The 144179-nt window shown below is 44.9% G+C and overlaps 1 protein-coding gene and 1 pseudogene across 1 annotated transcript; one reads left to right on the top strand and one right to left on the bottom strand.

Annotated features, from left to right (window-relative positions):
• Positions 1-32498: 32498 nt before the first annotated feature.
• Positions 32499-33224, bottom strand: LOC147446800 (toll/interleukin-1 receptor-like protein; annotated as a pseudogene).
• A 479-nt stretch (positions 33225-33703) lies between these two features.
• Positions 33704-142117, top strand: LOC147446799 (beta-glucosidase 25-like). The gene is made up of 13 exons (XM_086522778.1): positions 33704-33923; positions 82877-82943; positions 85075-85133; positions 85215-85290; positions 85386-85457; positions 85566-85659; positions 85752-86013; positions 86107-86222; positions 116702-116922; positions 117027-117064; positions 117152-117275; positions 141384-141489; positions 141583-142117. The coding sequence occupies exons 1-13, from the start codon at positions 33792-33794 to the stop codon at positions 141782-141784; spliced, it is 1569 nt and encodes a 522-aa protein (XP_086378904.1). The 5' UTR covers positions 33704-33791; the 3' UTR covers positions 141785-142117.
• Positions 142118-144179: the final 2062 nt, after the last annotated feature.

Here is a 144179-nt window from a genome sequence, read left to right as displayed (position 1 = left end):
GCAGACATGAAGATTGTCGAGGACTTGTTGCGCTCTGAGAAGTGCACCGTCCTCTCTCTGCATCTACTGAAAAGAGCCTAGATCTTCCTTACCCTGACCCTATTGGACATCTCTCTCTCTCTCTCTCTCTCTCTCTCTCTCTCTCTCTCTCTCTCTCTCTCTCTCTCTCTCTCTCTCTCTCTCTCTCTCTCTCTGTGTGTGTGTGTGTGTGTGTGTGTGTGTGTGTGTGTGTGTGTGTGTGTGCGTCAGTGTTCAAGAAAAGCGCGTCACCTAAGCCTTGCGCAGTTGAATTGAACAATCAAAACAGCCGGTTGAAGGGAGGGGGAGAAGGAGAAAGTCCCCAAAATACCTCTCTAATTTGTGGAAAATCCCCAAATACCCCCCAAATTTCAAAAATTACCATAATAACCCTGTATTTATTTTTCTAATCTTTATTCCTTTTTGAATATGGACAATTAAGAGCCACGTCCCACCATGCTGTTGCAAGGGTTGCAAAGCAACGATTCTACGTGTTGCAAGAGGGAGAGAGCCCACGACCTCGTTTTTGAGCCAACTTGCAGCAACCAATAAAAGAAGAAGATCATGCTATAGTATTGCTAAAATAGTTGCTTCACCGGATTCTAACTCGCAAGTGTCGGTGATCTCCGAGATCATGAACAAAGCTCTTTAAATTTTTGCTTTTTTGTTTTTTTACAATGGCTGCAATGCACAACCTGAATGTGTTGAACCCCATTAACCCCTGCACAAACTGCGTGTGACGTTTAGAGTTGCAGAGCTTCAGTCCCCTAACCCCTGTAGGTGCGAGGCGGGACGGGGCTCTAAGATCAGACTTAGAGTGTCTAGCATGCAATTACTTACAAATTACCTCACAAAAAAGGGCAAATATTATGTCTAAAAATAATGAAGCAATTCATTGTATTGATAGACAATCAAGTCTTCTTATGAAAAGATACAAATTTTTTTTGTCTTTCAAGAAATTTAATCCCACGACCAGAGCAACGATTCTACTCACTGCAAGACGGAGAGAGCGCACAACCTCGTGTTCAAGCCAACTGGCAGCAACCGAAGATTAGGCTGCAGTATTGCTAAAATCGCTGCTTGATTGGTTTCTGACTCGTAGGTGTCGGTGATCTCCGAGAGCATGAACGAAGCTCTGTAAGTTTTTGCCATTTTCGTTTTTTTACATTGATTGCAACGCACAACCTGAATGTGTCAAACCCACATAACCCTTGCACCAAATGCATGTGATGTTTAGAGTTGCAGAGCTTCAACCACCTAACCTTTGTAGGCTCTAAGGAGTGCTTAGCATGCAATTAGTCAAAAATTACCTCGCAACAAAAAAGGAAATTATTATGTCTAAAAATAATGAAGCAATTCATCTCCGGAGCCTACTTAACAGACTCAAATTGAAGGGCATTGGGAATTTGCGACAAAATAAATTGGCGGTGGTTTGGGGAAAATAGAGGGGAACTCTGCGCGTTGCTGAAGAGACATATTTGTGCATGGGAGAGAGAGAAGGCTCGATTCTGATGCCACCACTCATACGCAGCATGGCCTAGCCGCCTAAGGTGCACACGCACGCACGCACGCGCGCGGGCTAGAGTTCAGGCGTCGGGTTAAAAGCATGATTTCCGCTTGCACTAATCTCTCTCTTCAATAGCTTCCTGCGGCAGTTGGATGGAGGGTCGAAGGGGCATGAACTCTTTCGGTAGGACCCGTCTATTTGGAAGGAGGTCGAGGACCCTGCTTGAATGTGAAATATGGCCATAGCACAAACTGCAACAGTTGTAAATTGCAAACGTCCATGAAATTCCAAGGCAATTGAGGGAAAGGCTCTTCAACTCATCGCCTTTTCCTTCCACTGTTTGAAGCCGCTTCCGATGACTACAGGAGCAGAAGAAGTGTGGTAGATTTGCAATACAACAAAGTCCTATTGTACCTTGTGACATGCAAAGGCAAACAATAGTGTTGCCGAAGCTCTGGCTGTGGAAAGGTCAGAAGAGAATTTTCTGGCTGCCAAGACTCCATGTCTACACACACACACAGAGGTTTCTCCAGGCATTACCACTTCACACATTCCCTCGCACCCATGCCTGGCTGCTCCACACACAATGCAAGCTCTTGTCCACCTCCGTCCAGCCACCCCGTCTAGCTCCTCTGCGCCTGCAGCCGCTTCGTTTCTCCTCTTTTCGGGTAGTTTTCACATCAAGTGCAGCATTTACCATGGCTGACAACAACACAGATGTGTTCAAGATGTTTGTTGCTGAGGACAGGTTGGATGGGGACAATTACCCTATGTGGGCTTACATGATGCAACATGTTCTTGTGTCAAAGGGCGTCTGGAATATTGTGCAGGGCATTGATATACGTCCGGGTTCTGAGGATGCAGGCAATGTTCAGGATGTTGCAGGTCTTGCTGCAAGGATTGCTTCTATTAGAGTTGTTTTGCCTACGGCAGCAGAACAAGCTCGTTGGGATGTAAAGGATGCACAGACTCATGCATTGATTGCGCTGTCTGTGAAGCACACCATTGTTCCTCACATCTGTTCAGCAAAATCTGCAAAACAGGCTTGGAATATTCTAGCAAGTCATTATGCAAGCCGCAATGAGGCTAAAATTGCTTTGCTGCGTAAAGAGCTGGAGTCAAAGATTATGCATGAGAAAGATGATATGGACACTTTCCTTGCTAGTGTAAAGGATATCAATGAGCAACTTATTTCTGCAGGTGAAGTCATTTCAGACAGTTCCCTTGTGCAGACTGTTCTTGATGCATGCAAGCCGCAATGAGGCTAAAATTGCTTTGCTACGTAAAGAGCTGGAGTCAAATATTATGCATGAGGAAGATGATATGGACACTTTCCTTGCTAGTGTAAAGGATATCAATGAGCAACTTATTTCTGCAGGTGAAGTCATTTCAGACAATTCCCTTGTGCAGACTGTTCTTGATGCCTTACCAGATTCTTACCAGAATTTAGCTAGTAGTTGGAGACTTATGACCCAAGGAAATCCAGAATTTATCAAGTTTGATGCATTATTCACATTACTGTTGCAAGAGTCACTTTCAAGAAAAAAACAGGACTAGACAGCATGCAATTGAACAGGTTTTTATTGCTTCTCAAAGAAAGGGTGGTAACAGTAATGTAGCCACTTCTTATGGTTCTACTGCGAGTGGCACCTGTTCCTAATGCTTCTGTTGGCAGCACTTCGTCTGGCAATTCTGGTGATAAGGTCAAAAAGAAGATGCGTTGCCATTATTGTAAAGCTAATGATCACTTGATCAAGCAGTGTCCTAAGTTGAAGGCCAAAGAGGCTAAGAAGAAAGAGGGTGGTTCCACTGCAAATGCTGGTTCCACTACAAATGCAGCCATTGTTGAGTCTTCTGTGAAAGGAGACTGTAATGCTGATGTTGATGCAGAATGGGCTTTTAGCATAGAGTGCACTTACAATCCTGCTATCCATGATGCATGCTTGTCAGTTGCTGCAGATTCACATGTTTGGTATTTAGATAGTGGTGCTACAAAGCACATTACCTCACATTGTGAATTGTTCACCTCTCTCAAGTCTGTCCCTCATGGGAATTTCGTCACTTGTGCCAACAATGCCTCTAATTTGGTTCAGGGAGTTGGAAAGATTGTCCTTACTGCTGCTAATGATAGTTCTTTCACACTTGTTGATGCACTTTATGTCCCTGGGATCAAGAAGAATTTGTATATATCTGCACTTGCTAGACTTGGACTTGTAGTCAAATTTGTGGATGACAGATGTACAGTTCATGATCTCATTTTTGGTGATGAAATCGTTGCATCTAGGCTTTTGCGCCATGGGTTGTATAAGCTCACTTTGTATGACAAGTGTGGACAAAATTTTGCAAATGCAGTTGCAGATTCAAGGGCTATTTTAGATGCAAAACTTTAGCATGCACGTTTTGGCCATCTGAATTTTGCCAGTTTGCTGTGTTTGCAAAAATCTGATATGGTTTCTTCTTTTCCACCACTTGAAGCACCTATCAAACATGTTTGTAAAGGCTGTATTTTTGGTAAGATGCAGTGTCCTAAGTTTCCAAAGGATGGTTCAGTTCGGGCCACATGCAAGTTGCAGCTTGTGCATAGTGATGTTTGTGGGCCTATGCAAACTCCGTCCTTGGGCAATTACCTTTACTTCGTGACTTTCATTGATGATTACTCCAGGCATGCATGGGGTATTTCCGCTTAAAGAGAATTCCGAAGTTTTTATGTGCTTCAAACAATTTTTGGCTATGGCTGAAAATGTCTCGAAATGTCTTATGGGCACCCTCCGTGCCGTCGAGGGGGATATTATATGTCTCATGAATTCAATGCATTTCTAGCTAGTCGTGGGATAAAACAACAACGTACAGTGCCTTATACACCTCAGCAAAATGTGTTGCTGAGAGGAAAAACAAGTTACTTACGGAAATGGCACGATGTATGGTCAAAAGTCAAGCTTTGCCGCATTCTTTTGGCTTGAGGCCATCATGTGTGCCACTTATGTACTAAACAGGTGTCCTATGAAAGCTTTGCAGTCTATTACTCCATATGAAGCATGGCATGATAGAAAGCCACATACGTGTTTCTGGTTGTTTAGCATATGCTTTGGTGCCACAAACACAGCGTAGAAAATTGGATGATAAGGTTGTCAAATGTATTTTTGTTGGTTATAAGACTAAAAGAAAAGGTTACAGGTTGTATCATCCGCAAACAAAACGTATTTTGGTTTCACAGGATGGAGTGTTTGTGGAAGATTCTGTTCAGCCCTTGCTGTCATGTACTAGAGACAGTAATGTAAGCTCACAAGGCATTTATGACACTTTGTTGCCTCTTTTCAGTGGTGGAAATACGAATGTAAGTTCCAATGAGGCAAAGGTATAGCCTATGGGGGTTTTTGAAAATGTTACAGATCAGCCTATTACTGATGCAGATGTACATGATGTACTTGATGAGGAAAGGGCTGAAAATAAGCAGGCTAGAGGTATGCCAAAATGGCTGGTGCACACTTTGCGTGATAGTAAATTGGATGCACCTTTGTCTAGTCGTACTTGTTCAGGCTCTCGCCATGCATCTTATGCATCAGATTGTTATGCTTTGGCTGTGTCTAGCTTACATGATGTTGAGGAGCCTCTATCTTTTGATGAAGCACAAAGTTCAAAAAATTGGATGGCTGCCATGCAATCAGAATATGATGCACTTATAGAAAATGACACATGGACTTTATGTGATTTGCCTCCTGGAAAAAAGGCCATTGGTACAAAGTGGGTTTACAAGTTGAAACGCAAGCCGGATGGTGAGATCGATCGCCATAAGGCTCGACTTGTTGCAAAGGGTTATGCACAACAAAAAGGCAGATTATGAAGAGACTTTTGCTCCCACTTGTCGTATGACTACTGTGCATTCTCTATGTGCATTGGCAGCTCATTTTGGTTGGGATGTACATCAATCACACATTGTTACTGCTTTCTTGAATGGTGACATATTTGAGGAAGTTTATGTAACGCAGCCTCGCGGTTTTGTCATAAAAGGACAAGAGGACAAAGTGTGCAGATGTAAGAAGGCTTTGTATGGGTTGAAGCAATCTCCTCGTGCTTGGTATGAGAAAGTTGACACTCATTTGGTCAAACGAGGCTTTCGTAACAGTCCAACAGAAAGCACATTGTATGTAAAACGTGAGGGTGATGTACTTCTTGTTGTGGTTCTTTATGTCGATGATTTGCTTATCACTGGACCAAATGAGAGACATATTGCTGAATTTAAGGTTGATTTGAATGCTACTTTCAAGATGAAAGATTTGGGGTTGTTGCATCATTATTTGGCCATACAATTTAAGCAGTGTGATGGTGGTATTGCCTTGTGTCAAAAAAGTTACATAGAGACATTGCTATGTAAGTTTGGACTTGAGGATTGCAAAACTATTGCCACTCCCATGGAAACAAGTTTGAAGTTGAGTCTACATCATGCTGGCGATCCTGCTGATGTCACTCTTTACTAAGCTGCTGTTGGCTGCCTCATTTATGTATGCAACACGAGGCCAGATATTCAGTTTACAGTCTCACAGGTCAGCAGATTTATGCATAGCCCAGGCTCTAAGCATTGGCAGGTTGTCAAGAGGATTTTTCGCTACCTTAGTGGCACTTTACATCTTGGCTTGTTTTATCCCAAGGGGGGATCATTGCCGCCAGACTTACATGCTTTTTTCAACTCACATTGGGTTGGTTGTTTTGACACGCAAGTGTCCACAAGTGGTTTTTGTTTCATGCTTGGCAGCTCATGTATATCATGGTTGAGCAAGAAGCAACCTACTGTGGCCACTTTGAGTTGTGAGGCTGAGTACAGGGCAGTCTTCACAGCTACGGTTGAGTGTGTATGGCTCAGACACCTTATGGCTGATTTGGGTGTTGGACAGGACATTGCCAACATTATCTACACTAACAGTCAGAGCGCATTGGAGGTGCGAGGAACCCAGTTTTTCATGCTCGCACAAAGCACATTGAGGTGCATTACCACTATGTCAGGGAGAGGCTCTCAACAAGAGAGATCATCTTGGCTTATATGCCAACACAGGACAACCTTGCAGATCTTTTCACAAAGGCATTGTCTCATGAGAAGCTTGAAGCTTTCTGTAAATCTTTGGGCTTACTCTCCTTTGTGGACTGATCATGTGCTCAGGGCATGGCACTTCCCTTTACTCATGTGCCAGCTCTCGTTCACCGCATCACTCCAAGGGGGATTTGTTACCATATACATGTGGTAGTGATGTGTGTGAACACGCTAGGACCGCCGGGGCATTTTTTCCCTCTTTAGGAGGTTTTTTCCCCCGAGCCTTGTATATACGCCCATCACTCTAGGGCTATCTATCTTTCCATTGCACACTAAGTAACACACTCTCTACTATGTGGCTTGAGCTTCCTTCGTCTTCTCCAAGCTGTGTGTGTTCCTTTGCAACCCCAATTCCAACACCCGCACTTGAAAAATTTGTTGTCTTTGCGAAAACACACTAAGTCTTCGGGAGAGAGTTTATTCTTACCTTTGTAGACTCTTTTCTCCTTGGTTTTGTTGTTGTTGTTGCTAGAGTTGCCTTGGGAAGAGTTTTGCGCATTGTTCTGCCCTCTAGGCTCATTTCAATCTCTAGTTTTCATAGGCTTAGAATTCCTCCTAGCCCCTTCTTGCAATTTATTCATGAAGCAACATAGTTTGGATGACTTCAATGATGGTCCTAGGTCGTTGAGAGTTGACATACTCAACCATGTCTTCAGGTAGCCCAACACAAAACTGTTGTTTTTGTTCTCCAAGTCTATCTTTTGGTAGACCGTAGCTTTGAGATGTTAATCCCAAAACTTTTCCACATACTTCTGTATAGACTTGTTGGGAGATAACTTCAAGCTTCGCCATTCGATAAGAACTTTGTCTTTGGCATCGCTTGCGAGAAACTGCTTCATTATGGAAACTCTTAGAGTTTTCCATGTCTTTGGAGCTTCACCATTGTTTGGTAGGCTTTTGGAAATGCATAGCTACATGGCGTAGCTTATAAGACTCTGTGAAGCCCTCATCGCCAAAGGCCGCATCGAATTGCTGGATAAAGGCCAAGACTTTTTTTTTTGGCGCCAAAAGTGCCATAATAGGTGAGAAAAGAGATGCTCTTTCCTCCCTCTTTAAACTTCTTGAGCTTGTAGGACCTTTCCCAAGTAGCATAGGATTTTTTATGTCCTCTCCTCTTGGAATCATTAAAAAATAAGCCATTGCTTTCATTGGAAGAAGAGGAAGATAAAGAAGATGGAGAAGAGGGTGACCTCTTTCTTTGCATTTTCTTCTTTTGATTCCTCTCTTCCCTCACGAAATTACAAGGGGAAGGACTATATGATGACCTTTTCCTCTTGGGAGGAATTGGAAATCGTCAGGACCGTCGTCTTCGTAGAGCCACATCTTCCAAAGGGTTTGGAAATTCACTTACTTCTCTTTCGTATGATTCCTTCTTTTCTCTCACTGGAGAGAATATTCCTTTGGGAGTCTCAACAAGAGGCCTCCTAAGATCTCTCTCTTCTTGGGGAGTTTGGCGAATCCCATGGGTGCAAAGTTGTTGGGCAACTTCGTCTTGTAAAGTTCCTAGAGACGCCTTGCAGGATAGCTTTTGTAGCTATCTAGGCAAACACAAAAAATTTCAAGATTATTGAAGACGATTCTTGTCAACTGTGATGTTGTTGAAATTTTGCCTTATAGTGATTCTTCATGGTCTAAAGACTCATAAAGATAAATTTTTCCCTTATAATTCAAAATGTATTCTCAAGGTATGGTACATAACGACAACATAGTTACATACTAGTGCGGCCGGCGCCCTTCGGCCGCTTCTCTCTCTCTCTCTCTCTCTCTCTCTCTCTCTCTCTCTCTCTCTCTCTCTCTCTCTCTCTCTCTCTCTCTCTCTCTCTCTCTCTCTCACACACACACACACACACACACACACACACATAGAGTGTCACAACTGATCAATGTCACGCTGTGTGGCTGAGAGCTACAGGGCACACATGCCAGATCAAGGAGTTCGTGCCATGTGTCAAGGGGCCCTGTAATCCCTCCCCCTTTTATAATAGTATAGATAGTATTAAAGAAACAATTGACAATCTTTGGTAGAACTTGAATCTAGTCTTCTTTTGCAGCAGTAACATGACCCATTGGGTGTACACGTTGTTGCCTAGCTTGGCTTTGCTCACTTGATCTCCTAGCTTGCATTATGAACCTTGCTCGAATTTGTTCGCTCACTATATTGACTGGCCATGACTGGGGGTGATGGTACCGTGCGGTCACTTCATCCTTGCTACTCATTCATCGCTCTCATCCTCCCTCACTCTCTAGGGAGCCCTTACTCCCAAAATGCTCAATTGCACATAGGATCCCCTTTCCGCCCTCAAGACATGATTTTTGGCCTAAGAAGGCCATAGAGGAGTGGTGGAGAAAACGTGCAAATCTCTCACCATCAAAAGTTTCACTATCACAAGAATGGAGAATCAAGACTTCGGGGATGGGGTCATGGACTTAAGCATAAAAAGAGGCCTTATTAAGCCTATCCCCAAACAAGTCTGCTCCTCCCAACTTAAGCATTGGTGCCCCATGACGATGATGTCAGTAGCCTATAAAATTATCTCCAAAACTATAGCCCTCAAGCTCTCCCCCCTCCTCGACAAAGTTCTCACCCCCCACCAACATGGATTCATCAAGGGAAGGTCAATCTATGATAACATTTTGGCTACAATGGTTGGCATTGAATATACCACTTTCACTAAGCAAGAGTGTATCTTACTTCAGTTGGATCTTGATAAAGCCTATGACAAGATAACATGGTCGTTCATTGAAGTTGTCATGAAGTCATTAGGCTTTGGGCCACGGATGTGCCGCCTAGTCAGCACCCTAGGTGTTGGTAGCCAATCGGAGCTCCTTTTCAATGAGATAATTGTGGGTGCTTTCGAGGTTAAAAGATCCATAAAATAAGGATGCCCACTTGCCCCTCTAATGTTCGCCATTGGATCCCACCCTCTGGTTACATTACTCGAGGACAGTGCTGCTAAAGGAGAGATTCAAGGATTGGCCCTGTTGAATAGCTATTAACTGATGGAAAAGCTTTTGCGGATGATTCCCTGCTCTTTCTTAAATCTTGCTCTGAGGTTATTAGGAAAGCTCTAGAAATTGTTCAAACGTTCTCCTTAGCCTCAGGGTCAAGGTGTAGTGTTGAAAAATCAAGATTGATCTCTCTCTCCGAGAATGACTCATTTGATCCATCTATGTGCACCGGGGAATAATGTCAAAAGGGTAGATTTTTTGTCACCTGGGAGCCCCACTAGGGGTGGAAGTTACTCACAAGGAGAGATTCTTGTGGGTTACGGAGAAAATCAAGATTAAGATGTGCAAGTGGGAGTTCGTGCTTCTCCCCTTCCCAAGCAGAGTGAAGGTTATCAATTCTTTCATGCTACCCTACATAGCGTTCAATGGTCCATTGCTTAAGCTAGCTAAATGAAACTGGAAAGAGTTCGTGGAACCAATAAAGAGATTTCTTTGTAAGAACAGAACTAAAGACACAGCACCCTGTCATTTGGCAAAATGGGAGACGGTTGCGAGACCTGTGGAGCAAGGTGGGCTTGGGATTCTTAAACCCTACATTCATGCAGAGTCTCAATGTGCCAAGTTTTTGGTAGCCCTCGCTAAGGAACACTAGGCTTGGGCTATTATGGCTAAGGATATGATGGACAACTCCAGAATACGCTCACAAGGCGGGCAATGGAAAGGGATCGAGGTGCACAACAAGATGTTGGCACCGTAATGGGCCATCCTAAAACTTGGGGGTACGACAGGTGAGCTTACCCAAAAATGCAACAAAGCAACGGGGTCTTTGGAATGGGGAGAGCTATCAAGGTACTTCCGCAACTCTATATCTCATTGGTCCCATTGGCTCTCCAAGGCTGGAGGCGCCCTTCTGACCCCTTTTTCGAGGAAATTACCAGAAAAGTTAATAACAAAGGTATTAGCCATATAGGCCAATTGTGGGACTGCAATAGAGGCTGTTGGAAAGGAACTAATCAACTGGCTCTTGAGTTTAGCCTTTGTGTGCTAGAAAGATTGCTGATCAGCAAAGCCCTTGAACAACTCACTATGTGGTATTTGCCGGACTGTGAATTCAAGCTCGAGTGAAAAGCTTGGCACTGGTGTAGCAATGAGCAATGTATGGCTCTTGAACATCTTCCCTCCCAAGAAGAGATCATTCTTGAAGAATCCTATTTTCCAGGTCTGTTGGACGCATTTGCAAATCTTGCATGCAAGACCACCGAATGTCTCCCTGAACAAGTGGGAAAGGTCTTCACAAGCCATTCTACATTGTGAGCATCTATCTGGACCAATTCCCCTAGCGAGGACCTTCACTCCAGTTGGTATGGCTCCCCATAGCACCTTCCATAAGAAGACCTTCATCCTATCCGACCATTGAGGGCACCATATGTTCTTGAAGATCGTTTCCCACCTTGACTCTGGTCAATTTTTTCCATAAGAGCAAGATACACATCCTTTGTTTGGGGTTTAAGGAAATGTCTTTTCACATGAGGTATTTCTACTTTAAACACATTTGGAAGACAAGGAACAGTCGGATCTTCGAGAACTCTGTGGAGGTAGCTAAGTTCGGGGAGATAGCCCAAGAAAGCAGGGTAACGATCATCGCCATTGGAAATCAAAGGAACTCAGAGGAGTGGAACAGGACCCTTGGGGCTGCATTAATGGACGTGCAAAGGTAAATGTGTGGGATTATCTATGCAAGGGGTGGCTCCCCCATCAGCCCCCGATGTATCTAGGATTCGTTAGTGGCCATGGCTTGTCATGAGCATGGCAAGAATATTGGATCTATTAATATAATCCACTCACCATTGTGATTTTGAGAAAAAAAAGTAATATAACCTTTGTTTGCACTTTAGTCTTTTTATCACCATCTGATTAGATACAATAGTTTTCTTTTTCATTTTAGTGTTTTTACAAAGGTGTCTCTATATTGTATAAAGAAGATCCTCTCCCTCTCCGCCGCTTGAAAAATAGATTCTTCTTAACCGGTGAAAATAAGGGTTAACTTCTAATTCTTTCGATTTTTAGGTCAAACTTTGGAGCTTTTTTCAGTAATAACACTAATACTTGTGTAAATTTCTTGGTTTTCTTAGAGGCAAGCTCAAAATCTTACCGGGATTTTACAATTTTAGCCGGTTAAAATACATTGGACCTCGGTTTTTTTCTAACACTACCTCCCTCCCTCCCTCTCTCTCTCTCTCTCTCTCTCTCTCTCTCTCACACACACACACACACACACAATTTATTATAGCTAAAAATATTGCCTTCTCGAGGTCGCCGTAAAAACTTTACCTTGTTTAGCCAAGCAACAAAGGAAAATTTCTGGTTTGCTTCTTTGTGAGGAGGAAACTCGGCCAACTACTGCTTAATAAAAGAGACTTACTCGAATATTGACTAAAATTAAGTTATCGAATTCAAGAAGCCATGTGAGGCTATGAAATGAAATGTGAAATAAAAACAACTCATCAATAAATGTATATATGTGTGTGTGTCCATGTGTAAATATATATATATATAATAATAATAATATATGTGTGTGTGTGTGTGCGTGTAGAATTTACTAGAATTATGCAAGGTGAAGCTTCACTTTAACATTCTAAAACAATAGAATGCAAGAAAAGTCAAGACATGTCAGGATGTGAAATGAAAAGATCCACTTACTATTTTAAAACTGAAATAACATTTAAGGTAAGTCTCAATCATCACTCATCAATGAAAACATTGAAAGTATGCCTAACCCAACTCTCCTCTAAGGCTTCTTTTAGAAAGCCAAAAATGATAAAATTTCAAATGTCCACCAACTCTCTGTTGATGTTACCATATACATGTGGTAGTGATGTGTGTGAACACACTAGGACCGCCGGGGCATTTTTTCCCTCTTTAGGAGGTTTTTTCCCCCGTGCATTGCATATACGCCCATCACTCTAGGGCCATCTATCTTTCCATTGCACACTAAGTAGCACACTCTCTATTGTGTGCCTTGAGCTTCCTTCGTCTTCTCCAAGCTGTGTGTGTTTCTCTACAACCCTAATTCCAACAATTGGTATCAGAGCAGGTCACGTCCTCTCGAGCTTAGTCGCCAGCTGCTCCAGCACACGCCTGCTCACTTTCTCCGATTTCAGTGAGCTTTGGCGAGTGTTCGCAGGTCGACAAATATTTTGGGTGAGCTCGATGAGCTCGCTCTGCTCAGAATTTTGATTTGGGCTCATTTCGGCCTCCGTTTCCACTACAGGCAGTACTGCACTGGCTATTTCGTCATTTTGTGCAGAATTTCTGTCAGTGTCGTTTTCTGCATAACATGTGCCTTATAGTCTTCTACGGTTTGGGCCATATAGCACAGGTTGTTCCCGCTCCATTTCTCCTATTTTCGGGCAGTTTTCACATCAGGTGCAGCATTTACCATGGCTGACAACAACAACACAGATGTGTTCAAGATGTTTGCTGCTGAGGACAGGTTGGATGGGGAAAACTACCCTATGTGGGCTTATATGATGCAACATGTTCTTGTGTCAAAGGGTGTCTGGAACATTGTGCAGGGCATTGATGTACGTCCTGGTTCTGAGGATGTAGGCGATGTTGAGGATGTTGCAGGTCTTGCTGCAAGGATTGCAGCTGTTAGAGTTGTTTTTCCTATGGCAGAACAAGCTCGTTGGGATGTTAAGGATGCACAAGCTCATGCATTGATTGCGTTGTCTGTGAAGCGCACCATTGTTCCTCACATACGTTCAGCAAAATCTGCAAAACAGGCTTGGGATATTTTAGCAGGTCTTTATGCAAGCCGCAATGAGGCTAAAATTGCTTTGCTGCGTAAAGAGCTGGAGTTGAAGATTATGCATGAGGAAGATGATATGGACACTTTCCTTGCTAGTGTCAAGGATATCAATGAGCAGCTTATTTTTGCAGGTGAAGTCATTTCAGACAGTTCCCTTGTGCAGACTGTTCTTGATGCCTTACCAGATTCCTACCAGACTTTTGCTAGTACTTGGAGACTGATGACCCAAGGAAATCCTGAAGTTGTCAAGTTTGATGCATTATGCACATTGCTGTTACAAGAGTCACTCTCCAGAAAAAACAGGACTAGACAACGTGCAGTTGAGCAGGCTTTTATTGCTTCTCAAAGAAAGGGTGGTAACAGCAATGCAGCCACTTCTTATGGTTCTGCTGTGAGTGGCAAAAATCCTGTTCCTAATGCTTCTGTTGGCAGCAATTCGTCTGGAAATTCTGGTGATAAGGGCAAAAAGAGTGGCAAAAATCCTGTTCCTAATGCTTCTGTTGGCAGCAATTCGTCTGGAAATTCTGGTGATAAGGGCAAAAAGAAGATGCGTTGCCATTATTGTAAAGCCAATGATCACTTGATCAAGTCGTGTCCTAAGTTGAAGGCCAAAGAAGCTAAGAAGAAAGAGGGTGGTTCCACTGCAAATGCTGGTTCCACTACAAACACAGCCCTTGTTGAGTCTTCTGTGAAAGGAGACTGTAATGCTGATGTTGATGCAGAATGGGCGTTTAGCGCAGAGTACACTTACAATCCTGCTGTCCATGATGCATGCTTGTCAGTTGCTGTAGATTCACATGTGTGGTATTTCGACAGTGGTGCTACAAAGCACATTGTAGACATGTAGTAGTGTTAGTGTGTATACGCGCTTCACCAGGGGCACTTTTCTCCCACTGGGTTTTTCCCCCTGGACATCTGGTGTGAAAGGACACCTTATCTCTTAGGGTTTCATATAAGCTTTGTAGCTTTGAGTTTGTACACACAATATTATTATTCCAATACAGAGAGAGACTACAGAGATCTCGTACACAAGCTCTGTGTCTTCTCCTTCTCCATCTTCTTCCTACTCTGAGTTGCTGTCTTCCTTCTGTTTCCTGTTTCATCATCTTCAACAATTGGGGTCAGAGCGAGGTGATTTCCAGAGCCTCTACTTGCGTTTTCGCGTCCGCGCGCGCAATCGCAGTTTTCAGGCAGTTTTCGGAAAATTTGTTCGTGGGAGCATCCTCGACGTTCCGGGAGTATTCTGACCAGGCGACCTGGGGTTTTACCCCCCTTTCGAAGCCGTTCGAGCCCTCAGAATTTCGTTCTGAGCAGCGTAGCAGAAGTTACTTTTCCGAGGCGTTTAGATCAAGAGGGTGTGCTTTTTGACAGATTTTCTTCAGGTAAACAGTTCTTTTGGGAAGCAGCTTGTCTTAGCTTTGTGCTGAGATTTTGTGTAGAGTTTTGCTTGGATTGGAGAGGAGATTTGTGAATCTCTTGGAGGTTCTTTTGCTCTCTTGTGTGCATCTACAGTATGGCTCAATCTACGGAGAAAGAGATTTTTGGTGCGTTTACATCCGAAGACAAATTGGATGGTACCAACTATTCTCTTTGGTCTTTTATGGCCAAAAATGTTTTGGTTGGTAAAGGATTGTGGGATTATGTATCTGGAGATGAAGTTCGTCCAGGTAGCATTGCACCTGCCACGCCTGGTCGTGGTGCAGCTGTTGGTGCAGGACCCTCACAAGTCACTCCAGAGCAAAAGAGATGGGATACTAAAGATGCACAGGCTATGGCTGTGATTGCCTTAACCATAAAGAGGACAATCACACCACATATCAGATCTTGCAGAACTTCTGAGGATGCTTGGAACACTCTGCAAGCTATGTTTGGAGGAAGAAACGCTGCCAGAATAGAGTTTTTGAAGAAACAACTTGACAAAATACAGATGGACGAAGGTGACGATATTGTCGAGCATCTTACAAAAATCAGGGATCTTAAAGAGCAATTGCTTAGCATTGATGAAGTGATTCCAGAGAAGGACTTGGTTTCCAAAACACTCAATTCACTACCACCATCTTATTTGACTTTTCAGACTTCTTTGACTCTGTCTTTGCGAGCTAATCCTGACCCTCTTCATTTTGAAGAGTTAGTGGCTTTGCTATTGCAGGAGGATCAATCACGTAAGAACAAGTCTTTACAGGTGGATGGTATGGATCATGCTCTTGTTGTACAGAACAAAAACAGGGGTAAAGAGAGTGCTCATCACTCCAAGTCTAGTGCAGGACAGTCTTCAGAGAAGTCTAAAGGTGATTCCGACAAGTCCAAGAAGAAAGGTAAATGTCACTACTGCAAGAAACCTGGTCACTACATTAGTGAGTGTAAAAAGCGAATTGCTAAAGAAAAGAAGAAAGAGTCAAGTTTGGTTGTTTCAGCTTCTGGTGATTCTTCTACAGCTAAAGAAGAGTCTGCAAACTTTGTGCAGGATTCTTATGCTTTTGTAGTATGTTCAAATTTTTCTGCTTACAGTGTTGACAAGACACAAATGATTTGGTACTTTGATAGTGGTGCATCCAGGCATATTACTTCAAGGAAGGATTTGTTTTGTTCATTGGATGCAGCTCCAGCAGGAAAGAAGGTGACATGTGCAAATAATGCTTCTTATCCAATCAAAGGCGTTGGTAAGATTTTGATTACCATTTCAGATGGTTCAGATTTATGCTTGCCAGATGTCTTATATGTTCCAGGGATCAAGAAGAATTTGTTGTCTGTATCCTCTCTTGCAAAAAATGGTCTTCGGGTCATTTTTGAGGATGACAGATGTGTTGTACGAGATCGAGAGAATGGTTATTCTCTTATCACTACAGGTACGCTGGAAAATGGACTATTTGTGCTAGATCGTTATGAAAAGCAGATTCAGGTATGTATTGCAGAAACAAAGACTCAGGCCATGCAGGATGCTGAGTTGTGGCATGCTAGATTTGGGCATGTTGGTTATGGCAGTTTGATGACTTTACAACGTCATAATATGGTGCATGATTTGTCTTTATTGGAGATGCCACCAAGACATGTATGTGAAGGTTGCGTTCTTGGAAAGATGCACAGATTTGCATTTTCGCAGGATGGTTCAGTTAGAGCGACACGAAAGTTGCAGCTTGTACACAGTGATGTATGTGGTCCTATGAGGACGCCATCTTTGGGAAACAGCCTTTATTTTGTGACCTTCATTGATGACTTTTCCAGGTTTTGTTGGGTGTATCCACTCAAAGCAAAGTCAGATGTGTTTGCAGTTTTTCAACATTATGTCGCCATGGTTGAAAATGAAACAGGTTGCAAAGTACAGACTCTTCGTACCGATCGAGGAGGTGAATACATGTCAGGTGCATTTAAGGATTTTTTGGGAAAGAAAGGCATTAAACACCAATGCACTATGCCATACACACCACAACAGAATGGTGTTGCAGAAAGGAAGAACAGGTCTTTAATGGAGACAGCTAGATGTATGCTCAAGGCTAAGAGTTTGCCTCATAAGCTATGGATGGAGGCAGTTGCTTGTGCAGCACATGTTTTGAACAGGTGTCCTACTCGTGCCTTGAAGACCATTACTGCATATGAAGCTTGGTATGACAAAAAACCTTCAGTCAGTTATCTTCGTGTTTTTGGTTGTCTTGCTTATGCTCACATCCCTCAGCAGTTACGTGGGAAGCTTGATGATAAGGCAATCAAATGTATATTTGTGGGGTACAGTAGTGGAAGTAAAGGTTATAGACTTTACAATCCTGCTACAAACAAGATTTTTGAAAGTCGTGATGTAATTTTTGCAGAAACTACTGCTCAACCTATGGTTGCTTTTGATGTACCTCATATACAGACACATGATGTATTTGAAGGTTTGCTTCCTTCTTTTGTGGAAAATCAAGATTCACAACAGGTTGATAATCTTGATCAATCTTTTGATCAGCATGTGACACCTCATGATGTAGAGGAAATTGTGCGTGAAGAGCAAGAAGTTCTCAGGGAAGAAAGAACCTTGCCTAAATGGGTTCAGAAAACTTTGCAGGATAGCAAGTTGGATGCACCGTTGCCATGGAAAACACGTGCTGGTACTACTTTTGGCAGAGAGCAAGTAGATTTGGCTTGCTTTAGTACTCTTTGTGATGCAGATGAGCCTGATTCATTTGAACAAGCTTTAGAGTGTGTTCAGTGGAAAGATGCTATGCAGCAAGAAATTGATTCTATTCATAAGAATCATACATGGGATCTAGTGGACTTGCCTACAGGTAAAAAGCCTATTGGTACAAAGTGGGTTTTTAAGGTAAAAAGGAAACAAGATGGTACTGTTGACAGGTACAAAGCAAGGCTTGTGGCAAAAGGCTATGCGCAACAGAAAGGCATAGATTATGATGAAACCTTTGCTCCTACTTCTCGTGCGTCCACAGTTAGATCACTAGTTGCAATTGCTGCTCATCATGGTTGGAAAGTGCATCAGTTGGATATCAAAACTGCTTTTTTGAATGGTGATTTGCAGGAAGAAGTTTATGTAAGTCAACCAAGTGGTTTTGTTGTAAAAGGTCAAGAGCAAAAGGTATGTAGATTGCGTAAAGCTTTGTATGGTCTCAAACAGGCTCCAAGAGCATGGTATGAGAAGATACATACTTATTTGATTGGCCAGGGATTTCAGAATAGTCCAACAGAAAGTACTTTGTATGTCAAAAAGAGAGATGGAGTTCTCATTATGCTAACACTTTATGTGGATGATATGCTTCTTACAGGCAATAGTGCAGATGAAATTGAAGCGTTTAAAGATGCTTTGAGAAAAACCTTTGAGATGTCTGATCTTGGTTTGCTACATTATTACTTGGGTATTCAGTTTGTGCAATCAGAAGATGGCATATACATGTTGCAGGCAAAATATTTGCATAAAATTTTGGACAAGTTTGGTATGCAAAATTGTAAGCCAATCTCTACACCCGTAGAAACTGGATCAAAGTTGAGCATGCACGATGCTGGAGAACCTTTTGATGTACATACTTATGCAGCAGCGGTTGGTTGCTTGATATATTTGGCAGGCAACACTCGTCCAGACATTCAATTTGGGGTTTCACAAGCAAGCAGATTTATGCACAGCCCAGGTATGCATCATTGGCAGGCTGTGAAGCGCATACTTCGTTACCTTTCAGGTACCCCTAATCTTGCCATGTTCTTTCCAAGGGGGGATATGTATGGAAAGCACAGTTCTATGCAGCTTCTTGGTTACAGCGATTCAGATTGGGCTGGTGATTTTGACACACGACATTCCACAAGTGGCAATTGTTTTTTCTTGGGAAATGCATGTATATCTTGGCTAAGCAAGAAGCAACCCACAGTGGCTACATCAACTTGTGAAGCTGAGTACAGGGCAGCTTTCACGGCAACAGTTGATTGTGTATGGATACGCAGGTTATTGGCAGATCTTTGTGAGTGTCAACAGGCATCCACTACCATTTTCACTGACAGTCAGAGTGCTATGGCAGTTGCAAGGAATCCAGTATTTCATGCAAGAACAAAGCACATAGAGGTTCACTACCACTATGTCAGGGAAAGGCTACATGCAGGGGAGATCACACTAACTTACTGTCCTACACAGGATAACATTGCAGATCTATTTACGAAGGCGTTATCACGAGAAAAGTTTGAAGCTTTCCGAAAAGCTTTGGGCTTACTCTCATACACATGATGATCTGCTACCTTGTACGGATTCACACTATCACTACAGGGGGGATTTGTAGACATGTAGTAGTGTTAGTGTGTATACGCGCTTCACCAGGGGCACTTTTCTCCCACTGGGTTTTTCCCCCTGGACATCTGGTGTGAAAGGACACCTTATCTCTTAGGGTTTCATATAAGCTTTGTAGCTTTGAGTTTGTACACACAATATTATTATTCCAATACAGAGAGAGACTACAGAGATCTCGTACACAAGCTCTGTGTCTTCTCCTTCTCCATCTTCTTCCTACTCTGAGTTGCTGTCTTCCTTCTATTTCCTGTTTCATCATCTTCAACACACATTACCTCACATCATGAATTGTTCACCTCTCTCCAGTCTGTCCCTCATGGGAATTCAGTCACTTGTGCCAACAATGCCTCTTATCCATTTCAGGGAGTTGGAAAGATTGTGCTCACTGCTACTAATGGCAGTTCCTTCACACTTGTTGATGCACTTTATGTACCTGGGATCAAGAAGAATCTCTTGTCTGTATCCGCACTTGCTAGACTTGGACTTGTAGTCAAATTTGTGGATGACAGATGTACAGTTCATGATCTCAGTTTTGGTGATGAAATTGTTGCATCTGGGCTTTTGTGCCGTGGGCTGTATAAGCTCACTTTGTATGACAAGTGTGGAAAAAATTTTGCAAATGCTGTTGCAGATTCAAGGGCTATTTCAGATGCAAAACTTTGGCATGCACGTTTTGGTCATTTGAATTTTGCCATTTTGCTGCGTTTGCAGAAATCTGATATGGTTGCTTCTTTGCCGCCTCTTGAAGCACCTGTCAAACATGTTTGTGAAGGCTATATTTTGGGTAAGATGCAGCGTTCTAAGTTTCCAAAGGATGGTTTAGTTCGGGCCACATGCAGGTTGCAGCTTGTGCATAGTGATGTTTGTGGGCCCATGCAAACTCCGTCCTTGGGCAATTACCTGTACTTCGTGACTTTCATTGATGATTACTCCAGGCATGCATGGGTATTTCCGCTTAAAGCGAAGTCCGAAGTTTTTATGTGCTTCAAACAATTTCTGGCTATGGCTGAAAATGTCTCTAAATGTACTATGGGCATCCTCCCGTTCTGATCGAGGGGGGGAGTATATGTCTCATGAATTTAATGCATTTCTGGCTAGTCGTGGGATAAAACACCAATGTACAGTGCCTTATACACCTCAACAAAATGGTGTTGCTGAGAGGAAAAACGGGTCACTGACGGAAATGGCACGATGTATGGTCAAAAGTCAAGCTTTGCCGCATTCTTTTTGGCTTGAGGCCATTATGTGTGCCACTTATGTACTTAACAGGTGTCCTACGAAAGCTTTGCAGTCTATTACTCCATATGAAGCATGGCATGATAGAAAGCCTTCTATTGAGCACATGCGTGTTTTTGGCTGTTTGGCATATGCTTTGGTGACACAAGTGCAGCGCAGAAAATTGGATGATAAGGCTGTCAAATGTATTTTTGTTGGTTATAGTGCTCAAAGCAAAGGTTACAGATTGTATCATCCGCAAACAAAACGTATTCTGGTTTCATGGGATGTAGTGTTTGTGGAAGATTCTGTTCAGCCCTTGCTGTCATGTACTAGAGACAGTAATGTAAGCTCACAGGACATTTATGACACTTTGTTGCCTCTTTTCAATGGTGGAAATGCGAATGTAAGTGTTGGGGTATAAAGCCCAATGTGGTCGCCCAGGTAAGTGGGCGGGCCGCCAGGTATGTACACATATTCTTTTGTTAAAACCTAATAAGAACTCACTATGCTCTACACATTACAGTAGAGCGAGTTCACCATATCGTCGTGCTCTTCCTCTCGCACTCTCTCTCGCGTCACACTTCCGCTCGTACTCCTTCAACTGGTATCAGAGCTCAGATCGAGGCTCGGGGCAGCACTTCAGGAGGCTAGAGTCACCAGCTCAGATTGGAGTGAAATTCGACAGGCGAAGACACGGCCCCAAATCCTGTGGGAGAGCCCGAAGGACCTGGTGTTCTCAGAATTTCATTCTGAGGTCATCTCGGCCACCGTTCGGCTTCGACAAAGGTCTGCGCAGGCCATTTTCGACTACGTGGTCTCGGTGGGTGCAGATCCGACTCTGCAAATTTGGGGTTTTTGGCCTACGACTGCAGGTGCTGAGGATATCGACACTCCCAGAGTGTTGATTTGTGGCTGTCTACACATCGAAGGACGGCTCACAGTTCTTGGAGGCGTGTCACATACGACACAGACGCATCTACACACAGACTGTAGGCGACATCCACTAGTTCATCAGGTAGCTTGTGTTTGCTGCTTGATATTCCAGATTTCATCCTGACATTGCAGGTACTTCCACATGGGATGTATTGTCAGAGATGATGTATGTCTGTTGAGGGTTTGCTGGTTGTGAGTCACGCAGCAAACAACCGCCGCAACGGTTACAGCATACAGTGGGAAATTTGTGGATGTATGACTTTGTGGGAAGTCTATGTACTGTCAGATTTACTGCAACCTTTGTTGAGGGTCGAGTGAGGTTTTATTGAGCTGGGGGATTCTCGAATGTTGAGATCCTTTCGGTGATACAGGTCTTGGAGTGATCCCTCGAGCACCCTTAGATAGGCAGCTAGGATGTATTGAATGTTGAGATCCTTTCAGTGATACAGGTCTTGGAGCTATCCCTCGAGCACCCTTAGATAGGCATCTAGGATGTATTGACTGTGAGTTAGACAGTTGGGATTGCATCTTTGCTTTACTGCCGTTGAGGCATTGTCACGGTCTATGCTTACAGGACAGTGACAGGACAGTGAGAGACAGTACAAGTGCAGGACAGGTTTACCCACAGCTTACACTGTCAGAGAGACAGTGTTTTTTGAGTTGTTTTTTGGTCTGTTTTTTGAGTACACCAGAGCCATTTTACAAAGGAGACTCTGCCGAAATTTATGCAGAATCTGAAGCTTTCTTGGTTCATTTGACAGGTTGATATTGGTTCAGAGGTCAGTTTACAGGGGAAACTCTGCCGAATTTTTCCCAGGAAAGTAAACCACTGTGAAGCGTAGCTATGGCTGGATCACAGGACACTGCTCTTTACAATATCAAGAAGCTGGATGGAACCAATTTCCCATTGTGGAAGAAGCAGATTTGGCACGTGTTGGTACAAAAGAAGCAGATAAAACCTATAAAGCTCAAGGGGATAAAACCAGAAGATATGGACGAAGATGAATGGAGCGAAATGGATGAATTGGCACTTTCTACCATTATGCTGACTTTGGCAGAAAGCGTTTACTTCAATGTAGCAGACGAGATGTCGGCTTATCAAGCATGGTTAAAGCTGAGTGATCTTTATGAGAAGCAGAGTGCAGCTTCACAGGTATACTGGCTTAAGAAGCTTGTTGACTTAAAGATGAAAGAAGGGACACCTATGTCCAATCATCTGAATGAATTCAACACAATCTACAGTCAGTTGTCAGCTCAAGGTGTCAAGTTTGATGAACCTGTTAGAGCTATGTTCCTGTTGATCACATTGCCGGAAAGTTGGGACACTTTTCGCACAGCTTTGAGTAATTATGCACCTCCATATGGTTTGAACATAGCAGGTGTAGAAGGAAGTCTGCTTACTGAAGAAACCAATAGAAAGACAATGGACAAAGGCAAAGGAACAGCCTTAGTTGTCAGGGGAAGGACCAAAGAAAAGTACAAAGGTGGAAAAAGGAATCAGTCTCGTAGCAAGTCCCGCAGTGCTAAAGGCAAGAGTGACATAGAATGCTACCATTGTGGCAAGAAGGGTCACATGAAAAGAGCCTGCAGAGAATGGAAAGCAGAAAAAGGCAAAGAGAAAGCTGAAGACCATGGTGAGAAGAACAAGTCCTCAGTGAAGATTCAAGAAAAAATGTGACAAACACTGTTGCAGAGGATGACAGTCTAGTGTCAGGAGACATCTACTTCTTGAAGAATACAATGGACTCAGCTCTTCTTACAGCATCTGATGGAAATACACTGAGTGACTGGATTATAGACTCAAGGGCATCACTTCATGTGTCTCCAAACAAGGAGTGGTTTACTTCTTATGTGACCACTAAAGATCATGTTCGGCTAGGCAATGGGCAGACATGTGAGATCTTAGGTGTTGGAGATGTTCAATTGAAGTTTCAGAATGGCTCTTCATTCACGCTGAAGAATGTGAGACATGTTCCCACAATTACAAAGAGCTTGATCAGCACAGGTTTACTTGATGATGCTGGCTACGTCACCACTTTTGGACAGAACATGTGGAAGATATCCAAGGGTTCTATGACAGTAGCACATGGAGTAAAGTCTGGAGGACTTTACATGATTTATGTATCAAATGTCTCTAAAAATGTAATCAATGTAACCGAGTAGCCGAACGTTTCTTTGTGGCATAGCCGGTTAGGACATATGTCCAAGAAGGGAATGGAAATCTTGTCTCGTTCTGGTTATTTGCCTGGCTTTTTATTTAATGATTTTGAATTCTGTGAACATTGTCTGTATGGTAAGCAAACACAGCAGCCACATAAGCATAGAAGCAGTAGAAGAGATACACAGTTGGCACTTGTTCATAGTGATTTGTGTGGACCTATGCCTAACCTATCTCTAGGGGGAGCTTCTTACTTTATGACATTTATAGATGATTACTCGAGGAAAGTATGGGTTTACTTTCTCAAGCACAAGGATGAAGCGTTTAGTGTTTTCAAAACGTTTGTGACACTTGTGGAGAATCAGAGTGGAAAGAAGCTTAAATGCTTACGCACTGACAATGGTGGAGAGTATGTTTCAAAGGCCTTTCAGGACTTTTGTGAGTCAAAAGGTATAAAACGTGAACTTACTACTCCTTACAATCCTCCTCAAAATGGTGTTGCTGAGAGGATGAATAGGACAATACAAGAGAAGGTCAGAAGTATGTTGTCTAATGCACAACTGCCAAATGGGTTTTGGGCTGAAGCTGTATCAACAGTTGTTCATCTTGTAAATAGATCTCCTAGCAAGGTTTTGCAGAAGGATTCAGTGCCAGAGATGGTATGGTCAGGCAAAATGCCCTCATACAAGCATCTCAGAGTCTTTGGCTGTGAGGCATATACTCACGTTCCAAAGGAATTTAGGAACAAACTTGAGCCAAAGAGTAGAAAGTGCATCTTTCTAGGCTATGGTAATTCTGGTGAGATGGGGTACAGACTTTGGGATCCCGAATCCAGAAAGGTTGTCCGCAGCAATGATGTTCACTTTAATGAATCCAAATATCATTCTAAACCAGAGAGGGTTGAGGAGATTAGAAGAGTTGTCTTCCAAGAAGATGGACCTGCACGTGCAAGACAAAATGTCAGGGCTCAAGAGGAGCAAGGACAGGATAGAGTGGAACCACAGGTTGTGGCTGAGCCTAAGCCACCTATTGTGCGTAGATCTGGACGTGTCACATGACCTCCTGATAGGTTTGTTCCATCTATGAACTATGTCATGTTGACTGATTGCAATGAGCCTTCATGTTACAAGGAAGCAGTGCAAATGAAGGACTCCGGGAATTGGCAATTGGCCATGCAGTCAGAGATGACAGCTCTGCATAAAAACCAGACATGGAAGCTAGTTAAATTACCACGGGGCAAAAAGGCTCTACCCTGTAAATGGGTTTACAGGTATAAGATCACCGCTCATGATAGTCAGCCAAAGTACAAAGCAAGGCTTGTTGCCAAGGGCTTTAAGCAAGAACAAGGCATTGACTTTGAGGAAGTCTTCTCTCCGGTGGTCAAGATGACTACATCGAGATGCTTTCTTGCATTGGTTGCCATATTAGATTTGGTGTTGCACCAAATGGATGTCAAGACAGCGTTCTTGCATGAGATGTGGAAATTTACATGCAACAGCCAGAAGGGTTTGTTGAGAAAGGCAAGGAAGATTGGGTATGCCAGTTGTTAAAGAGTCTTTATGGATTAAAACAATCACCGAGGGCATGGTACCATAAATTCCACAAGTTTATGCTTTCTCAAGGCTACAAACGTAGTGAGTTCGATCACTGTCTATATACAAAGAGGGCTAAGGATGGTAGTTTGTTGATCCTTATTTTGTATGTGGATGACATATATGTTGATTGCTGGCAAGCACTTGGAAGAAATTTCAGCTTTGAAGTCAAAGATGGCAAAATCGTTTGACATGAAAGACATGGGTGAGGCAAGTCATATACTTGGTATGCGCATTGAGAGAGACAGATCAAAGAAGTTGATTTGGTTATCTCAAACAGAGTATATTGACAAGGTTTTGCAAAGTTTCAATATGGAGAAGGGAAAGGCATTGAGTGTTCCATTGCCACCATATGTGAAACTTAGCAAACAAGATTGTCCTGTGTCCGAGGAAGAACAGGCTGAAATGGATAAGATTCCATATGCGTCTGCAGTGGGTAGTTTGATGTATGCAATGATTGCTACTCGCCTAGACATTGCATTTGCAGTGGGAGTAGTAAGTCGATACATGTCAAACCCAGGCAAGAAACATTGGGAGGCAGTGAAAGGAATATTGAGATACCTGAAAGCTACAAAGAGTATGCGTATATGCTATGGGAGTCAGGAGCTAAGTGTAAAGGGTTTTACAGACTCAGATTATGCAGGTGACTTAGACAACCGAAGGTCTATGTCAAGGTATGTCTTTACATTGGCTGGTGGAGCAGTATCATGGCGTTCTAGATTACAAGATTGTGTTACTCAGTCTACTACAGAGGCTGAATATGTTGCAGCATCAGAGGCATGCAAAGAATCAATTTGGCTTAATCGACTAGTAACAGATTTGGGAATCAAAGAAGAGATGCCTGTGTTATATTGTGATAGTCAAAGTGCTATACAATTGGCTCGCAATCCAGTTTATCACTCAAAGACAGCATGTGGATGTGAAGTATCATTTCATCAGGGAAATGCTCGAGGATAAGCAACTTCAGCTTGTTAAAGTTCACACCATAGAAAATCCTGCTGATCTACTTACAAAAGGACTTCCCTCAGATAGCTTTGCGCATTTTCGCAAGCAGTTAGGTGTAGGGTAGTACATCACTTCTCTACATCTCTTGTATATTAGCTTGTATAGTAGCTTCTCTCACACTTAAAGTACCACATTGGACTTTAAGTGGGAGGTTGTTGGGGTATAAAGCCCAATTTGGTCGCCCAGGTAAGTGGGCGGGCCGCCAGGTATGTACACATATTCTTTTGTTAAAACCTACTAAGAACTCACTATGCTCTACACATTATAGTAGAGCGAGTTCACCATATCGTCATGCTCTTCCTCTCGCACTCTCTCTCGCGTCACACTTCCGCTCGTACTCCTTCAGTAAGTTCCAATGAGGCAAATGTACAGCCTATGGGGGTTTCTGAAAATATTCTAGATCAGCCTATTATTGATGCAGATGTACATGATGTACTTGATGAGGAAAGGGCTGAAAATGAGCAGGCTAGAGGTATGCCAAAATGGCTGGTGCACACTTTGCGTGACAGTAAATTGGATGCACCTTTGTCTAGTCGTACTCGTTCAGGCTCTCGCCATGCATCTTATGCATCAGATTGTTATGCTTTGGCTGTGTCTAGCTTACATGATGTTGAGGAGCCTCTGACTTTTGATGAAGCACAAAATTCAGAAAATTGGATGGCTGCCATGCAATCAAAATATGATGCACTTATAGAAAATGACACATGGACTCTATGTGATTTGCCTCCTGGCAAAAAGGCCATTGGTACGAAGTGGGTTTACAAGTTGAAATGCAAGCCGGATGGTGAGATCTATCGCCATAAGGCTCGACTTGTTGCAAAGGGTTATGCACAGCAAAAAGGCATAGATTATGAAGAGACTTTTGCTCCCACTTGTCATATGACTACTGTGCATTTTCTATGTGCATTGGCAGCTCATTTTTGGTTGGGATGTACATCAATCAGACATTGTTACTGCTTTCTTGAATGGTGACATATTTGAGGAAGTTTATGTAACATAGCCTCGCGGTTTTGTCATAAAAGGACAAGAGGACAAAGTGTGCAAATGTAACAAGGCTTTGTATGGGTTGAAGCAATCTCCTCGTGTTTGGTATGAGAAAGCTGACACTCATTTGGTTAAACGAGGCTTTCGTAACAGTCCAACAGAAAGCACATTGTATGTAAAACGTGAGGGTGATGTACTTCTTGTTGTGGTTCTTTATGTCGATGATTTGCTGATCACTGGACCAAATGAGAGACATATTGCTGAATTTAAGGTTGATTTGAATGCTACTTTCAAGATGAAAGATTTGGGGTTGTTGCATCATTACTTGGGTATACAGTTTAAGTAGTGTGATGGTGGTATTGCCTTGTGTCAGAAAAGTTACATAGAGACTTTGCTATGTAAGTTTGGACTTGAGGATTGCAAACCTATTGCCACTCCCATGGAAACAGGTTTGAAGTTGAGTCTACATGATGCTGGCGATCCTGCTGATGTCACTCTTTACCAAACTGCTGTTGGCTGCCTCATTTATGTATGCAACACGAGGCCGGATATTCAGTTTGCAGTCTCACAGGTCAGCAGATTTATGCATAGCCCACGGTCTAAGCATTGGTAGGCAGTCAAGAGGATTTTCCGCTACCTTAGTGGCACTTTACATCTTGGCTTGTTTTATCCCAAGGGGGGATCATTGCCACCAGACTTACATGCTTTTTTGGACTCAGATTGGGCTGGTTGTTTTGACATGCGAGTGTCCACAAGTGGTTTTTGTTTCATGCTTGGCAGTTCATGTATATCATGGTTGAGCAAGAAGCAACCTACTGTGGCCACTTCGAGTTGTGAGGCTGAGTACAGGGCAGTCTTCACAGCTACGGTTGAGTGTGTATGGCTCAGATGCCTTATGGCTGATTTGGGTGTTGGACAGGACACTGCCAACACTATCTACACTAACAGTCAGAGCGCATTGGCAGTTGCGAGGAACCCAGTTTTTCATGCTCGCACAAAGCACATTGAGGTGCATTACCACTATGTCAGGGAGAGGCTCTCAGCAGGAGAGATCAACTTGGCTTATGTGCCGACACAAGACAACCTTGCAGATCTTTTCACAAAGGCATTGTCTCGTGAGAAACTTGAAGCTTTCCACAAAGCTTTGGGCTTACTCCCCTTTGTGGACTGATCCTGTCCTCAGGGCATGGCACTTCCCTTTACTCATGTGCCAGCTCTCGTTGACCGCATCACTCCAGGGGGGATTTGTTACCACATACATGTGGTAGTGATGTGTGTGAACACTCTAGGACCGCCGGGGCATTTTTTCCCTCTTTAGGAGGTTTTTTCCCCCGTGCATTGTATATACGCCCATCACTCTAGGGCTATCTATCTTTCCATTGCACACTAAGTAACACACTCTCTATTGTGTGCCTTGAGCTTCTTTCGTTTTCTCCAAGCTGTGTGTGTTTCTCTGCAACCCTAATTCCAACAGTTGAGTCTCTTCTCCTATAAGGATTCTTTTAGAAAGCCAAAAAGGCACCTAGAAATTAGTCATTGTTTCTCCCACCTCCATGCTAAAACTAATAGTTTTATGTTTTCTTTTCTTCTCTGCTACTGGCAACAAAAAAAATCAAATAATCAAGGAGCTCCCCCCAGTCTCACTTCCCCTCATCTGCACTACCCCATCTGACCTCCTACATTGCCACGGAGATATATATAGAGTGCATCTACATGGGGTTGAGTGTGTGTGTGTGTGTGTGTGTGTGTGTGTGTGTGTGTGTGTGTGTGTGAGAGAGAGAGAGAGAGAGAGAGAGAGAGAGAGAGAGAGAGAGAGAGAGAAGAAGAGAAGAAGAAGAGAGTTTTAACGTCGTAGGAAACTATCCCAAGAGACCTTAAAGATCTAGCCGATGAGGAGTTGAACTCAAGACCTGTTATTCAAGAGGGAAATGACATAACCAATCACACTTGGGTGATAGAAAGGTTATACCATTTTCCTCTTTTTATTGGCACACACACACACACACACACACACCTTTAAGATCTAGCCGATGAGGAGTTGAACTCAAGATCTATTATTCAAGAGGGAAATGGCATAACCAATCTACCACACTTGGGTGATAGAAAGGTTATACCATTTTCCTCTTTTTATTGGCACACCCCCCCCCCCCCCCCCCCCCCCCCCCCCCCCCCCACACACACACACACACACGAGAGAGAGAGAGAGAGAGAGAGAGAGAGAGAGAGAGAGAGAGAGAGAGAGAGAGAGAGAGAGAGAGAGAGAGAGTTCTGACATCTTATTGCATGAATGGGAGACATGCGTGCGGATGCACAGAGAGAGATTGGGACATCTTAAAAATGAAACGACAGGTTACTGAGGGGTTTCTATTATAGAAAATTCTTTGGTGCTACTAGACATCTCACCAAGATTTTGGCTTTCCACAATTTTTCAAAATTGGGTACCCCTACGGGCCTCATCAACCCGTCAAGCCGCTTCTAATTATAAAACATACTGTAATGATTCGAACATGCACACTCATGAGATTGACTTTGTTGCACAACTGTAACCACTTTGACGGCATCACGCCAATGCTCCTGCGCGCCAACATTACTGCAAAAAAAACAAAAAAACTTCCCTAGTGAACGTCTGCTACATGCACTAGTGACCTCTTTCTTCCCTCCGTTCTGAATGCATGCAACTCATGATCTAGCTGTTTTCTACTAATGCCAGCGCAAAACTAGCATACCCATCACCCGTCAGGTGTCCATAAGGCCGACGATCTAGTTCATCACCTCCTTCACACCTTTGTCTCCCCTCCTCTAGTGCATCCTCACCTTGCCGACTTCTAAAACTTGCACTCCATAACATGTAATATGCGAGAGCTCCTTTTATCTGGGTTTCCCAACCCCTATTGTTGGGACTTGTAATTTTCTCCTTCAGCTATGTTCTGTTAATTTAATACACTTTTCTCAAAAAAAAAGTGAGAGCATCTCCCATTTACTTCACTAGTTTTTGAAGGGAAAAGTACCAAAATACCCCTTTGATTTGTGGAAATTCCCAAAATACCCCTCAAATTTCAAAAATTCTCGAAATGCCCCCAATATAAGGTTCAAAATTCCCAAAATACCCTTCGAATTTTCCAAATTTCCCAAAATACCCTTTGTTGTGAGATTAAATTTGTCCAAAGATAAAAATACTTGTGGCTTTTCATATGAAGACCGATTGTCTATTAATACAAGATGTTAAAACTAGAATTTGAGTTGGTTATGTAGGCCTTGGAGATGAATTGCTCTATTATTTTTAGACATAATTGCCTATTTTTACGATGTAATTTGTGACAAATTACATGCTAGGCAATCAAAAACAGATCTCAATTGTCAAGAAGGGAACAATCCAACCAAAATAGATTCAAGTTTCTTTTAAATTTGAGGGATATTTTTGGGAATTCCCACAATTTGGGGGGTATTTTGGTAATTTCCCTTTTTGGACGACATAAGGAGTCCTTAGTGAAGGGTGGATTTTTGGGTGCAAATCTGGACCATTGAAAAAAGCTTGTCGATTAATGCCACATAACAAGCTAATGATAATTTTAAACTATATTTTATAGGGCTTTGTGAGAGAGTGTTGACATTTGTGTACCTCTGTCTTTAAAGAGGGGCATTGAGTTTTGTGTCAAACATTATTTTTTATGCCTTTGAAATATATTGTAATGTAAATAGTTCATTGTTACACTTAAAAAAACAAGAGGCAAAAAAGGTGATAAAATCACGGGGCCTACCCTATGAAAACCAATCTTTAGACAAAAACGCGTTAATCTTTAAGCAACAAAGATCAACCAAGAATTTTTATACAATGGTATTTTGGGAATTTTTGAAATTTGAGGGGTATTCTGGGAATTTCCACAAATCAAAGTGGTATCCTTTTTCTTACACTAGTTTCACCATTTTGAGCGAATTAGTTGTACTGTACATTGCCACTGCTCAATATTGCTTTCTTTTGCACCCCCTCCATGCTCAAAACACAATAGCATACCCAGCCCTGCCGCTCGCGAGAAAAGTTGGGAGGGCAAGAAGCAACTGTCCGACGTCCACACACACACAGAGAGACAGAGAGAGAGAGAGAGAGAGAGAGAGAGAGAGAGAGAGAGAGAGAGAGAGAGAGAGAGAGAGAGAGAGAGAGAGAGAGAGAAGTCGACTCTTCCTACCTTACAGCTGTGTTGGCTCCATATTTCATCAAGACTAACACAAACACACAAATGCCACACCATACAAATCAATCAAAGAAAAAGAAAATAAGGAAGAAAAATGCCAAGGAGACCAATAGAAGAAAAGGAAATCACCCTGTCAAGAGACAACAAACCAAAGCAGCAATGAAAGCTCCATAGTCGAGTGCAGCCACCACTGAGGCGTCCAAAGAAGCGATCGTGTTGGCATACGACAATGATAAAGTGGATGCTGAAACCCGACATAACCTGTGCACGTGCATTCTCTGTTTCTAACATTCTTTCCTAGTTGGAGAAGGCAGATGAAGATAGGTAAGTGTAGCACAAGCACACCCACAACTAGCACTCCCTCATGCTGTGCAAAAGGGCCAATGGAACACCAAAAGCACACGGCAACAGACATGGGCAATGCCATACTGCAGCCAGGAGCAGCAAACACAAGCACGAGGAGGCAAAAGAGATGATACTAACCAAGCAGTAAATGCTGACGAGGCAAAGGTGGCACTAACAGTAAGTCGCGCGTAATGGCAACATAATCCAAGCGCGGGATGGCAAAAGGGATAGCGACGAGAGCTGGAAATGGTTGGGCATAGGGCTGGAGGTAGCAACAGTGGTGAGCATTACTAAATGTGAATAAGAAGAGGAAACTAGAATGACCTTCCTATCACCCACCCATGGTAGATAGGTTATCCCAGCTCCCTCTTTGAGTAAGAGATCTTAAACTCAAGACTTTATAGAAAGATCTTTGAGATCTCTCAAGATTGTTCCTAGGATGTTAAGTGTGTGTGTGAAGAAGAAGAAGAAGAGACATCTGTGGGAACAATCCCAAGAGTTGACGGCAAAGATCTATCAGACAATCTTTGAACTCTAAACCTCTTGCTCAAGAGGGAACTAGGATAACCAAATTCTCTCTCTCTCTCTCTCTCTCTCTCTCTCTCATGCCACTATGGTACCATGTCATGAACTCTTGAAGTCCTCAAAGGTGCATTCTGGAACAATTCATTCCCCATTAATCATAATACACTCCTGCAGACCAGAAAGAAAAAAAACATACTCGAACATAATATTATCTTGGTGATACATAAAATCTTAGCTGTTGCAAGTGCAAAGCGACCTTGACCATGATGAAGCTAGTACAAAATCTGAATTGACCAGGATAATTTACAACAAATGACGGCTTTTAGGGCAAGTTTAAGTGGAAAACTTTGATTTGAACTATTCTCAAATGTCAAGTTAGGGAGGCGATTCAATTGGACCTACAAATGAATCACCACTCAGGAGATCTATTGCTGAAGCACGACTCGCTGCTGAAGGGGCAAAATTGTTTTGAGGTTGCGACTGTGACTCCACCGGAGCAGGTAAAGCCAACATAGAGCTTCCAGATGCAGATATACTTGCTTTAGCCTTAGATGTGGATCTATTGCACCAGATTGAGAAGTAAGCTTTTCCAAATTAGCTGGCCAAGATTCTAGATCTAGGTTGATCTGGAGGCCATTGCAGGAGGACATTTCCTCTTGCAATCCCTTTACGCTTTTCTGCCAACGTGGGGTGCTTAAGGCCTAGCATTCTTTCCAGCGCTTCAAATTTGCAAGATCGGTTAGATTTGCGGGTTTCCACCCGTAGAAAAGAGGGTAGATGGGGCGTTTGGTGGAGTCGTCGAGGAGGTACTGCAGCTCTAGCATGGGCCAAAGGCTCTGCACGTAGTCCTCGCTCAGCACCACCACTCCCATTTTGCAGGCTCGGCAAGCTTGGAAGATGCGGGGTGGGTAGCTGTGGCCATTGGGCAGAGAATCGATGCAGTCAAGGTCGAAGAAGGGGTTGTGTTCGGCACGGTGGAGGGTATCGTAGAGGGGCTTCACAAGCTCGTCCTTGTGGTGGCCAAAGTGGCTGAGGAAGATTGAGGGCAGATCCTTATCATCAGCGTGAGCTAGGTCACCAGAGGATGAGGAGAGAGTTGTAATAGCTACGTCGTCAGGATGTCGGCCTTCAGCCCTCTTCTGCACGTCCATCTTTACTTGTGCATGCACAAAGAGAGAGAGAGAGAGAGAGAGAGAGAGAGAGAGAGAGAGAGAGAGAGAGAGAGAGAGAGAGAGAGATCTATCCCTTTCTAGTTTCCTCCCTCAACCTCTCCGTTTCATCATTTCCTTGAGAGCACGACACGTTTCATCATTTCCTTGAGAGGCTTCGTGCTGCAAACAATGACTAACCATCTGCCAATCAAAAAATAGGAATTTTTTTTTTTAACTCTCCTTTTTTGTTAGCAAAAAAGGGGAGTCATCGCTATGGCCTCACCCCTTTGGGGTAGGCCAAAAAAAACATAATATTGTATTGTGACACTACATGTTTAGAAATAATAGTGTCACTTTCTATTTTTCTCAAAGAAGCTTTTTATTAGGAAATCTTTGTAAATAGCCCCATAGTGAATTTTCACCTTGTTTGGATTTCTGCTAATTTCTAACGTCGTTAAAAGTCCCACCAATTGTGGGTCAGCCGTCAATGTCCAACCAGGCTGGAGTCTGGACATTCATCGAACGTTGCCTTGTCTCAGCGTTTTCGGAGCTAACGCGTGCAGAGCCATGGCGTCGTTCACTGCAAGAAGACTCTTGAGTTGTTGCTGTTCTTCGAAACAGCAGCCCCGCCTTTCTGAGCTCTCTCGCGATGACTTCCCAGCCAATTTTGTCTTTGGAGTGGCAACTTCAGCTTACCAGGTATGGATACCAGGTCATTCCAGTTTCATCTCTCTCTCTCTCTCTCTCACACACACACACACACACACTCATGAGCGCGCGCGCGCACACACGGGAATTGAAGTTTTAACGTGGCGGAAACATTTTCAAGACCTCAAACATCTATCCGACAAGCATTGAACTCAAGAACTCTTCGACCAAGGGGAATTGGAATAACCAATGTACCACACCTGGGTGATAGAAAGGTTACGTTCAGTGGTTTGAAAGATGGGGATGCTTCATTCATGATGCCTCCATAGACTCCAAAGTGAGCGATGCTTTTCTACAAATCACGTTTTCTGAACGAGGGAAATGCACCCACCTTACATGCTCGAACCTATCTTGAGTGTGATTCCCACCATTGACTCTATGTGGCTCATCTCTCAATCTCTATGATGTGAGACACAGCGTACCAGTGAGGAGACTATGCACTTTATGCCCCTAGAAAGTGCGCATCACACCCTACAACAATTAGTTTTTTTAGCCCGGCAACAAAAGCAGAATCCATAGGATGATCGGATTGATTTGGAGGCTTTAAACAGTTATTATTTGGGTTTTTTTAATTCTATTTTACCCCCTTTACCCTCCACAAAATTCTCGGATTCACCTGTCTCAAAATCCCCTTGTTACCTCGTCACGACAGAGTTTAGGAGATGTGTCCCAATTTTTGGGAGGTGTTTTCAAGCATATGGCTGCGGAAGAACGTTCATATATTACTCCCAAATTATTATTATTCGGCACCTCCTGCAAAATTTGGGTCTCAAACCTTTGAAGGATGATGGTGGTTCAATTAGTTCGTCACTTTTCAGGTGTTTAAGATTCCCATAATTTCCTCAAGTTTCTTCTACAATTTGATATTCTCTTCCGCAATGATAACTTCACAAAGGACTCCAATTTGATTGGAGTTACCTCAGTTTCCTCAAGGACAGTGCAATGACATGGTGGGTTACTCTATCTTCCCCACTAGCCGCAAAACCTGGCATGATTTCAAACTTGTCTTGTACTGAAGGTTTCTTGATGAAAGCTTTGAAGTCAAATGGATCATATAATTTTTGGATTTTAGGCATGAACTATAAATTTTGTTTTGTTTTATGAAACTTTTATATATTTACGACAAACGATGATTATGATTATGCCGAACTTGGATGTGCGATCACATCCAATTTGATAGAGTTTCAAATTCCTATTCGGTGGTGGCTCAAGAATCTCCGAGGAGCAGATTAGAGAGTGAGTGCTGTTTTGTGGCTGTGCTCGGTTCTACCTGAGGTAGACGTGCTTTCTTGGTGGTGCATTCCACGGTGTTTCCCACGCGGTGCTAATGTGTGTCGAGACTCCAATCATGATAGTGCGATAATTCCCAAGCTCCATAGGGTCTCTTGATTGGAAGATAGGTACAACAATAGATAAACTCCAAGTATCAGGCAGGCCCTCACGCATGGCACGGTTGAACATCACTAGTAGAAGCTCTGCGATGAGCAGATCCCTCGCATGTATAAAATGCTCAGCCACTAAGCCATCATGATCATATGTTCTCCCAATCCTCATCCTATGGCCTTCTTCACCATCTCAGCGGTGAAAAAAGCACATGTGTGTGGGCATGGCTCGGAGGGGTCGGGAAGTGGCGGCTGTCTAGGAACTATGTACATAGATGATGCATACTGATCCCAGGCCTCTGTAGAAGTAATGGCAAGAGGGGGGGAGTGCTCATGAAAGAGTCGCCATGTCTCACCTGAGTCCTGACTCAAGGATAGCTGATATAGATCTTGCTCTAGTCAAGTCAAAAATGCCCTCTTCTTTTGCCGCACTAGGCGTTGGAAGGCAATCCGTGACTGTCTGTGAGTGATGTCTGTCACGAGATGGGCACCACGTGCCAATAGAAAAGAACAGACTGATTAGACTTTTAGCACTTCAATAACAACCGAACAGAAAGAGAGAGACAAAGCACGACGTGAGATGGGGAGTGGCGAAGTTCCACCCCAAGAGAGCATTGGCCCCAAACGCTGGCGCCCCTTTCGGTATTTCTTTATTATTGCTGATTCGCAAAATACGACAGCTGTGGAGCATCTCCTCTGCAATCTACACACTGAAGAGTGCTAGAGAGGGTCCCCAAGGCTCATATTTAAAGGCCCAAAGCCTAAGAGCATCAAATATGAAAAGCTGACCCCAAAAAAACACTTTCCTAAAATTTCGGATTTTTCCTAAAAATCCGCCGCGAATAGCGGAACGTCCGTATAGGCGCCACATCATCATATTTTGCTGTGCAAAGTCTTCTGAGTGTGTTCTGCTTTATTTTTAATACCGGTATGTCACTTGGGCCCCATCGGACTCGGTCCCGTACGTTGGTGGGAACTCTTCTTTAAGTATAGGCCACTCGTCAAGACTTTGTAAGTCTGTAAAACTTCCTCTTCTTCTTCTGCTTCTTCTTCTTAGGGTTTTGGCCCCTTGGCCGGGATCTGAAGGTTGGCTCCGTTCTTCAGTGGACACGTCAGCAGTTTGTGACGTCCCCCCTTCTTGAAAGAAAGTAATCGTCTGCGATTACAACATATCTGCAAAACAACTCAAGTTAGCTTAAAAATTTCCGAGGGTCATTCCGAGGGACAATCAGTTTGCTCTTTTTTTTGTTAGGGAGTTGGCTTCTCCTTTCGGCTCTTTTGTTAAGGAGTTGGCTTCTCCTTTCGTCTCGATCGGAACTTTTGATATTCGGGCGTAGTAAAATTAGCCATCACACCCAGACCGCACTGATCTTCCACGGGTGTCTTGATGCACTAAAATTACATACCCAGGCAATCTCATTCAATTAGGAATATTTAATAGTTGGCACATTACAATGCAACACAAATGCTCACATATGCATGTTACAAGACAAAAAAACATAAAGTCGCCGATGAACACTCCTCCCACATAACCTAACAAGGTCCGGGCCGGGAGATATTCAACGACTTTCTCATCACTCCTCCCGCATAACCTAAAAAGGTCCAGGCGGAGAGATATAGAGGGCTCTTACAACCAAAAGCCCCCTAGACCTTAGCCTGTGTCGTTTGGAGGTGCTGAGAGTAACCACTGCTCAGACTTCTTAATACTCCTCGCGCATAACCATCTAGGTCCGGGCCGGGAGTAACAACAACAATACTTTTCAAGCATTCAATACTTCCCCCGCAAATAATTACAAGGGTCCGAGCCATAAGTATGAACAAGCATTCTCAAACATCATTTCTCACTACTTCACCTGGGAGTAAATCACCAAGCATTGAGACCAATATTTAAACCAGAGTCAAACAATTCAAATCGGCACCAAGACAGGTTCAAAACAAATACCATTCATTTCAAACAAATTCCAAAGAGGATCACCAAACAAGTTCTCAAACAGATTCTCAAACAAAATTCAAACTTAAAAAGCAATCTTGACATTAGTCAAGCTCAAAAAGTCGATTGACTTGCCATCCTGAAACTTGCATAAAAAATTAGGGTTAGGTTCCTTCCATGAGGTCATAGCCGACCACAGCATGGTCCATAAGCGCTTGAATAGTCGAAACAAGCCTCGACAGACAGTGTTCCTGTGGCGGTGATGGTAGCCGCAAGATATACCAGACACTTGGTGAGAGATGTCCAAAAATTTCAAGTCGTAATTTGCTAGGGTTTCCGTGGCAAGCATTTCAGGATACCCCACTCTGCCAGAAGCTGCCGGAAACCATATAACTTCTGGCAAAATTTTTCTTGAAAGCTTGCGAAGTCCTTGGAGTGAGCAGCTTGGTAGCTATAGACATCGATCACTACATCTGAGAAAAACAACAGCTCGAAACAAATCTTGATCCTTCTATTGCAAGTGATCGTAATGGCTTATGCCCTGTAAGATATGAACGGTGAAGACGGAAGCGCGCGCGATGCGCGATGAAGTAAGGGTGGGAGTGGCTAATAACTTCGGGGTTGGGACCCAAAGATACTTCAAATAAGATTCCAATAGACTTTGGAAGTGCCGGTTTGCTCTGTCTGCTCTTTTGTAGGACCGGTATGCTTTCAGAAAAGCCGTCTTGTGACAGTGGTATCAGAGCATCAGGCATGTGGCACCACGTGCCAATAGAAAAAAACAGACTGAACAGACTTTTAGCACTTTAATAACAACCAAGCTGAAAGAGAGAGAGAGCATGACACGAGACGGGGAGTGGCGAAGTTCCACCCCAGAGAGCACTGGCCCCAAACGCTGGCACCCCTTTTGGTATTTCTTTATTATTGCTGATTCGCAAAGTACAACAGCCGGGGAGCACCCCCTCTGCAATCTGCGCATTGAAGAGTGCCTGAGAGGGCCCCCAAGGCTCATATTTAAAGGCCCAAAGCCTAAAAGCATAAAAAAAACAGTTTCCTAAAATTTTGGGATTTTCCTAAAAATCCGCCACGAATTGCGGAACATCAGTACAAGTGCCACGTCATCATATTTTGCTGTGGAAAGTCTTCTGAGTGTGTTCTGCTTTATTTTTGATGCCTTTATGTCACTTGGCCCCATCGAACGGGGTCCCGTAAGTTGGTGGGAACTCTCCTTTAAAAATAGGCCACTCGTCAAAACTTTGTAAGGTAAAACTTCTTCTTCTGCTGCGCCCCTTGGCCGAGATCTAAAGGTTGGCTCCGTTCTTCAGTGGCTTGACACGTCAACAGTTTGTGACTGTCCCCCCAAAGCACCTCCCTCTGAAGCTTGGCTCTCGTCTCGCGGCACTCCTCATTATACTTGCTGTACTCAACTGAGGCTGGGTATGTGGGTATGCCTCTGTTGCTGCATCATGCAATGTTTGTGTCAGTATAGTAGTAAGCTCATGTTACAAACTGGTGACGTGGCTGCCCATGATACACACACCTGCCTCGGTTGGCTGTAGTGCTGACGTGGCTCTGGAAATTCCGCCGCAAAACGCTCTTGCTGTGCTGACGTGGCATCAGTGTACAGACACGCTGTATAAAATTCCGCATTTTACGGCGCGTTTCATGGAGGCAGCAACGTACGACAACTTTTGGGCTACGCTGATTTTCTCTACGCAAGTGAAAGCTTTTGGAGATTCATTGCTTTATTTTGCTAAGCTTGTGAGCTGAATTGCTTTATTTTTGGGAATGCTTTTAATTGGCAGCTTTTGGGGCTGTGCTTTTGGCATCCCTTGTAACACTTTATAAGTGTGGTTTGGGCTCCCACTTCTCAAAGCATCTGGACGCAGAGTCTGAGAGTGAGACCCAAATCACTCCCTTGTACTTTGAGCACAGATTTTAATACAAAAAGAAACACCGAAAGAGGCGCCAATCTTGGGGCCAATACCTCTTGGCATGGAACTCCGTGGTGCCGGTGTCGAATCAAATTGTGAACTGTTTTTGAAGTGAATTCCTGTCGTGTCGCGGTAGATTCTTGACTTGGAGTGTCCAAGTCTGTTACAGTGGTATCAGAGAGCGCGGTCAAATTTCTCTTCTATTGGGAAATCTGATTCTTTTTACGCGGCGCTTATGGATTCAAGCAAAGGACAACCGACTTCCTCTGCATTCGGAGATGCGGGAAGAGATCACGAAGAAGATGCACGCGAGGAGTACGGCCCGCCTCGGTAGGCGGAGCTTGAAGAGATGGAACATTGGAGATTGGTCGATGATGCGACAATTTACAAAGCTGATGATGAATTTTGCGAAGGACCCTAAACTTGCAGAATTTTTCACCCAGACCTCCTTCGACGAGGTGCACTCACAGTGGCGGCAAACCACGGAGTCACCCTCAAACCGGAACTCAAGAAACCTCCTACTCCAAGGATGTTTATAGAGCAAGAATTAGAAGATGTGGTTGATGCACGGATTAGCCAGCTTTTTGACGCGCAGAACAAAGCCGAAAAGCACGACAAAAAGCAGAAGAAAGGCACTGACTTCCCGGGTTATTTGGGTCATTAGTCTACATTTGCCTCGGCAAGAAAGCAGAAGAAGCATGTGCGATTTGAAGGAGTACCCAGTTCCTCTTCTTCTTCTTCTTCTGACAGTTCTTCTAGCTCCTCTGACTCGAGCGAAGAAGACAGAAAAGGGAAAAAGCGAAGCAAAAAGCAAAGCTTCGAAAAGGGCAAGAAAAAGGCAAGGAAGTCTAAATCTCGCCCAAATTCAGACAGTTCTACAGAGGACTCGTCTTTAGATAGTTCGGACTCCGATGATCACAGATTCTATGCAAGGAAGAAGAATTTTTATAAAGCCAACCATTATGACTTTCTGGAAGATAAAAGCAAGAAAGTCAGAGAGTTTAAAGGTGGACATTCAATTAAATTTGACACGTTTACTGGATCTCGAGATGCTTTGAAGGCTTTGGCCTTCATACAGCAGTTTGACATAGCTTTCTTTGGAGGACATAACTCAGAGCACTCCAAGATTCAAAGGGCTACCTCTTACTTCAAGGGAAATGCTCGAACTTGGTGGTCTACGCTTCTATTGAACAAGAAAGCACCAGTTAAATGGCTGAAATTTAAAAGGCTTTTGATTTCTTCTTGGTTGACTCGGGAGTACGAACGCGACATACGAACTGCTTGGAACCATCTTCGGATGACCAAGAAAGATTCATTGGACGCATATTGCGAGAGATTCTGGAGCTCTTTTCTACTAGCTTCTTCATTTAAGAAGATCTCGTTCAAAGAACAGATTGAGCGGTTTACCTTGGGACTTCCTACAGAGATCCGAGATCACTACTTAGAGCAAAAGTCAGATTCCATCCAGGAACTGATGAGTCATGCGAAACGGGGTTTTGCCATTCATTTAGGCAGTTTGACCTACCCCAGAGATAAAATCACGATGCAAAGGACCGAACAGACTTCGAACAATGAAAGCAGAAAGAAGAAGAGCAATCTAGAAAACAAAGAAAAGGATGCACGACCCAAGCTCACTCTTCGAGAGAGAGCTAACTACATCAAAGAAGGGAAGTGCTTTGGATGCGGGGAAACTGAGCATATCTCCGTGAAGTGCTCTAAAAAGGCACCGTAAGAACAAAATGACAAAGATGAAGACAGGCCCGAGGGTTTAAAAGCAGCTGAGGAACGTGGACGAAAAGGCAAGATGAAAGCATGACTGGTTCCAGATTGCATGGGTACTGACCCAAGCACGATTGACGAGAGTACAGAACTTTGCCAAACTTGGGGCAAAGTGAAAGACCAAGAAGCCCTGATTTTCTTTGATGGAGGAGCCAAGGCCAACTTCATTTCACCTGAATTGGCGGCGCGGCTCGAGATCACACCCGATCGGATGGGACCACTAGCAGAGGCAGATCTAACGGCACCCGGCAGGGACGTAGCCATTACACCTATCATTGGCAAACTTCGGTTGCGTTGTCAGGGGTATTTGGGGCACGAGGACTTCTACATAATGCCCTTGGAAGGTTGTGATGTCCTCCTGGGAATTCCCTCGTACCATAAGAACAACGCCGTGGTCGACTATCGGGCGAGAAAAGCGACTTTGACTACAAAGAAGGGCCGAACCATTGTACTTGATGTGAAAATTAAGAGAGTCTGTCCCTATTGTATCGGCTTCGGCCGTTTCAAAATTAATGAAATCCAAGTCTGTTTGTTTACTCGATCTTTTTGAAAGAGTTGAATGATGAGAATAGGACAAATATGTCTGAACTTGATAAAGAACACGAGGATTTTCTCCACACTCATGCCGATTGCTTTTCGAAGGGCCTGCCAAGCAAGTTACCACTCGCTCGTCTTGAGGATCATACCATTGATTTGATACCTGGAAGCACACCACCGAACCGGCCACCTTACCGTGTGAGCCGAGCCCAGAACAAAGAAATTATGAACCAAGTGAAAGACCTCTTGGAAAAGGGTCTTGTCCAGCCTAGTACTTCACCGTACTGCTCTCCAGTGTTGTTGGTTTTGAAGAAAGACGGATATTGGAGAATGTGCATCGATTATAGAGCTCTCAACAAAATCACCATCGACAACAAATTTCCGATTCCTAGGATCGATGATATTATTGACCGACTATAGGGATCCTCGTGTTTTAGTAGGATCGACTTGAAGAGCGGATATCATTAGATCCGAATCGCACCGAGAGATGTATACAAGACAGCTTTTCAGACGACTTTTGGGTTATTTGAGTTTTTGTGATGCCTTTTGGCCTAACCAATGCTCCAACGACATTTAACCGAATGATGGACAGGATTTTTCGAGAGTGCAGACTATTTGTTGGCACTTTCTTTGACGACATCATTGTTTTCTCCGAGGATGAGGTTGAACATAGAGAACATCTGCTACAGGTCTTTCAGGCATTACGAGATCACAAGTTGGTGATTAATGCAAAGAAAAGTGATTTTTCCTACCCGAGTACACTTTTTGGGACACATTGTCTCAGTAGGAGTGCAGATGGACCTGACCAAGATAGAGACTATCCGTGATTGGCCCGATTTGAAGAATGTCCATGAAGCTAGAAGCTTCTTGGGCTTGTGTTCGTACTACATGCGGTTCATTAGAAAGTTTGCAGAGGTTGCTTCCCCTTTGCATATCTTGACACTTTAAGGAGTCCCTTTCTCGTGGGGACTCATAGAGGTGACTGCCTTTCAGACATTGAAAGTGAAATTGACTACAGGACCAGTTTTGACTTTGCCGGATTTGTAGAAGTCATTCGAAGTATATTGTGATGCTTGTGGTCGTAGTCTGGGAGCGGTCTTAATGCAAGAAGGCGATGTCATTGCCTACAAAAGCCGATTGTTTTCAAGGCCGGAATTGAAAGCGCAGATTTTTGAGAAAGAGCTTTTGGCGGTTATCCATGCTCTTACGCAGTGGCGACATTACCTTCTCGGAGCGGATTTTACTGTCTTCACAGACCATCAGAGTTTACACTACTACTTGTCACAGAAGCAGCTATCGGAAAAGCAGATGGGGTGGGCGAACATCTTGTCACAGTTTGACTTCCAGATTGTCCATGTGCAGGGACAAAAGAACTTGATGGCGGATGCTTTGTCTCAAAAGGCGTTGGTTTTGGCTATTTCCGCGATACATCATAGGAGATTTGAGGATATGGTCAATCAGTATGCCACAGATACAGATTTTGCAGATATTTTCACTCAAATATGGAATGGGGAGATAGTAGTAGGATATTACCTTTGGGATGGCTACTTGATGAGGAAAACGATTTGTGCGTTACACAGCCGTTGAGAGAAAAGGTTTTAACCGAATGCCACTGTCCACTTTTTACGGGTCACCGCGGCATAGCTACCACCTTGAAAGGTGTGGAGAGATACTTCTTTTGGTCGGGACTCAAGAAGGATGTGGACGATTTTGTACGCAGTTGCTTGGTATGCCAGAAGGTCAAGTTTGACAGGCATAAAGCACAGGGATTGTTACAGCCTTTACCCATACCCACCCGCTCCTGGGAAAGTATTGCAATTGATTTCATTTTTCATCTCCCGAGAACATAGAGTGGTCACGATCGTATCTGGACTGTTATTGACAGATTTAGCAAGCAAACTCATTTCATTCCAGTGAAGAAAACAGTCAAGCCGATCACTTAGCAAGACTGTTTGTGGCCCTGATCTTCAGATTACATGGCATGCCTGAGACAATTGTCTCCGAGAGGGACCCCCAGATTCACGAGTTTGTTTTGGAAGGCAATTTGGGAGAACATTCGTACGCGGTTACAGTTCTCGTCATCGTTCCACCCGTAGACTGACGGGAAATCAGAGATTGCTAATTCAGTGGTACTAAATTTATTGAAGTCTTACATCTCGGATAAGAAGACTCAATGGGAAAAGTATTTATCTTTGGTGGAATTTGCCTACAATAACACGATACACTCTTCGACGGGGAAGGCACCATTTGAGATCATTGAAGGTGCTACTAAGGTTCCACCCTTCCTAAGCACAAAAGATTAGATTTTTGAAGCTGACGAGTACACGCGTGACTTGGACACGGCTTTTGCCAAGGTTCGCGAGGCTTTGAAGAAATCCCAAGAAAGACAAAAAAAGGCAGCAGATCGCCATTGTCACGATTTGAAATCGAAGGAGAATGATTGGGTGCTCTTACGTTTTGAGAAGGCACGCCTGAGAAAGAAAAAGGGAAAGAAGAGGCTTTTTCCAAAGCTTAGTATGCGATACTACGGACCTTTCGAGATTTCCGAAAAGATAAATAATGTCTCCTTTAGACTGAAGCTGCCCGATACTTGGAGAATTCACAATGCTTTTCATGTGAGTCTCTTGAAGCCTTTTAAAGGCGATGTGCCCGAAGACGGGAGCCTGATGAGCAACCCGAAGTGGAAGAAAACGAGGAGATCCTTGTTCCAGAACAGATATTGGCACATAAAGACAAAAAGATTAAGGATAAAGCGATAAGGCGGTTCTTGGTTAAATTCAAGAACTATCCTGCATTGGATGTGAAGTGGATGGAGGAGGAGGACCTAGCAGATACTCCTCAGATTGTGAATCTTTACCTTGAAGCATTTGGATTAGCATAGTCTATTCTAAATGGAACCCCGAACTCAGCTTGGGCGGAATCTGGTGCAGCGGTATGCACAAGAAGGGAGTCACTCCGCTCCTTTGTCAACAGATTGCCTCGATTTTTGATACTAAAGTCACTGATGTCTCTTTGAGTTTCAGGGATACTGTGAGCTGACAGTATTCTGCTTTATGACTTTATGAACTGGAATTTCCGATAATATGATATTAATTTGTTCTTGACTTGTTTAAGTGCAGGAACTAATAGACGAAATGACTGCAGCATTTTGGTCTGAAAGATCTCGATAGACGTGATTGCAATATGGATTAGTTAATCAGGCATCTATGCGGTCCTGAGTGGATTTAGATGCGATTGCTAAATATTGCTGATTAATCATGGTCTAAGATCCGAATGAATTTTTGAATGTGATTTGTCATGTGATGTCATGTGATGTGACTGTCGATTGGTACATGTGCTAGATGTGTGTTCCTAGTGCGTCCGCACTAACGGTCAGTGTCTGCTAAGACAGTTTATGGCCTCTGTCTGTTTTGCAGATGTAATCGAGGGCGATTACAATGCTTTCAAGAGGGGGGTATATCACAAACTGGTGATGTGGCTGTCCATGATACACACACACCTGCCCCGGTTGGCTGTAGTGCTGATGTGGCTCCGGAAATTCGGCCGCAAAAGCTAGAGTGCTGACGTGGCAGCAGTGTACGGACACACTGTACTGAATTCCACATTTTACGGCGCGTTTCACGGAGACAGCAGCGTACGACAACTTTTGGGCTACGCTGATTTTCTCTACGCAAGTGAAAGCTTTTGGAGATTCATTGCTTTATTTTACTAAGCTTGTGAAATGAACTGCTTTATTTTTTGGAATGCTTTTAATTGGTAGCTTTTGGGGCTGTGCTTTTGGCATCCCTTGTAACTCTTTATAAGTGTGGTTTGGGCTCCGCTCCCACTTCTCAGAGCATTTGGACGCAGAGTCTGAGACTGAGACCCAAATCAATCCCTTGTACTTTGAGCATAGATTTTAATACGAGAAGAAATACCGAAAGGGGCGCCAGTCTTTGGGGCCAATACCTCTTGGCACGGAACTCCGTCGGGCCGGTGTCGAATCAAATTGTGAACTATTTTGAAGTGAATTCCTGTCATGTCGCGGTAGATTCTTGACTTGGAGTGTCCAAGTCTGTTACAACTCCTCCAAAGGTCGCCTTGGCTCCTCAGTGCACTGGCGTGTGTAAATCCCATCTATGTCGACAGAGTCCGTCTAATGTGTAAAGGTATATCGAGTAGGGGTTGCTACCTGTGGTATGTGTGTTGCACTAAACTGGAAAGAGATGGTCATCGACACAAGGGCATGATCTACTGCCACACCAACAGGGTTTGTAGGCCATTCAAAATGGCCAATCCATGTGTAGTCCCCATGTCTATCAAGTGTCGTCCATACTCAATATGCTCCACATCTTGTGATAATGTAGATAGGCCCATTTCTGCAACATCCAACTCCTCAACATCTCCTCTGAGGTATCATAAAATACTGTCTGGTAATGGGCAGCCCTAGCATTGAAGTCCCTCGGGATGATAATGTTACCATCCCTAGAGAACTCCCATATGTCATCATCCAAAGTAGAAAAGGGGGACTGTCCTCTCAGAGGAAAGTAGCAAATAGCAATGTAGAGGTATATGCCTGTCTGTGCCCTCAATCTCACCCACATGTACCTAGCTTGCTCATCCCTGCGGGCTATATGTATCAATGTTGCAACTCCTCCCTAAATAAAACTGCCACTCCCACTGTCTCAGAGTAGAAGATGATGTCTCTCCCAGTGAAAGTATCCTCAAAAGCACCCACATCAAGGCATAGAGATCCATTACAATTCCAAGTAACAACTTTGAGTGTGGTCCCATAGGTCTCATGCCGTCATGCGGAGCACCTCTCCATAATAACCACTCGTCCATCTCTATAGAAGGCCACTTTTCCTTTCTCTGGGCTGTCCTTTTCTCAGGCATAACTTCTTGCATATGAGCAAGTTGTGAGAGTGTGAGGTCGTCCCCAAGGAATATCCATGTCTTCTTTAGTGTAGGACGCCCCTTCAAGAAATCCTTCTTTGCTTCCATGGAGGGGAAGGGAAGGATCAATGCTCTCTCCTTTGAAGTCTCCCCATTTCCTTCTCCCTTCTTTCCCACTCTTCATGCCTTTGTGTAAGTGGCCTCACTACCCATCATAAGTAGAAGGTCTTTGACTTCCCCCTCCACATCATCACGGTCTTTTAGACTGGTCACTCGTACATGTAAAGCTCTAGCCTTCCTCCTTTGCTCTTCCTCTAGGGGCATGTTGATGATTGTGGGAGTGGGATGGCTGTTGGTTCTTTCCCTTTCGCTTTCTTGGCGACTTCTATCCATTTCTTGGCCTCATCTACCTTCTCTTGTGCCTTCGTGATTACATCTACCCACGATGACGTCTTATTCTCATGTTGCTTCTCTTCTTCTTTGATCTTCCACACTTGCTCTTTGATGACTTTGAGTTCTTCTATCATCGAGGGCTAGATTTCTCCTCCTTCAAGTCCACTCCCCGCTCTAGTTTCCGCAAGCTCTCGCTTGAGTGCTGAGACCTCCTCCCGGAGCGCTTGGACTTCCTCTTGAAAGTTTCCTTTCTCCTTTTTCCATTGCTTGCCCTCGTTGAAGACCATTTGGATGAGGTTGGCCTTTTCTTTCCACCATCCTTCCATCTCCGTTTTCCACTCTTCCATCTCTTTTTCCACCTGTGATATCATCTTGTTCGTGACCATGAATGTTGCCTTCGTTATTGTCGAGGGAGGGACTTGAACACGGGTGAGCTGCTCTTGGTCACCGTTCTTGAAAACAATGGTTTAGCAGCTCCTTTTTGAGCCACTGTATAACCGGCCCGTACAATGTAGAGGGCGGTACTATTTCAATTACCTGTTAACTTTACACAAAGCACTGAGAAGGGAAGAGAACACAGTTGCGTCCAGCGACTAGAATGTCACTGCGCACACGAGACCGACACCCTGTAGGCCCCAAACACTGGCGTCCCTTTCGGTATTTCTTTATTCACATTAAGGTAGACGATCCGGCCACTTAGCACAAGCTTTCACAAAGCTGTCCAAACCTGGCGAGGGCTGAAAACGCAGGTTTTCGACCTGATTTTGGCAGCATAACGGCGCAAAAACCCCTGTAGGTCAAAAGCACTTGTCTAGGACGGATTCCCTCGCTATCTGGAAGCTTTCTGGTGAGCTGTCACAGAAATTCAGCGGGCTGTAATTCCCTGTTTTTCACTGTCGGGTGCCCAAAAGCCTGTACACGCATCCCAAGGCTCTCCTCGGGGTTCCCTTGCAGTTTAGGTGCGAAACCCTAAACCTGCAGAAAAACGCAGCAGGCTGTAATTCGCTGTTTCGGATCGTTTTTAGCGGAGCGAACACGCCTACGCGTGTCCCAAGGGCTCCCGCACGCAATGGGAGAGTTCCCCTGTGAATTGGACGAGTTTTCACGCGAGAAAACTCTGCGAACTCGCAATCTTTCGCGATGGAACTGTGCGTACTTGTGGGAGATTAGCAATTAGCTAATCCGGTTCCTGTTCTTGCCTTGGCAAACGCGCATAAACCCCCAGAACTGTACATGTTCATCTGAGTAGCCCAACTTGTGGGGCATTACTATATGTGCCAAAGGGGGGAGAGAGATGCACGAGAGCAAGTCATCGCGCTACATGAGACAGAGGAGAAGGCAAGCCTTCCATTAAAGCTGTAGACTTGCACCCACTACTCACTATAACCGGCCTGTACAACGTAGAGGGCGGTACTATTTCAATTACCTGTTAACTTTACACAGAGCACTGAGAAGGGAAGAGAACAGAGTTGCGTCCAGCGACTAGAATGTCACTGGGCACACGAGACCAACACCCTGTAGGCCCCAAAGACTAGCACCCCTTTCGGTATTTCTTTATTCAAATTAAGGTAGACGATCTGACCACTTCGCACAAGCTTTCACAAAGCTGTCCAAACCTGGCGAGGGCTGAAAACGCAGGTTTTCGACCTGATTTTGGCAGCATAACGGCGCAAAAACCCCTGTAGGTCAAAAGCACTTGTCTAGGACGGATTCCCTCGCTATCTGGAAGCTTTCTGGTGAGCTGTCACAGAAATTCAGCGGGCTGTAATTCCCTGTTTTTCACTGCCGGGTGCCCAAAAGCCTGTACACGCATCCCAAGGCTCTCACGAGGCTCCCCCGGTGTTCCCTTGCAGTTTAGGTGCGAAACCCTAAACCTGCAGAAAAACACAGCAGGCTGTAATTCACTGTTTCGGATCCTTTTTAGCGGAGCGAACACATCTACGCGTGTCCCAAGGGCTCCCGCACGCAATGGGACAGTTCCCCTGTGTGAATTAAACGAGTTTTAACGCGAGAAAACTCTCCGAACTCGCAATCTTTCGCGATGGAAGTGTGCGTACCTGTGGGGGATTAGCAATTAGCTAATCCGGTTCCTGTTCAGAAGGCTCTTGCCTTGGCAAACGCGCATAAACCCCCAGAACTGTACATGTTCAACTGAGTAGCCCAACCAGTGGGGCATTACCATATGTGCCAAAGGGGAGAGAGAGATGCACGAGAGCAAATCATCGCGCTACATTAGACAGAGGAGAAGGCAAGCTTTCCATTAAAGCTGTAGACCTGCACCCACTACTCACACACACACACACACACTGTAGCTCACTGATGAGTCAAATCAGCCTCCTCTCTCAAATTGGGCGTCCCCTCTTCATGCTGGAAGTGGCAAAACTGCCTGGAGCCGCCATGTGTCCAATTTGCCCCTTTTGAGTTAATTCTCTAGTTCCCACTGACCTATAAAGTTATAAGTGACTTTCCGAGTGGTCCAGACTTCATTTGGCGCACACAGGCTTCCATACTCATCAGAATTCAGTGCTAACTGGCCCGACCAGTCCCAGATTGACCGACCCAGACTCCCGCTGTGAGAAACCTATTCAGCGGCAGCTGTTTCACACTGGCCATGCAATGTCCACTTGCACCTTTTCAAGGGTTCCGGGGAAAACAAGTAAAAATAAAAATAAATAAAAATATCTAGTACTTATTTACGGAAGGCAACAGGAAAAATACACCTCCTGGTGACACACCCCACCCTTGAAATATTGCAAGCGACCTCGCTTGCATGCCAATAATACATGCGGTATCTCCTGATATCACATATATTCTATGATTGGAATCCAAGATATACATGCTTCCGGAAATGTAGCGTTGGACGATTAAACAATCCCACCAACCTGGCTAGGACACATATATCAAGCATAGAAGCCTTCTAGTGTACTGTGAAGCACAAACTTCTCTAGCTAAATTCTGTATGGAAAGAGTAGATACAATTGCTTAACTACTCTCTTGAGCATCATGAACCATGCTCTTGCCTTGCTCCAGAAAAGGCTACATCAAGTCAGTGTGGGTTCCATCTGAAAGGCTTCAAGATACAATTGCAATAGCTGAGGTGAATCAACCAATTCAGACTCTTCCATCCATTTGGCATCCAACGATGGATAGTTCTTGAACTTCACCAAATAGCGTCTTGCAACCTTTCCTCTAACCTTTCTTTCTTTATGTGCCAATATCTGTTCAGAAACAAGGATTTCATCCAATTCTTCCACTTCGGGTTGTTCCTCATCAAGCATATTCTGTGGCACATTACCAACAAAGGGTCTTAGAAGGCTGACATGAAAAGCATTATGTATTTTCCAGCCTTCTGGTAGCTTTAACCTGTAAGCTACATCGCTGATCTTTTCTGAAATCTGAAAAGGACCATAATATCGCATACTGAGCTTAGGAAACAAGCGTTCCTTGCCTTTCCTTTTCCTTAACCTGGCCTTTTCAAAGCGCAAAAGCACCCAATCACCAAGTGAAAATACAAGTTCACGTGTTGCTAAATTGGCTTTATCTTACAGAAAAATAATTCTAAATGAATTATTGGATTTATAAGTGAGAGGGTTTTCTCGCTTGGAACACCAAGGAAAAAATAATTCTAAATGAATTATTGGAATTTTAAGTGAGAGGGTTTTTCTCACTGGAGACATCCGAATACAAAGTATTCCTAGTGCGTCATTTAAAGTAATGACGGGAACACTGAGAACGGGAATATCTGTAAGGCCACCAGGAATGGGTACTTCTGATGCGTCACATCGGATGGGTGACAGGGAGCATCGGAAAGAAGTATCCGACCATCCGGGAACGGACATCTTTGATGCGTCATAGGATGGGTGACAGAGCATCGTGAAGGAGATTGTACCGTAAGTTCGGTAGGAAAGGACTAGGTGATGGGTATTCCTGATGCGTCACAAGGTGGGTGACGGGTGCATCGGAAAGGGAATATCCATAGTCGGGAGGAAATTCCGAACTGTGTTAGAATTGTGCACAAGGAAAAGCAAGCACTTGAATGAAGATGGGTTCAGAGGAAACTTTGAGGAAAAACATATGCTTTCTGAGAAAGCGGGATTGCTTTTCGGGAAAGCAGATGCTTTCCCGCGAGGAAGTCTATGTCTGCATTGCAACTGTGCATGTGATTGCATCCAGGGACGCCTGGGAAGTGCTGTGAAAGCATTGTTTTTAACTTATAAGGTTTTATTGAGTTTTTGGGCAGGTTCAGATTATTTTTAAAATACGCCAGCCGTCCACTTAATAAGTGGGCAGCCATCTGATAAATAAGGCAACAGATCAGCCAGCGTTTTCTCTCTCTTTTTCTGGCAGAACAGAAAAAAAAAGAAGAAAAAAAACGGCCGCGATCTCTACGCGAGCAGCTATTCGTGCCCGTGGCTAGGAGCTATAAAAGCATCACATGCCCTCACTCAGAGAGGAGGACCAATCTTTGCAAGAAGGAGATGCTGCTGTAGATTTCAGCCGTAAAGAAGACGTTGCCGGTGATGCCCATGGCTGTCCCAAGTGTACCAGACGTCGCCAAGACCCAGTGCGCGTGTTTCCTCGCGAAGAAGTGCCTACGAAGCGTGTTTCCATCGCGACAAGTTGCTGTTTTTCTCTGTTTTCAGCCCATAAACGTCGTAGACGGGGCTGATTTACGAGAAGGAACCCGAGAACACACCTCTTTTGTGTGTAGGATTGGAAGAGAGGATTTTCTATGGAGAGATCTCTTCCGGGGAATTGCTTTTCGAGAACGGAGTTGTGTTTCGAGCATCGAGACTTTGAAGGTAACGATTTTCATGTTATGAACTCTGAGTATTTGTTTGCAGGTGTACTTCCTCTTCGTGAGGGAGTAGGAGCAGAGGAAGGCATGAGCCTCTGCACGAGAAAAGCGCTCTGAGGAACTAGAGCTAGATCAGCCCAAGGGTTTCGTACCCGAGTTTGGGAAGTAGATCCACGGATCGGAGAGAGGTAGTCTCTCAAGTTGCGATCCGGAAGTTGGGATTCCCAAGTAAGGACTTCGTGTCCGGGAAAGGAGAGTTGTTCTGCGGGAAGAGGACTCTGGAAAGAGAGTTAGAAAGAGTTGCAGGGATGTCATGCCGTGAGTCTGGAAGGTGAGATCTAGAGGCGAGAACCTTGGTTCTCAAGGATTTGGAATAAGGAACGGAAGTTCCTTGGAATAGGGTTTTGCCCTAGGAATCGGAAGCTGAGGCTTCCGGGAACCATCAAGTCTTATTCTAGAACGAACGTGGTAATACGTTCGGTTCAAGTGCTTGTATAGACTTCTCCTCAGTAATAAAGATACTATTACGGGGGGGGACCAGCCCATCTTCTGGTCCCAGTACTGTGTCGATCTTCTCACTCTCTATCTCTCTCTCTATTTATTTCTCTCTATATCCTCTGGCTTCAGTAATAAGTGATAAATCCTATTTATCCGAATGTATTTTATATTGTTATGCGCTCCCGTTTGTGACATCACGACGGTGACGATCAGCAGCTTTCTTTTGCTTAGCCTGAGGCTTCTCAAGAGCAATCTTTATCTTCCTGTATGTCTCATCCATATCTTGCACATACTTGTCTGCCTCAAAAATCTTGTCCTTAGTTTGCAAAATGGGCGGGACTTTCTTCCCTCCTTCCACTATCTCAAATGGTGCCTTACCTGTTGACGTATGCACAGTGTTATTGTAAGCATATTCAACCAATGGAAGATGGTGTTCCCAAGTTGCCTTGTGCTCTGACACATAACATTTGAGCAGGTCCAGAACAATAGAATTTGCCTCTTCTGACTGTCCATTAGTTTGCGGATGAAACGAAGAAGAGAACTTTAGCGTAGTGCCCATGTTCTCAAACAATGCCTTCCAGAAAAGACTTGTCATACGTGGATCCCTATCACTGACAATTGACTGAGGCATCCCGTGATATTTAAAGATATTGCTCATAAATATCTTGACCATGTGTTCTGGCTTTATCTTCTTCCTCACAGGAATGAAATGGGCCTGCTTACTGAACCTACAAATAATAGTCCAAATCCCATCATTGCCTGTTTGCGTCCATGGAAGATCAAAGATAAAGTCCATTGCTATTCTTTCCCATGGCCTATCTGGGATCGGCAATGGCTGCAACAATCCCGTTTGCTTTTGTCTGTCAAATTTGACTTTTTGGCATACTAAGCATGATCTTACATATGTGTCAACATCTTGACACAAATCTGGCCAATAGAAGAATGCCTCAACCCCTTTCATTGTCGCATCAATTCCACGATGCCCAGCATAAGGTGGAGCATGACTTTCCATCAAAATCTTTGGCCGTAACTGTTTAGTAACGCATAACTTTCCATGCATCATGAGAAAGTCATTCTTAAGCATATAGTGCTCATGATGTTGCCCATCAACAAGCTGGTCATAGATCCTTGCAAAATCTAAATCTTCAGCATATTCTGTGTTCATTTCGTCTAGTTCACAATGGTACGGAATTGACACTGCTGAAATTTGGGGCTTTCCTGACAACGCATGAGTCACCATGTTCTTTTTCCCTTGCATATGCACAATCTGAAAATGGAACATTGACAAGATGTTTGCCCATCGCATGTGCTTCTCAGACAACTTCGTTTGTGTAAGAAAATATCGCAAGGTTTGATGATCTGTTTGGACAACAAAATCAGCCCCTAGCAGATAGTGTTTTCAACTAGTGAGAGCATGAATTACTGCCAACAATTCTTTCTCATAGACTTGCAAGTTCCTTTTAGTCTTCAAAAGAATTCTGCTCTCATATGCGACTACTCGGCGATTCTGCATTAGAACTGCACCAAGACTATGGCCACACGCATCACACTGAACCACAAAAGGTTTCGAAAGATCTGGCAAAATGATTACCGGATCTGAAGTCAGCTTCTCTTTCAAGTGTTTGAACGCTAAAATTTCCTTGGCTGTCCACTTGAAAGTAACTCCTTTTCCTTGTAGTGCATGGAGTGGAGAAGCAATCTCAGCAAAATTTCGGATGAACCTCATGTAGTAGGAACATAAGCCTAGAAAGCTTCGAATGTCATGTACGGACTTCAAGCCTGGCCATGATCTAATTGCTTCCACTTTAGCGGGATCCATGCGTACCCCATCCTTTGAAACAATGTGCCCAAGGAAGTGAATTTATTGCAAAAAGAATTCACTTTTCTTCGCATTAATGAGTAGCCTGTTCTTACGTAACTCCTTGAAAACTGCAGTCAAGTGATCCCTATGCTCCTCTTCAGACTTCGAATAGACAATCATATCATCAAAGAAGGTACCCACGAAGTTTCTATGTGGTCTAAAAATTCTGTCCATCATTCTATTAAACGTGGTAGGAGCATTTGTGAGACCAAATCGCATGACAAGAAACTCATAGAAACCAAATGTTGTCCTGAACGCAGTCTTATGGACATCTTCTGGCCTAATGCGTATCTGATGATAGCCACTCTTTAGGTCTATCCTTGTAAACAATGACGCTCCCTCAAGCCGATCAAGAATGTCATCTATCCTCGGTATGGGGAACCTGTTCTTGATAGTATTCTTATTCAAGGCGCGATAGTCAATGCACATGCGCCATGAACCATCCTTCTTTTGCACTAAGAGTACAGGCGAACAAAAAGGGGATGAACTGGGCTGAATTAGCCCCTTCTCTAAAAGCTCGTTGACTTGACTCATAATCTCTTTCTACTGAGCTGCACTAACCCTATATGGTGGTCTATTCGGTGGACTAGAACCTGGCACAAGATCTATAGTATGATCCTCAGGTCTCTCAGGAGGTAACTCCCCTGGCAAAGAGTCCGAAAAACAATCACTGAAACCACTCAAAAAAGATGACCTGTCTTTATCTAAGGTAGACAAATTAGATACAACTTGAGGTACTGCTTTTGCAAAGATCAAGTACGCAGAAAGATGATTCTTTATTACAGATGAAATAGCAGAAGTAGAAACAACTGCAACAGACTCGCCTTTAAGCTTTACATCAAGGACATGAGTCTTTCCTCTATGTACAAGGGTAATCTTTTTGTTGTAAGTATCCACCATGGCATGCAACCTGTAACACCATGGGATACCCAGTAACACATCACAGCCCTCAAGTGGCATAATATGAAATTCTTCCGCATCCACATAGCTCTGAATGTGCAGACGAAGCTTTCCCAAAATGGGAGTAACGGGCTCTGAATGACCTGGGCATGCCAAACCTGCTTCCTCTGTCATACCCATCTCCTCTGCACGAATGCCCAACGTTGATGCCAATTTTGGTGATATGAAATTTGCACGGGCTCCTGCATCAAAGAAAACCAGCACTGTCTGGTCTCTAACTTTGCCCCAAGCTCTGCACAGCTCCGTGGCATCTGTGTTTGGCTGGTCTCCAACCAAATCTGGAACAAGTCCTGCACTTGTCTTTGGCTTCTTCCCTTTATGGTCTGACTTGTCATCCTTATCTTGTGACTTCTTCTGTGGGCATTCATTTGCAAAATGTCCTTCCTGTTCACAAATGTAGCATTTCTTGGCCTCCCTAAGAGCTTTCCGTTCTTCAAAAGTTTTGCCAGAAAAATGCCTTTTTTGTCCTTGTCCTCGTCTCGAAGAAGACTTAGACTGCTTCTTGGACGTATCACCTTCTTCAGTGGAGGGATTCTTTGTGGGAGGCTCAGAAGGCTTTGTTGCAACATTGCCCTTGGCTGAAAACTATTTGCCCTGGGACCCTTTCTTGTGGCTATTAAATCCATCGGAATCTCCCTTCGACAGATTGCTGGCCACTCTTGCATTCTCTATCAACTGAAACATATTCATGACAGTAGTCTTTGTGCAAAAGTCCCTGATCATCTTGGGCAATCCGCAACAGTACTTCTCAATCTGTTCTGACAATGGCACAAACCTGTAAGAGGTGACTGGCAACAGCGCGGCCCAAAACTTTTTATTGTACTCTTCCAAGTTCGCACACTGTTTAGCATTCAACTCGTGCCATTCTGTCATCACATCCACTTCAAAAGTGTTTGTCAACCATGCAGGCGCAAAAAGCTGTTTGAATTGGACCCACGTTGTTGGGGCTTGACCCTGGTTCAACAATGCGGTCCACCATTGAAGCGCATTCCCTTTCAAGAAAGTTGCAGCCTTGCGTATCTTTGAAGATTCCGTGAAGTTTCCTCCAGCATAAGCTGCATCGAATTGTTGTATGAAGGTCAAAGCCTTCAATTGATCCTCAGTTCCTCTGAAAGTTTCAAACTTCACTCCCTGCCCACCTTCCTTGTAATCCTTCAGCTGACTCAAAGGAGCCACATTATCATAAACAGGTGCCTGTAACAGTGGTGCTCCATGGTTGTTCATTCCAGCACTCGCATCAACTGTTTTACCTGTGGTATCTGCATTTGGTTCGTATGGCTGCGAAAAACCAGCCATACCAAATTGTGTTCTAGGCACTCGAAACTGGCCATAGGCAACCTGAAAACCTGGTTGGACACCCATGTTTGCGTACATAGGGTTACCCATGCCTATTTGCATTGTCCCGAACACATTCCCTGGCATATAACCTGTGGAAGGTCCTGTTGGAACGAGGGCTAGCTATGGTGGATGCCATCTCATGCAAGCCATGGCGGGAGAGGAAGCTGCAGCAAGAGAGTATACGAGGAGGAGAGAGCAGATCGACACAAACCTCAAAAGCCACAAAAATACTATTGTATTATATTAAATTTTGAATTCTTTACATATAGAAGCTGCTTGCCATGCAAACTGAATGCTAACTGAACCATGCAATTGCATGCTACAAAAGATCTTTCTACTGCATGCCTATAAGAGGCTTTCCCACGGGCTGGCCGACAAGGGCTTGGACCCAACAATCCACCCCTCAAGCCCGAACTGGACAAGCAACTCATGATACCTCGAGTTTTTGGTATACTCGTCAACCGTGAGTTTTAGGTTTTCTCACAACCAAGGATTTCTGGTGTATCCATAACCTGGTGCTAGATCAGTAACCCCCCCTTGAACAGATAGGGTGTAGGTCAAAACATTAGCTACCAAAAGTATTGGAGTTTTTGGTTCACTGCCAAACCTTGGGTTTAAGGTGTACCCAGTAACCTCATGAGCGTGCAAAAAATGGGCTGAGAACTAATAAAATGGGAGGTCTTACCATTTATGGATGGCAGTGTCTATATCCCGTACAAATTTTTGATATGATGAAAGCTGACAAGCATGACAATAACTGACAATGTAAAAGAAAAAGCTTTGACTGGAATGAGTATGAATGTTTTGACAATAAACTAAAGATGAAAAATCTATGACATTAAAGTGGCAAAAGTAGTTTGTGAAACTGGTACCACAATCTTGAAGTAGTTCTTGAAAAGAAAATCTTCGCCGTTCTTGTGGTTGTCGATTTGTTTGAGCAAGTCATCAACCTTACTTGGCACTTTGAACATGCCTATGCACCGTATGTATTGCAACCGCAAAAATTGTTGTGCTTGCCTTGCAAGAGAGCCTTTTGAGATGCTATAAAAACTGCCAATACTAGGCATTTCGATATGCTAGCAAAAAACCTCTGGTAGGTTAATACTTTCTGCAGTGGCATTTCAAGATGCTCACAAAATTGTCTCCTGCAAAGCTGGTCACCATAGGCAGCGTTTTGAAAAGCTTGTCAAATAGTTGTCGAAACTGCCAAGCAAACTTCCCTACACTTTAGGACTGCGGAGCTAGAGAGGATGCTTATATTTCCAAAAAAAATGCTCTTTTTCAATGATCACCAGAACACCGAGCCGATCGGGTGGGAACCCGTGCTTTAATAGAAGGTTTTAATTACCACTTTATTTTGTGTTAATAAAAATAATGACCTGTAGTTTTCTGATGGTCGGCTAGCTTTTTGCAACACCGCGAGTAGCTCTTTGCAACACCACGAGCAGTGAGTAGGGAGGCCTTGTCTTCTTGAACCAGTGAGCCCGCTTCCAAGGGTGGTGTTTTGAAAGGCGTTAAGTCTACCAACTAACTCTGCATGCACCACCTTGCAAACCTGACAGCACTTTGAAATTCCAAGTGCAGATGGGAAATTAGGAGGCCCTATAGCGTGACGCAGTTAGCGCTGCAAACTGCCCTGCCTAGAGCACTTTGGGCTACAGTCCTTGCCTGCTTATCTACAGCTTTCGGCTATGTCAAAACCTTGCCTTGCTAGCGTCAAGCTTCTCCTCACTTCTATAGGCGACGGTTCTTGCAAGCCAGGTCGATCCGAGGCCGCCAAGGCTCTGATACCAGTTGTTGGAACGAGGGCTAGCTATGGTGGATGCCATCTCATGCAAGCCATGGCGGGAGAGGAAGCTGCAGCAAGAGAGTATACGAGGAGGAGAGAGCAGATCGACACAAACCTCAAAAGCCACAAAAATACTATTGTATTATATTAAATTTTGAATTCTTTACATATAGAAGCTGCTTGCCATGCAAACCGAATGCTAACTGAACCATGCAATTGCATGCTACAAAAGATCTTTCTACTGCATGCCTATAAGAGGCTTTCCCACGGGCTGGCCGACAAGGGCTTGGACCCAACAGGTCCAGCCATAGCTTGAAACACTGAACCACCTCCAAAATAACCAGGATAAGTATTAGGTAATGGAAGGGTTTGACGCATAGCGTGTTCATTACTCCCTTGACCATTCACAATTGGTTCTTGTCCAGCTAAAGCAAGTTGCTTTGGATCATTGGACACCGCTAGTTGCTCAACCACATGGGCTTTCCCTCGAGCATCATGAGTCCTCTGCGCATTGGAAATCTCCTTTTCCTGCAACGGCTCAGTCATGCCCTGTGTAGGAGGTTGAAAACCCTGTGTCGGAGCTTGTAAGAACTCCTGCATCCTTGGGTTGTTAGCCAACTGCTGAAACATGTCCATGCAGCAACGCAGTTGAGTTCTAAACAACCTGTCCTCTTCTTGAAGAGTTGAAGAAACTTTCTCCGTGCCATGTGAGGAAGATCCCTCTTCAGGTACTTGGTCTCTCTTCTCTGCCATATCGACAAGCTCTGTGTTGGTTTCACCCACAACAATCCACGCTGCACTTTTTGAAGAAAAAGTGACTATCCTGTCGATGGAACCATATAATCGGCCTGTACAACGTAGAGGGCAGTACTATTTCAATTACCTGTTAACTTTACACAGAGCACTCAGAAGGGAAGAGAACACAGTTGCGTCGAGTGACTAGAATGTCACTACGCACACCAGACCGACACCTTGTAGGCCCCAAGGACCGGCGCCCCTTTCGGTATTTCTTTATTCAAATTAAGGTAGACGATCCGACCACTTCGCACAAGCGTTCACAAAGCTGTGAGCTGTCCAAACCTGGCGAGGGCTGAAAACGCAGGTTTTCGACCTGATTTTGGCAGCATAACAGCGCAAAAACCCCTGTAGGTCAAAAGCACCTCTCTAGGACGGATTCCCTCGCTATCTGGAAGCTTTCTGGTGAACTGTCACAGAATTTCAGCGGGCTGTAATTCCCTGTTTTTCACTGCCGGGTGCCCAAAAGCTTGTACACGCATCCCAAGGCTCTCACGAGGCTCCCCCGGTGTTCCCTTGCAGTTTAGGTGCGAAACCCTAAACCTGCAGAGAAACACAACAGGCTGTAATTCGCTGTTTCGGATCGTTTTTAGCAGAGCGAACACGCCTACGCGTGTCCCAAGGGCTCCTGCACGCAATGGGACAGTTCCCCTGTGAATTGGACGAGTTTTCACACGAGAATACTCTCCGAACTCGCAATCTTTCGCGATGGAACTGTGCGTACCTGTGGGGGATTAGCAATTAGCTAATCCGGTTCCTGTTCAGAAGGCTCTTGCCTTGGCAAACGTGCATAAACCCCGAGAACTGTACATGTTCAACTGAGTAGCCCAACTAGTGGGGCATTACCATATGTGCCAAAGGGGAGAGAGAGATGCACGAGAGCAAATCGTTGCGCTACATGAAACAGAGGAGAAGGCAAGCTTGCCATTAAAGCTGTAGACCTGCACCCACTACTCACACACACACTGTAGCTCACTTATGAGTCAAATCAGCCTCCTCTCTCAAATTGGGCGCCCCCTCTTCATGCTGGAAGTGGCAAAACTGCCTGGAGCCGCCATGTGTCCAGTTTGCCCCTTTTGAGTTAATTCTCTAGTTCCCACTGACTTATAAAGTTATAAGTGACTTTCCGAGTGGCCCAGACTTCATTTGGCGCGCATAGGCTTCCATACTCATCAGAATTCAGTGCTAACTGGCCCGACCAGTCCCAGATTGACCGACCTAGACTCCCGCTGTGAGAAACCTATTCAGCCGCCGCAGCCGTTTCACACTGGCCATGCAATGTCCACTTGCACCTTTTCAAGGGTTCCGGGGAAAACAAGTAAAAATAAAATTAAATAAAAATATCTAGTACTTATTTACGGAAGGCAACATGAAAAATACACCTCCTGGTGACACTCACACACACACACACACACACTGTAGGTCACTTGTGTTCAAAATTCAGCCTCCTCTCTCAAATTGGGCGCCCCCTCTTCATGCTGGAAGTGGCAAAACTGCCTGGAGCCGCCATGTGTCCAGTTTGCCCCTTTTGAGTTAATTCTCTAGTTCCCACTGACTTATAAAGTTATAAGTGACTTTTCGAGTGGTCCAGACATCATTTGGCCCACACAGGCTTCCATACTCATCAGAATTCAGTGCTAACTGGCCCGACCAGTCCCAGACCGACCGACCCAGACTTCCGCTGTGAGAAACCTATTCGGCCGCAGTCATTTCACACTGGCCATGCAACGTCCACTTGCACCTTTTCAAGGGTTCCGGGGAAAACAAGTAAAAATAAAATAAATAAAAGTATCTAGTACTTATTTACGGAAGGCAACAGGAAAAATACACCTCCTGGTGACACACCCCACCCTTGAAATACTGCCAGCGACCTCGCTTGCAAGCCTTTCCTTTCAGTCTTGAAAAGAATTCTGCTCTCATATGCGACTACTCGGCCATTCTGCATTAGAACTGCACCAAGACTATGGCCACACGCATCACACTGAACCACAAAAGGTTTCGAAGATCTGGCAAAATGATTACCGGGTCTGAAGTCAGCTTCTCTTTCAAGTGTTTGAATGCTAAAATTTCCTTGGCTGTCCACTTGAAAGTAACTCCTTTTCCTTGTAGTGCATGGAGTGGAGAAGCAATCTTAACAAAATTTCGGATGAACCTCATGTAGTAGGAACATAAGCCTAGAAAGCTTCGAATGTCATGTACGGACTTCAAGCCTGGCCATGACCTAATTGCTTCCACTCTAGGGGGATCCATGCATACCCCATCCTTTGAAACAATGTGCCCAAGGAAGTGAATCTCTTGCAAAAAGAATTCACTCTTCTTCGCATTAATGAGTAGCCTGTTCTTACGTAACTCCTTGAAAACTGCAGTCAAGTGATCCCTATGCTCCTCTTCAGACTTCCAATAGACAATCATGTCATCAAAGAAGGTACCCACGAAGTTTCTATGTGGTCTAAAAATTCTGTCTATCATTCTATTAAACGTGGCAGGAGCATTTGTGAGACCAAATCGCACGACAAGAAACTCATAGAGACCAAATGTTGTCCTGAACGCAATCTTATGGACATCTTCTGGCCTAATGCGTATCTGATGGTAGCCACTCTTTAGGTCTATCCTTGTAAACATCGACGCTCCCTCAAGCCGATCAAGAATGTCATCTATCCTCGGTATGGGGAACCTGTTCTTGATGGTATTCTTATTCAAGGCGCCATAGTCAATGCACATGCGCCATGAACCATCCTTCTTCTGCACTAAGAGTACAGGCGAACAAAAAAGGGATGAACTGGGCTGAATTAGCCCCTTCTCTAAAAGCTCGTTGACTTGACTCATAATCTCTTTCTACTGAGCTGCACTAACCCTATATGGTGGTCTATTCGGTGGACTAGAACCTGGCACGAGATCTATAGTATGATCCTCAGGTCTCTCAGGAGGTAACTCCCCTAGCAAAGAGTCCGAAAAACAATCACTGAAACCACTCAAAAAAGATGACCTGTCTTTATCTAAGGTAGACAAATTAGATACAACTTGAGGTACTGCTTTTGCAAAGATCAAGTACGCAGAAAGATGATTCTTTATTACAGATGAAATAGCAGAAGTAGAAACAACTGCAACAGACTCGCCTTTAAGCTTTACATCAAGGACATGAGTCTTTCCTCTATGTACAAGGGTAATATTTTTGTTGTAAGTATCCACCATGGCATGCAACCTGTAACACCATGGGATACCCAGTAACACATCACAGCCCTCAAGTGGCATAATATGAAATTCTTCCGCATCCACATAGCTCTGAATGTGCAGACGAAGCTTTCCCAAAATGGGAGTAACAGGCTCTGAATGACCTAGGCATGCGAAACCTGCTTCCTCTGTCATACCCATCTCCTCTGCGCGAATGCCCAACGTTGATGCCAATTTTGGTGATATGAAATTTGCACGGGCTCCTGCATCAAAGAAAACCAGCACTGTCTGGTCTCTAACTTTGCCCCAAGCTCTGCACAGCTCCGTGGCATCTGTGTTTGGCTGGTCTCCAACCAAATCTGGAACAAGTCCTGCACTTGTCTTTGGCTTCTTCCCTTTATGGTCTGACTTGTCATCCTTATCTTGTGACTTCTTCTGTGGGCATTCATTTGCAAAATGTCCTTCCTGTTCACAAATGTAGCATTTCTTGGCCTCCCTAAGAGCTTTCCGTTCTTCAAAAGTTTTGCCAGAAAAATGCCTTTTTTGTCCTTGTCCTCGTCTCGAAGAAGACTTAGACTGCTTCTTGGACGTATCACCTTCTTCAGTGGAGGGATTCTTTGTGGGAGGCTCAGAAGGCTTTGTTGCAACATTGCCCTTGGCTGAAAACTATTTGCCCTGGGACCCTTTCTTGTGGCTATTAAATCCATCGGAATCTCCCTTCGACAGATTGCTGGCCACTCTTGCATTCTCTATCAACTGAAACATATTCATGACAGTAGTCTTTGTGCAAAAGTCCCTGATCATCTTGGGCAATCCGCAACAGTACTTCTCAATCTGTTCTGACAATGGCACAAACCTGTAAGAGGTGACTGGCAACAGCGCGGCCCAAAACTTTTTATTGTACTCTTCCAAGTTCGCACACTGTTTAGCATTCAACTCGTGCCATTCTGTCATCACATCCACTTCAAAAGTGTTTGTCAACCATGCAGGCGCAAAAAGCTGTTTGAATTGGACCCACGTTGTTGGGGCTTGACCCTGGTTCAACAATGCGGTCCACCATTGAAGCGCATTCCCTTTCAAGAAAGTTGCAGCCTTGCGTATCTTTGAAGATTCCGTGAAGTTTCCTCCAGCATAAGCTGCATCGAATTGTTGTATGAAGGTCAAAGCCTTCAATTGATCCTCAGTTCCTCTGAAAGTTTCAAACTTCACTCCCTGCCCACCTTCCTTGTAATCCTTCAGCTGACTCAAAGGAGCCACATTATCATAAACAGGTGCCTGTAACAGTGGTGCTCCATGGTTGTTCATTCCAGCACTCGCATCAACTGTTTTACCTGTGGTATCTGCATTTGGTTCGTATGGCTGCGAAAAACCAGCCATACCAAATTGTGTTCTAGGCACTCGAAACTGGCCATAGGCAACCTGAAAACCTGGTTGGACACCCATGTTTGCGTACATAGGGTTACCCATGCCTATTTGCATTGTCCCGAACACATTCCCTGGCATATAACCTGTGGAAGGTCCTGTTGGAACGAGGGCTAGCTATGGTGGATGCCATCTCATGCAAGCCATGGCGGGAGAGGAAGCTGCAGCAAGAGAGTATACGAGGAGGAGAGAGCAGATCGACACAAACCTCAAAAGCCACAAAAATACTATTGTATTATATTAAATTTTGAATTCTTTACATATAGAAGCTGCTTGCCATGCAAACTGAATGCTAACTGAACCATGCAATTGCATGCTACAAAAGATCTTTCTACTGCATGCCTATAAGAGGCTTTCCCACGGGCTGGCCGACAAGGGCTTGGACCCAACAATCCACCCCTCAAGCCCGAACTGGACAAGCAACTCATGATACCTCGAGTTTTTGGTATACTCGTCAACCGTGAGTTTTAGGTTTTCTCACAACCAAGGATTTCTGGTGTATCCATAACCTGGTGCTAGATCAGTAATCCCCCCCTTGAACAGATAGGGTGTAGGTCAAAACATTAGCTACCAAAAGTATTGGAGTTTTTGGTTCACTGCCAAACCTTGGGTTTAAGGTGTACCCAGTAACCTCATGAGCGTGCAAAAAATGGGCTGAGAACTAATAAAATGGGAGGTCTTACCATTTATGGATGGCAGTGTCTATATCCCGTACAAATTTTTGATATGATGAAAGCTGACAAGCATGACAATAACTGACAATGTAAAAGAAAAAGCTTTGACTGGAATGAGTATGAATGTTTTGACAATAAACTAAAGATGAAAAATCTATGACATTAAAGTGGCAAAAGTAGTTTGTGAAACTGGTACCACAATCTTGAAGTAGTTCTTGAAAAGAAAATCTTCGCCGTTCTTGTGGTTGTCGATTTGTTTGAGCAAGTCATCAACCTTACTTGGCACTTTGAACATGCCTATGCACCGTATGTATTGCAACCGCAAAAATTGTTGTGCTTGCCTTGCAAGAGAGCCTTTTGAGATGCTATAAAAACTGCCAATACTAGGCATTTCGATATGCTAGCAAAAAACCTCTGGTAGGTTAATACTTTCTGCAGTGGCATTTCAAGATGCTCACAAAATTGTCTCCTGCAAAGCTGGTCACCATAGGCAGCGTTTTGAAAAGCTTGTCAAATAGTTGTCGAAACTGCCAAGCAAACTTCCCTACACTTTAGGACTGCGGAGCTAGAGAGGATGCTTATATTTCCAAAAAAAATGCTCTTTTTCAATGATCACCAGAACACCGAGCCGATCGGGTGGGAACCCGTGCTTTAATAGAAGGTTTTAATTACCACTTTATTTTGTGTTAATAAAAATAATGACCTGTAGTTTTCTGATGGTCGGCTAGCTTTTTGCAACACCGCGAGTAGCTCTTTGCAACACCACGAGCAGTGAGTAGGGAGGCCTTGTCTTCTTGAACCAGTGAGCCCGCTTCCAAGGGTGGTGTTTTGAAAGGCGTTAAGTCTACCAACTAACTCTGCATGCACCACCTTGCAAACCTGACAGCACTTTGAAATTCCAAGTGCAGATGGGAAATTAGGAGGCCCTATAGCGTGACGCAGTTAGCGCTGCAAACTGCCCTGCCTAGAGCACTTTGGGCTACAGTCCTTGCCTGCTTATCTACAGCTTTCGGCTATGTCAAAACCTTGCCTTGCTAGCGTCAAGCTTCTCCTCACTTCTATAGGCGACGGTTCTTGCAAGCCAGGTCGATCCGAGGCCGCCAAGGCTCTGATACCAGTTGTTGGAACGAGGGCTAGCTATGGTGGATGCCATCTCATGCAAGCCATGGCGGGAGAGGAAGCTGCAGCAAGAGAGTATACGAGGAGGAGAGAGCAGATCGACACAAACCTCAAAAGCCACAAAAATACTATTGTATTATATTAAATTTTGAATTCTTTACATATAGAAGCTGCTTGCCATGCAAACCGAATGCTAACTGAACCATGCAATTGCATGCTACAAAAGATCTTTCTACTGCATGCCTATAAGAGGCTTTCCCACGGGCTGGCCGACAAGGGCTTGGACCCAACAGGTCCAGCCATAGCTTGAAACACTGAACCACCTCCAAAATAACCAGGATAAGTATTAGGTAATGGAAGGGTTTGACGCATAGCGTGTTCATTACTCCCTTGACCATTCACAATTGGTTCTTGTCCAGCTAAAGCAAGTTGCTTTGGATCATTGGACACCGCTAGTTGCTCAACCACATGGGCTTTCCCTCGAGCATCATGAGTCCTCTGCGCATTGGAAATCTCCTTTTCCTGCAACGGCTCAGTCATGCCCTGTGTAGGAGGTTGAAAACCCTGTGTCGGAGCTTGTAAGAACTCCTGCATCCTTGGGTTGTTAGCCAACTGCTGAAACATGTCCATGCAGCAACGCAGTTGAGTTCTAAACAACCTGTCCTCTTCTTGAAGAGTTGAAGAAACTTTCTCCGTGCCATGTGAGGAAGATCCCTCTTCAGGTACTTGGTCTCTCTTCTCTGCCATATCGACAAGCTCTGTGTTGGTTTCACCCACAACAATCCACGCTGCACTTTTTGAAGAAAAAGTGACTATCCTGTCGATGGAACCATATAATCGGCCTGTACAACGTAGAGGGCAGTACTATTTCAATTACCTGTTAACTTTACACAGAGCACTCAGAAGGGAAGAGAACACAGTTGCGTCGAGTGACTAGAATGTCACTACGCACACCAGACCGACACCTTGTAGGCCCCAAGGACCGGCGCCCCTTTCGGTATTTCTTTATTCAAATTAAGGTAGACGATCCGACCACTTCGCACAAGCGTTCACAAAGCTGTGAGCTGTCCAAACCTGGCGAGGGCTGAAAACGCAGGTTTTCGACCTGATTTTGGCAGCATAACAGCGCAAAAACCCCTGTAGGTCAAAAGCACCTCTCTAGGACGGATTCCCTCGCTATCTGGAAGCTTTCTGGTGAACTGTCACAGAATTTCAGCGGGCTGTAATTCCCTGTTTTTCACTGCCGGGTGCCCAAAAGCTTGTACACGCATCCCAAGGCTCTCACGAGGCTCCCCCGGTGTTCCCTTGCAGTTTAGGTGCGAAACCCTAAACCTGCAGAGAAACACAACAGGCTGTAATTCGCTGTTTCGGATCGTTTTTAGCAGAGCGAACACGCCTACGCGTGTCCCAAGGGCTCCTGCACGCAATGGGACAGTTCCCCTGTGAATTGGACGAGTTTTCACACGAGAATACTCTCCGAACTCGCAATCTTTCGCGATGGAACTGTGCGTACCTGTGGGGGATTAGCAATTAGCTAATCCGGTTCCTGTTCAGAAGGCTCTTGCCTTGGCAAACGTGCATAAACCCCGAGAACTGTACATGTTCAACTGAGTAGCCCAACTAGTGGGGCATTACCATATGTGCCAAAGGGGAGAGAGAGATGCACGAGAGCAAATCGTTGCGCTACATGAAACAGAGGAGAAGGCAAGCTTGCCATTAAAGCTGTAGACCTGCACCCACTACTCACACACACACTGTAGCTCACTTATGAGTCAAATCAGCCTCCTCTCTCAAATTGGGCGCCCCCTCTTCATGCTGGAAGTGGCAAAACTGCCTGGAGCCGCCATGTGTCCAGTTTGCCCCTTTTGAGTTAATTCTCTAGTTCCCACTGACTTATAAAGTTATAAGTGACTTTCCGAGTGGCCCAGACTTCATTTGGCGCGCATAGGCTTCCATACTCATCAGAATTCAGTGCTAACTGGCCCGACCAGTCCCAGATTGACCGACCTAGACTCCCGCTGTGAGAAACCTATTCAGCCGCCGCAGCCGTTTCACACTGGCCATGCAATGTCCACTTGCACCTTTTCAAGGGTTCCGGGGAAAACAAGTAAAAATAAAATTAAATAAAAATATCTAGTACTTATTTACGGAAGGCAACATGAAAAATACACCTCCTGGTGACACTCACACACACACACACACACACTGTAGGTCACTTGTGTTCAAAATTCAGCCTCCTCTCTCAAATTGGGCGCCCCCTCTTCATGCTGGAAGTGGCAAAACTGCCTGGAGCCGCCATGTGTCCAGTTTGCCCCTTTTGAGTTAATTCTCTAGTTCCCACTGACTTATAAAGTTATAAGTGACTTTTCGAGTGGTCCAGACATCATTTGGCCCACACAGGCTTCCATACTCATCAGAATTCAGTGCTAACTGGCCCGACCAGTCCCAGACCGACCGACCCAGACTTCCGCTGTGAGAAACCTATTCGGCCGCAGTCATTTCACACTGGCCATGCAACGTCCACTTGCACCTTTTCAAGGGTTCCGGGGAAAACAAGTAAAAATAAAATAAATAAAAGTATCTAGTACTTATTTACGGAAGGCAACAGGAAAAATACACCTCCTGGTGACACACCCCACCCTTGAAATACTGCCAGCGACCTCGCTTGCAAGCCTTTCCTTTCAGTCTTGAAAAGAATTCTGCTCTCATATGCGACTACTCGGCCATTCTGCATTAGAACTGCACCAAGACTATGGCCACACGCATCACACTGAACCACAAAAGGTTTCGAAGATCTGGCAAAATGATTACCGGGTCTGAAGTCAGCTTCTCTTTCAAGTGTTTGAATGCTAAAATTTCCTTGGCTGTCCACTTGAAAGTAACTCCTTTTCCTTGTAGTGCATGGAGTGGAGAAGCAATCTTAACAAAATTTCGGATGAACCTCATGTAGTAGGAACATAAGCCTAGAAAGCTTCGAATGTCATGTACGGACTTCAAGCCTGGCCATGACCTAATTGCTTCCACTCTAGGGGGATCCATGCATACCCCATCCTTTGAAACAATGTGCCCAAGGAAGTGAATCTCTTGCAAAAAGAATTCACTCTTCTTCGCATTAATGAGTAGCCTGTTCTTACGTAACTCATTGAAAACTGCATTCAAGTGATCCCTATGCTCCTCCTCAGACTTCCAATAGACAATCATGTCATCAAAGAAGGTACCCACGAAGTTTCTATGTGGTCTAAAAATTCTGTCTATCATTCTATTAAACGTGGCAGGAGCATTTGTGAGACCAAATGGCACGACAAGAAACTCATAGAGACCAAATGTTGTCCTGAACGCAATCTTATGGACATCTTCTGGCCTAATGCGTATCTGATGGTAGCCACTCTTTAGGTCTATCCTTGTAAACATCGACGCTCCCTCAAGCCGATCAAGAATGTCATCTATCCTCGGTATGGGGAACCTGTTCTTGATGGTATTCTTATTCAAGGCGCCATAGTCAATGCACATGTGCCATGAACCATCCTTCTTCTGCACTAAGAGTACAGGCGAACAAAAAAGGGATGAATTGGGCTGAATTAGCCCCTTTTCTAAAAGCTCGTTAACCTGACTCATAATCTCTTTCTTCTGGGCTACACTAACCGTGTATGGTGGTCTATTCGGTGGACTAGAACCTGACACGAGATCTATAGTATGATCCTCAGGTCTCTCAGGAGGTAACTCCCCTGGCAAAGAGTCCGAAAAACAATCACTGAAACCACTCAAAAAAGATGACCTGCCTTTATCTAAGGTAGACAAATTAGATACAACTTGAGGTACTTCTTTTGCAAAGATCAAGTACGCAGAAAGATGATTCTTTATTACAGATGAAATAGCAGAAGTAGAAACAACTGCAACAGACTCGCCTTTAAGCTTTACATCAAGGACATGAGTCTTTCCTCTATGTACAAGGGTAATATTTTTGTTGTAAGTATCCACCATAGCATGCAACCTGTAACACCATGGGATACCCAGTAACACATCACAGCCCTCAAGTGGCATAATATGAAATTCTTCCGTATCCACATAGCTCTGAATGTGCAGACGAAGCTTTCCCAAAATGGGAGTAACAGGCTCTGAATGACCTAGGCATGCGAAACCTGCTTCCCCTGTCATACCCATCTCCTCTGCGCGAATGCCCAACGTTGATGGCAATTTTGGTGATATGAAATTTGCACGGGCTCCTGCATCAAAGAAAACCAGCACTGTCTGGTCTCTAACTTTGCCCCAAGCTCTGCACAGCTCCGTGGCATCTGTGTTTGGCTGGTCTCCAACCAAATCTGGAACAAGTCCTGCACTTGTCTTTGGCTTCTTCCCTTTATGGTCTGACTTGTCATCCTTATCTTGTGACTTCTTCTGTGGGCATTCATTTGCAAAATGTCCTTCCTGTTCACAAATGTAGCATTTCTTGGCCTCCCTAAGAGCTTTCCGTTCTTCAAAAGTTTTGCCAGAAAAATGCCTTTTTTGTCCTTGTCCTCGTCTCGAAGAAGACTTAGACTGCTTCTTGGACGTATCACCTTCTTCAGTGGAGGGATTCTTTGTGGGAGGCTCAGAAGGCTTTGTTGCAACATTGCCCTTGGCTGAAAACTATTTGCCCTGGGACCCTTTCTTGTGGCTATTAAATCCATCGGAATCTCCCTTCGACAGATTGCTGGCCACTCTTGCATTCTCTATCAACTGAAACATATTCATGACAGTAGTCTTTGTGCAATAGTCCCTGATTTTCTTGGGCAATCCGCAACAGTACTTCTCAATTTGTTTGACAATGGCACAAACCTGTAAGAGGTGACTGGCAACAGTGCGGCCCAAAATTGTTTATTGTACTCTTCCAGATGCGCATAGTGTTTAGCATTCAACTCGTGGCATTCTGTCATCACATCCACTTCAAAAGTGTTTGTCAACCATGCAGGCGCAAAAAGCTGTTTGAATTGGACCCACGTTGTTGGGGCTTGACCTTGGTTCAACAATGCGGTCCACCATTGAAGCGCATTCCCTTTCAAGAAAGTTGCAGCCTTGCGTATCTTTGAAGATTCCGTGAAGTTTCCTCCAGCATAAGCTGCATCGAACTGCTGTATGAAGGTCAAAGCCTTCAATTGATCCTCAGTTCCTCTGAAAGTTTCAAACTTCACTCCCTGCCCACCTTCCTTGTAATCCTTCAGCTGACTCAAAGGAGCCACATTATCATAAACAGGTGCCTGTAACAGTGGTGCTCCATGATTGTTCATTCCAGCACTCGCATCAACTGTTTTACCTGTGGTATCTGCATTTGGTACGTATGGCTGCGAAAAACCAGCCATACCAAATTGTATTCCAAGCACTCGAAACTGGCCATAGGCACCCTGAAAACCTGGTTGGACACCCATGTTCGCGTACATAGGGTTAGCCATGCCTATTTGCATTGTCCCGAACACATTCCCTGGCATATAACCTGTGGAAGGTCCAGCCATAGCTTGAAACATTGAACCACCTCCAAAATAACCAGGATAAGTATTAGGTAATGGAAGGGTGTGACGCATAGCGTGTACATTACTCCCTTGACCATTCACAATTGGTTCCTGTCCAGCTAAAGCAAGTTGCTTTGGATCATTGGACACCGCTAGTTGCTCAACCACATGGGCTTTCCCTCGAGCATCATGAGTCCTCTGCGCATTGGAAATCTCCTTTTCCTGCAACGGCTCAGTCATGCCCTGTGTAGGAGGTTGAAAACCCTGTGTTGGAGCCTGTAACAACTCTTGCATCCTTGGGTTGTTAGCCAACTGCTGAAACATGTCCATGCAGCAACGCAGTTGAGTTTTAAACAACCTGTCCTCTTCTAGAAGAGTTGAAGGAACTTTCTCCGTGCCATGTGAGGAAGATCCCTCTTCAGTTACTTGGTCTCTCTTCTCTGCCATAACGACAAGCTCTGTGTTGCTTTCACCCACAACAATCCACGTTGCACTTTTTGAAGAAAAAGTGACTATCCCGTCGATGGAACCATACAACCGGCAGGTACAACGTAGAGGGCGGTACTATTTCAATTACCTGTTAACTTTACACAGAGCACTCAGAAGGGAAGAGAACACAGTTGCGTCGAGTGACTAGAATGTCACTGCGCACACGAGACCGACACCCTGTAGGACCCAAAGACTGGCGCCCCTTTCGGTATTTCTTTATTCACATTAAGGTAGATGATCCGACCACTTAGCACAAGCTTTCACAAAGCTGTCCAAACCTGGCGAGGGCTGAAAACGCAGGTTTTCGACCTGATTTTGGCAGCATAACGGCGCAAAAACCCCTGTAGGTCAGAAGCACCTGTCTAGGACGGATTCCCTCGCTATCTGGAAGCTTTCTGGTGAGCTGTCACAGAAATTCAGCGCGCTGTAATTCCCTGTTTTTCACTGCCGGGTGCCCAAAGGCTGTACACGCATCCGAAGGCTCTCACGAGGCTCCCCCGGGGTTCCCTTGCAGTTTAGGTGCGAAACCCTAAACCTGCAGAAAAACACAGCAGGCTGTAATTCGCTGTTTCGGATCGTTTTTAGCGGAGCGAACACGCCTATGCATGTCCCAAGGGCTCCCGCACGCAATGGGACAGTTCCCCTGTGAATTGGACGAGTTTTCACGCGAGAAAACTCTCCGAACTCGCAATCTTTCGGGATGGAACTGTGTGTACCTATGGGGGATTAGCAATTAGCTAATCTGGTTCCTGTTCAGAAGGCTCTTGCCTTGGCAAACGTGCATAAACCCCCAGAACTGTACATGTTCATCTAAGTAGCCCAACTAGTGGGGCATTACCATATGTGCCAAAGGGGAGAGAGAGATGCACGAGAGCAAGTCATTGCGCTACATGAGACAGAGGAGAAGGCAAGCTTTCCATTAAAGCTGTAGACCTGCACCCACTACTCACACACACACACACTGTAGGTCACTTGTGTTCAAAAATCAGCCTCCTCTCTCAAATTGGGCATCCCCTCTTCATGCTGGAAGTGGCAAAACTGCCTGGAGCCGCCATGTGTCCAGTTTGCCCCTTTTGAGTTAATTCTCTAGTTCCCACTGACTTATAAAGTTATAAGTGACTTTCCGAGTGGCCCAGACTTCATTTGGCGCACACAGGGTTCCTGCTCATCAGAATTCAGTGCTAACTGGCCCGACTAGTCCCAGACTGACCGACCCAGACTTCCGCTGTGAGAAACCTATTCGGCCGCAGCCGTTTCACACTGGCCATGCAACGTCCAGTTGCACCTTTTCAAGGGTTCCGGGGAAAACAAGTAAAAATAAAATAGATAAAAATATCTAGTACTTATTTACGGAAGGCAACAGGAAAATACACCTCCTGGTGACACGCTGCGCAAGCTGACCCCGTGCTTAAAGCTGCCCCTTTTCTTGCCGTAGGCAAGCAGCCCCTGTACCTGCTTGTTCTTTAATTACAGCAGCACCTTGTGTAAGGTGCAGCCGAAGTGAATATTGAACTTTGCTCAAGATGAGTGCTCCGAACTGTGCTGAAGGGTTCCTTTTACTTACGGAAGGGAGAGCCTTCCGTTCCTTTAGTGAGAGAGTGCAAATGATCACAAACAAAGTGGGAAACACTGTGAATGAAGGTGCTGAGACTGAGAGATAGAGAGAGAAGAACACAACACCAGAAAAGTTGTCAAACCCTCCTCCAAGAACCCCTCTCTCGATGGCGAGAGAAGTCTATGCTATTGATTGCACAAATCTGATACAAGGTGTTGATGCAAGTTCTTGACGCAACGGTGCAATGAGGATCTAGATCGGAGATGACGGCGACGACGACGACGACGACGACGGCTGGAAAAACGCTGTCTTGTATGGCTGAATATGCTTCTGTAGTAGCAGGGTTGGAAACATTGCTATTCTTGGCTGGAAAACGCTGATTTTAACATTGCTATTCTCGGCTGGAAAAACGCTGTCTTGTATGGCTGAATATGCTTCTGTAGTAGCAGGGTTGGAAACATTGCTATTCTTGGCTGAAAACGCTGTGTACAGCTGGCTAAAACGCTGATTTGTCTTGCTGTAAAAACGCTGGACAGCAGGGTCTGAAAACGCTAGTACTGCAGGCTGTAAACGCTGAAGTTGATCTGCTGAAAACGCTGGTCTACTGGCAGAAAAACACTAGGTTTGCTGAGGGTTCTTGCTTGAGAAGAAGTGCTAGAGGGCCTGCTGCAAGAGGTTGCCTCTGCTCTTCTTGCTTCTTCTGCTTCTACTGAGTGACTGCCAGTTTCCTTATATATTAACTTAGCAAAATTGCCCTACCGAGTTTCCCAACAAAGTCACTCAATAATAATAAGTGAAAAATGGCTAAATTAGGAAAAATAGGTTCTGTGCACTATAATGTAAACGCGAAACGCGTTTCAGCATCTTGTGCGATGACTGTGGCCTTACAAGGAATCAACATGCAAAACTTGCTGAAACGGTTAACAATTGTCAAACATTGAGTGTTCCTTGAATGCAAACTAGGTGGAAGGTTTAGTCACAAAATCCATGGAAATATCCTGAAAAGGTCCATCGGGAATGGGCAGTGGAAGCAAGAGGCCTTGCTGCTTACCCCGAGGAGCTTTTACCTTATGACAAATAGTGCACTGTGTGACATAACGAAACACATCCTTTCGCATTTTAGGCCAATAAAAGAATCTTTCTATTTTTTCCAGAGTGGTGTTCATTCCCCTGTGCCCAACCGTGAGAGAGTCATGTGCATCGTGCAATACGGTTGTCCTGAGTGAGGGCAACACACATAGACGGTGACGAAAATATAACAAACCATCATGAATATGTAAGGTGTAGCGCAATGAATGTTTGAACTTTGCTCAAGATGAGTGCTCCATAATGTGCTCAAGGTTCCTTTTTGTTCTTATGGAAGGGAGAGCCTTCCGTTCTTAATGAGAGAGTGCAATGATCATAACAAAGTGAATGGACACTGTGCGTGCAAGTGTATGAGACTGAGAGATAGAGAAGAGAATACGACACCAGAGACATAAAACCCTCCTCCGAAGGCCCCACTCTCGTCGGCGAGAGTGGTCTACTTATGATTGCACAAATCTCTACAATGCTTGGACTTGCCGACGATGTCGACGACGACGAGACGGGCTGAAATCTGAAAATGCTAAGGGCTAAAATTTGCAAATCTTTATCTGCTGAATTTTGACTCTATGTTGATGACGATGTCGATGACGACGATGCAACGACGACGCGTAGATGCTGAAGTCTGCGTTTTCCGGGCTGAAACTGTAAACTTCGCGGCAACTGACCGTGCGGCGAGGAACTGCTGCGGGAAGGTGAGATCCGCGAGGTTCCGGACTTGATCTGCGGTGTCTAAGGGCTGAAAACTGAAAACGCTGATGGTTCTTGAGGTTCCATCGCGGAGAATCTGCAAAACACTAGGGTATAATGCAGATTCAAAAACTCTAGGGCTGAAAATCTGTTGCTTCGCCGGTTGTTCTGCAAATGCAAAACGCTAGGCTGATCTGCTGTATCTTGACGACGCTGGGGCTGATCTGCTGTGCAAATCGTTGGCTGATCTGGTCCAAAAACGCTAGGTGGCTGCTGTGGAGCAAAAACGCTAGGCCTCTGGGGTTCTACTGAGAAGTTGCCTGTTGAGCGTGTGCTCCTGCTGCCTCTTCTGCCAATTAGTGCTAGCCTAGGTTTGCTTATATGCAAACTTACTCAATTTGCCCTACCTACTTTCCAACAAAAGTTACTTAAAAATAATAAGTGAAAAATGTCAAAAATAGGCTAAATGCACTGGAAAATTCCTCTGAAGGATTTTGATGGGAATGCTTATGATCATGCTGTGTGCAACCAAAGGATATGCATCTACACTAAGTGTCTGGGCATGCACGGTCTACGAATAGACTCACAAAAGTGTCAGATCACTTCAAAATCTAGATTGACTGGACTGACAGAACCCTTGTCGTGCTGTAGCTTCTCCACGGACACATAGGGTTGGATGTGTCACGTGACATCCTCTCCTTTTCAAAGTGAGGTAATGGTACCGAACCGTATGGCGTCGAGGGAGATCGCTAATAGCATCCGGAATCCTGGAAGGGACTCTTTGCCGGCCCACTCTGATGTGTGGGTCGTGCGGTACTTGAACTTCATAAAGGTCTGCAACGCTTGCTTCTTTGGGCCGCGCCGAAAGCGAACAGAGTCTTTTGTGGCTCCTTCAATGCTTCAACTTCGTCGAGAGTCATGCTTCTTTCTCCTTCAAGAATCTCGATGGTTGAAAATTCCTGAAACCATTTCCAACACAAAACCATGAACATACCTATTCCACGTAAAGTGACTGGAAAAAATCTCGTCTTCCTTAAAGACTGTGCATGCAATGTAGATGAACAAATAGACGGAGTGCCAAACCGTTCACGACACACGCAAACGAGGAGATCGAATCTTTCTCTTATGATCTAAAGCAATCAACTGTGGCAATTCACAATGTGCTCGTTCTACGAATGTGTCATGCCAAGGAAGAGACATGGAATGTGACTTCCTTGAATGCATACTTTTCATTTTTTCATGAACAATCCGCATACATTCGTGCTCATTCATGAGTGAAACGTGCTCAACGTACAATATGTCATGCCTACGAAAAGGGATCACATAAAGACGCTGACTAAAATACAAGAAACGATCACGAATGAAACACTCGAACAATGCGTGCGTACTAATCATGCGAACATATAATACTTCGTGTGAAAGTTCTTTGGACGTAGGCTCGAGAGCCAAGATCGATTCGTTGTGATTGATCGAATCTGCAACGAGGTTAGCTTCGCTAGAAAAAGCATCAACTAATACATCATCCTTGTGAACAATCATGTCATCTTCATGCAACTCATCATGCTCATCATTATTATCCAAATCATCATGCTTATCATTGTCATTCAAATCATCATCATGCAAATCATGTGTGTCATGCTTTGGAGAAGACGAGACCGAAAGAGTCTCCTTCTCCCGAATCTCTTGCATCTGTGCTTTGCACTTGAGGAAAAAGTCGCAACATCTCTTTTATGTGTTGATTGTTCATTGCTTTTCTTGCTTTGTTCTCGCGATCAAATTCTGCTTCTCTTTCTTTGTTCTCTGCTTGTCTTTCTGCGCGCTCACGATCCAATTTGGCTTGTTGTTCTTTGTCTTCCAAGTCGTACTTACGCTCTATGGCTGCCACGCTTTCTTCGTAGTCACGATCTATGGCTGCCATTTCTTCTTCGTAGGCCTTTCTTTCTTCTTCTCTTTCTGCTTTTCGTGCTTCGCAGTCTAACTTCATGTCCATCACCATCTTGTCGAAAGCCTCCATAAGAGTTAGTGCAATCCTTGACGTAGATGGGGAAGGGAGAGGGTCTGAAAAACCTCTTGGTGGGGAAAATTCTTCTTCGCCCCTCTCATGCTCATCACCTCCAAGCAAAGTATCCATTCCGCTTCGAGTGATGACCATCCACTGAAGTCTTGGGTTCTTGTGGTCTTGGGTTCTTAAGTTCACGAGGAACTTGGGTTCTTGAGGGTCTTGGCTCTTGGGGTTCTTGAGGTTCTTGCGGATCTTGAGGTTCTTGAGTGTCTTCTTTTGCTTGCAAGTTGTGTTAGAGAAGGATCTTCTCTTCACCCGAGTTCTGCTCTTTTCCGCCGGCGCAACCCTTGGCGGCCTTGCGCTCACACCAAGGTTGCTTTTTTCCCACCTCATGTCGATTGGCCGGCCGCTAAGTGCACGGTCCGCTCTCAATGAGTGAAAAGAGGCACAAGGGGAGGTTGGACAAGCCCTTCTTTCCTGGGATTCCTGTCACTCTTCAAAAACACGATCAGGAATTGACACACCCAAGCGAACTTGGGTTCGTGCGACCTCAACAAGCAAATTTTTTTTTTCTGTGGTTCTTGTGGTTCTTTCCTTGAGTGATACAGAACATTGCCAAAGCTCTGATACCAATGTAAGGTGCAGCGGAATGAATGTTTGAACTTTGCTCAAGATGAGTGCTCCATAATGTGCTCAAGGTTCCTTTTTGTTCTTATGGAAGGGAGAGCCTTCCGTTCTTAATGAGAGAGTGCAATGATCATAACAAAGTGAATGGACATTGTGCGTGCAAGTGTATGAGACTGAGAGATAGACAAGAGAATACGACACCAGAGACGTTGTAAAACCCTCCTCCAAAGGCCCCACTCTCTATGGCGAGAGTGGTCTTATGATTGCACAAATCTCTACAATGCTTGGACTTGCCGACGATGTCGACGACGAGACGGGCTGAAATCTGAAAATGCTAAGGGCTAAAATTTGCAAATCTTTATCTGCTGAATTCTGATTCTATGTTGATGACGATGTCGATGACGACGATGCAACGACGACGGCTGAAAACGCAGATGCTGAAATCTGCGTTTTCCGGCCTGAAACTGTAAACTTCGAGGAAACTGACCGTGCGGCGAGGAACTGCTGCGGGAAGGTGAGATCTACGAGGTTCGGGACTTCATTTGCGGTGTCTTAGGGCTGAAAACTGAAAACGCTGATGGTTCTTGAGGTTCCGTCGCGTAGAATTTGCAAAACGCTTGGGTATAATGCAGATTCAAAAACGCTAGGGCTGAAAATCTGTTGCTTCGCCGGTTGTTCTGCAAATGCAAAACGCTAGGCTGATCTGCTGTGTCTTGACGACGCCGGGGCTGATCTGCTGTGCAAATCGCTGGCTGATCTGGTCCTAAAACGCTAGGTGGTTGCTGTGGAGCAAAAACGCTAGGCCTCTTGGGTTTTGCTGAGAAGTTGCCTGTTGAGCGTGTGCTCCTGTTGCCTCTACTGCCAATTAGTGCTAGCCTAGGTTTGCTTATATACAAACTTACTCAATTTGCTCTACCTACTTTGCAACAAAGGTCACTTAAAAATAATAAGTGAAAAATGTCAAAAATAGGGTAAATGCACTGGAAAATTCCCCTGAAGGATTGTGATGGGAATGCTTATGATCATGCTGTGTGCAACCAGAGGATATGCATCTACACTAAGTGTCTGGGCATGCACGGTCTACGAATAGACTCACAAAAGTGCCAGATCACTTCAAAATCTAGACTGACTGGACTGACGGAACCCTTGTCGTGCTGTAGCTTCTCCACGGACACATAGGGTTGGATGTGTCACGTGACAAATGAGATAGTTGCTCGGCCCTTGGGAAGCAAGAGCCTGCAACCATTGCTTACCAAACTCGGAATCTGCTTCATGTTGTCGAAAGACACACCCTGAAGAGAAATTGTGGATCGTGACTCAAGAGCCAGGATCTATCCTTTGCGACTTAACGCATCTGTAACAGGGTTAGCTTCACATACTCAATCAAACCTCCAAATTGCTCAAAAAATTGTGACCACCGTGCTTGGCGATCACTCCAATGTGCACTAGGCATAGATTGGAGCCACTTGAGGGCTTGGTGATTTGTGCGAACTATGAACTCTCTACCATGAGACGATTAAATGTACCCACGATACTTGTCAATCCAAAAGGCATGACTACATACTCCCATTGTCCTCGCTTTGTACGAAAAGCGGTCTTGAAGATGTCGCCTTTGAATACCCTTACCTGATGGTATCCACTCTTGAGATCGACCTTACTGAAAACCTTTGCCCCATTGAGTCTATCGAGGATATACTCAATGCGAGGCATCGGAAACTTGTTCTTGATGGTCATCTTGTTCAATGCCCTGTAATCACCACACAAACGAGACGAACCATCTTTCTTGCGGACAAAAAAAATGAGAGCAGCAAAAGGACTTACACTTGGATGTATGAATCCTCTGGCCACCAACTTCATGAGTTGCCGCTCTAACTCCTCTTCTTGAGTCTTGTTCAAACAGTAGGGAGTCTTACTGACAGGCTGTGCCCCCTCCGTGAGCTCGATGTGATGGTCCTTCGGTCGCTCGGGTGGGAGATGGGGTGGAAGATCATCCTGCAAAAAGAGATGCTTAAACGTGGTAAACAAAGCTGAATACCTGTCTGAAGCCTGAATGCTCTGGGTAACTAGAGCGGCATAGATGAATGCCGCTTGTGCTCCTCGTCGTAAATCATGCTTTGCCTGCACATGAGAAATGAGAGGCATAGAATGCAGACCCTCCTCAACACGAATGATCATGGGAGTGTCACTTTTGGCATTTAATAGGAGAGTATTGTCCTCCCAATTAATGAGAGGGTTATGCTCACGAAACCATCGAATGCCCAAAAGCATATCACATTCTGAAAGAGGAGACACGACAAATTTCCTACGGAAGGCAGCTTGTTGAATTGTAAACAACATATCATGGCACTCTTGTGTGATGTGAGAGTCCATACCCCGAGCGAAGCCAAACACCTCGAGAGGAGACGTCTGAGTAACCTCTAGGCGGGCTCTCTCTACAAGAGGCACTAATCACATCATGCATACTACGTGGATCAAACAATATGACAAAACGTTGACCCTTCACATGACCATAACACTTCATGAGAGACTCATCAATGTGTGTGTCAGAAACATGTGATGACGCAGATCGATTCATTATAGTGCTTGTGATAGCTGTGGGTTCTTTGGGTTCTTTAGGTGGGGCTGTCTTAGGACCCTTGACGTGACATTGATAACATCTACCTTCCTTAGCATAAATCACTTGTTCTTCAGCCGTTATGTATCCTCCTATAATTCCTTGTGCGGCTTTTTCATCCAGGGTTAGCTTAGATTTTGCAGGTGCTTTAGCTTTACCCTTAGATTCATTTTGAGAGTTCCTTCCCTAAGGATTAGAGGAAGATTAGCTAGAAGAGTTACCATTCTTACTATTCTTACCATTCTTACCATTCTGTGGGTTCTGAGAAGTTTGATTAATACTTTGAGAAGTTTTGTTTTCCTTCGGTTTTCCTTCATTGTGCTTCATCTCCTATGCGAGAGCAATCGCTACCGCCTTGTTGAGATCGACGGGATCTAAGACTTCCACATCAAACCTGATATAGTCGTCCAACCCAAAAATGAAAGCCTCTTTGCGCTTCGCATCCGATTTGGGTAATTGGGTGCCAAGCTGTAAAACACGGTTAGAAAAAGACATGACTGGAGGAGTAGCATTTTTCTTAAGATTGTGCCAATCTTCCTTTAACCGCGCTAGGTACTGAGGTGGCAAGAACCGCGCCTTGAGCTTGTCTTGGAAGTCGGCCCAACTGAAAGAAAGGGGCACGCCTACCTCGGCTTCCTCTAGGTGCGCGGCCAATTGCTCCTCTTGCCACGCTTGATACCAATTAATGGCATCGCCGGCAAGATACATGGCTGCCGTCAAACCTTTGCTATTCCCTGTCTTCTTAGTTGTCGCAAAATAAGCATTAAATTGATGCAACCAAGAATGAATAACATTAGTATCCATCTTACCGTCATACTTACTAAATGCCAACTTGTTCGTGACAGGGTTGTTGGAATCCGCTTCTCGACTTGTGCTACCTGATGATTCGTCCACGTCCTTGAGTGGCTCAGACTTCGAGGTGAGAACCTGTAAGACCAACTCTTGCATGTGATGGTCTCTTTGCGCCTCACGTTCTAATTCCAAGGCCGCTCGTCTTTCTTCGGCCGCCATGCGCGCTTGCTCACCCTCACGCTCCATGGCTACCCTTCTTTCTTCGGCCTCCAACTGCGCCGCTCATGATTAAAGGTGGCGCGTTGCGCCTCTTGTTGTCACATCATATCCATCATCGACTTGACCAAAGCCTCCATAGGATTTGGTGCAAACTGTGGCGTAGATGGGGATGGGGGAGGGTCGGAAAAACCTCTTGGTGGGGAAAATTCTTCTTCACCACTGCCATGCTTATCACCCTCATGCAAAGTATCCATTCCGCTTCGGGGACGCATTCCGGGACGGGGAACGGGGGATGGGGCTCAAATGGATTTTTAGTGTAAAAAAGAGGGCGGGACGGCAAGTGGGGACAGGAAGCCCGAAAAAGGGCGCCCCCTGTGACTATGGATGACCATACACTGAGATCTTGGGTTCTGAAGTTCACGAGGAATTTGGGTTCTTGTGGTTCTTGGGGGTCTTGAGGTTCTTTCTTTAGCTTGCAATCTGTGTTAGAGAAGGATCTTCTCTTACCCAAGCTCTACTCTTCCGTGCGGGCGCACCCCTTGGTGGCCTTGCGCTCACACCAAGGTTGCTTTTTCCCACCTCACGTCGATTGGCCGGCCGCTAAGTGCACGGTCCGCTCTCGATGAGTGAGAAAAGGAACGAGGGGAGGCCGGACAAGCCCTTCTTTCTTGGGTTTCCTGTCACTCTTCAAAAACACGATTAGGAATCGACACGCCTAAGAGGACTTGGGTTACGTGCGACCGCAACAAGCAAAAAAAATTCTTGTGGTTCTTTCTTTGAGTGATACAAAACACTGCCAAAGCTCTGATACCAATGTAAGGTACAGCGGAAGTGAATGTTGAACTTTGCTCAAAATGAGTGCTCCGAATGGTGCTCAAGGGTTCCTTTTACTGACGGCAGGGAGAGCCTTCCGTTCCTTTAGTGAGAGAGTGCAAAATGATCACAAACAAAGTGGGAAACACTGTGAATGAAGGCGCTGAGACTGAGAGATAGAGAGAGAGAAATACGACACTAGAAAAGTTGTCAAACCCTCCTCCAAGGGCCCCTCTTTCGATGGCGAGAGAAGTCTATGCTATTGATTGCACAAATCTGATACAAAGTGCTGATGAAAGTTCTTGACGCAATGGTGCAATGAGGATCTAGGTCGGAGACGACGGCGACGACGGCTGGAAAAACGCTGTCTTGTATGGCTGAATATGCTTCTGTAGAGCAGGGCTGGAAACACTGCTATTCCTGGCTAGAAAACACTGATTTTAACCTGCTGAAGACGCCGATTTCAGATTGTTGAAAACGCTGGCACAGCTGGCTAAAATGCTGATTTGTCTTGCTATAAAAACTCTGGACAGCAGGGGCTGAAAACGTTACTACTGCAAGCTGAAAACGCTGAAGTTGATCTGCTGAAAACGCTGGTCTACTGGCAGAACAACGCTAGGTTTGCTGAGGGTTCTTGCTTGAGAAGAAGTGCTAGAGGGCCTGCTGCAAGAGGTTGCCTCTGCTCTCCTTGCTTCTTCTGCTTCTTCTGAGTGACTGCCAGTTTCCTTATATATTAACTTAGCAAAATTGCCCTACCCAGTTTCCCAACAAAGTCACTTAATAATAATAAGTGAAAAATGGCTAAAGTAGGGAAAATAGGTTCTGTGCACTATAAAATGCTCCTGATGGCTACTGAGTGTAACACTGATGATCATGCTGTGTGCAACCAGAGGAAATGCAACTACTCTTAAGTGTCTGGACATGCACGGCCTGTGCACAGGCTCACAAAGGTGCCATAACACTTCCTAAGACAACATGAACCCTGGACTTGAAGTAGCTTGTCCACATGCACATAGGGTTAGATGTGCACGTGACACCTTGCGTGTTAACTTAGAGTCGAATAAAACCCTATCGAGAGTGGGCCACAACATGCTGTACTGGACTGTTACGCGAGGGTGGCTACTGTTCGGACAGAGCTGAGCGTGGGGCATGAGCGAGGGGTTGCAGCACAGGAGCACGGGATACAGAGAACCCAACGTGGACTGATCAGGCAACATGGACTGAGCACACTAGAGAGAGAGAGAGAGAGAGAGAGAGAGAGAGAGAGAGAGAGAGAGAGAGAGAGAGAGGTTTTAGTGATGCAAATAGGCTTGGCTTGACAGGTAGAGGGAGCAGTTTTGACGGATGGAAGAAGCATGAGTATCTGGGATTCTTTTTCACATATTCCAGGCAATTCTGATTTTTTGAACTTCTCAGAAATGCGATGTTGTACATCTTGTTCTTCATTGCTTGCTTGATGCTGGCGGGTCATTTTTGGTTCTTCTATAGCTGGTCTCATTGCCTGACTTTGTTACAAAATCATACAACTATTTGAAAGGTTGCATTTTTATGTAATGTGTTTTGAGTTTTTTTTTGATAGTGTATCACATTCTTAGAGATTGTATTAACGCATTCTGCAACAAATTGTAATACACTACATAATGCTAATCATTACAAGACCATCCTCGTGTTGCCCCACAACTAAATATATGTATGCCATGTGGTGTGCTTGTCAGGACTTAGTATTCAGAACAATAGAGTAGTTTGACAACAAAAGGTCGTTGTCTTATTTGGACCGTTTAGTTGCTTCTTGTTGCTTTATGTTTTTTTGCAACCATTGGACCAGCTTTACATTGTTTGGCCTCGTTTAAATTCAACCTTTGTCTTGCATACGCATTCTTAATTGCGGAGTTTTAACAATAAGGGCAATTATCCATACCCATCCTGCCGTTGGCCTAAAAAACTCATTGGCAGGAAGGATTGTACAGATTTTGCTAAGACTTGAAAAAAACAAAGGGAATATGAAGAAGAGAGAACATTTTAGATTCTACATCACCATAACAGGGCTCTAGGGTATCTTCTAAAGAAAGATGGTGCATATGCACACTATAGCCAGCTACAGTGCTCTCAGGTTTCACACACTTTCAAAATCCATGTATGGTGGACTGCCGGTGGGGCTAGTATTTCTCTTGGACTAGTGCAAGGCTAGTGGACCCGACTATAGGCGAGCACTCTGGCGAGAGATGATTGAGTGGTAGCCACCTACCTGGACCATCAGTCTACTCATCTTATCTCTTCTAGTGGGTGTTTGCTCTTGTATGTATTTTTGATATCAGTCGTAAGTTGCATTATTACTCTGCCTTTGTTTAGTGTCTTGAGTCAGTTCCACAGTCTCATAGCACACTTAGTGCACTGTTGAGCCTCTATACCTTCATTGTATCTGTTGGTCCTTGGTCTGGAGCTGAGAGTGTTGCCAACCGGTTCTTGTAGCTGATTCATTGTTCTCGGGAAAAGGACTCTTTATTCCCTCCATATGTATCGTCTCTATGTTGTTATGTTTGTGTCATGTACACCCATGAGGTGTGAACCCTTTGTCACATGGAGTTGTCACTTTTGTCCCCCATCTTTAGCCATCCATTTGGGTCGTCGATTCCAGCTTTTATCCAATCCCATGATTCTCTCTCTTAGGTGGAAAAGCATCCCTGGTTTGGTGGAAACCCTAGCTACCCTACCTCTCCTATAAAAAGGTTACCTTTACACACTTGATATGAGAGCATGGTATCTATTCATGAGTTACTGAAGTAGTTGTGTTCTCCTCATATGCCTTCTCAAAATCGAGAAGCATAATAACCACTAGCTGTCCTATGCGTTTATGTGTGTCTCTTGCCATCTTCCATTGTATAAATCTCCTATAAAAGGCTACCTCTACACAATCGATATGAGAGCATGATATACATTCATGAATTAATGAAGTAGTTGTGTTTCTCATCATATGCTTTCTCAAAATAGAGAAGCATAACAACCACTAGCTGTCCTATGTGTTTATGTGTGTCTTGCCATCTTCCATTGTATAGTCTCCTATAAAAGGTTACCTCTACACACTTGATATGAGAGCATGGTATCTATTCACGAGTTAATAAAGTAGTCGTGTTTCTCATCATATGCCTTCTCAAAATTGATAAGCATAATAACCACTAGCTGTGCTATGTGTTTATGTGTGTTTCTTGCCATTTTCCATTGTATTTTAACTAGACGCCTTTAAGAATGCCTTCAACTAATGGATAGTAGATGTAAATGAACTCATTTTAATATAAGTGGTTATGCGCTACGGATTTTTTCAGTTTGTAGCTTTAGACTTTTGTCAACTTGCCTTCAGAAAAGAGTTGCCTTTTCAATGCAAGGATACTGGGTTTGGTTTTTCTTGTTCTTATGATGCATATTATATTCTAGTGTAGAGTTTGCACCATTCAGTAATGTTTGAGTCTACCCCTCCATAATATGATGTTAATGACATGGCTATTGAATGATATGGCTGTTGTAGGGAATATTTATGATGGCAGCACTGGGGATGTTGCATGTGATCACTATCATCGGTACAAGGTACTTGATACCAAGTAATTCATGAAATTATTGCAGTAGCAAGAAGGCAGTTACGGCCTTAACATGGAAGTGTTGGTTCAGAGTGATACTCAACTGATGGTGGATCTTGGGATAGATGCGTACCGCTTATCCATCTCCTGGTCACGAATTTTTCCAGGTTTTATTATTGTCCGTTCTTCACAAAAGCTTGCAAAGGGATATGTATTCTTATGTTTTAGCTCACCTAAAAGTTCTGGTTGAAGCTCTTTGTAGATACCACTGGAGCAGTAAACCAAGCTGGAGTTTCTTTTTATAACAAAGTTATCAATGATCTTGTTCACAAAGGTATTCTTAAATGCTATAGAGCCTGCTTAAAATCAGTGTGGAGAAACTGCTCATACAGCTTGTGTGTGTTACATCCTGTTGCTGTTCTTTGCTTTTATGCCTTTTCAGGCATCAAACCATATTTAACACTCTACCATTGGGATATGCCCCAACATTTGGAGAATGATCCTGAAGTAATGGGATGGCGTACAAAAAGGATCATGTAAGCTTCGGATTGTCTTCAGTATCTCAAATAACTTTGAAGTGTGAAGAACATAGAGGGAGCAATGATTTTTACATGCTTTACCATTGCAGAACTCATTTTGTGCACTTTGCCGAGACTTGTTTCAAGCTTTTTGGGGATAGAGTAAAGAATTGGATAACAATCAATGAGATTTGGAGTATTGCCGTGGATGGGTACGGTTTTGGCACAGATGCACCTGGTCGTTGCTCTGCTGTAAGTGGCACAAAGAAGAAAGTATACACTGGTGATTCAGCTACTGAGCCATACATAGTTGCACACAATGCTCTTTTGTCTCATGCAGCTGCAGTGAAAGTTTACAGAGAAAAATTTCAAGTACTGCCACTGGTTTCTGTAATTTGGAAAATAACTATAATCTAGTCATTTCTTCTATTTAGACGATACTTACTTGCTGGCAATTGCATGCAGCCCGAGCAAAAGGGTCGCATAGGGATGGTTGCTAATTCAAAGTGGTACGAGCCTTTTTCCGAGCAAAAAGAGGATATTCATGCAGCTGAGAGGTGTTTGGAATTTGAACTAGCATGGTAATATGGAATTCTCTTGTAAAAGTAAGCCATTGAGAGAGAAAATAAAGTGAAATGTTTTATTAAACGTCTTCAAAAGGCCAAAATGACCTATGAGACCAAACTGATAGAACGTTGGTGGATCTAATACAATGTTTGGGTACAAAATCAAATGAAGTAAAATAAAATAAAAGCTAAAACAAACATCAGTGTTCGAGGATGTCTGGCATAAGGCGCTCACCGAGGATGCACTGCATTGGTTGCTCATCAATGTCCGCACTATTACATAGACGTATTGGACGTCTCTCATGCTGTGCTAGAATAGTCCTGATCCTTTGATGGAGCCTCCATGGATGTCGTGGTGGCCCTCGTAGACGTGGGCATCTAGTTCTCCCGAGCTCAATGGCTCTGTCAGTCAATATACCTTTGGGATAGGTGGACTTTTGAAGTCTGTTGTGAAGCTTGCTCATCTGACTGTTGAGTCTCTGCTCTAGCAAAAACAACCCGAGGCATTTCTCTGATCCTGATATCTCATGACTCTAAGGAGTGGTCCAAATCCTTTTCTGAATAGACAGTGAAAGCGGCCTGGTATCTCATAGTACACTGGACAATGACATGTGATGTAACTTTGTCTCTAGCTCTGTATGACACAACTAGCAAATCCTGGCCTCTGTTGGTACTCTCCTAATACCAGTCTCAATCTCTAGCTGGTGCAATGATGTGTGCATCTGACCAATAGCACATCGTAGCTCATGGGATAAATGAGTGTCCATATAGGTAGGTCTAATCATAAATCCATCCTGTGTGATCCGGAGAAGATGCTCACTGTAGAAAGCCATCTTCGTGCCAAGCGGGTGCATCCAGCGAGTACTGGAAGGGGGGTAGTCTATTTATAGTAAAACCATGTAGCTGAAATGAGGATGTCATCTGTGCATACCAATAAGATATGTCACCCTGTGAGGCAAGTTGTCGAGAAGACTCCAAAGCTAGGCGAGCATATCTATCTTTGAGGAGATCCCAAATACTGTGTATAAAAGAGACGGATATGGTAAGTACCTTTATGACCAGGGCGGGAGCAGCAAGCTCTTCACGGATAATCTCATGTGGTACAGAGGCCTTGGCCCTAATCATCCGGGAAATCATAGAGACGAGAGGCCTCTTGATACATCTCCATCCATCAGTACTGCCAGCTCGGCTATGATGGTCCCCATATCTGCACCTTATAAAGCATAGCTGAAGTAACCAATGTGTCAAATAGCCAAAGCTTTGTTCGAGGTTCTTGAAATTGAATCTGTGAACGCATCCTCTCCATCCTCCCAAAGCTGCATTTGCTCTCGTCAGTTTGGTTTCTATTGCTCTCCTCAAGGTTAGAACACTGGACCACTGAAGACCACTCCCAGGTAAGTGTATGCGTTCTGTCCATGTGGCCACTTCATGTGCGTCTTAGGATTGTCCAATGCATCCTTGTGGCTTATGTGCAGTTTTACTTGTCTTTGTTATCCTGGCCTCGGTTGCGCTTGCAGTCCCTCATGTCCTATCTTTTAGAGCATTTTTGGTGGACCTCGTCTAGCAAGAGGGGCTTTTGGCTTCTATCTATGGACAAACTGTGTTCTCCCAAGCGGCTTGGATGGTTAAATATTTTGGACTTGAGACGTCATCTTCTGGCTCGGAAAGCTATGTCGTTGCCAGTTTTGGTGAAGCAGCAGCAACCCTGGGCTCTCATGGTCACACATTTGTGTACGCACATTGTCACCCCTTCTTTTGGTCATTGAAAACCGACTTATTGGGATGTTGTTGTTGGGAAGCTTGAAGGACACATTCCTGGATGTCCCTTTACTTCTTCTCTAATTGTTGATTGGAAGGTTGTCACTTTGCATTTGGCTTGGGATGGTCGACAATCCTGTGTGGGTAACTCTCTTCGCTTGGAGAGTCTGCATTGGAGCAGGGCTTTCGCTTCGACTTCGGTTCAACGGACTTCTCGCCAAGCGTATTTTCTTTCCCAAAAAGGAATCTGTCAGGTGTATCAGGTGGTTGATGACTCGGGTTATGTTCTTTCTTTCGCTGATGCCGTCTCCCGCTTTCGGTTGGGCCTTCACTATTCTCCTCTGTGGTGGGAGATTCAAAGGATGCTTGCTGCTCACTCACCCATCCCTCCTTTGGATGTGGACTCTCGCTTCTCTGATTGGAATCTGGCTACCACTAGATTGGACTGCATCTCAGCTGGCAGTGTCTATGCCATCCTTCAGTCTGATGTATGGATTGTGCATCGGGGTAATCAGCTGTGGTCGCTTTTCTAGTCATCCTTGTGGTGGCAACACACATTGTCTCGCATTTGGCAGAGTCATCTGCCTTTGAAGGAAGTGTTTTCTTGTGGCGGTGCTTGTGGGAGCTCTATCTGTTGGCAGTGTGTTACATGCCCCAGATCCTTGAAGTAGAGGAGACCGTGCCACACTTACTGTGGCGTTGTCATCACTCCAGAGCCTTCATTCGGCAAGTGTCGACTGCTCTTCGGCTGCGTTTTCCTTTCGTCTCTTTTCACAGACGATTTTGGCTTTTTGGGGTGCTTCAGTCACCGCAATCTCAGTTTGCGGTGTTCTTCACCTGGGTCAGATTTTGAACTATGTGTGTCAGGTGCAACGGAATGAATGTTGAACTTTGCTCAATATGAGTGTTCCAAACTGTGCTCAAGGTTCCTTTGTTCTTATGGAAGGGAGAGCCTTCCGTTCTTAATGAGAGAGTGCAATGATCACAAACAAGTGAATGGACACTGTGCGTGCAAGTGTATGAGATTGAGAGATAGAGAGAGAAGAGAATACGACACCAGAGATGTTGTAAAACCCTCCTCCGAAGGCCCCACTTTCTATGGTGAGAGCGGTCTACTTATGATTGCACAAATCTCTACAATGCTTGGACTTGCCGACGATGTCGACGACGAGACGGGCTGAAATTTGAGAATGCTAAGGGCTGAAATCTGCAAATCTTTATTTGCTGAATTCTGACTCTATGCAAATCGCTGGCTGATAATGTCCAAAAACACTAGGTTGTTGCTGTGGAGCAAAAACGCTAGCGCTTGGGGTTCTGCTGAGAAGTTGCCTATTGAGCGATGGTGCCCCTGCTGCCTCTTCTGCCAAAAAGTCACTTAAAAATAATAGTGAAAAATGTCAAAAATAGGGAAAATAGGTTAAATGCACTGGAAAATTCCCTTGAAGGATTCTAATGGGAATGCTTATGATCATGCTGTGTGCAACCGGAGGATATGCATCTACACTAAGTGTCTGGGCATGCACGGTCTGCGAACAGACTCACAAAAGTGCCAGATCACTTCTAAATCTAGACTGACTAGACTGACTGAACCCTTATCGTGCTGTAGCTTGTGCACAGACACATAGGGTTGGATGTGTCACGTGACAATGTGGGCCATCTGGCACCATAGGATCTCCTTAATGTTCCAAGGCACTTCTGGAGACCCCTTTCCCTATTTCAAATTATCTCTTGGTCAAGCTCTGCATTTTGCCTATGACGCTGGAGACATCACTCTTGATACCTACAGGATTTACTTTGACTTATTCTAGCCTTTGGAGCCTCATAGTTGTATCCCTTTCTTTTCGTGTGTTTTCCTCGCTTTGAGGTTTCCCACTTGTAAATTAATCAAAGCTGATTTACAAAAAAAAAGTATGCGTCCGTATACTCAGTCGTCTGCTGACCAATGTGAAGGTCGGTGCAGATCGCCTGACCCACTGTGCTGTGGTGTTGAACACCATAACTTTGGTCTTGCCAAGGTTCACCGACAAGCCGCTATTACTAGCAAATGTGTGCAATGCATCTAAGTATCACTGCATCCCCTCGGGCGAATCTGAGATCAACACAATATCATCTGCATATAGTAGTAATGAAATCCATGTCCTTGCTAGCTGTGCTCCTCTGTCGCCTTCCCTCTCAATGTAATCTAAAACCTCATCTACACACAAACCAAACAATGTAGGGGAGAGTGGGCATCCCTGTTTCACTCCAGCAGTGGAGTGAATAAATATGCTCAAATAACCCCTCGAGAGTATGAACTTGCAAGTTGCCCCACGACTGTTTTGTATAAAACCATGATTCCCAAGATTAGCTTTGTGGTACTCCCATCTCGTGTAATCTTTGTATTAGTTGAGCTTTGGGAACCATATCAAATGCTTTGTGAAAATCCTTAAAGGTACAATAAATTCTGCTACCATGTGATCTGCTTTCCTCAATAACAGCTCTGAGTCTCAATATATGATTAAGAGTAGAAAAAACACCCCTCATAAAACCTGCTTGGCATGATGCCCGAATGCCTCCTCGCTCTGCCCATCTACTCAACTGCTGCTCAAGAATGGATGCATACAACGTAGCTAATGTGTGCCCAATCATGATAGTACGGTAAAACCTGCTTGGCATGATGCCCGAATGCCTCCTCGCTCTGCCCATCTACTCAACTGCTGCTCAAGAATGGATGCATACAACGTAGCTAATGTGTGCCCAATCATGATAGTACGGTAATTCCCCGGAATCATGGGGTCTCGTGCCTTGAAGATAGGCACAGTAGTAGACATGCTCCATGTACCCGAAAAACCCTCATACTTGGCTCGGTTGAACATTATTGCAAGAAGCCCTGCAAGCATATCTCTAGCATGTATGAAGTGCTTAGCCATCAATCCATCATGATCATAAGCTCTCTTGGTCCTCATCTATCAATGGCTTTCTTTACCGTCTCGACGGTAAAGAAAGTGCGGCAAGGCTCCGGAGGGTTCGGTAGAGATTGCTGTTGGCTTGGAATTGTGTGAGGAGATGCTACATATGCGCTCCAAATCTCAGTGGATGTGAATGCTCATGAGAAAATCTCCATGCCTCGCTTAAGTCCTGGCTCAGGACGAGCTTGTACAACTCCTCTTACCGAGCAAGTTAAGTCTTCTTCTTCCATGACACTAGGCGCCGTCCTCCTCCCAGTCTCTGATTTAGCCATCTTTGTACATATCTTGTTTTTTTCATTGGAAGAGTCTCCCCACATGTTGATGTAGCCTCTTCAGCAGGGTAGAATGCAGCCCATTGGGCAACTTTCTTAACTAATGGAAGGATTTTTTTCTTGGGAAAAAAAAAATCCTCATACCACCGATGCTGAAAAACCAATTTTTCCCCAAAGGCAAGAGGAGTGCAGCTGATGACTCTAGAATCAAGTTTGGGTGAGAGTGTGCATGGTGTGTGTTGAGGAAGAGCAAAAGAGGAAGACTCGAGCCCTTCACGTACGTGTTATAGGCTAAGGACATTGGAAATGTGGAAGAAGAAGTGAATGAACGGCATTTCTGAAGCCACACAAACAGGTGCATGGAGAGTGGGGAAGAAAGGAAATGGTGGGGAAGGAAAATCCAAGGAAAGAGCACTCAATTTACGTTTCCCTATTGTGGGAACTAGGAGAGATTTCTTGAAGAAGAAAGCAACTCTTAAAAAAGCTCGGATATTTATGGGCGATGACCTCACTTTAGCGCTACTTACACACATGCAAGAGTTGATGCCAAAAATCAAAGTTGCGAGGGAGAAGGGAAAAATTGCTTTCTATAGAGGGGCGAGAGTGGTGATCTGAAAAGACGCAATACATGATGGAGACGTATGGGACCAGCCTTAAAATGGCAGTATGGAATTGTAATGGATCAATGAAGCTAGAAGTCGGTGCATTTGAGGATAGCTTCAAGGGAAAAGACATCATTTTCTACTCTGAGACACATCAAACTCCTGCTGTCACACTTCCTAGAGTAACAGGATACCATTGGGAGACCACTTGTTGATAGGAGGTGAGATCAAAGTGTAACAGACTTGGACACTCCAAGTCAAGAATCAATCACGACAGCACCAAATAACCACTTCAAAACAGTTCACAGTTCACAATAGATTTGCATTGGCCCGGCAGAGTTCCGTGCCTAGAGATATTGGCCCCAAAGACTGGCGTCCCTTTCGGTATATCTTTTTGTATTAATCAGTTCAAAGTACAAGAGTGGGTCGGGTCTCACTCTCAGACTCTGCGTCCAGATGCTCTGCAGAGTGGGAGCCCAAACCACATATTTAAATTACAAGGGATGCCAAAAGCAAAGCCCCAAAAGCTTAAAAATAAAGCAGAGGTTCTTTTCTCTCTCACAAGCTCTCTTGAGCTTTAGAAAATAAAGCAATGCAGTTCTCTCTCTCCTCTTGCAATTTGCCTAGAGAAAAAGCACCAGCCAAAAATCTCTCTCAAATTGCGTCGCTAGAAGCAGAAAGCATCTCCGCAAATTTCGGGATTCTGCCACGTCAGCATGCTTGTGCTTTTTTCGGGATTCTGCCCTGCTGTTTGTTTGGTGCAGCGGAATGATTGTTTGCGCTTTGCTCAAGTGAGTGCTCCGAACTGTGCTCAAGTTTCCTTTTGTTCTTATGGAAGGGAGAGCCTTCCGTTCTTAATGAGAGAATGCTATGATCACAAACAAAGTGAATGAACACTGTGCGTGCAAGTGTATGAGACTGAGAGATAGAGAGAGAAGAGAGATACGACACCAAAGACGCTGTAAACCCTCCTCCAAAGGCCCCACTCTCGTCGGCGAGAGTGGTCTACTTATGATTGCACAAAGTGGTGCAATGCGGATGCAATGGACTGATGCAACTTGGGACTATGCCGATGACGACGACGGTGATGACGACGACGACTTTAGGGCTGAAATCTGTGGTACTCTATCTGCTGAAAATCTGCGAATCTTTGGGCTGTTTTGGGTGGCTGAAAATGACTGTTTTGGCTGCGTTTTCGAGGGCTGAAAATGGGGGTCTTCTGCAATCATTCAGGGCTGAATCTGCTGCTTCTAATGCTTGCTGAAAACGCTGAACTAACTGCTGCATTTACGGCTGAAAACCAAAAACGCTGGGCTGCCTCTGTAGCGTTAGTAAAACGCCATGCAAATCTGGGACTGTTGCTATCGTTGATGAAAACGCTGGGGTTCTGAGAATGGCTGGCGATCATGGGACTCTGCAAACGCCAAGAGTTGGGGACTGCTGGTGAAGACCAAAACGCTAGGGATGGGGAAGTGCTGAGGGTGTCCAAAAACGCTAGGCTATGGGAAGCTTGGCGCTTGAGGGTTCTTGTTGAGAAGAATGCCTGTTGAGCATGTGCTCCTGCTGCCTCTTCTGCTAGAAAGTGCTAACTTGGGTTTGCTTATATATTAACTTAGCAAAATTGCCCTACCTACTTTTGTTGGAAAGTCACTTAAAAATAATAAGTGAAAAGTACCAAAAATAGGGAAAATAGGCTAAATGCACTGGAAAATTCCCCTAACTGAATCTGATGGATTCTGAAGGGAATACTCACCGGATCACTTCTAATCTAGATTGATTGGACTGACTGAACCCTGATCATGCTGTAGCTTGTCCACGGACACATAGGGTTGGATGTGTCACGTGACATCCCCTCCCTTTCAAAGCCCAGTACCGAACTGTATGGCGTCGAGGGAGATCGCCAATAGCATCCGGAATCTTGGAAGGGACTCTTCGCCGGCCCACTCTGATGTGTGGGTCGTGCGGTACTTGAACTTCATAAAGGTCTGCAACGCTTGCTTCTTTGGGCCGTGCCGAAAGCGACACAAAGTCTTCTGTGGCTCCTTCGATGCTTCAACTTCGACTAGAGTCATGCTTCTTTCCTCTTCAAGAATCTCCATGGCTGAAAATTCCTGAAACCATTTCCAACACAAAAACGTGAACATACCTATTCCATGTAAAGTGAATGGAAAAAATCTTGTCTTCGCTAAAGAGTGTGTATGCAATGTAGATGAACATAGAAACGGAGTGACAACCCGTTCATCAAACACATGCAAACAATGAGACCGAATCTTTCTCTTGTGATCTAGAGCAATCAACTGTGGCAATTCACAACGGAAATGCCTATGCTTGGTGCTCATACTTTTATGTGCTCTTTCTACAACTGTGTCATGCCAAGGAAGAGACATGGAATGTGACTTCCTTGAATGCATACTTTTCAACTTTTCATGAACAGTCCACATACATTCGTGCTCATTCATGAGTGAAACGTGCTCAACGTACAATATGTCATGCCTAATAAAAGGGATCACATAACGACGCTTCCTAAAATACAGGAAACGATCACGAATGAAACATTCGAACAATGCGTGCGTATCAATCATGCGAACAGATAATACTTCCTGTGAGGGTTCTTTGGACTTAGGCTCAAGAGCCAAGATCGGTTCTTCCTGAATGGTCGAATTGTCCTGTGGGGGTTCTTTGGACCTCGACTCGAAAGCCAAGATCAGTTCTTCGTGATTGATCGAATCTACAACGAGGTTAGCTTCGCTAGAAAAAGCATCAACTAACACATCATCCTTGTGAACAATCACATCTTCTTCATGCAACTCATCATGCTTGTGAGAAAACACATCTTGATCATGCAAATCATCATGCAAAATAAGCATTAAATTGATGCAACCAAGAATGAATAACTGTAGCATCTATCTTACCGTCATACTTATTGAAACTCAACTTCTCTGTGACTGGATGGTTGGAATCCGCATCGTGGCTTGCGCCACTTGATGAACTCCCACAATCTTTGGGTGGTTCGGTCTTTGGGGCAAGTACTTGTCAAGTCAATTCTTGAGTGCGTAGTTCTGGTTGAGTCTCACGCTCAATCTCTAAGGCCGCACTTCGTACTGCCTCTTCCGCCTTTCTTTGTTGTTTTCTTTCTTTGCGTGCGTCGCGCTCGCGTTCTAAAGCAAGGCGATTTGCTTTTTGTTTGTCCATCATGGCCATTATCTGCTTGACCATTTCCTCCATAGTGTTTGGTACACTTGGTGGCGTAGATGGCGAAGGGGGAGGGTCGAAAAAGTCTCCTGGTGGGGAAAAATCTTCGCCGCCTCTCTCATGCTCATCACCTGTATGCGAAGTTTCCATTCCGCTTCGGGTGACGACCATGCACTATGATCTTTGGTTCTTAACTCCACGAGGAACTTGGTTCTTGAGGGTCTTGGGTTCTTGGGTTCTTGAGGTTCTTGAGGTTCTTAAGGTTTTCTTTCGCTTGCAAATCGCGTTTGAGAAGGATCTTCTCTTCACCCGAGTTCTACTCCTTTCTGCGGGCGCACCCCTTGGCGGCCTTGCGCTCACACCAAGGTTGCTTTTTCCCACCTCACGTCGATTGGCCGGCCGCTAAGTGCACGGTCCGCTCTCAATGAGTGAAAAGAGGCACAAGGGGAGGCTGGACAAGCCCTTCTTTCCTGGGATTCATGTCACTCTTCAAAAACACGATCAGGAATCGACACACTCAAGTGAACTTGGGTTCGTGCGACCTCAACAAGCAATTTTTTTTTTTCTGTGGTTCTTGTGGTTCTTTTCTTGAGTGATACAGAACACTGCCAAAGCTCTGATACCAATGTAAGGTGCAACGGAATGAATGTTTGAACTTTGCTCAAGATGAGTGCTCCATAATGTGCTCAAGGTTCCTTTTTGTTCTTATGGAAGGGAGAGCCTTCCGTTCTTAATGAGAGAGTGCAATGATCATAACAAAGTGAATGGACACTGTGCGTGCAAGTGTATGAGACTGAGAGATAGAGAGAGAAGAGAGATACGACACCAGAGACGTTGTAAAACCCTCCTCCGAAGGCCCCACTCTCGTCGGCGAGAGTGGTCTACTTATGATTGCACAAATTGGTACAATGCGGATGCAATGGACTGATGCAACTTGGGACTATGCCGGTGATGACGACGACTTTAGGGCTGAAATCTGTGGTCTTCTATCTGCTGAAAATCTGCTAATCTTTGGGTTGTTTTGGGTGGCTGAAAATGACTGTTTTGGCTACGTTTTCGAGGGATGAAAATGGGGGTCTTCTGCAATCATTTAGGGCTGAATCTACTGCTTCTAATGCTTGCTGAAAACGCTGAACGAACTGCTGCATTTACGGCTGAAAACCAAAAACGCTGGGCTGCCTTTGTAGCGTTAGTAAAACGCCATGCAAATCTGGGACTGCCGCTATCATTGATGAAAACACCGGGGTTCTGAGAATGGCTGGCGATCATGGGACTTTGCAAACGCCAAGAGTTGGGGACTGCTGGTGAAGACCAAAACGCTAGGATGGGGAAGTGCTAAGGGTGTCCAAAAACGCTAGGCTATGGGAAGCTTGGCGCTTGAGGATTCTTGCTGAGAAGAATGCTTGTTGAGCATGTGCTCTTGCTGCCTCTTCTGCCAGAAAGTGCTAACTTGGATTTGCTTATATATTAACTTAGCAAAATTGCTCTACCTACTTTTGTTGGAAAGTCACTTAAAAATAATAAGTGAAAAGTACCAAAAATAGGGAAAATAGGCTAAATGCATTGGAAAATTCCCCTAACTGAATCTGATGGATTCTGAAGGGAATACTGATGATCATGCTGTGTGCAACCAGAGGATATGCATCTACACCAAGTGACCGGGCATGCACAGTCTACGAATAGACTCACAAAAGTGCCAGATCACTTCTAAATCTAAACTGACTGGACTAACTGAACCCTTGTCGTGCTGTAGCTTGTCCACGGACACATAGGGTTGGATGTGTCACGTGACACTGTTAGGATTAGGGTTACGGTTAGGGTTAGGGTTCTTGTTGTTTTAGGGTTTGCAGGTTTTAGGGTTTGCAGGTTTTAGGGTTAGGGATACCAGATTTAGGGTTTTTAGCAGCAGTCAGGGTTAGGTTTCCTCTTGGGCAGCCACGTCATCACTTTGTGACATACCCCTCTCTTGAAAGCATTGTAATCGCCCTCGATTACGCCTGCAAAACAGACAGAGGCCATAAACTGTCTTAGCAAACACGGACTGTTAGTACCTACGTACTAGGTACACACATCTAGCACATGTACCAATCGACAGTTACATCACACGACATCACAGGACATCACTAGACATCACAGGACATCACATGACATTCAACATTCATTCGGATCTTAGACCATGATTTATCGGCAATGTAGTTAGCAATCGCATCTAGATCCAATCGGGACCTCATCGATGTCCGATTGACTAACCCCTATTGCAACCATGTCTATTCGAGATCAATCAGACCAAAATGCTGCAATCTTTTCGTCTATCAGTTCCTGCACTTAACAGAAGTCAAGAACAAATCAGTATCATAATCAAGAATTCCATTTCATAAAGTCATACAGCAGAATACTGTCAGCTTGAGTATCCCTGAAGCTCAAAGAGACATTAGTGACTCTAGTATCAAAATCAAAGCATTTGTTGACAAAGGAGCGGAGTGACTCCCCTCTTGTGCATCCCACTGCACCAGATCTCCGGCCAAGCTGAATTCTGGGTTTTATTTGGAGTAGACTATGCTAAACCAAAAGCCTCGAGGTAAAGTTTCACAATGTGAGGAGTATCTACGAGGTCCTCCTCCTCCATCCACTTCGCATCCAATGCAGGATAGTTCTTGAACTTAACCAAGAACCGCCTTCGGACTTTACCTTTATTCTTCGTATCCTTTGTGCCAAAATCTGTTCAAGAACAAGAATCTTCTCGTTTTCTTCCACTTCGGGTTGCTCATCAGGCTTCCCATCATCAGACGCATCACCTTTAAAAGGTTTCAAGAGACTCACATGAAATGCATTGTGAATCCTCCAAGTATGAGGCAGTTTCAGTCGGAAGGAGACGACATTTATCTTTTCAAAGATCTGGAAAGGTCCGTAGTATCGCATACTAAGCTTTGAAAAAAGCCTCTCTTTTCCCTTTCTCTTTCTCAGGCGTGCCTTCTCAAAACGTAAGAGCACCCAATCATCCTCCTTCAATTTCAAGTCGCGACGATGGCGATCCGCTGCCTTTTTCTGTCGTTCTTGAGATTTCTGCAAAGCCTTGCGAACTTTGGCAAAAGCCGTATCTAAGTCTCGCGTATATTCATCCGCTTCAAAAATCTTTTCTTTCGTGCTTAGGAAGGGTGGAACCTTCGCAGCACCTTCAACAATCTCAAATGGCGCCTTCCCCGTCGAAGAGTGTAATGTGTTATTGTAGGAAGATTCCACCAAAGGTAAGTACTTTTCCCATTGAGTCTTCTGATCCGAGATATAAGACTTCAATAAATCTAAAACCACTGAATTGGTGGCAATCTCAGATTGCCCATCTGTCTGCGGGCGGAACGATGACGAGAACTGCAACCGCGTGCCAATGTTCTCCCAAATTGCCTTCCAAAACAAACTCGTAAATCTGGGGTCTCTGTCGGAGACAATCGTTCAGGCATGCTATGTAATCTGAAAATCTGGGCCACAAACAATCTCTCTAAGCGATCCGGTTTGATTGTTCTCTTCACTGGAAGCCTGTTTGCTAAATCTATCAATAACAGTCCAGATACCATCGTGACCACTCTGTGTTCTCAGGAGATAAACAATGAAATCCATTGCAATACTTTCCTAGGGGTGGGTGGATATGGGTAAAGGCTGTAACAATCCCTGTGCCTTATGCGTGTCAAACCTGACCTTCTGGTATACTGCGCAAACTCTTCCACATCCTTTTTGAGTCTCGGCGAAAAGAAGTATCTCTCTACTCCGTTCATAGTGGTAGCAATGCCGCGGTGACCCGTAAAAGGTGGACAGTGGCATTCAGTCATAACCTTTGCCCTCAACGGTTGTGTAATGCACAACATAGTCTTTTTTCATCAAGTAGCCATCCCGAATGGAATATCCCGCTACTGACTCCCCATCCCCTATCCGTGTGCGAATGTCTGCAAAATTTGTATCTGTGGCATGCTGGTCGACCATATCCTCGAAGCTCCTATGATGTATCGCGGAAATAGCCAGAACTAACGGCTTCCGAGACAAAGCATCTGCCACCACATTCTTCTGTGCCTGAACATTGACAATCTGGAAGTGGAACTGTGACAAGATGTTTGCCCACCGCGTCTGCTTTTCCGAAAGTTGCTTCTGTGACAAGAAGTAGCACAAACTCTGATGGTCTGTAAAGACAGTAAAATCCGCTCCGAGTAGGTAATGCCGCCACTGAGTAAGAGCATGGATAACTGCCAAAAGCTCTTTCTCATAAATCTGTGCTGACATCTCCGGCCTTGAGAAACAATCGGCTCTCGTAAGCAATGACTGGTCTTCTTGCATTAAGACCGCACCCAGACTACAACCACAAGCATCACAATATACTTCAAATGACTTTTGCAAGTCTAGCAAAGTCAAAACTGGTCCCGTAGTCAATTTCTCTTTCAATGTCTGAAAGGAAGTCACCTCTGTGGGTCCCCACGAGAAAGGGACTCCTTTCTGTGTCAAGATATGCACAGGGGAAGCAACCTCTGGAAACTTTCGAATGAATCGCCTGTAGTACGAACACAGTCCCAAGAAGCTTCTAACTTCATGGAGATTCTTCAAATCGGGCCAATCACGGATAGTCTCTATCTTGGCCGGATCCATTTGCACTCCTACTCTGCTGAGACAATGTGTCCCAAAAACTGTATCTCTGGTAGGAAAAATTCACTTTTCTTTGCATTAATCACTAACTTGTGATCTCATAATGCCTGAAAGACTTGAAGCAGATGATCTCTGTGTTCTGCCTCGTTCTTGGAGAAAACAATGATATCGTCAAAGAACGTGCCAACAAATAGCCTGTACTCTCGAAAAATCCTGTCCATTATCCGGTTAAATGTCGCAGGAGCATTGATTAAGCCAAAAGGCATCACCAAAAACTCAAATAATCCAAAAGTCGTCCGAAAAGCTGTCTTGTAGACGTCTCCCGACGCCATTCTGATCTGATGATATCCACTCTTCAAATCAATCCTGCTAAAGCACGAGGATCCTTGTAATCTGTCGAGTATATCATCGATCCTAGGAATCGGAAATCTGCTCTTGATGGTGATTTTGTTGAGAGCTCTATAATCGATGCACATTCTCCAAGATCCGTCTTTCTTCAAAACAACAATACTGGAGAGCAATACGATGAAGTACTAGGCTGGGCAAGACCCTTTTCCAAGAGGTCTTTCACTTGGTTCATAATCTCTTCATTCTGTGCTCGGCTCACACGGTAAGGTGGCCGGTTCGGTGGTGTGCTTCCAGGTATCAGATCAATGGTATGATCTTCAGGATGAGCAGGTAGTAACTCGCTTGGTGGGCCTCTGAGAAGCAATCGGCGTGAGAGTGGAGAAAATCTTGGCGTTCTTTATCAAGTTTAGACAAATTTGTGCTATCCTTATCGCTCAATTCTTTCATAAAGATCGAGTAAACAAATAGACTGGATTTTATTAATTTAGAAATGGCCGAAGCCGATACAATAGGACAGACTCGCCCTTCAATTTAATATCAAGTACAATGATTTTGCCCTGCTCTGTAGTCAATGTCGCTTTCCTCGCCCGATAATCGACCATGGCGTTGTTCTTGTGGTACTAGGGAATCCCTAAGAGAACATCACAACCTTCCAAAGGTATTATGAAAAAGTCCTCATGCCCCAAATACCCTGACAATGCAACCGAAGTTTTCCAATGACAGGTGTAATGGCTACGTCCCTGTCGGGTGCCGCTAGAACTGCCTCCGCAAGTGGTCCCATCCGATCGAGAGTGATCTCGAGCCGCGCTGCCAATTCCGGTTAAATGAAGTTGGCCTTGGCTCCTCCATCAAAGAAGATCAAGGCCTCTTGGTCTTTCACTTTGCCCCAAGCTCGGCAAAGTTTTGTACTCTCCTCCATGGTGTTGGGATCGGTACCGACGCAATCTGGAACCGGTCCTATTTTCATCTTGCCTTTTCTTCCACGTTCCTCAGCTGCTCTCGAACTCTTAGGCCTGTCGTCGTCCTTGTCATTCTGTTCTTTCTGTGCCTTTTTAGGGTGTCCATGTTCCCCGCATCCAAAGCACTTCCCCTCCCTGATGAAGCGAGCTCTCTCCTGAGGAGTAAGCTTGGGTCGTGCATCCTTCTTTTCTGGGTTGCTCTTTCTCTTTCTACTTTCATTCGCTGAAGTCTGTTCGGCTTGTGTTTTAGGGTTTTTGGCAGATTTTAGGGTTTGCAGGTTTTAGGGTTAGGGTTTTCAGCAGCAGTCAGGGTTAGGGTTTCCTCTCGGGCAGCCACGTCATCACTTTGTGACACAGCATGGAGGATGTGGGTCAGCAGGTGTGGCAGTTCTATTCAAGGAAGAGTGGCACCCTCTCATTCGTATTGTTCAGAGAGATGAGCATGCTAGATACATGTGGGTCAAGGTGAGAGCAGAGATGGGGAGGCCACTTTTCATTGCAATATGCTATTTCCCCTTGAGCACATCACTCTATGCATCACCCAAGGGGCAATCACCATACAGGAATTTAGATGAGGACTTATGGGACTTCTCTAGGGATGGGGATGTCATTCGACTTCAATGCGAGGACGTGCCACTCTCAAACAACCTTCTATGATACCTGAGAGTAGATTTTAAGAGAACTCGATGTCAGTGATCTGGGATTGGCGTGATGCTCATAGGATGTGGTGCACAAGGAGTATGCAAGATATTTAATAGGCATGGAGACTGCACATGGAGTGGCTATCCTGAATGGACTACAGAGGTTTCCAGTAACGAATGGGTTTACTCGTTTTCCTCATAGACATGGGGCTAGCACAATGGACTATGCTATGGCTCTGTAAGGTGCAGCGGAAATGAATGTTGATATTGCTTAAGATGAAATGACTGTAGTGTGCATGAGAGGGTATGCAATTGTGACTGGCCTGGGCATGCACGTCTTGCTAGAGGCTCACAAAGTGCCAGGCAAGCTAGGCTATGACTGACGCTAGACTATGACAGAAGCGTGTCCACGTGGCGCCGGTGTAGTGCGCACATGACATCCCCCCTTGTTAAAAGTGAGGCACAATTGCCAAACTTCTATTTGTGCTTTTGATACTGATTGATGAATGTTTCTGATGTTGTGGATGCATCACCAATGAAAATTCCTCCAAACGGTTGGATACTACGGATGTAGGTACTGCTGCGATGTAAACACCGACCATATGAGTTACTAGGTAGCCTTACTACTGTCGCAGAATACCAGCCTTCGTGATGACTCTGCCTCCAAGCAAGCACTACCACCCGAATAGTCTTGTCATGAAAACATTGTGGGTGAAGCTGAAAGGTAAGGGTGCTCAAAGAAAAATCTAAGGGTTTCTTGTCGACGGAAGTTGATGCACGCTACATGCGAATGCAAATGCAGAAGAGGCTAGGGATCCTGTCTCCAACTCCTTCCATATCCGCATACAAGGCTAGGAGATCTTAATACTCAAGATGTGAGTTTTTGTGTATCCGATGTCGATCTTCCTTCAAAGACATGGCAATGAAGATGGGATCTGGTAAGTCCATGGTCTGGACTCAAAGATTCTTCAGGGAAAAAAAAAACTGAGAGAGGTTCTTTGGGTTCTTGGGTACTTGGGTTCTCGGGGCTCTTTGGTTCTTCCCTTGAGTTCGCGAAGCCGAAGCACGCACAGAGCTCTGATACCAATGTCAGGTGCAGCGGAAGTGAATAAGGATTATTGCTCAAGATGAAATGACTATACTCTGCAAGAGAGGGTATGAAACTATGAGCAGGCCGTGCATGTCCAGGCACTTAGATTAGTTGCATATCCTCTGATTGCACACAACACGATCATGAGCATGACATTCAGTACCCATCATGAGCATTTTCTAGAGCATAGAACCCTTTTTTCCAAATTACACATTTTTCACTTATTTATTAATAAGTGACTTTTGTTGGAAAAGTAGGTAGGGCAAATTGTCAGGTGCAACGCACACAGAGCTCTGATACCAATGTTAGGTGCAGTGGAAGAGAATAAGGATTTTGCTCGGATCTAGTACTCCGCACGCAAACACAAGGGACACTTTACTTCACTTGAAAGAACTGAACTGAACTGAAAGAAAGAGAGAGACGAGAGAGAGAAAAGAGACGACACAGGAATGTTGGATCCCAACCCTCAAGGGACCTCTTGCTCTGTTTCCAGAGCAAGTACTTTCTTTATTCTTGCACAATGCTACTACAATGATGCTGATGCTAATGGGATGTGAAGGGTACTGATGCTACTGAGGTACTGAAGGGGTCTATGTCGAAGACAAAGATGTCGAAGACGGGTTCTGTGTCAAAGACGGTGATGTCGATGACGGGTACTGCTAGTCTATGTCGACGACGATGACAATGGTGACTGTGACGATGATGACGATGGTGTTGTTGTCAAGTCCGGGATTGCGATGACGATGAAGGTGTCGCTGTCAAGATAGGGATCTGCGATGACGATGACGAATGTGTTGTTGTCAAGATAGGGATCTGCGATGACGAGATGATGTTGACAACGGTGACGATGATGGTGGATGACGGCGTCAAGGCTGAAAACTGAAAACGCTAGATGCACTGCTGGGGATCTGCTATTGTGGCGATACTGCAGCTTGGATCTTCAACCGCTTCGCCGGGCTAGGACTAAAATGCAAAAACACTGGCTGATTTGGCTGAAATCTGAAAACGCTGGCTGATCTGCTGAATTCTGAAATGCTAGGCTGATCTGGTACTAGATGGGGAATCTGGCGAGGATCTGCAACTAGAGGATGCGGGTTCTCGCGAGGCTAAGGCTGGAAACTGAAAACGCTGGTGGTAGTGGTTGAAATCTGAAAATGCCAGGCTGATTTGGGTCTTCTTCTTCTTGAGAAATCCGCTAGGGCTCCTGTTGAGGTGCTGCCTGACTGCTCGGTGCCTGCCTCCTTGTGTCCCTGCTTCTACTGCTTCTACTGAGTGCCCAATGGTTTCTTTTATAGCTCTTTAGCAATTTTCCCTACCTACTTTTCCAACAAAAGTCACTTATTAATCAATAAGTGAAAAATGTGTACTTTGGCAAAAAGGGTTCAATGCTCTGAAAAATGCTCATGCTAATTGATTGTGCAAGAGAGGGTATGCAACTATGACCGGCCTGGGCATGCATGTCCTACTAGAGGCTCACAAAGTGCCAGGCTAGGTCCTACGCTAAGACTCATGCTAGACTATGGCAGAAGCGTGTCCACGTGGCGCAAGTGAAGTGCGCACGTGACATCCCCTTGTTAAAAGTGAGACACAACTGTTGAACTTCTATCTGTACTTCTGATGCCGACTGATGAATGCTTCTGATGCTGGATGCACAAACCAATGCAGATTTCTCTGAAACCAGGGACTGATGGTACTGCGGGTATTGTGGATAATGCTGGCAATGCAAACACCGTGGAATGGTCACTGTTCAGCCTTACTACGATTGCCGAATATTAGCTTGGGCTCTATACCCGATAGTGTTGACTCTGTCTGCTGAAGCAAGAGCTGTTTCCCGAACACTGACTGTGGTGAAAACATTACCGGTGCTGATGGACTGAAGTTTGGTTCCGGAGTCCTTTCCAAAGGTTCAATGACGAGGGAAATGGATGCACGCTACATGCGAATGCGAATGTAGAAGATATTAGGGATCCTGTCTCCAACTCCTATATCCGCATACAAAGCTAGGAGATCTTGGTACTCAAGATCTGGGTTCTTGTGTATCTGATGTCATCTTCCTTCAAAGACATGGCAATGAAGATGGAATTTGGTAAGTCCATGGTCGGGACTCAAAGATTCTTTCAGGAAAAAAAACTGGGAGAGGTTCCTTGGGTTCTTTGGTTCAACTTGGGTTCTTGATGGTTCTTGGTTCTTCTGGGGTTCTTCTTTAGGTTTTTCCCTTGAGTTCCGAAGCCGAAGCACGCACAGAGCTCTGATACCCCTTGCTTTGATACCAACATGAGGTGCAACGGAAGTGAATAAGATTTTGCTCAAGATAAAATGACTGTCCTGTGTAAGAGAGGGCATGCACGTTGTGACGTGTTTTGGCAAAATGGTGCGGACCACCCCAAAGTCTTTGAGATACGTTTTTTAATGCTTTTGGGGGCCTTGGATGTTAATAAATCATGCTTGTACAAAGTGTACAAAGGTGGTGTGTGCCAGCTGTCTCTACGCATGCGTGCCAGTTGTGCGGGGTACATAGTTTTGCTGTTTTTTACATAGAAGTGTCGAGACTTCAAAGTGTGAGTAAGTGCTTTAAAAATATGAAGAAAAACTGAACTTTTATCAGCTTGGGGTCGTGAGTGAGTGGGAGTTTTCAGAGTGGGAGTTTTCAGCTGTGAAGAAGAAAGCCTCTCTTGCTGCAGTCTGCGGTGGTGCATGGGGGTTGTGTAGTGGAGGTGCCCGTGTGTGTGTGCGAGGGCCTGGAGCCTTGATTGGAGAGTGTGTCTCTCATCAAGAAGGCCATGAACATGGGTGGTGACCTCTGCACTTTCACCCCTCTTCTCTCGTTTTGGTGATGGAAGCTGCGTGAAGCGAAGCTTTCTTGTACGCGTGTGCCTGCTACTCAGGTTTGGCAATGAAAGTCCCTTCTTATTGTTGTGAATGGGAGATTGTTTCCCCATGTTTTCCATGGTTTTTTCTGATTTTTTTGGCTGAGCATCATGAGTTTTTGTATAACTCATGATTGGCATGGTTTTTGATGGGTTTGTGTACATGGTTGGGAGCGACTATGGAGCCCCTTCTTGCATATGCAAGGGCTGCTGAGATGGTGTGAGGGTATGGTGTTTATGAACAAAAGTGCAGAGATTTTTCTTTGTTTTCATTGGTTTGTTTTCCCAAAATTTAGTGCCTTTTTTGCTTCCTTGACTGCAATTGATCATAGCTAGGGCTATGACAGTATAGTGGGAAGGTAGTCGAGTGTAGGCGGGGTTTTGTGCATGCAAGAGTGAGTGTGTTTGTGAGTGGAGATTGGATCCTATCCTCTTGTGAGAGCTAATTTACTTTTCCTCATATATCTTGTGAGTATGGAGGTGTTATAGAGGCCACCCCCCAATCCTTCACATGTTTTGGTGCCCCCTTTCTGAGGATCTATTTTGGCTCTCTGGTTGAGACTTTCCCTGGAGTCAACCTCAACCTTCTATTTGTAAGTTGTGTTCATGAGTTCTCCAAGTTTTATAGGTGAAGATGATAAGGACCCGAGAAGGTTCTTGAGACAGGTACAATTGCAATGTTTACTGACAGGGAATGATTGTGAAGCAGAATGGTTGCGTATGTTTCCTCTCTTGCTTGAGGGTGATGCTTATGTCTGGTATAAGAGCTTGAATGATGCAAATAAGAGTTGTTGGTCACTCTTGGAAGCATTATTTCTTCAAAGATATGTAGTGATGCCAACTCCAAATGAAGCTTGGTCAAGGGTGAAGAGCTTATCTATGCGCGAAGATGAGTTTGTTTCCTGCTTTTGGAAGAGGTTCAATGATGTATGGATGCAATGGGAAAAGTGTGTGAAGTATGCTAATGTGATGTCAGTGAAAGAGTTACATGGTACACACATGCAATTTGAGAGGTTGAAAATGTTGATAAGCAAGTTGAAACCTACCTTGCGTTCACATGTGGAATTGAAGAATCCAAAAAGCATGAAAGAAGCACTACAGGTTGCCTACAACAAAGAGAGAAAGATAAGGCTTATGGTAGGTATGGATGCGCCACCGAAGATAGAGGATATGTACTTGGTTGATTTATTGTATAAGGTTGTTGAAAATGGTCATGAACTTGTGAAGCCACTTTCTATTGATGAGGAGGAAACAAAGCATGCAAATGTAGCAGCATGTGATCACGTGGAAGAAAATGACATGCATGTGGTGAATGCTTATGATGTAGACATATACAATTCTATGGATTCTTCTCTTGATGTTGGAGATGTTGATTCTTGTGCTTTGAAAAATGGTTTGAATCCCATGGTTAAGAGCGATGTTGATGTGGATGGAGATTATGTGTCTACATATGGCTTATTTGATGAAAATGCTTTGGTATGCGAAGTTGTGGGAGCATCTATAATGGATGATGTATGTGATGAGGGTTGTATAGACTCTCCTCTTGAGTATGAGGATGCTGATGTGGTTGAGTTTCATGGTCTACAAGAATATCATGCTACTCTTGTGGTTGATGATGAAGACTATGCCTCTACTCCTAGGTTGTTTGATGAGTTTCCTATGGCTGCCAATGATGATGTAAATGCTTTTGGTGATTTGGATTATCACTTGGATGTTAATGAGGTCAATATGGATTCATTTAGTTTCACCAAAGAACCCATTGGTGAGGATGAGGTGGCTGATATCCAAGACTTTGTTTCTACTTGTGGCATGTTTGATGATATGCATATGGTTGCCGATCATGTGGACGGTTGTGTTGCACAAGGTTCTATGGAGTCCCATGTCGAGCTTAAACGTAATGACTTGGATGCTTTGATTGTTGATTTTCAACCTAAATTTTTGCATGATGATGTGGTCCTTGATGATGGCATATCTGTTAGTGGCTTGCTTGGTGAGCTACTTGTTGTTGGAAGCTCTAATATCAACCACGAGAGAATATTAGAGGAAGTTTTGAGGCTAATGAAAGAGGGTCTTTGCTTTGAAAATCTTGATGATATGGATGGTCATATGCTTTGTGCTAGTGGCTTTGATATGCTTGCCAAGCTGGATGATGGCATGCGTTATGGTCTTAATTGTGATAGGCAAGAGAAAGTGCTCTTTTGTGGTTTGGCATGCAAGGACACTTTGAATGTCTTGACTAGACAAATTATGGTTGAGGATGTAGAAGCGTTGATGGATATATTTGAAATCAGTGATTTGTATGAGTTGAAGCATGAAATTTTTGGCTTGGATTCAATGCAAAATTATGTGTATGATAGAGGGAAAAGACATATGTCTCGTGTCAATAGCATATGGGATTTTGCTTTGGTGGGAGAAGCGCCTACTATGTTATGCATATGGTTGTTGGATGCAACATGGAGGTGGATGGTAAGAGAATCTATGTTATTTTTAGCTCTCATCTTATATTTTGGTTCTTTTATGGCATGAAAAATAGGAGAATGTTTACAATGATGTGAAAGTATGCACATGAAACACTTGAAAGTGTTCCATGCTTGTTGGGGGGGCAATATGTGACGTGTTTTGGCAAAATGGTGCGGACCACCCCAAAGTCTTTGAGATACGTTTTTAATGCTTTTGGGGGCCTTGGATGTTAATAAATCATGCTTGTACAAAGTGTACAAAGGTGGTGTGTGCCAGCTGTCTCTACGCATGCGTGCCAGTTGTGCGGGGTACATAGTTTTGCTGTTTTTTACATAGAAGTGTCGAGACTTCAAAGTGTGAGTAAGTGCTTTAAAAATATGAAGAAAAACTGAACTTTTATCAGCTTGGGGTCGTGAGTGAGTGGGAGTTTTCAGAGTGGGAGTTTTCAGCTGTGAAGAAGAAAGCCTCTCTTGCTGCAGTCTGCGGTGGTGCATGGGGGTTGTGTAGTGGAGGTGCCCGTGTGTGTGTGCGAGGGCCTGGAGCCTTGATTGGAGAGTGTGTCTCTCATCAAGAAGGCCATGAACATGGGTGGTGACCTCTGCACTTTCACCCCTCTTCTCTCGTTTTGGCGATGGAAGCTGCGTGAAGCGAAGCTTTCTTGTACGCGTGTGCCTGCTACTGAGGTTTGGCAATGAAAGCCCCTTCTTATTGTTGTGAATGGGAGGTTGTTTCCCCATGTTTTTCATAGTTTTTTTTGATTTTTTTGGCTGAGCATCATGAGTTTTTGTATAACTCATGATTGGCATGGTTTTTGATGGGTTTGTGTACATGGTTGGGAGCAACTATGGAGCCCCTTCTTGCATATGCAAGGGCTGCTGAGATGGTGTGAGGGTATGGTGTTTATGAACAAAAGTGCAGAGATTTTTCTTTGTTTTCATTGGTTTGTTTTCCCAAAATTTAGTGCCTTTTTTGCTTCCATGACTGCAATTGATCATAGCTAGGGCTATGACAGTATAGAGGGAAGCTAGTCGAGTGTAGGCGGGGTTTTGTGCATGCAAGGGTGAGTGTGTTTGTGAGTGGAGATTGGATCCTATCCTCTTGTGAGAGCTAATTTACTTTTCCTCATATATCTTGTGAGTATGGAGGTGTTATAGAGGCCACCCCCCAATCCTTCACAACGTCCTGCTAGAGGCTCACAAAGTGCGAGGCTCAGTCCTAAGCTAGGTTACGACTGACGCTAGACTATGGTAGAAGTGTGTCCACATGTCGCAAGTGAAGTGCGTACATGACATGCTCAACCCAGTTTTATACCATCTATTGAAGATTTTACAGTCGGCCCCAACCGAGTTGGTGTAGTTGTAGATCACACTCTCCTCACATTTAAGAGTTTCATTCCAGTTTAGTACAACTCGGTTTGCCCAGGCACCTGCGCATACTCAATACACTTTTATGTCGGAGACCTACTCTCTCTACATGGATAGTATTTACAAACGCTTGGCCACACAGGAGCGAGGACGCCCATTACAGGAGCTTACCTAGATATTGACAGAGACTCTACATGATGTAGCAGTAGAGGCATACCCACACACCCAACCCGGGCACAGACGACGCCTAGGAGTATGCCCTAGAATAGTTGGTATGATGAGGAGTGTAGAGAGACGAGAGACACTCCACAGAGAGGTGCTTTTTGGAGCACTTACTCATAGACAAGTCACAGATAGCCTTCAACCACACTGGTGGACGGTACTGCCATCTAGGCGCACCATGGACCATGGTGAAGAATGGGCCTGTCCGCCAAAGTATGTCACGGACATGTGAGAGTGCGCATGTGCGGAAGCGTGAGAGAGGAGAGAGAGATAGTAGACAACACAAAACTCTATGTGTGGAAGAGGGGGCGATCATCCCCCCATGACTACTAGAACATAAGACGTGCAATTCAATGATCAGGTGATAATGAAATGTGTACGCCCATATATATGAGTGCCCAAGGTGGGCGCCCAACTCAAGTGGGCGGCTGGCCCTATACTCAGGCGGCCGGACAAGGTACAACCTATGCTACGGAGACACTAGCCGTACAAGGAAGTGCCCTAGACCTGTGTGAAGCAGCATAGTGGTGTAGAAATCTGTAATCTGCCACTGTCGTTGGATCTCTCTCATTGTGCCCCTCTTCAAGAGGTCCTCTTTGTGTCTGCGAATCTCCAGTTAGTATAATCCGAGGCATCTCTGATCCTGGTATCTCACGACTGTAGAAAGTGGTCCAAAACCCTCTCTCAATAGACAGGGAAAGCGGCCTCGTGTATTGGGCTGTGACATATGTAATGTAGCTCTTTTGTCTTGGGCTCTATCTGGCACACCTGACAAATCCTGGACTCAGCGGGTACTCCTCTAAATCGGCCTGTCTCGATCTATAGCTGATGTGAGGATGGGCGTATCTTACCAATAGCACATCGTATCGCGTGGGATATTTGAGTATCCATGTATCCTGGCCTGATCACAAAACCATCCTCCGTAAGTTGGAGAAGATGCTCTATAGAAAGCCATCTTCGTACTCAACGCATGTGTAGGCTGTATCCATGTCCTCTTCGTATCCAACTGAATCAATTGTCTGATAAGCCTGGTAATCTCTGCCTAGTGAGGGAGATGAAGGGTGCATCTAGAGAGTACTGAAATGGGGGTAGCAGATCCATACTAAAGCCATGTAACTGAAACCAAGATGCTATCTTTGCATACCAACATGATCTATCTCCCTGCAATGCCAGCTGTTGAGAAGACTCTAGTGCGAATCGAGCATATCTGTCTTTAGGAAGAGCCCAGGTGCTATGCATAAATGAAATTGATCGAGTGAGTGCCTCCACTAGCAATGGAGTGAGTACCAATGGAGGAGCAGCAAGCTCCGCCCTAACAATGTCATGTGGTACTGAGGCCTTGGCCCTCCCTAATCATCCGAGAAATCATAGACACCAAGGGCCTCTCCATACATCTCCATCCATCAGTACTGCTAGCTCTACTATGATGATCAACTGAGGGGCCCCATATCTCTACTTTGTACAGCATGGTCGAAGTGACCAGAGTGTCAAAGAGCCAAAGCTTTGTGCGAGGTTCCTAGAACTGAATGTGCGAACATGTCCTCTCAAGTCTCCCCAATGCTACATAGGCTCTGGTCAATCTCGTATCTATTGTACGCCTTCAGAAAAATATGGACCACTAAAAACCTCCCCAAGATAAGTATATGCATTTGCATACTCCATAGTCTCTCGACCATATGTAAAAGTGGGGGTGGACCTCCTTACCCATTGCGTCGTAGTGTTAAAGACAATTACCTTGGTCTTACCAAGGTTCACAGACAATCCACTTTCCTGTGCAAATACATGCAATGCATCCAAATGACGTTGCATCCTCTCTGGAGAATCTGAGATCAGCATATAATAGCAACAGAATCCACGTCCCTGCAAACTGAGCACCTCTATCACCCTTTGTTTATACATAATCTGAAAACTCATCTCCAAAGAGAGTCGGAGATAGGGGACAGCCCTGCTTCACCTCAATAGTGGAGTGAACCATGTTGGACGTCAGCTGATTAATGGTATAATGCCACAAAGGTACAAAATGGGGATAAGTGTCACCATGATACAATATAGCAGTATCATGAAGTCTATCCTGATCGACACTTTGGGTGTCGTGCTAGAATCCTGTGGATCCTCTGCCGCCAACTCCGTCGGTGCTACGTTGCTCCCCTCAGTCGTGGCTGTCTCGATCTCCCCAACTCTATAGCTCGGTCAATGAGAGTACCACTGGTGTGTGTATGGGTGGGAATCGAGCTCTGTGGTGGTGGTGGCCCCTCTGCCTCTGTGGTACTCGGACTGAAGAAATCTGAGATGCGTCTCTGGGACTATCTCTGTCTATGCCCTCTCAATAGAGAGTCTCTATGTCTCTGTATCTCAAGTAGAAATAATCCGAGACATCTCTGATCCTCATATCTCATGACTCTATCTAACGAGTCAGAACCATCTCTGAATAAACAGTGAAAGCGTCCCCGTATCTCATAGTAGACTGTGCAGTGACATGTACTGAAACTTTGTCTCTGGCTCTGCATGGCATAACTGACATATCCTATTGTTTGCTGGTATGCCTTTGAATCTACCTGTCTCAATCCCAAGCTGGTGTGAAGATGTGTGTATCTGGCCTATGGCACATCGTAACCCATGAGATAGATGTGTGTCCATGTAGCTGGGCCGTGTGACAAATCCGTCTGTCGTGAGTTGGAGAAGATGCTCTCTATAGAAAGCCCTCTTCGTACCCAACTCCCGTGATGGCTCTATCCATGTCCTCCTGGTATCAAGCTGGATAAGATCTTGCCGAATGAGTCTAGTAATCTCCATCCGTGTAAGAGCCAAAGATGGGTCATCAAGAGAATACTGGAAGGGGGGCAGCCTGTCCATGCTGAAACCATGCCTCTGAAACCATGAGCTCATGTGTGCATACCAACATGATGTATCTCCCTGTAATGCCAGCTGTCTGGATGACTCAAGAGCAAGCCTAGCATATTTGTCCCTGGTGGTGTCCCATAAGTTGTGTACAAATGATACTGATCTGGTAAGTGCCTCAATCTCCATAGGAGGTGGGGCAGCCAGCTCTGCTCGTATGATGTCATGTGGAACTGAGGCCTTGGCTCTAATCAGCCTAGAAATCATAGATACCAAGGGTCTCTCCATATTACTCCATCCAGCACTGTCAACAAATGGTCCCCAAACCTGAACCCCGTAGTGCATAATTGAAGCGACCAAAGTGTCGAAGAGCAAGAGCTTTGTTCGAGGTTCCTGGAAGTGAACCTGCGATCAAATCCTCTCTAAACCGCCCAAGGCTGCATAGGCACGAGTCAATCTAGTGTTTGCTGCCGCTTTCAGTGTGAACCTCGGTCCACTAAAGACCACCCCAAGATATGTGTATGCATCAGTGTACTCCATACTGTCTTGACCATATGTGAATGTAGGTGCTGATCTCCTGACCCACTGTGGCGTCGTATTAAATACCATGACCTTGGTTTTACCAAGGTTGACAGACAATCCACTATCCCCTGCAAAACTATGCAATGCGTCCAAATGTCTCTGCATACCTTCTAGTGAGTCTGATATCCACACGATATCGTTAGCATACAATAAAAGAGGGATCCATGTCCCTGCAAGCTGAGCACCTCTATCTCCTCCTCTGTCAATATAATCAGAGACCTCATCAACATACATAGCAAATAAAGTAGAGGACAATGGGCATCGCTGTTTCACTCCGATAGTGGAGTGAACTAAATCAGATATCCCCTCCGTTGTGCGTACATGACCCATCACTGAACTGTACAATGCCATAATCCCCCATATCAGCTCTGTGGGTACCCCCAATTCCATATGTCGGCGCATCAATCTGGCCCTCCGTACTGTGTCAAAAGCTTTGCGGAAGTCCACAAAGCTGCAATATATCCATCTACCATTTGCTCGACCCTCTTCAACGATAGCTCTAAGTGTGAAGACATGATCCAGTGTGGAGAACCCCCTCCAGAAACCAGCCTGTCCAGGTGCCCATATGCCCATAGTCTCTGCCCAACTGCTCAGCCTATGCTCAAGGATGGATGCATACAACTGTGCCAATGTGTGTCCTACCATGATAGTACGGTGGGTCTCTTGTCTTGAAGATAGGTACAATAGTAGACAATCTCCAAGACTCAGGAAAGCCCTCACACATGACACGGTTGAACAACCGTGCAAGCATCTCTGCCAACAAGTCCCTAGCGTGTATAATGTGCTCTACTACCAAACCCTCATGATCCCGTCTGGTCTTCATCCTATCAATGGCCTCCTTTACCATATCAGTGGTAAAGAAGGTGCTCGTAGCCGGACATGGTTGTGGTGGATCTGGTAGTGGTGGCTGTCCACGTATAGTGTACAATGATGCTGCATACTGCCCCCATATCTCCGTAGAAGTAATCACTGGTGGGGGAAACTGCTCATGGAATAGACGCCAAGCCTCTCCTGAATCTCTACTAAGGAAGAGCTGATATAAATCCTGCTCCATCTGGACCAAGAAAGATCGCTTGTTCCGTCGTACTAGTCGTCGTGTAGCAATGCGAGACTGTCTATAGGTGATCACTCCCAATGCAAGCTCCCGCTGGATCTGAGCTCTCCTCTGTCGACACTCCTCATCATACCAGCTGTCCTGAGGCATGTGCCCAGAACGACGTCTCTAACTGGGCTCAATTTGTGGGTATGCCTCTGTCGTTGCCCCATGTAATGTTGTAAGCATAGATGTGATCTTCTCCATTGTGTATACTGGCTCTGATGTGCATAAAAGTCTATGTATCTCCTCTGCATAGACCGAGTCGGTCTCTGGTGTAAAAGTATAGCGTGGATGTCTACCACCCCATGAGGCCTGAGATGTATTGTACTCAAAGGAGACTGATAATGTCAAAAGTGCATGATCTATTGCTATCCCAACAGGCTTGGGCCCCACTATAAAATCTTGAATGTGAGAGATAAAGCTCGGATGTGTCAGAACATAGTCTACAGTATTGGCCCCATGTTTGTGTGGAAAAACAAGTAAAACCTGTAGATGATGGGAAGGTCGGTGAGCCATTCAGTATGGGTAAACTGTGAGTAGTCGTCATCTCCCTGAGGTATCTCCCATACTCTCCATGCTCTCTGACGTGTGAGCATCTCTGAAGCCCCATCTCCTCTGGCTCTAGCTCTCTGAGCATCTCCTCTGAGGTGTTATAGAAAACCGTTTGTGAACTGCCTGTACGGGCATTGAAATCCCCCAGTAGTATGATGTCTCCATCCCTGGAGAACTCCCAAATATCATCATCAAGTGCACAGTAAGGAGACTGTCCTCTGGGTGAAGTATATACTGAAGTGCTGGGAGGAAAATAGCATATGGCGATGTACAAGAAACGTCTAGTCTCTACCCTCAGCCTCACCCACATGTATCTGGCCTGATCATCTCTCCGAACTATGTGCAGTAGTGGTTGGAGCTCCGCTTTGAAAAGAATTGCTACACCTCCTAATCCTCTAGTCCCATGCTCAGATCTGGTGCATGTCCGGCAAGCTGTCTCCCATCTGTATCCAGATATATGCGGCATCAACTATCCTGGAGCTTGATGAGTCTCTGAGTAGAAAACAATGTCTCTGTCTCTCAAGATGTCCTCAAAGGCCCCCACATCAAGTCTATACGAACCATTACAGTTCCAACCGCCATCCTGAGAGTGGTCCCATAGGTCTCGCACCGTCATGTAGAGCGGCGCTCTGTAATCACCACTCGCCCATCTCTATAAAAGGCTAACTTTCCCTTCTCCCTTGTTGCTATAATCTCCGGCATGACCTCTCTCATATGTGCAAACTGTGAGCGGGTTAGGTCATCTCCTAAAAAGATACCTGTTTTCTTGAGGGTTGGCCTCTTCTTTAAAAAGTCTTTCTTTTCTTCCATGGAGGGAAAGCGCAAAATGATAGCCCGTTCTTTTGAACTCTCCCCATTACCTTCATTCTTCTTGCCCACTCTCCAAGCTTGTGTGTGCGAGGGCTTCTCCACCCCCATCATTGACATGAGGCTCTTCACCTCTTGGTCCACCTTATTTGAATCTTTTAGGCCGGTCACTCTTACGTGTAGAGCGCGTACTCTTCTTCGTTGTTCCTCTTCAAGTGTCTTGTTGATGATGTCAGGTGTAGCCGGGATGTCCTTACCCTTCCCCTTCTTGACAACTTCAATCCACTTTTCAGCCTCTTCCACCTTTTGCGTTTTGGAGAGAACCTCCACCCATGAGGTCTTCTTTTCCCCTTCCTCCTTTATCTCTTTGACTTGCGCTCGTATAATATTCAGCTCATCTATCAATGATGGCTGAATTTCTCCATCTTCAAGGCATCCTCTCTCTTTAGTTTCGGCAAGTTCCTTCTGAAGGGCTGAGATGTTACCTTTTAGAGCTTGAATTTCAGCCCAGAACTCTTTGCGCTCTAGTTCCCTCGCCTTTTCCTCCCTCTTTTTCCATTCAAGAAGTGAGCTCTTCTCTTTCTTCCACTCTTCCATGTGAACTTTGCATTCTTTCAACTCTCTTTCAATGGCTGTCATCCTCTTGCTTGTGACCATGAAGTGCGCCGCCATCTTTCTTGCTTGTTAGTTTCACTTCCTGAGAGAGAGAGAGAGAGAGAGAGAGAGAGAGAGAGAGAGAGAGAGAGAGAGAGAGAGAGAGAGACCTGAAAAGGAATATAATGCAAAATATTGATGCGTTGTGTCTGCTCCTGAAGGTTCAAACCCCTTCCAAAGCGGTCGGTGCTATCTTTGTAGCGCAGCTGCTAGCAGCTACAGACCCGCAGGCCTGCACAGCTCCTAGTGGAGTCAACGGCCCCTCAGGGCGCCCTGTTTCACCGCGGGCGTGAGAGATCTGTGCGAACCCTACATGACCTGCTCAGGCTGCGCGCTGCTGCGGGTTGCTCTGTCCGACCCATCGCGCGCGCGCGAGAGAGAGAGAGAGAGACCTGCGCGAACCCTACATGACCTGCTCAGGCTGCGCGCTGCTGCAGGTTGCTCTGTCCAACCGGGCGTGCGAGAGAGAGCCAAACTCGCTACCAGTCTCTACACGAAGGCTGCCCACCCTGTTTCACCCGGTGCGCGCGCGAGAGAGAGAGAGAGAGAGAGAGAGAGAGAGAGAGAGAGAGAGAGAGAGAGAGATTTTTGCATTTCACTTTTGCGGGCTAATTGACAGGATCTTGGATCCCATATTGATGGGTGATTATCCAGCGTCAATGAGGAGATTTGTTGCAAGTCGGCTACCATGTCTCACCGAAGCTGAGTCCAAGGAGCTCAAAGGGAGTGTGGACTTTGTTGGGCTCAACTATTACACAGCAAATTATGCTCAGAACATAAAGGAAGAGGTGAATCCAAGCTCAAGGTGGTACTCAACTGATCGGCAAGCTAAATTAGGATGTATGTATTCTCATTGGCATTAGTCCAATTTTGACTATCAATTTTTAATGACGTCAAGGAAAAAACAGTATATGCATGACTTTTTCTATATCACGGTGGGTCAGGTGTTGGGGCAGATGGAGAGCTGATCGGAGAAACCATGGTCGGTTTTGGTGTTCTTTACTATTAGTCAAGATTGAAGAGTATTAGCAACAAACCAAACATATCTTGTCTATTTTTCTTTACGCAGGGTCCTGCTGACATTGGGTGGATTTATAATTGCCCTTGGGGATTGCCAAAGCTACTTGGCTGGATGGAAGCAAGATATGGAAAGAGGGAATTTGAAGCTCATCCCATCATCATAGCTGAGAATGGTAACTTGAAGTTTTATTTGCAGCTTTAGTAGTAGTTGTTTCTGATATGCTTCATCAGAGGAGCAGGACTATTCTAGCATGATATGGGAGATGCCCAGTCGCCCAATACAACTATTTACAAGGCGGACATTGACGAAGCTCTCCAGCGACCGATGCGATACTATCTCGGACAACGCTTGATGCCAGGCATCCTCGGGCATTACAATGATGATTTTAGTCTGACAATTTTAGTCTTTTAGTTTAGTCTTTCACTTTACTTCATTTTATTTTTGTACCGAGGCATGAATTAGATCCACTAGGATTGTATCAGTTTGGTCTCATAGGTCATTTTGGCCTTTTGAAGACGTTTAATATAACATTTCATTTCATTTCATTTCTCTCCCGACTGATAGACTCACACGACGAGCATTTGAGTCAGCCATATAGATATCAAAGGTTGAATACGATAGAGCATGGTACACACAGATTAGAGCATGGTTCGGAGCACACGGCCTTGACGTGGAGAGTTTGCCACCTTTTCAGTATGACCCCGACTCCCCGCAGCTTCATCTCTCATGTAGTAAGAGAAACATAGTGATCAGAAGGAACTCTGGCAATTCTATATTAGACAGACTTGGATCACATCTCCCCTCCGGCGGAAGATGTTACATTACAAAGACCATTTTCTTACCATATTGGAGGACGGGTTTACAACGACCACGCTATATGGACACCTACATGCCATAGCTCATGGGTGGCGATTGGTCAGCTCACATTGTCATTACATAGACTAGAGATCGAGGTGGGCGAGCTCATGACATTCCCATGGAGGAGAGAGTGTGTAGAGTATGCAAAGAGGAAGTGGAGAGCGAGGAGCATTTTGTTTGCAGATACAGAGCTTATACGGATATCAGAGGCCCGATACGAGTCCCTATTCAGAGGGTAGCCTACCTTCTGAGATATCATGCACTCTCGAGATCAGAGACAGTTTGGGCGCTACTTGCTAGGGATACAGAGGCACAAGGACACACTTCTGCAGCCACCTAGAGCAACCGGGGGGGGGGGAGAGACAATCACAACTTACAAATTTCTTTCAGAGAGCTACACCCCTACCACTCCGAGACGCACTGACGAGGGGAGTGACCCTTCAGCAGGCTGAGGCAAGTCGGGCCCGACGACACCCGCGGGCTAAGAACCAGGCCCCATGACTCCACTGCAGACAGATCGAAGAGATCCAGACTCGAGCACATTGAGCTGCTGAGGAGAGACGAGCCTAGATGACGGCTCATCAGGGAAGCCCTTGCTCTCGACCCTCCCATAAACTACATTTTACACCCCCCCCATTAGCACAAGATGGAGCTAGCTAGATTGATGCATTTGCATGGTTGTACTACCCTCCGCATATAGACATGCACATATCCCTCGTACTAGAGCTCCACCCATCCCCATAGATCTCATCACCCACTAGATGTCCTTCTCTCTTTTATATTGTAGAGTCTGAACTATTTTGTCTTTTCTAATAGACAGAGGACATACACACATGTATACTTGATTTGTCTCATAGGCCGACTTCGACCTCACATAGACGTTAAAATGCTCTCTCTCTCTCTCTCTCTCTCTCTCTCTCTTCTTGGTTTTAGTATGGACAGACTACCCCCTTTCCAGTACTTGCTGGATGCACCCTCCTTGTCCCTGACACGGATTGAGATTACCCACCTCATCAGATAGGATTTGTTTCAGCTAGACACCAGGAGGACATGGATAGAGCTAACACAAGAGCTTGGCACAAAGATGGCTTTCTACAGAGCTTTCCCTCTTCCAGATCCTACAGAGCCATGCCCACCTACCATAACCTTCTTTACCACTAAGATGGTAAAGAGAGCCATTGATAGGATGGGGACTAGTAGGGCATATGATCATGATGGTCTAGTAGCAGAGCACTTTATACATGCTAGAGATATGCTGGTAGAGGTTCTCGCAGTGTTATTCAATCGTGCCATGTGTAAGGGGTTACCTGAGACTTGAAGGTTGTCTACTATTGTGCCTATCTTCAAGGCAGGTGATCCTACAGATCATGGGAATTATTGCACTATTATGTTTGGGCACACATTGGCACAATAATATGCATCCATTCTTGAGCAGCAATTGAGTAATTGGGCAGAGGGTGAGGGTGTACGAGCGAAGGGCTAGGCGAGTTTTAGGAGGGGTTTCTCCACTCTTGGTCATATTCTGACACTCAGAGCCATCATTAAGGAGGGCAGGTCACATGGGAGACGGATTTATTGTAGCTTTGTGGATTTCTGCAAAGCATTTGACATGGTTCCGAGAGCTCGATTGATGTGCAGACTGCAGGAGATGGGGGTGCCCATTGTTGATTTGGGGTATTATGGCTCTATACAGATCAGTAATGGGACATGTACGCACCCCGATGGGGATATGTGATTTAGTTCACTCCACCATTGGGGTGAAACAGGGTTGCCCATTGTCTCCTACTCAATTTGTATGTATGTTGCTGAGGTCTCTGATTACATTGACAGAGAGGGTGATAGAGGTGACCAGCTGGCAGGGACGTGGATCCCATTGTTGTTATATGCTGATGATATAAAGCTAAAGTTTATCGCCCTTTAGTAAGGCTACAAGCTAGTTTCAGAAACCCACTGCCCCCATTGTAAATCATGTAATTCATTGCCTAGGTTGATTGGTTCAGTAATCTCTCTCTCTCTCTCTCTCTCTCTCTCTCTCTCTCTCTCTCTCCAACATCACTTGGATGCTTTGCATAGCTTTGCCCATGAAAGTGGTTTGTCTATCAATCTTGGTAAAACCAAGATCATGGTATTTAATACCACCCCACAGTGGATCAGGAGGTCAGCGCCCGCATTCACATACGGCCAGGAGAGAGCGGATTATACAGATGCTTACACCTACCTTGGAGTGGTTTTTAGTGGACCAGCATTTTCATTGAGAAGAGCAGCAGAGACTAGATTTGACCAGAGCCCATGCAACATTGGGTAGATTGGAGAGGATGTGTTCACTTGTTCAGTTTCAGGAGCCTCGGACGAAGCTCTCGCTCTTTGACACCCTGGTGGCTTCTGCATTGCTCTATGGAGCTGAGATTTAGGGACCTTCATTGGACCATAATGGGAGGACAGGTGGCTCGGATGGATGGGGGGACATGGAGAAGCCACTAGTCTCTATGATCTCACGGCTCATAGAGCCAAGGCTTCAGTACCACGTGCCATTATCCGAGCAGAGCTAGCTACCCCCCCCACTAGTGGTTGAGGTGCTCACCAGATCTGTCTCCTTCATACACCGCATGTGGGAACTTCCCAGAAACAGATATGTCCCTAGAGGCAAGGATGAGACACGACGCTTCTGTCACCGCAACCTTGAGAGCCGCGAAAGCCTCAACAGATGCCTTCGGCAAAACAACGCACTGGCGGCGAGTTTTCACCCCTTTCAAAACATTAGTCATGGGTGTGGCAATGCGTGCAAAATTCTCTATGTGCGAACTATATGCTTGATATAAACTAAGAAAAGAACGCTTATCATATGCAGTTTTGGGCAAATCCCAATCACGAACCTGTTCTACGTTGCGAGATTAAGCTTGACACCTTCTGGAGAAATCATATAACCCAGATAAGTAACTTCAGTTGGAAAAAAATCAGACTTCTTAGCTGCAATGTATAGTTGACACTCATCCAAACGGGCTAAAACCCGTTCGACATCCTTTTCATGTTGTTCCCACGATGCAGAGAATATGAGAATGTCATCAAGAAAGATAAATACACACATGCCGATCATATCCCCGAAACGACCTACCATGAGACAGTTGAATGTACCCACGGTACCTGTCAATCCAAAAGGCATAACCACATACTCCCATTGCCCTCGCTCTGTGCAAAAGGCGGGCTTGTAGATATAGTCTTTAAATACCGTTACCTGATGGTATCTACTTTTGAGATCGACTTTGCTGAAAACCTTTGCCCCATTGAGCCTATCGAGGATATAGTCAATGCGAGGCACCGAAAACTTGTGACGGTCATCTTGTTCAAAGCCTTGTAATCAACACACAAACAAGACGAACCATCCTTCTCGCAGACAAACAACATAGGAGCAGCAAAAGGACTTACACTAGGAGGGAGACGGAGTGGAAGATCATCTTGCAAAAAGAGGTGCTTATACTTGGTAAACACATCCGAATACCTTTCTGGAGCCTTGAGGTTCTGAGTGACTGAAGAGGCATAAATGAATGCCGCTTGTGCTCCTCTTTGTAATTCACGCTTCGCGCGCACAAATCATGGGAGAGTCACTTTTGGCATTTAGAGTGAGCGTATTGCGTGCCCAATCAATAAGAGAGTTATGTTCACGAAACCATCTATGCCCAAAATCATATCACATCCTGAGAGATGAGACACATTAAAGGAAGCTTGCTAAACAGTGACTAACACATCAAGGCATTCTTCTGTAATGGGAGAGTCCATACCGGGAGCGAAGCGAGACACCTCGAGAGGAGTTGTCGGGCTAACCTCCAACCGGGCTCTTTCTACAAGAGAGTCACTAATCACAACATGCATACTACCTGAATCAAACAAGATGACAAGACGTTGACCCTTCACATGACCATAACATTTAAAGAGAGACTCATTGATGTGTGTGTCAGAGACATGTGGAGAATCAGTGTAGTCCACTAAAGTGCTTGTGGTAGCTGTGGGTGCTTTGGGTGCTTTGGGTTCTCTAGGTGGTGCTTTCTTAGGACATGCCTTTTTCATATGACCCTTAATGTGACACTGAAAACATCGACCTTCCGTCGCATAAATGATTTGTTCTTTGGGTGTAATATATCCTCCTATAATTCTTTGTGCAACTTTCTCATCTGGGGTTAGCTTAGGTTTAGTAGGTGCTTTTGCTTTACCCTTAGATTCATTTTGAGAGTTCTTTTCCGAAGGATTAGAGGAAGATGGGTTAGAAGAGTTGCCATTCTTACCATTCTGTGGGGTCTGAGGATTCTGAGAGGTATTGTGAGAAGACTTGTTCTCCTTAGGCTTTCCTTTGTTGTGCTTCATCTCCTACGCGAGAGCAATCGCTACCACCTTGTTGAGATCTATTGGGTCGAGGTCTTCGACATCGAACTTGATATATTCATCCAACTCGAAAAGGAAGGCCTCTTTGCGTTCCGCATCCAATTTGTGTAATTGGGTGCCGAGCTGCAAAACAAGGTTAGAAAAAGACATAATTGGAGTACCATTTTGCTTAAGGTTACACCAATTCTTTGAACTAGGCTAGGTACTAAGGCGGCATGAACCGCGCCTTGAGCTTGTCTTGGAAGTTGGCCCAATTGAAAGAAAGGGGCACGCCTTCCTTGGCTCCCTCTAGGTGCGCGGCCAACTGTGCCTCTTGACATGCCTGATACGAATTAATGGCATCACCGACAAGATACATGGCTGTCGTCAAAACTTTGCTATTCCCTGTTTTCTTAGTTGTTGCAAAGTAAGCATTAAATTGATGCAACCAAGAACGAATAACATTAGCATCCATCTTACCGTCATACTTATTGAACGTCAACTTCTCCGTGATTGGGTTGTTGGAATTTGCATCTCTACCTCTACTACCTGATGAATTGCCAACGTCCTTGAGTGGCTCGGACTTCGAGGTTGAGTACCTGTAGGACCAACTCTTGCATGCGTTGGTCTCTCTGCGCCTCACACTCTAATTCCATAGCCGCTTGCTTTTCTTCGGCCGCTATGCGTAGAGCTTCTCGCGCTTGCTCGCGAAGCTCAAGCTCCATAGTCGCCTTTCTTTCTTCGGCCGCTATGCGTTGAGCGGCTACGGAGCTTGCTCGCGCTCAAGCTCCATAGTCGTCTTTCTTTCTTTGGCCGCTATGCATTGAGGTTCGCGCGGTTGCTCGTGCTCAAGCTCCATAGCTGCCCTTCTTTCTTCGCGGTTGCGATCCATGGCGGCGCATTGCGCCTCTTGTTGTAGCATCATGTCCATCATCGATTTAACCAAAGCCTCCATAGGATTTGGTGCAATCGGTGGTGTAGATGGGGATGGGGGAGGATCGGGGAACAATCCTCCTGGTGTAGAAACTTCTTCTTCTCCAACTCCACTCTCATCACCTTCACGCAAAGTATCCATTCCGCTTCGGGTGATGACCATACACTGAGGTCTTGCTTACTTGGGTTCTTGAGGTACTCTGGTTCTTAGCTTGCAATCTGTGGTTGAGAAGGCTTTTCTCTTACCCGAGCTCGACTCTTCCCTGCAGGCGCACCCCTTGGCGGCCTTGCGCTCACACCAAAGTTGCTTTTTCCCACCTCACGTCGATTGGCCGGCTGCTAAGCACGGTCCGCTCTCAATGAGGAACAAGGGGAGGTTGGACAAGCCCTTCGTTCTTGGGTTACATGCCACTCTTCAAAAACATGATTAGGGATCGACACACCCAAGTGGACGTGGGTTACTTGCGACCGTAACAAGCAAAATTTTTTTGTGGTTCTTTCCTTGAGTGATACAGAACACCACCAAAGAGTTCTGATACCAATGTAAGGTGCAGCTGAAGTGGATGTTAATAGTGCTCAGGATGAGTGCTCCGAACTTTGCTCAAGGGTTCCTTTTACTTACGGAAGGGAGAGCCTTTCGTTCTTCTTAGAGAGAGTGCAAGTGCAGTGACAACAAACAAAGTGAATGCTACTGTGAATGAAAGTGCTGAGAATGAGAGATGATGATGATGATGATGTATTTACGTCCTCAGGGGGCCAAAATGACCCATGGGACCCAAAATCTCATATATGAGACTCTCCCCTTCCCATGTGAAGGAGGAGGCGTGTCATGATTCTGTGGTGATCTTGTTTGTGAGTGTGGTGTGATGTTCTAGCACTTTGGCAAGATAGATGCCTAGTGCTACTGGAGAGGGATGTGTTCTTGAGAGAAGCTCCTCAGATGTAGTACATCCTTGAATAAGTTGATGAAAGTCGACCCGAATGTGCACGTATGCTGGACATTCAAGGGTTACATGTGCCTCATTTTCCAATGAATTCAAGTTGCATTGAGTGCATCTCCTCATGTTTGCATCAATATTGAGCCATCCTCCCGTTTCACTTTTGAGCATGTGTGATCTTGTCCGCATCAAGGTGATGGCCCGTCTCGCACGGTAGGACATGGGTGTCTTGATATGTATTTGGGTTTCCCTGGTTTTGTATTCTTCCCAGTATCGTGTGTTTATGTGCTTGCAATAGTATTCAAACTTGGACCTGTGCATTGCATTCTTCCATTTGCTATGAAGGGCCTCAAGTAATTGTAGTTCAAAATTCAGCTCGTGCTCATGCTCGGTACCTTCCTCTACATGCATGTCCATATCTGCTCCCACATTCCATTTAGAGAACCATTTCTTGATGTCCTCAACAAGGCTAGAGGTGAGAAACTTGCTTTTGTGGTTCTTTTGCGGCTTACATCCTACCTCCCATGCTATGTGAGGCACACGGTTATTAGGCATCAACTTCACCATCACGAGATATCTATGCATTCTTTGCAAAGCAAGCATTTCCAATGGTCTTTGCCTAGTCTCCAATAGCATCACTGAGTATGGTGTTGTGGTTTTTATCCCCATATGTCTACATAAGAACTTTTTCTAAATTTTCTCAATGTCATTTCATGTGCTGGATGGAATACTCGGTCCCCATACCTCTACCCCATACAATATGTGACATTCACTGAGAGTCCTGTAGCTTCGCAGAAAGCATGTACCGCATCCAAAAGTTTTTGCAAAAGAGATATGCTATGCGCTAAAAGAACCACATCATCAGCATAAATGAGGAGTAGCAAGGTAACGAGGCCTATGTTTGGTGCATCTTCATTATCTTGCGTCGTTTGGCATATAAAGTCCTCAAGCTCATCTATGCATAGCCCAAATAATGTTGGGGACAATGGACACCCTTGTTTGATGCCTATTGTGCTAAAAAACTCTTTGGAGAAGCCTGTTTGCATTTTCAGTTTACATCGAACCGCATGGTATAGGCGAGCCACCGCAACCCTCAAATGCATGGGAACCCCAATGGTCTCCATGCGGGACCATAACCCATGACGAGGTACCGTATCAAATGCTTTCTTAAAGTCCACAAAACAGCAGTACATAGTTTCCCCTTTGAGTCGCGCCTCTTCCATCATAATCTGGATTGTAATCAAGTGGTCTAAAACCTGCTTGACCGATAGCCCTCTTTCCACTGTTTTTAGCCTATGTGCTAATATCTTTTTCTATCAGACTCCCAAAAAGTTTTGCCATGCAAAAGCCCACCATGATGGTGCAGTAGTTCGTGAGTAGGTTATGGTCTCCTCCTTTAAACAAAGCTTTGATCCAATTCTCTTGCCAATCTTCAGGCATACCTTGGTGAATAGCTTGATTCATCATGCAGTGTATCCATTCCTTAGCTTCATTACTCGACCATTTCAGCATTTTGGAGTTGAAGTGCAAAATGTCAGAGGCTTTCCCAGTGGCTAGTTTTTCCAAACCTCTCAAAGCCGCTGCAAAAGTTATAGGTTCCTTAGTGTCAACCTGAATTTCAGGATTCATCATTATTTGAGCATCGGTGGGAGCATAGAGTGTTTGTGCATATACATACATTTCGTCCATGCTGAGATTTCCCAATATATCCTCCTTTCATGTTGCGCCATGCTTTCTTGGGTTCTTTCTTAAATCGAATCACCTCTTGCTCCTCCTTCAAAAGTTCATGGATCCTTCTCTTTTTCCTTTTCAGCATTCTGTATTCCTTGGTTGCATTTTCCCACTCCTTCGTGGACTTATTGAAGCACTTTAGCTTGCGTTTGGCTGCTTTACACTCTTCATCAAACCATGGGTTATGTGTGAGAGAGAGAGAGAGAGAGAGAGAGAGAGAGAGAGAGAGAGATGATGATGATGTATTTACATCCTTGGGGGGCCAAAATGACCCATGGGACCACAAAAAAAAAAAAATCTACAAGAGGCTCCCCTCATGTGTGTAGAGTGGGTAGTGGGCTAGTAGCTTTCTTGTGTGTTAGTGTTGTGTGATGATCCAATACTTTGGCAAAGTAGATGCCTAAAGCTACTGGGGAGGGGTGTGTCCGAGAGAGAAGCTCCTCAAAGGTGACATCTCCTTGCAATAGCAATGGGAAATCAGCACGGATGTGCGCGTATGCTGGGCACTCGATGGTGACATGGGCTCGCTTTCCACTTTGTTTAAATTGCATTGTGTGCATGTCCTTCTATTTTCCTTAATATTCAGCCACCCTCCCGTTTCAATCTTGAGCATGTGTGATCGCGTCCGCATCAAAGTAATGGCCCGTCTTGCCCGGTGGGACATAGGTGTTCTCATATGCATCTGGGTGTCCCCAGTCTTGTAGGTCTCCCAATATCGTGTATTGATGTGTTTGCCGTAGTATTCAAATTTGGACCTGTGTACTGCTGTACTCCATCTAGTGTGTAGGGCTTCAAGTATGCTTCTCTCAAAATTCAGTCCATGCTCATGTTCAGTGCCTTCCTCTATGTGCATGTCCACATGGTCTCCCACATTCCATCTAGAGAACCATTTCCGTATGTCTTCTACGAGAGTGGATGTGAGAAATTTACTCTTGTAATTCTTTTGCGGTTTACATCCGTCTTGCCATTCCATGTGGGGTAGACGGCTCTCCGGCATCATCTTAACTTTCATGAGGTATCTGTGTACCCTTTGTAAGGCTTGCATTTCCAAGGGTCTCTTTTCTGTCTCCAAAAGCATCACTGAGTATGGGGTGGTAGTTTTGATCCCCATGTGTCTACATAGGAATTTTTTCTGTATCTTTTCAATGTCATTCCAAGTGCTAGCGGGGATACTCCCCCCCCATACCTCTACACCGTAAAGTATTGTTTGGACCACGCATACATCAAATGCTAGAGACTTGATTTCCCATCGCCTTGTGACACTTTGCTTGCACATGTTCTCAAATTCATAGTATTTCGCTTGTCCTGCATCAATTCTGTTTTGCGCGCAACTTCCCCATGCATGGTTTGAAGGTACATAGATGCCCAAGTACTTGAACCTCTCAACCGCTTGGAGTGCTTGCCCGTCATACGTGATGATGGGCTGATTCTCATTTCTACATGTGTGGACTGACATAACCTTTGTTTTGGCTACATTGACTGACAAGCCCGTTGCATTGCAAAATGCATGTACTGCATCCAAAAGTTTCTGTAGAAGGAGTGCCTTGTAGGCAAAGAGAACCACATCGTCGGCATATATGAGGAGCAGAAGCGTGAAAGTACCAATGCTAGGGTGATCTCCCCCCTCTCCCATAGCCTTGTTAATGAAATCATCAAGCTCATCTATGCATAGTCCAAAAAGCGTAGGTGACAAAGGGCATCCTTGTTTAACTCCCATAGTGCTCCTGAACTCTTGTGAGAAACCTGTGTTTGTCTTGAGTTTACATCTAACCTCTTGGTAGAGACATCCCATTGCTGCCCTGAGATGCATAGGAACTCCCAGAGTTTCCATACGTGACCATAGCCCTTGACGGGGTACTGTGTCAAACGCTTTCGTGGAGTCCACAAAACAACAATACAGGGTTTTGCCTTTTAGCCTGGTTTCATCCATCAAGACCCGGAGTGTGATAAGGTGGTCTATCGTGCTGTGGCGGGCTCTAAATCCTGCTTGTCCAATGGCACATTTCCCGTTATTTTCAGCCCATGTGCTAAGATCTTTCTCAATAATGCTTCCAAATAGTTTTGCCATACATGAGCTCACCATGATGGTGCGATAATTAGTGAGCAAATTGCGGTCACCTCCTTTAAAGAGCGCTTTCACCCAGTTTTCTTGCCAATCTTGGGGTAAGTATTGGTTGATTGCTTGATTCATCATATGGTGTATCCATTTCTTAGCCTCAATACCTGACCATTTCAGCATTTCAGAGGTAAGATGTAATGTGTCAGCTGCTTTTCCATTCACCAGGCTTTTGAGGCCTTTAATGACTGCCTGGAAGGTGATGGGCTTTGGATGTTCGGCATGAGCCCCCGTGTATATCGCCTCTTGAGTCCCCGACGGGGCATACAAAGTTTGTACATAAGCATACATTTCATTTAGGCTGAAATCTCCCATCACATCCCCTTTCTTCCCCTTCATGTTACGCCAAGCCTTCTTTGGCTCTTTCTTGAACCTGCTGAGGTCTTGTTGTTCTTTTGAGAGTTCATACATGCGTCTCTTTTTCCTCTTGAGTGTATTGTATTCTGTAGAAGCCCATTCCCATTCAGTTGAGTGTTGTGCTAAGCCTCTCATCTTGCGTTTGGCCTCCTTGCATTCTGCATCAAACCAAGGATTATGAGGTAAAACCTTCCTGGTCTGTTTACCATTTTGATACTTGCCCATAGTAATTTTTGCCGCTTCCTCCATTGCATGTCGGAAGATCTTCCACGTCTCTTCAATGTCACAAGGCATGTTCCGGTTAAACAGTAAGCTATCTAAGAGACTAGCATAGTCCTCTTTCTTCGTGAGTTGCATTTTGTATGACCAATTTGGTGTATTCATTGTGTTGACAATAGGCATACTAGGCATGTGTAGGCATATATGAATTGGGGTATGGTCGGAGGTTGGTAGCGTGCTACCCACTTCAAAACTATGGACCAATTCCAATGCATCGTATCTCACCAGGGCATAATCATTTGTACTCCTCCCATGATTTGCCGTGTAGCAAGTGTATGATCCAGAGTGTACGAACTTATCCGCACCATTCATGGCTACAAGCTGCATTGAGTTCATCATACTTATCATGGCTGACCCCTGTGCATTCATGATGTTATCACTTGAACATCTATCGCGCATAGAACCAAGTATAAGTTCCCCATTCTTATCCGCAGGATGCATTGAATGGTCTGTCAATTGTACCTGTGTGTTTCCAATCCGGGCATTCAAATCCCCAAGAAGGACAACTGCTCCCTCTTGTGCATATATTGCTTGCAACAAAGATCAATCCTTTTGATGAGCAAACCTTAACCCATATATAGTGCTTGTGGTCATCGATCTTGCATACCTCAACCATCTTTTGAAGCTCTTCCTTATACATTACAGCTACACCTCCTTGTCCTTGCATTTTGGTACCATTCCACCATACGGAGTGCTTGATATATCCACTAATGTCCGGCAGCCTGCATGTGTTTTGTTCCCATGTTTCCAATAGGAAGAGTATGTCAGCTTGTGGTAGAATATCCACCAGCCCTTCTCCCTTATGCCATGGGAAACCTCTACAATTCCAGCTTGTTACCTGTATGGTCGTGATCCCATGGGTCACGTGCCCCTATGCATTTTTAGGCGGTGATGCTGGTTTTTTCTCCTTGAGACGTTCCTCATATGCTTTCCTTCTTGCTGCTTGTTGTGTCGGTGTTCTATCTTCACTTACATAGTACTGAGTGCCTTTCAAGTAGAAGCGTGCAGTTTCCAAAATTATGGCCCTTTTGCGAGCATCCAACATTGTGCATACAACTGCCCTATGAGCATCAGTCTTCTTCTGACCCACTCTATGTGCCCCATATACCCCTGCATCTTGCATATCAAGCTTTTCTGCTAACAGGGTGGTAACGTCTATGTTCAATGACATGACTGTTTCCCCCTCAGGTTCTGGCGTGCCTCGTATCACAATGTTTTGGGATCTTTTCTCCCTTTCCTTGTATTCGGTAGAATCCTCATGCGTGTACATACTCTCATACGTATGCATCTCTCTTGTCTTGTGTCCCATTGTCCTCTCTTGTTTCACTATTTGTGCCCAAGATGGAGGAGACCCCTCCGGTGTATCGGTTACATTATTGGTGACCTGTGTTATGTGACTGCTCTGGAAAATACTCATGATGGGTACTGAATATCGTCATGCCAATGATCATGCTATGTGCAATGATAGGGTATGCAACTATTCTAAGTGCCTGGACATGCACGGCTTGCGCACAAGCTCACAAGGGTGCCAGAACACTTCGTAGGCTAACCTGAACCCTAGAACTGGGATAGCTTGTCCACATGCACATAGGGTTAGATGTGCACACCACATCTTCTGGTATTCTAGATAGGCCCATCTTAGTAACATCGAGCTTCCTCAACATCTCCTTTGAAATATCATAAAATATTGTTTGGTGATGGGCAATCCTAGCATTGAAGTCTCCCAGGATGATAATATCACCATCCCTAGAGAACTTGCATATGCATCATCCAAAATAGAAAAGGGGGATTGTCCTCTAGGTGGTGCATATACTAACGTACTTGGAGGAAAGTGGCAAATAGCAATGTAGAGGTATCTGCATGTCTCTGCCCTCAGTCTCACCCATATGCACCTAGCTTGCTCATCCCTTCGGGCTATATGTATCAATGGCTACAACTCCTCCTTGAATAAGATTGCCACTCCCCTTGAACCCCATCCTCTGTGCTCTGATCGAGTTTCCTGTCTGCAAGCTGTCTCCCATTTGTATCGGCTCACATGTGGCATAGACTACCTAGGGGCCTGATGTGTCTCAGAATAGAAGATGATGTCCCTCCCAGTAAAACTATCCTCAAAAGCACCCATATCAAGGCGTAGAGATCCATTACTTTCACAAACTGCGTGTCAAAGGCCTGAAGAATGGAGCCAACTTATAGATGCTGGCCGAGGGGCCTAAACGCTAAGAAGAACAAGTAACAGAAGAAGAAGTCCTACCAACTTATGGGGACCCCGTCCGATGGGGCCCCAAGTGACATAAAGGATTAAAATAAAGCAGGACCCACAAAGAAAGTCTTGCGCCAAAAACTGATGATGTGGCAGTTGTACGGACAATTTCCGGATTTTGCGCTGACAATGCTGACGTGGCAGACTTCCGCAAAATGCACTGACAAGGCTGACGTGGCAGTTGTGCGGAATTCCGTGATTTACGCTGGCAGCTTTTTGACATTGCTTTTGAGTTCGAAGGCTTTTCATGTAAACTGCTTTTCATAGGCCAAGGGCCTTTAAATATGTGCTAAGGGCTCATTCTCTGGCATGCTTCCTAGAGAAGGTGCAAAGTCTAAAGTACCGGTTTGTACTGTGTTGATGCAATATAAAGAAATACCGAAATGGGCGTCAAGGTGTGGGGCCAATACTCTTTGGGGTGGAATTCTGCCACTCAGTGTCGCGTGTCCTCTCTCTCTCTCTCTCTCTCTCTCAGTTCAATTGTTATTAAAGTGCTAAAAGTCTGTTCAGTCTGTTCTTTTCTATTGGCACGTGGTGCCCGTCTTGTGACAGTGGTATCAGAGCATCAGGCGTGTGGTTTTTTGAAAGCATACCGGTCCTACCAAAGAGCAGACAGAGCTATTGGAATTTCACTTGAAGTATCTTCGGGCTTTGACCTTGGACTTATTAGCCACTCCCACCCTTACTGCATCGCGCATCGGGCGTGCTCCCGTCTTCATCGCTCTGTCTGACATTAGAAAGTACGAGAGCTTCCAATTGGCAACCTTCTCATGTGTGTTTTTTGATCGGGGAAGTTTTCAAGAATATGGTATAGCCATCTGACCCTGATCCAGTGCAACCGCCTTTGCCACCGCCATTGCCCCCACCATCACCACCACCACCGCCGCCACCAGGCTACAATGGTTGGAGCCCATATGGATACCCTTATTATCCATACCCGGGATATGTGCCTAACCAACCCAAAGATTTCAAAGATGGCGGCACGACAGTCAAATTTTTCACTTTTTCCGGGCTGAAAGATCGCAAGAAAGCATTGCAGTTCCTACAACAATTCGACAACATCTATGCTTTGGGGAACTATACAGAAGAATCCAAGATTTCTCGAGCAGTGGGATTTCTTAAAGATAATGCTATGCAATGGTGGAGTTCAATCGCGACACAACCGCATGCTCCAAGGACCTGGCAAGCTTTCAAAACAGTTTTTGCACGTAGTTACATGATTTCTATGTTTGAAGTCCGGATTTTGGTAGATTGGGGCAACTTGAAAATGCTCGCCACCGAAACCATGGACGAATATAACCAAGGTTTCTCCATGTGTACCTTACGGTGTCCTTCTTTAGATCTGTTCCCTTGGAGGCTCAATGCGAGGGACAAGATTGCATTCGTATAACGTACGGATAGGTCCGTATAGTACAGCCGTACAATAGAGATCCGTACGTATGGATAGGGATCCGTACGGATGTTTTTTTTCAAAGAAAAAAAATCGTGCATTGTGACGTTTGCAGAACTTATTAGAGTCAAGACTTCATACTTCAGTCTTGGATTATCATTATGTCCTTTTTTTTATGCTCTTAGTTTTATGAGACCATGACATGAGACATTTGACACTGTTTGCATTGATCAGCTTTGTGTTTTCAGTGTTCGGTTAGAGTCGTGGACTCTAGTCTTTATTTGAAGGCTTGGTGAATGCATAAGTAAAGGTATAAAGTACTCTCAGTTTTAGGGTTTTTGGAAAAAAGGACGAATTTTTACGTACCTAAAAACTCAATCCATTCTGTACTATGTGCCTTATGTACCGAATTTGTACCGAACACTACGTACCTAGCTACCTTGGCGAGGGATACACCATTGGACTACCATCACCATTGCAGGAATATTGTCTATCCAAGCAAGTCTCCACCATGGAAGAACTTATGGACCATGCCGCCGTCGGCTACAAACTGATGAAGGGAAAGCTAGAGTTTACCACAAATGAATCTCCGGCCACTAACCACAACTCTCGGCAACAACGAAAAATTTCTCGAGAGTCTTGTGAAAATCAATCGCAAAGGCCTCGTTTGATGCCTCAACAACGAGACACCTTACTACAAGAAGGCCGATGCTTTGGATGCTTTCAAACAAAGCATAATCATCCCAAACGCACTGATAGACAAGAGGAGCCGACGCCCGCACCAATGGTCGACAAAACCCCAGCGCCACCTCTTGCTAAGAGAGCTAGATCCGCTATTGGACTAGTTCCTGATATTTATGGCATACTCCTTGAGCGTACAAATGAATGTCGAGCATATGGCAAAGTCAATGGCTTCAAAGCCCTTATTTCCTTTGACCCCGGAGCTACAGAGAACTTCACCCATCCAGAATTCTTAAAGCAGATGCACTTTGATTATGATGCAGAGGGTGGAGAAATTGAAGCTGAGCTAGCCACTGGGCAAACTGAGAAAGTGGTACCGCTCATTGGTGCTCTTCCAAAACTATTCAAGATTATCATGGAAAAGCTGATTTCCACATCATGAAGTTAGGTAAATGCGACGTTCTCTTGGGCATGCCTTGGCACGACAAGAATGATGCGATTCTCCAGGTTCGAAACCGAACCATCACCGTGATGCAGAAGGACAAGCCAGTCGTCGTCAAAGTTTGGTTGTCCGAACAAAACTCTCTACTTGTTTTTCTTTATAGCTAGAAAGTATTGTTTGAAAATTTGTTTGAAATGGATGGTATCTGTTTTGAACCTGTTTTGGTGCCGATTTGAATTGTTTGACTCTGGTTTTAATACTTGTTTCAATGATTGGTGATTTTACTTTCGGGTGGAGTAGTGAAAAAAGATGTTTGAGAATGCTTGTTCATACTCATGGCCCGAACCCTTGTGGTTATTTGCCGGGGGGGTATTGAATAATTGAAAAGTGTTGTTTTTACTCATGGCCCAGACCCTTGTGGTTATTTACGGGGGGAGTATTGTTGTTGTGACTCCTGGCCCGGACCTGGATGGTTATGCGGGAGGAGTATTAAGAAGTCTGAGCAGTGGTTACTCTCAGCACCTCCAAACGACGCAGGCTGCGGTCTGGGGGGCGTTTGGTTGTAAAAGGCCTCTATATCTCCCGGCCCGGACCTTTTTAGGCTATGCGGGAGGAGTGATGAGGGAGTCGTTGAATATATCCCGACCCGGACCTTGTTAGGCTATGCGGGAGGGGTGTTCATCAGCGACTATGTTTCTATGTCTTGTAACATGCATATGTGAGCATTTGTGTTGCATTGTGATGTGCCAACCACTGAATATTCCTAATTGGATGAGATTGCCTGGGTGTGTAATTTTAGTGCATCAAGACACCCGTGGAAGATCAGTGCGGTTTGGGTGTGATTGCTAATTTTACTACGCCGGAATATCAAGAGTTCCGATCTGGACGAAAGGAGAAGCCAACTCCTTGATCAAAAGAGCCGAAAGGAGAAACCAACTCCTTAAAAAAAAAAAATAGCAAACTGATTGTCCCTTGAATTGTCCCTCGGAATGTCCCTCAGAAATTTTTGAGCTAACTTGAGTTGTTTTGTAGATCTGCTGTAATCGCGGACGATTACTCTCTTTCAAGAAGAGGAGATGTCACAAACTGCTGACGTGTCAAAGCCCTGAAGAATGGAGCCATTTTACAGAAGCCGGCCGAGGGGCCTAAACCCTAAGAAGAACAAGTAACAGAAGAAGAAGTGCTACCAACTTATGGGGACCCTGTCCGATGGGGCGCCAAGGTTTGGGGCCAATACTCTCTGGGGTGGAATTTTGCCACTCCGTGTCGCGTGTCCTCTCTCTCTCTCTCACAGTTCAATTGTTATTAAACTGCTAAAAGTCTGTTCAGTCTGTTCTTTTCTATTGGCATGTGGTATCCGTCTTGTGACAATTACAATTTCAAGTAGAAACTTTGAGTGTGGTCCGTAGGTCTCGCGCCGTCATGCGGAGCGCCTCTCCATAAAAACCACTTGTCCATCTCTATAGAAGGCCAATTTCCCTTTCTCTCGTGCTGTGCTTATTTCAGGCATAACTTCTTGCATATGAGCAAGCTGCGAGAGTGTGAGGTCGTCCCCAATAAATGGTGCCTTCCTCGTCGATGAGTGAACTGTGTTGTTGTAGGCAAACTCCACCAAGGGCAAATACTTTTCCCATTGAGTCTTCTGATCCGAAATATAAGACTTCAACAAATCCAAAACCACAGAATTGGCTATCTCAGATTGCCAATCTATCTGTGGGTGGAACGAGGACGAGAATTGCAACCGCATGCCAATGTTTTCCTAGATTGCTCTCCAAAACAACTAGTAAATGGAGGGTCTTTGTCCGAAACAATTGAGTCAGGCATGCCATGTAATCGAAAAATCTATGAAACAAATAGTCTTGTCAAATGATCGGGCTTAATTGTCTTCTTTACTGAAATGAAATGGGCCTGCTTACTAAATGTGTCTATTACTGTCCAAATGTCATCATGCCCACTTTGAGTCTTGGAAAGATAAAAAATAAAAGTCCATGGTAATGCTTTCCCAGGGACGAGAGGGTATGGGTAAAGGAAGTCCTGGTGCCTTATGCTTGTCATACACACACAACATCGTTTTTCGTATCAAATAGCCGTCCCGTATGGAATAGCCTACAACTCTCTCTCCCACTTTGTATGCGGTGAAAGATATCTGCAAAATCAGGATCAGTGGCGTATTGATCAACCATATCTTTGAAGCTTCGATGATGTATGGTGGAAATAGCCAAAACCAAGGGCTTGCGAGACAACGCATCTGCCACTAAATTATTCTGTCCCTGAACATGGACTATCTGGAAATGAAACTCTAACAGAATATTAGCCCTTCTCATCTGCTTTTCTGAAAGCTGATTTTGCGACAAGAAGTAGCATAAACTTTGATGGTTTGTAAAGACAGTAAAGTCAGCTCCGAGTAGAAAATGTCTCCACTTGGTAAGAGCGTGGATAACTGCCAACATCTCTTTCTCATAAATCTGTGCAACCAGTTCAGCACGTGAAAACATCCTGCTCTCGTAAGCAATGACATGGCCTTCTTGCATCAAGACTGCTCCCAAACTGCGTCCGCAAGCATCACAATAAACTTCATAGGGCTTCTGCAAGTCTGGCAAGCCCAAAATTGGTCCTGTTGTCAACTTTTCCTTGAGAGTTTGAAAGGTTGGTATCTTTGACGGTCCTCAAGTAAAGGGAACCCCTCTCTGAGTCGGCACATGCGAAGGAGAAGCTATCTCTGCAAATTTCCAAATGAACCACCGATAGTATGAGCACAAGCCCGGAAAGCTTCGAACTTCATGAACATTCTTCAAATCAGCCAATCACGAATGGTCTCAACTTTGGCCAGGTCCATCTTTACACCTTCCGCTGAGACGATGTGTCCCAAAAAGTGTATCTCGCGCAAGAAAAACTCACTCTTTTTCGCATTTACAACCTGTTTATGTTGCTGCAGTGCCCGGAAAACTTGTAACAGATGGTGTCTTTGCTCTACCTCATTCTTGGAGAAGATGATGATGTCTGATGTTGTCAAAGAAAGTGCCCGCAAATGATCGGTACTCTCTGAAAAGCCTATCCATCATGCGGTTGAATGTAGCCGGAGCATTCGTAAGGCCAAATGGGATCACCAAATATTCATACAAACCAAAAGTCGTTCTGAAAGGTGGCTTGTAGACGTCTCCAGGAGCAATTCGGATATGATGATATCCACTCTTCAGATTGATTCTGCTAAAGCAAGTAGACCCTTGAAGTCTCTCAAGTATATCATCGATCCTGGGATATGGAATCTGGTCTTGATGGTGATTTTATTGAGAGTTCTATAGTGAATGCACATTCTCCAAGATCCATTTTTCTTCAAAACCAATAGCACTGGCGATAATAAGGTGGTGTACTCGGCTGAGTGAACCCTTCTCTAGAAGCTCTTTCATTATTTTCCTCTTTCTTTTCTGAAATCCTCTAACGATTGTGCATCAAGTTCCCTTAGTTCGTGGGAACCCTTGGATGTGCTACCAATTAATTCTTGTATTGCTTTGGAATCCAGTGATGATCTCTTATCGAGCTTCTTCGATTCGTTCTCTTAATTGGAAGACTCTTGTATTGCTTTGGAATCCAGTGATGATCTCTTATCGAGCTTCTTCGATTCGTTCTCTTAATTGGAAGACTCTTGCCCTTATGAGATGGATATTGTCTTGTTCCATGAGTCGGCATGCATCCCAAATTCTTGCTCAGCATGTCCCATGATTTTCTGAACGGAGTGAGACTTCTGTTACAGACAATGCTCTCAAATCTCTTTTGGCAAACCGCTCAGTCTGGTCTCTTAAATAATCTTCCGTAGCGAAGACAGTGGCAAATAAGTATCCCAAAAACCTCTGGCAATAGTCATCCAATGTATCTTTCTCAGTCATTTACAAGTGGTGCCAAGCCGTGATGACATCTCTTTCATATTCCTTTGATATCCAAGTTGCTGTAAAAAGTTTCTTGAATCTTAACTACGTCATAGGTTCTTCTCTACGTAACAACAGATTAGACTACCATGTCTATGCAATTCCTTGCAAGTAAGAAGCATGAACCATGAACCATCCTCCAAAGAAGGTGACGTCAAACTGCTATACAAACTTGAGGGCTTGGTGAACTCGGTAGGGTGGCCGGTTTGGTGGTGTACTGCCTAGAATCGAATGAGGTAACTCTCCTAGTAAGCCTTCAAGGAAACAGCCAGCCTGAGCTTGCAAAAATTCTTGTCGTTCCTTTTCGAGGTCAGACATATTTGACCTTTGATCATCATTCAGTTCTTTCAAGAAGATCGAATAAACAAAAAGATTGGATTTAATCTAGTGGGACGTACTCGCCTTTTAGTTTCACATCAAGTACAATCTCTTTGCCGCTCTCATTCTTCAAGATGGCCTTCCTTGCTCTATAATCGAGCACGGCGTTGTTCTTGTGGAACCTAGGGATTTCTAGGAGGACGTCACACCCTTCCAAAGGCATGATGTAAAAGTCCTCGCACCCTAAATACCTCTGACAATGCAAACGTAGTTTGCCAATGACAAGTGTAATGGCAACATCCCGTCCGGGTGCCACTAGAATAGCCTCAATGGGTGGCCCCATTTCCTCGGGCGTAATTCCAAGTCGAGCCGCCAATTTGGTTGAAATGAAGTTGGCCTTGGCTCCTCCATCAAAGAAGATAAGGGCTTCTTGGTCTCGCACTTTGTCCCGTGCTTTGCAAAGTTCGGTACTTTTGTCCATCTGATCAGGGTCAGCGGTCCCCACAAAATCTGGTAATAGTCCGACTTTTGTCTTTTCTTTTCTTCCGCGCTAGTCTGCTGCTTTGGAACTCTCTGGCTTATCTTTTGGTGATCCTTTGGTTCATGTTCTATTTAAGAGTTCTGTCTAGCTCTTTTTGCGAGTACATGTTTTGCTTTTCTACCCTCGTCTGTCCTTTCAGCTTTCCTCCTGACCTAAGAGGAGAATCAATGGCCTCTTGCCATCGAGAGTGAATCTCATTAGTCGGGTAAATTCTTCACATGTGTCTCAAATCTTGAGTCTCTTGAGTACTTCATCATCATTTCATATACGTGTCAACCTGCAGTTGACGTTTGGACTCTAATATGGCAAACTTCCATGCCGAAAATTTGCCCAATTCTCTTCAATTCCCGCGTCGGATTTCAGCTTTTCTTTGCCTACCGACCGAGAGGTGTTATCTCCATCATATTCTCCGTGAAAACTCATGTGGTTCTTTATGGCTTATTCCCTTGAAGACAGAGCGATGAAGACGGGAGCAGGAGTGGCTAATAAGTACAGGGTCGGACACGAAGATTCTTTCACATACAGATAAAATCTCGACTGTTCTGTCATGTTCTCCTCGAGAATATGTGTGCGCTGCAGAAGGGATTGGATCCTCCGTAGAAGAAGAATCTTTCTGAGCTTTGATACCACTGTAACAGGCTTGGACACTCCAAGCGAGAAATCAATAGCAATACACGAACAAAATCTGCAAAATCACTGAACTTTGAGAGAGAGAGAGAGAGAGAGAGAGAGAGAGAGAGAGAGAGAGAGAGAGAGAGAGAGAGAGAGAGAGAGAGAGAGAGAGAGAGAGAGAGAGAGAGAGAGAGAGAGATGTATTATCGTCCACGGAGGTCAAATATGACCTATGGGACCAAAGACAAAACATTATAAATGTGGGGGGATTGTGGGATACATCTCAGTTAAGGACTGAGGGTCCAAAAAGATAAGACAAGATGAAGATGAACAAAATCTATGTAGAAGGGGGTGAGGAGGGAACCAGTTTGGGAGTTCGAAACTCCTGAATAATAGCTTTACCTCCTCGGTAGACTGCCCATTTCCCTGCTGTACGCGCTTCTCGCATCTTTTGTAGTTCTGCCTTCTTTTGCTTGAGTTGAGCGGGTGTAAGATCTTCTGCAAACCACAATTTGGTGTCCTTGAGAAGCTTTGATTGCTCAAGAAATTTGATTCGGTCCACCTTGGTTTTGAAAGTGTAGATTGCATGATTGGTGCGAGGCTTGTGTGCAAGAGAAGTAATTGTTGCTGGATCACACTGTACCATGGGGATTGCGGATTGGATGCGGGCAAATGACTCGTGAAACTTGAGGTTCCCCTCCCCTCTCCAATCGCTTGGGAGCCCACCAATGCGAACATTGAGGGCGATATCCTCCTGTCGTTGTCGTTCACGCAGCGTGGACGTCACACGGTCCTCGACCCTGCGGGAGATTACCTCTTGTACTTGAGTTTTGACCTCCTTTGTGACGGTCGTCTCTACTTCTTCTTTGGCCTTTGTGAATTTGATTTCCATTTGCTTCAACTCCTCCTCCTTGCGATTCTCTATTGTGGCAAGCCGGGCTTCGAAATCTGAGAGCTTTTGTTTCAACTCGTCATTCTCCTTACGAAGGCTTTCGACTTCGAATTGAAGGCGGGTGATGTTGTCTACCTTTGGAGGTGTTGACACGACTCCGGCAAAACTGAGCTTACCTCGGGACGAGGCCCGAGTGGTCATGAATGCTGAGCTGCTTGTCGACCTTCCAATGTCGCAAGGCAAAACCCTTCTTGATAGGGCAAAACCCTTCTCGAAAAACAGGGCCGGCCTGTCGGCGTGGCTCGTTAGCTCGCTAAACAGAGGCCGAACCTGTGTCGAGGACGAGCAATGCGGGGTGAGACAACCCTTTGACTAGGTTCCAAATTGATCCAAAAACCCAGCGTGTGTACAGAGGCTTAGGCTCGGGGTTGAGAGAGAGAGAGAGAGAGAGAGAGAGAGAGAGAGAGAGAGAGACACGGCACGGCAGAGTTCCACGCCTAGAAGTATTTCCTCCAAAGACTGGCGCCCCTTTCGGTATTTCTTTATCATTAATCATTGCAAAGTACAACTCTCGAGGGACCTCTACTCTCAGACTCTACGTCCAGATGCTTTGCAGAGTGAGCCCCCAAGGGCTCTTATAAATAGTACAAGGGATGCCCAAAAGCAGAGCTCCAAAAGCAATACCTGAAAAGCTTCAAGTTCTAAAAGCATCCCAGGCCCAAAAGCTAGCGCTTAAGGCAGCCAACGCAAATCACGCAAATCCGTACGGTGCCACGTTAGCATTCAGCAGAAACATGGGCTGTCCGTACAGCGCTACCACGTCAACATTCTTGCACAATTTTCTTGTTCTTTGGTCCCTTGGGCCCCTTCGGATGGGGTACCATAATTTGTACCTTATAAGTTTCGGACTCTTTAATTTAAGGCCCCTCGGAAGGTTCTGCAAATTGGTAAAACTTCATCCGCATCTTTCTCTAGGGGCTGGACTTCCTACTGTCCGTTGTCCGTCTAGATGGTCATGCCACGTCATCACTTTGTGATAGAAAGGAAGGGGGCCGGGACGCCGACTTGAGAATAGTGGAGCTAGCCAGAGGTGGTCGACACTATTGCTAAAAAATGCAGATCTTGATTTTCAACCGGCTCAAGGCTAGGCTGAGGCAAACCTTTTGAGAACACAGGTGTGAAGGGCTGAACCGCTGCCTGGTACAGATGTGCGGGTCGTCGACCAATGACCAACGCCCAACCAAGGACTGCATGCTAAATCATAGAGAGAGAACGATCGGTGGAGGCATCCATGACCTTGAAGACCTTAGCTATGCACCATGTGAACATGAGAGTGTATGATCATATGTTGCAACAGCGCCCTGTTTAACACTTGCATAAGCCTCTCCATGACAGAAACTTTTCCCCTTTCATGTGTACATAGCAAGCTGTCATGAGTGGGCACCAACTTGTGTGCAGGCACTAGTGAAACACATATTGACTATGCCTAAACCAAGGTTCCTAGCATGCACTTCTGCGCGCACACACACACACACACACACACACACACACACACACACACATGCCGCCCCACATTCAAGCACATTTAGGATAATGCTTGCTACACATTTTTCTCATGAAGTGAAAGCTAATGTTTTGGTATCTGATTTTGATCAGGGTGCATGGATCTTGAGCTTGATCTCAGTCTGAAGAAAGCTTTACACGATGAGATGAGGGTGAAATATTTGAATGGGACACTGCAGCACTTGTCGAATGCCATCAAGTTAGTGTTTTCTGGTTAAGTTCAGGATTTGACAGAAATCTCTAGGTACTTTCCATTGATTGTGCAACATTATTACATGAATTTTCTTTGCAGGGACTACGGTTACGATGTACAGGGCTTCTTTCTATGGTCCCTTCTTGACAATTTTGAATGGTCGTCGGGCCTCGTATGCCGCTTTGGTCTTTATTATGTTGACCACCAGAGGGGCAACAGGCGCTATCCAAAATTATCTGCTAGGTGGTACCAACAATTACTGAGTAGGGAGGGCATGCAAATGGGGCTTGTCAAGACATGAAAACAAGAGGGAAAGAGGTACTACCCTAAAAATAATAGATCAGCATGGTTACAATTCATCAGCAATTGCACCCATTGTTAGAAATACGACTAGAATTGGAGGATGGCCCAAAGAGCTATACAACACTGTAAATCAGGCGTATATTTGGTCCCAAAATCCACCTAGGTAATACGTCACTGGTCAATTTTGACGGATATAAACTGTGAAAAACAGCCACTTGTAGTTGGAATTATAAACACCGCGCAGTAATATTTTTTGCCTACGAACTAATCTCAATGTAGCTCTTTAACATCCACTTAATCTATGAAAACATCATAAAGAGGTGTTTACACTTGTTTGAGAGGATACTATCAACTAGCCTTCACAAAATTTGAAGCCCTGCACATCTCCATGAGCTAAGTACTATTGCACACTCCAGATAAATTGGCTACAATAGAACTCAATATGTATCATGTGTCATGGGGATAGAAATGGAGCCAGAGTCTTTATGCACCGGCAAAAAAACTTTACCACTATGCCATGACCTCGTTGCAATTTGTACCATGTTTAAGACACTTATATTACATATACTTACAAACTGGAGCTTGGATGCAACATGAACCAATTAACGAGGGTGAGCCTAAGTTGCACAACGTGCATATCCTTCTTATCATTCATAAATTATAAAAAGCAAAATTGCCTTATGATCAACACACAGTTATTGTGCACTTGCAGTTGTAGTAATAAAGTTTGAAGGATGTACAGCTCGCTGCCGCTGCCTCCACCCCCTCCCTCTGCGCACGCTTCCTGCAGCCCCTCTCCCTCGCCATCACTCTCTCCTCCCCCCCCCAAAACCCGCTCTCGTGCTGCCCTGCCCGCAAGCCAGTCAGCGTGCAGCCCGCCCAGCCCGCCTCAGCCCTCAGCCCCCGCCTTCAGCCTGCTGCCTACCCCAGCCCGCATTCAGTCTGCCTCAGCCCTCAGCCCACCCATCCGCCCCTTGCGTTCCCTAAAACTCCCCCCCCCCCCTAGTCCTCTCTGTTTAGCTCGCAGGAGTCTGCCCCTGCAGCCTTCTGGGAGCTTCGCGTCATTTTCGCCTTCTTCGACTCAGCAACAGACATAGAATGGCGGCTTCTGCTCCACCTCAGAGGAACTCCACTAAAGCCCCCTCGCCTGACACCGTGGAGCCGACCCTTCGACTTGCTCTTTCACCAGAAGAGCAAGCGAGCTTGATGGCCGAAGTGGAGCGCTTGCAAGCCACTTCGGTTTCTGTAAGATCATTGGCACTTAGCCAAGTCAAGGCGAGGTTCGCGATTTACTACAGGCCCGTCTTCTCTCTGATGTGGGCAAGATCACCGATGTCCAGATCCTCGATAGACGGTACTACGAGGTCGAGTTCGAGTCTGCAGATATGATGACCAAGGTGATTTCGATGAGCCCACTCGGCATCAGAGCAACTCGAGCTTACTTCCGGCTTTGGCATCACGGTTTTGACCCTACTACAGATGTGCTTGAGGAGGAGGCAAACTTGTCGATTTCGGTATGTTTCCCAAGCCTGAGGCAAGAGTACCATCTCCTCCTACCCAGGATTGGTTCCATGTTCGGGACAGTTCTGAAGTCTCCACGCACAGCAGCTTCAATTGTAGCTAAGGCCGCAAGTCTACCTACTGTTGCGGATTCTTGTTCGTGACACACACTCCCTCCCCAAGGTAGTACTGTTGCCTAGGGTGAGTGGGGGATGGATCAGACTGAGTGTGGAGTATTCGGGTCTCCCGAACCAGTGTTCCATTTGCAGGCAGATGGGCCATATGGCAAAGGCCTATCCTCGCAGGAGACCTCGACCCACATCGCATGCTCAGCCTTGGGGGTTGAGCATGCCAAGCAGCCAGAAACACAGGATACACAGGCTGGTACATCGACAGAGACCAGTGACCAGCCAGTTGATGGTTGGCAGCCGGTGCCTGGCTACCGCCGTTAGGGGAGAGCTCGTCCCACTGCTTCTCTTGGTGACCGACCTTCTGTAGCTAAGCAGCACTTGGTTCCTCTGCCACCGCCTCCTCCTCCCTCAGCCACTGCCGCCCCGCATCCCCCCCCCCCCCCCTCCCTCCACCTTCACCTTTGCCTCTTGCCCCTCCTCTCTCCCCGATGGGGCCCACAGCGTCGTCTCCCGACCGTTTCGCCACTCCTCCTTAGACGCAAGGTACTGGACACGTTTCTGCCGCGAGGCGCTCTCTTGGTAGTGCTTTCGCTATACGAGCTGTGTGGTTCGAGCGGGAGAGCCCCACCTGAGGCCGCCTCTTTTGGTGCTCACTTCTCCCTTTGCACCGGTCCCTAGAGGTCTGACCAGCTTCGACATTCGCAAACGCTAGGAATTCTTTCACTACAGCTTCACTCGTTTTCTGGATGACTCCTCTCTCGA

This window comes from Adiantum capillus-veneris, chromosome 11 (genome assembly GCF_014529385.1).
Source record: "Adiantum capillus-veneris isolate H3 chromosome 11, ASM1452938v2, whole genome shotgun sequence".
Classification (NCBI taxonomy): domain Eukaryota; kingdom Viridiplantae; phylum Streptophyta; class Polypodiopsida; order Polypodiales; family Pteridaceae; genus Adiantum; species Adiantum capillus-veneris.
This window is presented reverse-complemented; position numbering and strand designations above follow the sequence as displayed.

Coding starts and splice junctions, on each gene's coding strand:
- LOC147446799 (XM_086522778.1), top strand. CDS start 33,792: ATGGCGTCGTTCACTGCAAGAAGACTCTTGAGTTGTTGCTGTTCTTCG. Junction 86,223..116,701: donor TTGGAATTTGAACTAGCATG/GTAATATGGAAT, acceptor GCTAATTGACAG/GATCTTGGATCCCATATTGA. Junction 141,490..141,582: donor CACTTGTCGAATGCCATCAA/GTTAGTGTTTTC, acceptor TTTTCTTTGCAG/GGACTACGGTTACGATGTAC.